The sequence below is a fragment of the Bos grunniens genome, chromosome 7 (assembly GCF_055505025.1).
Source record: "Bos grunniens cultivar Pamir isolate PY7600 chromosome 7, Bosgru_T2T1.0, whole genome shotgun sequence".
Lineage (NCBI taxonomy): Eukaryota > Metazoa > Chordata > Mammalia > Artiodactyla > Bovidae > Bos > Bos grunniens.
This window is the reverse complement of record NC_141171.1, coordinates 97342737-97486915: the sequence shown is the minus strand read 5'-3', so window position 1 is coordinate 97486915 and position 144179 is coordinate 97342737. Positions and strand designations below refer to the sequence as shown.

The 144179-nt window shown below is 38.6% G+C and overlaps 1 long non-coding RNA gene and 1 pseudogene across 3 annotated transcripts; one reads left to right on the top strand and one right to left on the bottom strand.

The window, feature by feature from the left end:
• The first annotated feature begins 79753 nt into the window (after positions 1-79753).
• LOC147370017 (uncharacterized) lies at positions 79754-136641 on the top strand. Of its 3 annotated transcripts, none has more exons than XR_015168632.1 (3): positions 79754-79990; positions 107405-107506; positions 135867-136641. It is a non-coding gene; the product is annotated as an uncharacterized LOC147370017 (long non-coding RNA). The 3 variants fall into 3 exon arrangements; XR_015168631.1 differs by lacking the exon at positions 135867-136641 and adding an exon at positions 127063-127375; XR_015168633.1 differs by lacking the exon at positions 135867-136641 and adding an exon at positions 116873-117026.
• Positions 100320-100439, bottom strand: LOC147370018 (U2 spliceosomal RNA; annotated as a pseudogene).
• Positions 136642-144179: the final 7538 nt, after the last annotated feature.

Sequence of the window (144179 nt, the reverse complement as noted above, 5' to 3'; positions counted from 1 at the left end):
GCATTGTGTCTGTAAGACTTAGTTATGATATTGTGTCTCACAGTAGTCTGTTCTTTTTATCTGCTGTGTAATATTCATCTATGAACATGCCAAAATTCACTTGTCCATTGTACTCTTGAAGGTCAAATTAGTAGTTTGCAGTTTTTTATATTATTAATAAAGCAGCCATGAACATTCTTATACATGCATTTTGCTGCACAAATGCCTTAATTTTTCTTTAGCAGATATTTAGAGAAAAATTTCTAGATTATAGAACAAGTAATGTCAGTAGGTAGTGCCAAGAAGCTTTTCAGAAAAGCTGGGCCATTTTACAAAATGCATGAGAGTCTGCTGCTGCTGCTAAGTCACTTCAGTCATGTCCGACTCTATGCGACCCCATAGACGGCAGCCCACTAGGCTCCCCCGTCCCTGGGATTCTCCAGGCAAGAACACTGTAGTGGGTTGCCATTTCCTTCTCCACTGCATGAAAGTGAAAAGTGAAAAAAGTGAAGTCGCTCAGTCGTGTCCGACTCTTAGCGACCCCATGGACTGCAGCCCACCAGGCTCCTCTGTCCATGGGGTTTTCCAGGCAGCAGTACTGGAGTGGGGTGCCATTGCCTTCTCCCACATGAGAGTCTGGTTGCTCTGTAACTTCACTAAAATTTGTATGATTCAACTTTTATGTTAAAGTGGCAGTAGTTTTTGTTTTTAATTGCTATGTAGTGTTCTAAAATAAATATTTTATAATTCATATGTCTAGTCTATATGATATAGAATAGATATAATTCACATATCTGCATACTACGGAAAGACATGTGAGTCCTTATCCATTATGGTAGAGTGTAATAGTATTCCTCTGGGGCTTCCATTTTTGTTTCCCTGAGGATATATTATGTTGACTATCCCTCTCATATTCCTTTGCAAGTGGAAAAAAATGTCCCTAAAACACATATTATGCGTTGAATCATTCTCCCAAAATTCATATGTTGAAGTCCCAGATCCCCATATCTCAGAATGCAATGTTATTTAGAAAACTGAATTGTTACAGAGGTCATCCTAGACTAGAGTGAGCTCCAGATCCAATATAACTGGTGTTTTCTAGAAAGGGGACATTTGGACTTAGAAACATACATAGGTAGAAAGTTATGTAAACAGATACAGGGAGAAAATGGCCATCTACAGGTCAGAGAGAGGCCTGGAACACATCCTTCCATCACAGTTCTCAGAAGGAACCCAGCCCGATAACATCTAACTTTCAGACCTCTAGCATCCATAACTGTGAGATAAGAAACTTCTGTTGTTGTAAGGCTGTGAGGCACACAACCCACCGGCCAATGCAGGAGATGCAGGTTCCATCCCTGGGTCAGGAAGATTCCCTGGAGGAGGAAATGGCAACCCACTCCAGGATTCTTGCCTGGGGAATCCCATGGACGGAGGGGCCTGGTGGGCTACAGGCCACAGGGTCACCAAGAGTCGGACACAACTTAGCAGCTGAGCACACATGCACACACCGTTTGCAGCACTTTGTTTTAGCAGCCTAGCAAAGTAACACAACCAGAAACTGCGTGTTCACCGCTCTGCCCGTGGTTGATAAGCTACCGATACGACGCTACCTGTTTCTTCTAAGGGGAAATGTCACTTATGTTGCAGCCTGAATGGCAGCATTCTTCCTCAGGATACATTTTGGAGCCTGCCATTACAGTAGGGAGTTGGCATAGGGATGACGTAAGATGGAACTGAACATCAAAGATTTTCATCCTGAAGCATTAATGGAGCAGGAAACAGTGCTAGGTAGGGCTCATGATAAACCCATTTTCTTAAATAAACCTTGAGATGATGTTCCAGCCTTGCTTTCTGCTTTTCCATTTCTTTTTCTTTTTTTGCTTTTCCATTTCTGTAAAAGGAAAATGAATTTTCCATTTGGCCATTATTGAGAATTATCTGCACTTCACAATGCACTAAGACCAAGAATCTTTATTTGTGGGCTTCATTAATCTCACTAATTCATTAGAAACATGATTAAAGCAAAAGAGAATTTATAATACTGATGTCAAAATAATATTTATGAAGGTTTATGCATAAAAAGATATCATTCACCTAATAGATTTAAACCTGTAGTGATAGAAATAATGCTTGGCTGTTTCAGTTCTGTACTATATTAGTCTGAATGATTTATCTACCTTATAGCTGTCACTCTAATATTATCTGCCTTAGTGAATTAGAGATTGTAACGGAGCAATTGAAATATGGGAAAGAAAACTCTCTCTCCCAGAAGAATGCAAAGTTTACAAGCGCTAACTAAAACAGCACACAATAGCAAGATAAAAACCTTTATGTACTGCAGATGGGAAGACATGTCTCAGTAGCACTTGTTTCTGAGACATTCTGCTCGCCTAGAAAATAACAGCTGGAACAAATGGAACAGAGAAATTAACACCTGAGAGGAGTACTGTGACCATCTGTAGCTGTGAATAAGTAGGGGGTATGCAAACATGAAACTGATGAAGACAGTTGACTTTTTTTTTCTTTTCTCTTCTGGAACATGCGATTTAATGAACATTTTGGCATAACTAACCCTCACAAAGGATTGAGAACTCTGGGCTGAAATTTAAAGTGATAATTATGTTCTTTTTTTAAATCAGAGTGTCTGAAGAAAGGACAGCAGGTTGGTGGAGTTGCATTTACGAAGCTCTGACAGGGGAATGGTGCTGTACGAAAGGTTAGCTCCCTCTCCCATCAACCCCCTTGGACTTTTCTCTAGAAAACTGCCCTTGGTACATCCTGACATTCCTGCTGTCCATAATGGGCACAGTGAAAGGTGACAAGTGGAAAAGCTCTCAAGATGTCCCAGCTTCCAGCCTGCAAACATTTCTCTGAAGGGTCCACTTACACTGATTTTCAGAGCAACAATACAGCATGCCATTTCCCTTTTCCAGCTGCTTGGTAGTCAGCCAATTCCTGGACCAAAGTTTATATTAAAAATTAGAGAAACAATCTATCTTATCGTTCAGTGCTATGCATTTAAGTCATCTCTCCTGTGATGGTTTCACTATTCAGAAATATTCAGCTCCACAAATTGCAATATCAGTGGAGAGACACAGTTTCACTTTAATAAATCCTTTTGGCCTGAATTTTGTATTTTGCACCTTTGGATCCAAGCAAATGATTAAGTAAGCAGCTCATCAGATAAAAATAGGCCTTCATCATTTGAATCTATTTTGCATGTTTTATTTAACAACCAGAAAGCAAGCAAAGGATACGGCATACCCATGCCTAAGAACTATTCCTCAGGCTCCAAGTTCAGTCTACACATGTGAAGAGATAAACAGTTTTTGCCCCAACTATTAAAATATAAAGTATTATCTCATCGTAAAGTTCCAGGTGCTTTATAGTTCTAGTAATAGAATATCTCTTTCTAGTAATAACATAAATGTTACTTCACGGACATCACGTCATCTTTGTATATACTCTATAGACAATCCTGTATATACAGATCTGAAATGATTTCACACACTGCATGTGAATCAAACCTGAATTTCAAAACATATATTCTTACCAGTCTGCCTTATTTGCTAGCTGCATCTTCATAGCCAAAGTTGTGAGGCAAAACCTTCAAAATGTTGAACCAACACCACCTCCAACTTGTCTACTTACTAGTCTGTCCCTCTTTAAGATATATCATCTTGCCATTCCCTCAAGATAAAGAGAGCAGGTGCGCACACTGGAGACTTGCTCTGTTTAACTGTTTCCTCATTATAGAATTTCAGGATTGCAGAGGGCTTTAGAGGTCATTTGGAGCAGCCCTAAATTGACTGGCTATTCACTGTCTACCCAGGAAAGCAATGCACATTTACTGATCATGTTCAGAAAGACTTCTTGTGCCTGGAGGTGTCTTTATTAATCTAAATCTCAGCAACATCTGCGACACACAGACACAGAGAGATGAGTGAAAGGATCCTTTCAAAGTGACAAAACCCGGTAAGGCAGGAGTATTTGTGATTCGTTTATTCTCCACTAGTTTTTTTCTCCAGCTTTGGTGATGCATAATGAGGCTGAAAAAGCATTGTAACAGCTTTTTTTTTTTTTCTCACTCAGTAACTTACTTCAGAGGAAGGATATTAGAAAGAAAAAAAAAATCTATTTGTAAAATCTTTGTTTTAATACACAAAGCATCTATTAAAAGCTTGAGTGTACTTACATTTTCACCTGCCCACTTGTGATTCCTAATTCCGCTCACTGCCATTTATGCTGTTTTGCTAAAATGACATAAGCTGAAACTTTCAGTGAAATAGACTCACAGTTCCTCCTTATAAGTTCTTAGCAATAACATACAAGATAGGCGAAGGAGAACATTCTCATTTACTGAAAATGCTTGACTTTATGCCCATATGCCAGGAATACTATTTAACTAGATGGGAAAAAGCAATATAAAGAAAACATCTCGTGATTCAAAGGACTCGCGGCACACCGGAATATGACTAGAAACACGACGTGACCTTTTCAGCACAGACTATGAGCTCCTGAGCCACTGAGAGCTTATTGAGAATTGATAGACTGGCCTGATGGGTTTAACCACATTTGAGATATATATATACATATATATAAACATCGTGCCTACTTCTTTGGAGGTAGCTTTTGTAAAGCAGAAATATTATTTGAACGCATTTCCTGTACTGAGTTTAAAGAAGAAAAGATACAAAGGGACAAATCAGAAAGTGAAAGTGGGAAAATTTGGATCTCCATGGAAATTAGAAACAGGAGAGTAAGGCGTCACTTATAATATGTATATGTGTACTTGCTCAGTCGTGTTCAATTCTTTGCAACCTGGTGGACTGCAATTTGCCAGGCTCCTCTGTCCATGGGACTCTCCAGGAAAGAATACTGAAGTGGGTTACCATTTCCTCCTCCAGGGGATCTTCCCGACCAAGGGATTGAACCTGTATCTTCTGCATAGGCAGGCAGATTCCCTACCACTGAGCCACCTGGGAAATCTCTATATTATGGTTATAAGGAGATAATAAAGGAAACTGTTCCAAGAATATATGTTATTTTTCAGGTACATGACAAATAATGAATTTTCACTACAGAGGTAAACTCAAAGAAAACAGACATTTCCTAATTTTCCCAGACAAGTATATAAAATGTATACACACATGTATTTATTTTGAAATAGATAGAGATATATACATGCCAATATATGTCTCCACAAATACATACAGTATGACTTCTCCAATTCTGAATATGAATGATTGAAAAACTACATTCCTAGGCATGGTCAAGAGCTATATGTCAATATATTTCTTTTTTGACATAAGCTACTGAAGAGAGAAAATTTACTATAAAGTAAGAGCAAGAATCAGAGAAGGCAATGGCACCCCACTCCAGTACTCTTGCTTGGAAAATCCCATGGATGGAGGAGCCTGGTGGGCTGCAGTTCATGGGGTCACTAGGAGTCAGACACGACTGAGCGACTTCACTTTAACTTTTCACTTTCAAGCATTGGAGAAGGAAATAGAAAACCCACTCCAGTGTTCTTGCCTGGAGGATCCCAGGGACGGGGGAGACTGGTGGGCTGCTGTCTCTGGGGTTGCACAGAGTTGGACAAGACTGAAGCGACTGACTTAGCAGCAGCAGCAGCAGCAGCAGCAAGAGCAAGAATGGGAATTATATGATGGTAAATGCAAAGATAAGACTATTATTATTCCTTACAAAAGGGAGCAGTTTGCACTGACATTATATTGCACTGACGAACATACACACATGGATATAGGATATATACAGAAAAACACATGTACATTTTATATATAGATATCAGAGATTTCAGGCTTCCCTGGTAGCTCAGCTGGGAGGATCCACCTGCAATGCAGGAGACCCTGGTTCGATTTCTGGGTCAGAAAGATCCCCTTGAGAAGCGATAGGGTACCCACTCCAGTATTCTTTGGCTTCCCTGGTGGCTCAGATGGTAAAGAATCCACCTGCAATGGGGGAGACCTGGGTTCGATTCCTAGACTGGGGAGATCCCCTGGAGTAGTGCATGTAAACCCACTCCAGTATTATTGCCTGGAAAATCCCCTGGACAGAGGAGTCTGGTGGGCTACAGTCCATGGGGTTACAAACAGTTAGACACGACTGAGTGACTAAGCATAACACATCAGAGATTTTACGGAAAAGTACACCCCCAAAGACCAGAATATTAAAGAGAAATCATGTAGAACAAGATAGATAGTTTGTATGAGGCACTTTTTCATTATTTTTGATATAGGCGGTGGAAGAATATTCTTATTCTAAATGGAAAACTTGAATACCTACCCCACAATCTTGTGATTACAGTTAAAGGATATAAAGTACCTGGACATGTATAGCCCTCAAATAGTGATCAAAAAGTATATTCAGGTTCTAAGGAAGAAAGAGTTTGCATAAAATCATGAAAAGATAAAAGACTTAATGTTTTCATCCTTGGAAACCTCGTGTATTCTATATTCTGATTTCCTTCTTAAAATTTCATGCTTAATTTCACATGTTTAGTCAGACCTCATCTTGGGCTGGATTGCATCTAGCCTTGTCCCCAAATTCATATGGTGAAGCTATGGTATCAAGGTGATGGTATTTGAAGATGGAGTCTTTGGGAGATAATTAGATTATTATAATTAGATTATTAGATTATAATTATGATTACTATGGGATTAGTAGCTTGTAAGGAGAGGTACCAAAGAGCTTGCTCTCTACATACACATAAAAAGGTCAAAGGAGCAAACAGCCTGATGGTGGTCACCTATCAGTTCAGTTCAGCACAGTCTCTCAGTCGTGTCCAACTCTTTGTGGCCCCATAAACTGTAGCAAGCCAGGCCTCCCTGTCCATCACCAACTCCTGGAGTCCACCCAAACCCATGTCCATCGAGTAGTGAAGCCATCCAACCATTTCATCCTTTGTCATCCCCTTCTCCTCCTGCCCTCAATTTTTCTCAGCATCAGGGTCTTTTCCCATGAGTCAGCTCTTTGCATCAGGTGCCCCAAGTATTGGAGTTTCAGCTTCAACATCAGTCCTTCCAATGAACACCCAGGACTGATCTCCTTTAGGATGGACTGGTGGATCTCCTTGCAGTCCAAAGGACTCTCAAGAGTCTTCTCCAATACCACAGTTCAAAAGCATCAATTCTTCTGCATTCAGCTTTCTTTATAGTCCAATTCTCACATCCATACATGACTACTGGAAAAACCTATAGACCAAGAGAAAAGCCCTTGGAGGTAAATCTATATTACAGCACCTTGATCTCGGATTTTCCAGCCTCCAGAACTGTGATAACACAAATTTCTGTTGTTGAAAATACCCATTTATGGCATTTTTATGGCATCCCAAGTAGACTAGCATAACATTTAACTCCAGACATGAACATCCAGCTTCTCATTTGACACCCCTACCTGTAAACAATCCCATAATCTCACAATGGTCTCTCTACTTTCACTCTCATCTCTTTGAAGTCAGTTTTCACACAGAAGTCACAGCAATGAGGTTTATATACCTGGCTTAAATAATTCTATTTTGGGAACCCTTTTGAAAATTTCTGACAGAGCCAACAATTAAGTGCAAACTCCTTACCAAAGTTTGCAAACTTTTCCCTTATCCAGTCTCCGTTTCCAAATTAGTTTCTTATTCTCTTCCCTGGCCCACTTTGCTCCAGCTATGGGAATTTTCTCAGAGTCTTGAATATAGTAAACTCTCCCAACTAAGTGCCTTTGAGTATTATTTCTCTGCCCTGAAGTCTTGCTTATTAGTTTTTCACAAATTTCCGCCTTCTCCACATCAGGTCTCAGATCAAACCCTTCCCCAGAAAGTCTTGCTCTGACCACCTTATCTAATTAAGGCTCTTTTCATTTTTATAATTAATCTCTGCAATTGTATATGTATTTGATTGTTTGTTATCACTCATTTCTACTGAAAAGTGTGCTCCATAAGGAAGAACACATGTCTCCTTGTTTCACAATTGCTTACTTATTCTGAGAAAGAAGCTCTTGTTCCAATCCCTGTTTAGAGGCTTGAAGCCACTACAAAAGAAGAGATTGCTATTTTTGTTCTCTCCAATGAAATTTTTAGAAAAGCATTACTTTTAATTATTTTTGATAAATTAAGGTCTACATGATTTCATAAAAATAAAATACATACATTTTAACAAATGAAACATTTTATCCTTAGTTGCTATATTGATATTACTGAAGTATAGAGAGGGATAGAATCATCAAATACATTTCAAATGAAGTAATGGTGTTTTGATCCGGCCTCACTGTGACCAAATATTTCTGTGCCTGAAAGGTAATAAGGTGGGCTAAAAAAGTTGTGATTTCTTTGAAACATTAGCATCGGCATAGTTAAAATATGACATGCTTATTATTATGAATAAAGAGATAGTAGAAAACTCTTTGATTAAGTTGCATATATATGACTAATACATTTAAATGTATATATTTATTTGCAAGTATAGAACTATTAATATTTTAATATATGTATTTTTTTAAGAGTTCACTTTAGGCCTACTTCAGAAAAAAAAAGATACTCAGGTAATAGTTGGTGGTTAGACAGGATGTGGAACATGGTGGCCACTTCAGCTTATATTAATTAAATATATTGATAAATGAATTAAACTAGGGACTGGCTGAGAAAGAAAGGTTAAACAGAAAGGAAAGGTCTTGCCTGACACTATAATTAATTTAAAATATATACTTTACATGATTTAAAGTCACCCAAAATTTTTAAGCAAGAAAATGACCCAATTTGATTCATGTTTTATAAGTATCATTCTGGAAATATTGTAATAGAGTTGAAGATCTAAAGTTAACAAGAGTTCAGAGTTTTTCCCAGGGTATTGGAGTGTGTGCTAAGCACACACTCTTAGCACACATTCTTCTCCAGGCAAGAATACTGAAGTGGGTTGTCATGTCCTCCTCCAGGGATCTTCCCGACCCAGGGATGAAACCAACATCTCTTATGTCTCCTGCATCGACAGGCAGGTTCTTTACTACTAGCGCCACCGTTCCCTTCTCCATGGGATTTCCCCTACCCAGGGATTGAACCTGGGTCTCCCACATTGCAGGCAGATTTTTTACCATTTGAGCCACCAGGGAAGCCCCAGGGTATTTGAGAGGTTGTTATAATTTTCCATAGGAAGATTCACCAGGGTCTAGTGTAAAATACATGCCATGTTAATGAAAAGGAGACTACTGAGGCAAGAGGTAGATTAGTGATGGAAATTATCAATTTTATATTGTAAATTGCAAATTGGAAAGAAGTTTCACTGACACCATGACTTCTGTTTTTAAGAGTAAGAGAGATTGTGATAGAATAACTAAGTCTGAGACTGATATTAGTGGTGTAAAGATGTGTTCTGCAACATATTTCCAATATTTGAAGTGCATGGCAGACTTCAAGAGGCTTTTGGAAATATTAATGGGGATATCAGAAAAAGGTTGGAGAAATAGACTAGAAAGTCATCAACATGCAGGAAGCAGGCAAATTCATCCAATATATCTTTCCTGAATGCCTCTGGGACTGTTCCAGGTCATTTGGATACATCTATGAATTTAAAGAATGAACATTAATACTCTCTTTGAGACTATTTTTATTAAGGGGGGAAACACAGACAGTATGCAAAACATACAAAGCTCTTAATGCCCTGCTGTAGCCCCTTGGCACTGACATTTCCCATAACTGTCTGCCTGTCTTCCAACTATTTCCATCTCTTCTCTGGGGACCCTCTTGTGCTCCACCAGGAGCAGCCCTTAAATACCAGTGAGTAGGAGTTGGCGACAAACTGCCCCAGTTCCTTCATACTTCTTATGCAAATATTTTATGCTGTGTCTCAAGGTTTCCAGGTACCCACAGGGGTATCTTCTTCATAATATGTCTTCTACTTGATCCACTCCTGTTCCTGCCTTCCTTCCCTCATCCACCTCCTCTTTCCCCACCTTCAAAAACATCTATAGGTAATTTGTCTCAGGTTCTGATTCAACTAAGTGTGTAGGGTATTAAACAGTTAAATAACATAGTATTTTTAGTTCAGTTCAGCCGCTCAGTGTGTCTGACTCTTTGCGACTCCATGAACTGCAGCACGCCAGGCCTCCCTGTCCATCACCAATTCCCGGAGTTTACTCAAACTCTTGTCCATTGAGTCAATGATGCCACCCAACCGTGTCATCCTCTGTCATCCCCTTCTACTCTTGCCCTCAATCTTTCCCAGAATCAGAGTCTTTTCAAATGAGTCAGCTCTTCGCATCAGGTGGCCAAAGTATTGAAGTTTCAGCTTTAGCATCAGTCCTTCCAATGAACATTCAGTACTGATTTCCTTTAAGATGGACTGGTTGGATCTCCTTGCAGTTCAATGGACTCTCAAGAGTCTTCTCCACCACCACAGTTCAAAAGCATCAATACTTCAGCACTCAGCTTTCTTTATAGTCCAACTCTCACATCCATACATGACCACTGGAAAAACCATAGCCTTGACTAGATGGACCTTTGTTGGCAAAGTAATGTCTCTGCTTTTTAATATGCTACCTAGGTTGGTCATAACTTTTCTTCCAAGGAGTAAGCATCTTTTAATTTCATGGCTTCAGTCACCACCTGCAGTGATTTTGGAGCCCCCAAAACAAAGTCTGCCACTGTTTCCACTGTTTTTCCATATATTTGCCATGAAGTGATGGGACAGGATGCCATGATCTTTGTTTAATAAATGCAATGTGATAAATGCAATGGGAGAGGAAAAATTGGAGGAACAGAGAGGCCTAAGCCTCTCTGGAAGAGAAAGGGGGAGGGTGAAAGTAGGAGGAGATGAGTTCAGATAATGTATATGTATGAGGTGGGGGAGGTTGTAGAACATACCTGTTTGGGTAGAGGCAAGTACAGGCAAGAGATATAGAGCTGCAGGCCACCTTAAGCACTCTGACTTATAGTCAGAGAGAAATAGAGAACCAAATCCTGTTGTGGTAAGATTTACATTTTATTTTTTTAATATAAATTTATTTATTTTAATTGGAGGCTAGTTACTTTACAATACTGTATTTGTTTTGCCATACATCAACATGAACCCACCACTGGTGTACACGTGTTCCCCATCCTGAACCCCCCTTCCACACCCCTCCCTGTACCATCCCTCTGGGTCATTCATGCTGACCATGTGATTGAGAATACAGAGTAAGAAGTAAGGGTTAAAGTAAAGAGACCAGTGAAAACTACTACAGTAATCCAAGCAAGAGTGTATAGTGACTCGTACCAAGGAGACAGCAGATGAGGGGTGAGGGATGGTCAGTCTCTGAATGTTTTGAAAGTTGAGTGACCAGGCGTTGTTGGGATGTGATAGAAAGAGAAGGATGATACAATGATTTTGACCTGAGCAATTGCAAAACAAGAGATGCCATTAGTTGAGATGGAGATGTCTAACCTAAAGGTTCAGTTTTGTCCCTATCGGGTTTTCAGTGTGTATCAAATGTTCACATAGAGAAGTCCAGTAGGCAAATATGTAAGTCTAGGATTTGAGATGGCTGGGCTAGAGATACAACCCCTTGGGACTGGATGAGTAGCCAAAGAAATGAGTGCAGATATAAGAGACAAGAGGATCCTGGAGCTCCGTCCTGTAGCATTACAACACTTAGAGGTCAGGGAGAAGAGACAGAGTCAGCAAAGAAGATCGGGGAAGGAAATATTGGTGTGTTGGGAGAAAATCAAGTTTGTGATGCCCTAAAAGTCAAGGATGGAAAGCATGCCAAGGAGTAAGAAGTAATCAACCATGAAAAATACAGCTGATAGATGAAGTAAACTGAGATCTGGATACTAACCATTAGATTTAGCAATGTGGGGGGATCAGTAAACATGAGAGAAGCTCAGCTTCTGTGAGTGTAAGAAAAATCCTGACTAGGGTAAGGTAGAGGAGAATCAAAGGACAGGAATTAAGAAATATAAACTACTCTTCTGAAGGATTTTACAGAAAAGAATTTCACTGAAAGAAAAGGGTGGTAAATAGCTGGGGGAACTTCCCTGGTAGAGAATCCACCAGCCAGTGCAAAAGAGGCGGGTTCCACCCTTGGGTTAGGAGAATCCCTTGGGGAAGGAAATAGTAACCCACTGCAGAATTCCTCGGTCTATAGTCTCTGATGTCACAGATGAGCTGGATACAACTTAGTAATGAATCAACAACAAAATGGTTGGGAAGAAGTGTCAAAAGAAGTATTTTTTCTTGTAAGATGTTTGTGGATTAAAAGGAATGAGTCAGTGGAGAGCAAAATATTGGTGATATAGAAAGAGAGGAGAAAGATGCCGGCTTGATGTCCTAGTTTGATGTTCTTGATGAGGCAGTGGGGGTGGATGTGGTGTAAAAGTGGTGGGGCTGGGTCCAATTAGGGTCATGGATATTCTCCTATGTAGCATGCAGTAAGGCAGACATATGGGTTCAGATGCAGAAAGGTAAGTGTATATGGTGAGGAGAGTCTATAGAAGTTCTCTTGTGAATGTTTCTGGCTATGGTTAGAAACCAAGTCATTGGGGAATGTGAAGCTAGAAAAGAAGATGTTGGAGGTTTGGAGAGAAAAGAGGTATGAAGTAGTCATCTAAGAAAGTGAGAAATTATATGGACTTCTGGAATGTGATTATATAGTAGCATTAAGAGCCAACTTTGGATTTGTGGCCATAACATTGAGGACAGAACAGTTAACATTGTTCTGAGTTTTCCTTCATGATATTTAGCCTCACAGGTATGAAATACATGGAAAAACTGATTTAACAAGGATTGCAATTTGCCAAGTGAGTGCCATGAAAGGAGACTGGGCAAAGGAGACAGTTTATAGAAAGGAGTGAATATGGTGATTGACAATGGAATTTCAACTACAGAAGGAGGGTGAGAAGAGTACCAAGGTGAGTGGCATGGATAGATAGGAGGGATGGCTGAAGAGCAGGATGTATGAAATTGAATTTCAGAAAGGCATGGGTGGTGGTAATGAAGTTTGGAGCACTGTAGCACTGAGTGGATAAACCAGTGAGGTGGGACAAAATCGTCAGAGAAGTTAGAGTGATTGAGATTAAGTAGCATGTGTATAAAATTCACAAAAAGTGATGTGAAAGAGTATTCCCCAGAAATGTGGGTATAACTGAGGATTCAGTAGAGGTGATATACTTTTACAAGTGATATACTTTTATGATCTAAGAGTTTCCAATGAAAGTGGGAAATAGACCATTGGAAAAACAGAAATTAGGAAATACCTTGCCCCCAGGCCCAGTGGTTTGAGGGCAAATGGATACTTCTTGGGTCTGCAAGGGAAACAATGTCCTTAGAGTTGAGGCAATTTTCCTGCAGATTAAGAGGATGAGCTGAATGTTCAAAGGAGAGATTGAGGGGTTTGGTTAATAATAATGCACTGTGGATGATAGAAGGCAAAGGTGAAGGATTTCAGGATTTAGGGAAAGATGGGAGACAGGGAAATATGTGCATAATGAGATTCTATAGGGAGAGAAAGTCAGGTGAAACACTGATCATTTTTTAATGATACAGTCTCATTTTCTGCCATTTTCCATCTCTCCTATTGATTCATCACATTAATGTGTTGAAAGAGAGTAATAAGCAAGACCTCAGGCAGTACCTCTTACTCCTTAGAGATTATCTGAGAAGACTAAGCTATTTGGTCTTTAAAGGGATATTTAATGGGCTATGACTCTTTAGTATAGCTGCTATAATTTTTCTTCTGCAGATTAAAGTTCTAGCTTTCCTTCTAATAACTGCTTCAAGCTGCTCTATATTCTTGTCAATACTCACCCCAAAACCAGAGGAAAAGCAGAGGTGTTCTATCTCTTCCAATCACAGTAAAAGAAAGGCTAACAAAACCCACAGGCCTAGACTCTTGACATTTCCAAACGGTTCTTGTTAATTTTAAGAGAGTCCAACCTTATTCCCTACCCTGCATTTTGATCATGGCCTAAGCAACAAGTAGTGACGTTATGCACACATGGTGATTAATGATTAGACTTACATTCTTTGACAAAGTCTAGAAATAGGAGTTTCAAATTAAATATAGTTAGTGTCTAATATTTCCATTTCTTCGTAACATGATAAATTTAAGTTGATGGAATATTCTTACTTAAAAAAAGCTTGATTCGTGTGTAGGCACTTATTCACCATGTTTATTATTTTATTCAAATGTGAAGGGATTTAACATCATTTAAATGCAAATAGCTTGGGTTTGATTATTGTTCATTTATCCAGCCTTTTTATATTTATGTTTTTCTCAAATTAAAATGCTCCTGAAAAATTATTCATGCTCATATATTTTGTTTAATAAAATTTAATCAAGCAAATGAAAAGGAAAAGGATGACACTATGTTTCCTATATAGATAAAATTAGGGCTAATTTGTGTAAATTAATTGCTTTATTTTAAAGCACGCTTTCCATTCAGCATGCTTTTCATGATCTCTATTAATTAATTCTTTTCATATATAAATATGGGGTTTCCCAAGTGGTATAGTGATAAAGAACATGCTTGACCATGAAGGAGATGCAGGAGACGCAGGTTTGATCCCTGGGTTAGGAAGATGACCTCGAGTAGGAAATGGCAACCCATTCTAGGATTCTGGCTTGGAAAATTCTACGGCCTGAGGAGCCTGGTGAGCTACATACAGTCCATGCGATCATGAAGAATTGGACACAATTCAGTGCACACACACATATATATTAGAAATCATTTGCAATAATCTAGAATTCTCAAAAGCTCTGTAACTATAGCTTATTATGTTCCAGAATAAAGACTGAGAAGAAACTGGAATATAAACATTATAGAATGATTATTGCTCATTTCTGGCTTCTACAGCAGTCAAAACTAGTAGGAAATCAGCAAAAGTCATATTGAAATATTTATAGATGATGCTGTCTGTAAAAGAAAGGTTGACTCTTGAAATTTTAAATTGAAATGAAAGTGAAAGTGAAGGTCTCTCAGTCATGTCTGACTCTGTAACCCCATGGGCTATACAGTCCATGGAATTTTCCAGGCCAGAACATTGGAGTAGGTCGGTCAGTCAGTCAGTTCTGTCACTCAGTCACTTTCGACTCTTTGCAACCCTATGGTCTGCAGCACAACAGGCATCCTTGTCCATCACCAACTCCTGGAGTTTACTTAAACTCATGTCCATTGAGTCGGACATGAGGTACAGCCATCTCATCCTCCGTCGTTCCCTTCTCCTCCCACCTTCAATCTTTCCCAGCATCAGGGGCTTTTCAAATGAGTCAGTTCTTTGCATCAGGTGGCCAAAGTATTGGAGTTTCAGCTTCAGCATCAGTCCTTCCCATGAATATTCAGGACTGATTTCCTTTAGGATGGACAGGTTGGATCTCCTTGAAGTCCAAGGGACTCTCAAGAGGCTTCTCCAACACCACAGTTCACAAGCATCAATTCTTTGGTGATCAGCTTTCTTTATAGTCCAACTCTCACATCCATACATGACCACAGGAAAAATCATAGCCTTGACTAGATGGACCTTTGTTGGCAAAGTAATGTCTCTGCTTTTTAATATGCTGTCTAGGTTGGTCATAACTTTTCTTCCAAGGAGCAAGTGTCTTTTAATTTCATGGCTTCAGTCACCATCTGCAGTGATTTTGGAACCCCAAAATATAAAGTCTCTCACAGTTTCCACTGTTTCCCCATCTATTTGCCATGAAGTGATGGGACCAGATACCATGATTTTAGTTTTATGAGTGTTAAGCTTTAAGCCAGCTTTTTCACTCTCCTCTTTCACTTTTATCAAAAGACTCTTTAGTTCTTCTCTTTCTGCCATAAAGTTGGTGTCATCTGCATATCTGACGTTATTGATATTTCTCCCGGCAATCTTGGTTCCAGCTTGTGCTTCATCCAGCCCAGTGTTTCTCATGATGTACTCTGCATATAAGTTAAATAAGCAGGGTGACAATATATAGCCTTGATGAATCTTTTCCCTATTTGGAACCAGTCTGTTGTTCCATGTCCAGTTCTAACTGTTGTTTCCTGAGCTGCATACAGATTTCTCAAGAGGCAGGTCAAGTGGTCTGGTATTCCCATCTCTTGAAGAATTTTCCACAGTTTGTGGTGATCCACACAGTCAAGCTATTTTGGCATAGTCAATAAAGCAGAAATTGATGTTTTTCTGAATCTCTCTTGCTTTTTCGATAATGCAATCTGCATTGCAGGAGGATTCTTTATAAACTGAGCTATGAATTAATGAACCTTTGCTATTATAATTATAATTGTTCTTTTTATATATATATATATATAATATATATAATATATATATATTGTTTATAATTATATAAATAGCTCTTTATTTTTTCCTCATTCAAATATTTTCAGAAATATGGCTATTGCATCTTGGTATGAAAAATTTTCAGCATATTTTCAACAAATTTTCAGTTTGTTGCTCATTGTATTCTTATATCTATAATACTGTATTATAGATATTAATATAATTGCATTTTGCTTTATAAAAGTAAACAAATTAAGAAACACTTCAGATTTTTATAAGAGTTTTCATTTTCAATGGGGAATTAATAAAATAGCAAGACAGGTTGTACCAATTAGAGGAAAATACAGGAAATTACTTTATTCTCAATATGCTCAAGGAGAAAACATCCCTGAAGGGACATTTCTGGGCCACTTAAAGGGTGGTGTGACTGGATTCTATTTAAAAACACCAGTTGAGTTGTCTAAGGGGAGAAAAAAGACAATGTTTCTGCTGTATAAAATTCCAAGCTTCAGTAAATCCACTAGTACCAAATACAACAGGCATTCTCCTATTCCCAGAAAAGTGTGGATAGCTAAAAGTGAATTTTGTTAATGCAATAAAACATGATATTACATAGAAAAAGCATAAATGTTAAAAGTACATTATTTTTTAAATGATGGGGTGAATGATCCTACTTTCTGAATATTTTTGCCTCCAAATAACTAATGTTTTTAAAATAATGTGACTTTAAAATACAAATAATAAATATCAAAAAGGTAAATATTTCCAATTGCTAATGAGGGTATATTATGTTTAAGGTACCATGCAAGATATTACAATGAGTACAAAGAAATAAAACATGGTCATTGTACTCAGGAGTCTTCAAATTCATGAAAATATTATGGGAAACAACTCTGGGGACTTAGATTGAATACTCTTTCTTTGATCTTTTATACTTTATCCAATAGCCAGGGGTCACACATAAAGAAGGCAAGGGTTGGGGATGGGGTACATTATAGAATAGATTTGAGTAAAGGGTAGATGAGCAAAATGAAGCTTTAGGAAGATTAATCTGGAGGCTGGTATAGTGGAATTAAATTTTTAAAACATTGGATGCTTGAAATTGGATCCAGGGTATCCAACTGTTTCAGGATGCCTCTGTAAGGGTGAGGAAGACACATTTAAACTTGTTTACAATTGTTGTCTAGGAACCAAGAAGGCTTTAAGGCAGAAATCATTAACTTACTTATCTTGGGAGGGTTAGATATGCAATTCTTCCCTCAGGTGAGTAGTTCTGTTTTCTTGGGAAGGGCCTGAGGGAGTGAAGGGATGTGAATGGCCTGTGCTGTGGGATGTATATGTGAGTGACGTGTTTCTTAAGGTACAGTCCGCAGCACATGTAGAGAAACAGGTCTAGCTATGGTGGCTCTTAGTGTTCAAATACACACGAGTGCCTGACCTCATTACTGTGGCCAGTCCACACTCAGCCAGACTCTGTGGTCGTCAAAGGTACCAAGTGACAGGTCAATCCTTCTAAACTGTGTACATTTCCCAAGATAGAGCCTAAACTATTTCCCACTGACTTTCTCCTTCAGAAGCCGTATGTGAGGCCTCATGGCTTATGCAAGTCATTTGCAACTTTGCCTAAAACATCACTGAAAGAGTTGTAAGTCATCATATTTCACAATAGAGGCTGAAAATCTGACTTAGAGTTGTATGTGACCTCCATGTTAACTAAGATAATAGGAAACATAAACTTTCTTTCTTGCCTTGCTGCCTCAAAGAAGGTTTAAAGAAGGAAGCAGATACTTTGGATCTTTAACAAACTTCAACTTGCCCCTCTCCATCCTCCTGGGTGTGCATGTCAAGTTGGATAGAGGTTGCAGTGGATGTTCTTCCCAGTACATGTCACTACCCCTCCAAAGGCATACTTTCTCAGGGCTGCACTGTTACAGCGATGGCTTTGGCACAGCCAATTAATAGGTCCCAATGTATGGATGTGAGAGCTGGACTGTGAAGAAAGCTGAGCACCAAAGAATTGATGCTTTTGAACTGTGGTGTTGGAGAAGACTCTTGAGAGTCCCTTGGACTGCAAGGAGGTCCAACCAGTCCATCCTAAAGGAGATCAGTCCTGGGTGTTCATTGGAAGGACTGATGCTAAAGCTGAAACTCCAGTACTTTGGCCACCTCATACGAAGAGTTGACTCATTGGAAAAGACCCTGATGCTGGGAGGGATTGGGGGCAGGAGGAGAAGGGGATGACAGAGGATGAGATGGCTGGATGGCATCACCGACTCGATGCACATGAGTGTGAATAGACTCTGGGAGTCAGTGATGGACAGGGAGGCCTGGTGTGCTGAGATTCATGGGGTCGCAAAGAGTAGGACATGACTGAGTGACTGAACTGAACTGAAGAGCTCTTCTATTAAGACCAGAGATAAAATCTGAATGATAAAAGTTTTCACTTAAGTCTTTTTTGTGTGCATGTGTATATATCTACAGGTTTCCCAGGTGGCTCTGTGATAAAGAATCCGCTTGCTAATGAAGGAAACACAGGAGATGTGGGTTCGATGCCTAGATCAGGAAGATCCCCAGGGGGAGGGCATGGCAACCCACTTCAGTATTCTTGTCTGGGAGTTCTATGGACAGAGTAGCCTGGAGGGCTACAGTCAGTCCATGGTGTCACAGAGTCAGACACGGCTGAGTGACTGAGCACACGAGTGTATATATACACATATAGGACTTATATATACATAAGCATGCTATTTTAGCATTATTTAACAAAAGGCACTGAAACTTTGGAGAAGGCAGTGGCCACCCACTCCAGTACTCCTGCCTGGAAAATCCCATAAACAGAGGAGCCTAGTGGGCTGCAGTCCATGGGGTCGCAAAGAGTAGGACACGACTAAGCGACTTCACTTTCACTTTTCACTTTCATGCATTGGAGAAGGAAATGGCAACCCACTCCAGTGTTCTTGCCTGGAGAATCCCAGGGATGGTGGAGCCTGGTGGGCTGCTGTCTATGGGGTTGCACAGAGTTGGACATGACTGAAGTGACTTAGCATAGCATACTGAAACATATCATTTAAAAAACATTTTTACTGTTATTTAATCGATTTAGGGACACTGTTAATGAGTTAAAATTGAGTAACAAGCATTGGGCAAATATTTTTATTTTTTAGAAATAATTTCTCTTATTTAGTTTTTACTAACAGTTGTGTTTTCCTTGAAAAACCTCTCACAACACAGATCTTCTATACAATTTTATAGAGGATAAGAATACACATTATGAAGTCACACAGATCTTCCTCAAAAGCCCACATTTCCACTTGGCTATTTGGACAAAATATATGCTTTCTGAGTTTCAATTTCCTCATCTATAAAATGAGAATAATAATAGTACAAATTTTAGAGCTGCTTAAGTTAATGCACGTGAAATAATTTGCACTGTGCCTGGCACATAATCACTGAGAAGCTGAACCTATCTGGACTGCACTTGGCATGTAGCCTCCAATATATATTATTCAATAATTCATTGAAAATTAAATTGGTGTATGGTGTTAGAAAGTGTTCTAGTTTCACTCTTTTACAAGTGGTGACCAGTTTTCCCAGCACCACTTGTTAAAGAGATTGTCTTTTTTCCGGTGTATATTCTTGCCTCCTTTGTCAAAGATAAGGTGTCCATAGGTGCGTGGATTTATCTCTGGGCTTTCTATTTTGTTCCATTGATCTATATTTCTGTCTTTGTGCCAGTACCATACTGTCTTGATGACTGTGGCTTTGTAGTAGAGCCTGAAGTCAGGCAGGTTGATTCCTCCAGTTCCGTTCTTCTTTCTCAAGATTGCTTTAGCTATTTGAGGCTTTTGTATTTCCATACAAATTGTCAAATTATTTGTTCTAGCTCTGTGAAGAATACCATTGGTAGCTTGATAGGGATTGCATTGAATCTATAGATTGCTTTGGGTAGTATACTCATTTTCACTATATTGATTATTCCAATCCATGAACACATGGTGTATTTCTCCATCTATTAGTGTCCTCTTTGATTTCTTTCACCAGTGTTTTATAGTTTTCTATATATAGGTCTTTTGTTTCTTTAGGGATATATATTCCTAAGTATTTTATTCTTTTCATTACAATGGTGAATGGAATTGTTTCCTTAATTTCTTTCTATTTTCTCATTGTTAGTGTATAGGAATACAAGGGATTTCTGTGTGTTGATTTTATATCCTGTAACTTTACTATATTCATTGATTGGCTGTATTAATTTTCTGGTGGAGTCTTTAGGGTTTTCTATGTAGAGGATCATGTCATCTGCAAATAGTGAGAGTTTTACTTCTTCTTTTCCAACTTGGATTCCTTTTATTTATTTTTTTTTCCAATTTTATTTATTTATTTTTTTTTTAAACTTTACAATATTGTATTGTTTTTGTGCTCTGATTGCTGTGGCCAAAACTTCCAAAACTATGTTGAATAGTAGTGTTGAAAGTGAGCACCCTTGTCTTTTTCCTGACTTTAGGGGAAATGCTTTCAATTTTTCACCATTGAGGATAATGTTTGCTGTGGGTTTGTCATATATAGCTTTTATTATGTTGAGGTATGTTCCTTCTATTCCTGCTTTCTGGAGAGTTTTTATCATAAATGGATGTTGAATTTTGTCAAAGGCTTTCTCTGCATCTCTTGAGATAATCATATGGTTTTATTTTTCAATTTGTTAATGTGGTGTATTACATTGATTGATTTGCAGATACTGAAGAATCCTTGCATCCCTGGGATAAAGCCCACTTGGTCTTGGTATATGATCTTTTTAATGTTGTTGGATTCTGATTGCTAGAATTTTGTTAAGGATTTTTGCATCTATGTTCATCAGTGATATGGGCCTGTAGTTTTCTTTTTTTGTGGCATCTTTGTCAGGTTTTGGTATTAGGGTGATGGTGGCCTCATAGAATGAATTTGGAAGTTTACCCTCCTCTGCAATTTTCTGGAAGAGTTTGAGTAGGATAGCTGTTAGCTCTTCTTGAAATTTTTGGTAGAATTCAGCTGTGAAACCGTCTGGACCTGAGTTTTTGTTTGCTGGAAGATTTTTGATTACAGTTTCAATTTCCGTGCTTGTGATGGGTCTGTTAAGATTTTCTATTTCTTCCTGGTTCAGTTTTGGAAAGTTGTACTTTTCTAAGAATGTGTCCATTTCTTCCACGTTGTCCATTTTATTGGCATATAATTGCTGATAGTAGTCTCTTATGATCCTTTGTATTCTGTGTTGTCTGCTGTGATCTCTCCATTTTCATTTCTAATTTTATTGATTTGATTTTTCTCCCTTTGTTTCTTGACGAGTCTGACTAATGGTTTGTCAATTTTATTTATCCTTTCAAAGAACCAGCTTTTGGCTTTGTTGATTTTTCTATGGTCTCTTTTGTTTCTTTTGCATTTATTTCTGCCCTAATTTTTAAGATTTCTTTCCTTCTACTAACCCTGGGGTTCTTCATTTCTTCCTTTTCTAGTTGCCTTAGGTGTAGAGTTAGGTTATTTATTTGACTTTTTTCTTGTTTCTTGAGGTATGCCTGTATGGCTATGAACTTTCCCCTTAGCACTGCTTTTACAGTGTCCCACAGGTTTGGGGTTGTGTTTTCATTTTCATTCGTTTCTATGCATATTTTGATTTCTTTTTTGATTTCTTCTGTGATTTGTTGGTTATTCAGCAGCATGTTGTTCAGCCTCCATATGTTGGAATTTTTAATAGTTTTTTTCCTGTAATTGAGATCTAATCTTACTGCATTGTGGTCAGAAAAGATGCTTGGAATGATTTCAATTTTTTTGATTTTACCAAGGCTAGATTTATGGCCCAGGATGTGATCTATCCTGGAGAAGGTTCTGTGTGCGCTTGAGAAAAAGGTGAAATTTATTGTTCAAATTAAAAGCTTCTGCACAACAAAGGAAACTATAAACAAGGTGAAAAGACAGCCTTCAGAATGGGAGAAAATAATAGCAAATGAAGCAACTGACAAACAACTAATCTCAAAAATATACAAGCAACTCCTGCAGCTCAATTCCAGAAAAATAAACGACCCAATCAAAAAATGGGCCAAAGAACTAAATAGACATTTCTCCAAAGAAGCCATACACATGGCTAACAAACACATGAAAAGATGCTCAACATCACTCATTATCAGAGAAATGCAAATCAAAACCACAGTGAGGTACCATTTCACGCCAGTCAGAATGGCTGTGATCCAAAAGTCTATAAGCAATAAATGCTGGAGAGGGTGTGGAGAAAAAGGAACCCTCTTACACTGTTGGTGGGAATGCAAACTAGTACAGCCACGATGGAGAACAGTGTGGAGATTCCTTAAAAAACTGGAAATAGAACTGCCTTATGATCCAGCAATCCCACTGCTGGGCATACACACTGAGGAAACCAGAATTGAAAGAGACACGTGTACCCCAATGTTCATCGCAGCACTGTTTATAATAGCCAGGACATGGTAGCAAGCTAGATGTCCATCAGCAGATGAATGGATAAGAAAGCTGTGGTACATATACACAATGGAGTATTACTCAGCCATTAAAAAGAATACATTTGAATCAGTTCTAATGAGGTGGATGAAACTGGAGCCTATTATACAGAGTGAAGTAAGCCAGAAAGAAAAACACCAATACAGTATACTAACCCATATATGTGGAATTTAGAAAGATGGTAATGATAACCCTGTATGTGAGACAGCAAAAGAGACACAGATGTATAGAACAGCCTTTCAGACTCTGTGGGAGAGGGGAGGAGGGGTTGATTTGGGAGAATGGCATTGAAACATGTATAATATCATATATGAAACGAACTGCCAGTCCAGGTTTAATGCAGGATACAGGATGCTTGGAGCTGGTGCACTGGGATGACCCAGAGGGATGGTACAGGGAGGGAGGTGGGAGGGGGGTTCAGGATGGGGAGCATGTGTACACCCATGGTGGATTCATGTTGATGTATGGCAAAACCAATACAATATTGTAAAGTAATTATCTCCAATTAAAATAAATAAATTTAAATTAAAAAACAAGAAAATTGAAGGAAGAAAGGAAGAAAGGGATGGGAATGGTTAGAAAGGAAGGGTGGGAGTCTGCTAAATCCTAGCTTTATACAATGTATTATAAAGTGTTATAAAGCATCTTTATGTCTTCTCTCTCCATAGACTATAAGTGTCATGCAGGCCAAGGGATTGTTTTTCATGCCTATCTCATCCAGAACTCTCAGCACAGTATCTTGAAAATAGCAGATGAACAAACACTTGAAAATGAATTGAGCAAATTAAATGATATATATTTATTTGTAAGATGATTTAATGTCTGTCACCATACTGAATTCTAAACTTCATAAAAACAGGAAATGGGTTTGTTATTACTATTTGTTATTATTATTTTGTCACTATCAGTTTATAAAGTACTTGCTGCAATAAATGATTATGTTGGACTTCAGGGAAGAACCTTCCAAAGGTATCTATATCCTTATGTAGTTTGGCCCATAAGTAATACCCCCTATATAATAATGAAAAGAAATAAGCTCAAATAACATTGCTGTGAATAAGACCATCGATTTTTCAGTAGATGACACTGTGGATATCAGTTGCTTTACCTTGTACTATATAACATTCCCGAAAACTTGTAAACATAATGGCTGTTTGAAAATTGCAATAATAAAGGTCCTTTTACACTAGGATATTATGCATTTAAAGTATTCTTCAGAATATTTTGAATACATACAATCATAATGCATCACTGGTTATTCTCAACATATGCCATGACAGTCTTTGTTCTTGGAACTCTGAAGACTTCAGACAGACTGGGTTTGCCTCCAAGAGGCCAGAGAGCCATCCAAAGTCAGGTCACTGTAAGAATTAGGACTGATCATGCAGAATGTTGCCTGGCCACAGAACTCTCAGAGTTGCCTGTAAGGTTATCCAAACAAGCACTTTTCACCGACAGTGAGAAATTGCAAGATGTGGCCATCCCATGTTGAGAGAGCTTCTTGCTATTTCTGCTGTCATCTTGATTTTTCCCTTTTTGAGTGTGTAACAAAGAAAATGGATCCCATGGGACAACTCTCACACTTGTTACCCTCCATTTCCTCAGTCTAACTGAGTGTAAGTAATGGAACTGTGTTTTAATGGCCCACTATCCCGAACGCCCTCCTAACCCTTTGGCAGAGATGGTTTGTAGCTGACAAATATGACAGGCAAGGCTAACGAACCCTTAGGCCAGCAATATTCTCATCTTTAATCCATCATAGACATCAAAAAATAATGAGATTTCTTGAAACAGTGCCAGCAGTGAGCTCATATGACACTGAGATGATAAATTTACTCAACCACTTACAAAGAGGTAGCCAGTACACTGAAAGACCTGGGTAATTTCATAACACAGAGTGGTACAGTGTGAAAAACATGGATGCTTCACTGTATTTTCTGAATGGTATCTAGACCCAGATTGTAGTACATTTCCATTTTTAATCTTGCTAGTCATTTTTTATTTCTTAGTATCTTGCATGGGAGATTAATTCTGCTCTCCTTCTCCTGGAGATGCTGAGAAGAGAGATATTCAAGCCCATGTGTACCATGCTGTTGATGCTGCAAAAGTGCAATAAAATGGGATATTGAAAAGAAGATGAATTTCAAGCTTTTTTTCTTTTTTTTTTAATGATTTAAGTTGAACTGATCTAACCTAGAGGAACTGAAGAGGTTTTGAAATTGCCCCAACCATTGATCCTTTGACAGGGAAGTGCAGTTGACTCTAGGCCATTGTGGGGAAACATGTTTCTTTTCATCAAAGTTTACAATTTTGATTTGAGAAAAAGAACTGAATATGGAAACATATGTATATTTTTCTTACGTTTCACAAGGCTCTACAGCTATTTCTTTTCTACTTTACATCTATATGCAAAGGATGTAAGTTTCCAACATCAGGGGAAAATCAGTCACTTAGTGACTGCTGACAATGAAACGGAAACAAATTGTTCCGAAATAGTTAAAACTCTGCACTGGTTACTATGATTAGAACATCTTAGTTCTGTCATTTTAATTATATCGTTTAGCTTACAAAAGCACCTTTAACTGCATGATATCAGAATGACCTCAGAAGACTGGCCCATTGGGTATCTGACACCCTGGCCACAGCACTTGAAGAGGAAGTTCAGGGTGCTGCCCAGCGTTGCCACTGCAGTTGTCTCTAGTCTCCCATGAGGCTAGAGCTGCTATCTGAAGTTCCAGAAGAAGAGATCTCTTACCTGACATCTGCTTTATTTCTTGAAAAAAGCACCCACATCTGAGAGGAAAGGGATACTTCTGATGCCTTAAGGTAATATGCAAAAACTGATTAAATACTTGCTACTCAAAGTGTGGTCTGCAGCCAGGAGCATCTGCATCACCTAAGTGCTTATTGGAATTATAGGATTGCAAACCCCATCCTACGTCTCATGATTCAGCTTCTGTATTTTAACAAGACACCCAAGTGATTTGTACTTAAAGTAGGATTCTAGAAACACTGGATTAGATAGCTTGGATTGAAGGAGAAAGATGCAAAGGAAATAAAGGTACTGATGACTAAGAAAAAGACACAGAGAAAGCAGGTCTAAAACAAAACAGTATATTCCAAACAGCTTCCTGGGGTTTTAGTTTATTATTACATCATGAATGATGAGGTATATTTATGGTTCAGTTCAGTTCAGTCGCTCAGTCGTGTCCAACTCTTTGAGACCCCATGAACCACAACACGCCAGGCCTCCCTGTCCATCACCAACTCCTGGAGTCGACCAAAACCCATGTCCACTGAGTCAGTGATGCCATCCAACCATCTCATCCTCTGTTGTCCCCTTCTCCTCCTGCCCTCAATCTTTCCCAGCATCAGAGTCTTTCAAATGAGTTAGCTCTTCACATCAGGTGCCCAAAGTATTGGAGTTTCAGCTTCAGCATCAGTCCTTCCAATGAACACCCAGGACTGATCTCCTTTAGGAAGGACTGGTTGGATCTCCTCGCAGTCCAAGGGACTCTCAAGAGTCTTCTCCAACACCACAGTTCAAAAGCATCAATTCTTCAGATCTCAGCTTTCTTTATAGTCCAACTCTCACATCCATACGTGACTACGGGGAAACCATAGCCTTGACTAGACGTATCTTAGTAGTTCAACTCTAAGTACACTAAGAAATTGTTTAATTCATAGGAAAATGTTTCCTTTTGGATTTTAAATTTATGTTCAAGAGTGAGATTTATAGACGTATTCACCCCATAGGTGAGGAAAAACAAAGTTTTCATATTCAAGAAGGAGAATTTATTTATTTATCAAATCTATATGTGTCCTCACAGACAATTAAGACTCCTTTTGAGAGCTTTCTTAGTGCTCCTTAAGAAAAACCAAGTCCAATATACAGTTAATTCACTTCCCAGGGAGATAGGTAAACGAAACACTAGGGAAATACCATGTGTACGTGTGTGTTTGTATGTGTGTGTGCGTGTTTACATTTGGAATCTGAATGCTAAGAAACTGAAGATGAGAAAATAATTTGTGTCTTCATTTTTCATTGAGAGCTTGATTCAAAGGAACCACCAGTATTCCTCACAGTTCAAACCATTTTATAGATATAAGCCAAATATGGTCCTTTCTTACTTAAGTCTCAACCTAACTCCTTACCTTCTATGCAAGCAGGGACTAAAGCTCTGGCCCCTGGTCACATTGTTCCTGGGAATCTGAGCGGAGCACAGTGTTGGGTCAAAGCTGGCCCACAGATTTCAGAGTGAGATGGTGAGAATAAAATCCACGAGCTAAAGCTAGAACACTTATCCAACTAGACCGCAAAAACGCACATCACAGTGAATGCTTGAGCGGAGAGAGCAGAACAGATGAAAGAAAGAGGGTAGAAATGAGAGCCATCTGAACAGAGGACATACATTCAAAATGAAAGTGAAAACGGAATATAAGTTGAGCCCCTGAAGTGCTGAGGTGCAGGGAAAAGACCCTTTTCCCTCCTGCTTCCTTAGTTGGAGAGGGAGTAGTATATTAAAGAAACTGAGATCATTCAGATAGCCTGGGGACAGAGTGATGGGATGAATAGGTCCTGGCATACACAGTGGCAGAGAATTGTGGGGTGAAAGAATTGGTGGTCTTTGTAACCCAAATGGAAGCCAACTCCCAGCAGAGACGCTAGTGCACCTGTCAAGGGAAGCCTTGTGGAAAGACTCTCTTGTTCGCAATTCTCACTTAGGTGTCTGTTCATGAATTGCGCCAGTTTTTGGTCCACCAAAGGATGTCCCGATGATCCCTCTAGGCCCAAAGAACCAGTAAGTACTCTGTTCAGATGGTCAGTTGCTGGAGAGCTATTATTCAAGGACAAATGTGGGCAAAAACCAGTTAGGAAGCAAATTTTCCATGAAGGGGCTTTGAGTAGATAGTCATCAATGACAATTCTGTGGTGAAGAGTTAACTGAATTCACTCATCTTAACAAGTGGAAATTATGTAAACTCGAGTCTCTTCAAGTTCATTAATAACATGATCCAATTTATATGTTAGCAGTGGTGTGGGGTAGAAGAGTGGCAGATAGTGGACAAATGTTACAATTTTTGAGGGCTTTGAAAGCTCCAAAAACTGTTCCAAAGGAAAAAAAAAAAATAGTTGGTTTGGTTATGCTGGGAGGTGAAAATCGCGTCTTGTGTGAGGAAGATAGTATTAAATGGAGTAGTGTCCTAGAGCAGTTAGGATTTTGAAAGAGAATACAGAAGGAAGTTCTGCACTGTTTCCATCTTCTGGATAAGAGGATGGTCTTGTATGGTTTAAAATTCAGCAAAGGGTAGATGCCGGTTTCTACTGAATGTGGGCCACCACCATGGATTCCACACACATGGGGAAGTTGGCCACCCAGTCCAATTGGAAGCAGAGCTTCCCCACCTAGTATATTATTCTCTCCATGGACATCAGCAAGTGGTTAGCCTGGGCAGGCAAAGCAATGGAGCTTTATTTTGTGTTCATATCATCAGTGTGAGGTCTAATGGCAGAGCATCAAGGAGAATAGAAGAGTTATTACTAGAGTGATTCTGATGCTGACTGGGAGGTCTCCTAATTCAGAAGATCTAGAAAGCTCAGGCAATTCAGCCAGCTGTGCATTCAGAACTTCCCTGAAGCCTTCCTGGACCTGGGCCTACACAATTGAGTCATTTCCTCTTTTGTGTCCTAAAATTAGGGCCAGAATTCCACATGGGAACAGGTCATTGATTCTCCCCCAATCACACAGCTGGCTGTATCCAGGGATGAAGCTGTGAAAAGTGTTGCTCAGCACTACTTGGATATAAGGTGTCTTCAACAAGCAGACTCTCTGGCAAGAGGAGGGTATGACCCAGTTACCTGGCTTCCATGTGTAGTATGAGACCAGGAAGTTGCTATGTACATTTATCTGGAAGATGGCCTTGTGGGGAGACCAGCAGTAGTGATGTCTCGGTGATGGACCCAAGTTCAGAGACCAATCTAGTTTTAGCTTTGATGCATAAACTGTCTATGGCTATTAAGTGATCACAGCATAACACTGAAGTGTTCTGTCCTGGAAAACCCTGGCATATCCTCATCAGCTGGAACAGAATGCATATAACATGAGTATACAGTGCAGAGCTGTCTATTAGCAATAGACCTGAGAACTGAGTCAAGCGGTAGATACAAGAACTGGTTCCTCAGGGAAAAACTGTGTATGTAATTTCTGGTTTACTTTCAGATCCTTTCCATGACCTTTTCATGCTCTGCTCTGCATTGTAGGTGGCTGATCCTGCAAGTTGCTTTCATAGATTCTTCTCCCATTGGCTTCTGGCTAATCCTGATCAATGGGAAGCATGGGTGGGAGACCCGGGAGGTGGCAAAATGAAAGACATCAGAGTATTTATCTTTACCTTTTCTGCTCCCTGCAGTCTTTAACACTGGCTGTTGCCTCTTCAATAGTCCCAGTCAATCCATATAGTCTGTGAGCTTTAGTAGCATCTTCTCCCTGTGTCTTTGCATGCTTAGTAATGCTAGCAGCTTCTGCTTTGTTAATTTTTGCTGCTTCTTTTGCTTTTTAGCCCTCTGAACTCTTTTAAACTAATCCCCCAAATAAAGTACTCTTTATTTAAACCCTTGGCATGGGCTATCAGGTACAAGTGACTGTCAAAACCTCTTCCTTGGGCACAAAGGAGTGGAGAATATGGGATGTGGGTTGGGGATGCATGATCATCGGCTCATTTCAGCATGAAGATGGGATGGAATCAAGAGAGCTGAGTCATCGATTCTAGGGGCAGAACTGAAAGTAAGCCTCACAATCAGACTGATTAGAAAGTTGACATGCAAGGTGCTAGGCAGAAAGAAGGAAAGTAGTGTCACTCAATAACCTACCTAGGTGGGGTCACAATAACAGTTTTTAAAAATTAAATGTTGACAATAAAACCTCTAAAGTCAATATAATGTTTATTAAACATTGCCAAAAATGATGCAATGGAGAGGTTATGTTGTATAATACACAATGGAATTCCCCTATTCTCCCCTCTATTCAGCGTCTCATTCACCATGACCGTCCCTCTACAAATTCTTTCTCTTTCTCCCTCTCCCACTCCTTTCCTTCTCCCTTTCTTTCTCCTCCTTCTGGTCCAAACCATCTGCACTCCTCTTTTTTCTTCTGTTTCCCCTCTGTGCCCTCTGTGAAAAGGAGAAGACTTTTCATATGTAGATCAGTCCAAGAAGATACACGATGACTTACAATTCATTGTATTTTCTTATATCCCTTTCACACAAGGTAACATAAATCAAAATGAACACTGTTGATATTAGGTCAGAATAGATTGTCCTGAGAGGAAAAGAAAATATAATCCCAGAGATATTGTGCTCAACAAGGCTGGAAGTGACCTTTGGTATGATGATTTTTAGGGCTTCCCTCATAGCTCAGTTGGTAAAGAATCTGCCTGCAATGCAGGAGACCTGGGTTCGATTACTGGGTCAGGAGGATCCCCTGGAGAAGGAAATGGCAACCCACTCCAGTATTCTTGCCTGGAGAATCCCATGGTCAGAGGAGCCTGGCGAGCTACAGTCCATGGGGTTGCAAGTGTCGAACATGACTTAGCGACTAAAGAGAGAGATGATGATGATTTTTGCCTTTTCCCTACAAAGGGAGAACTCTTAATGACCCTGAGCTGATTTAGATATTTGGGCTCCAAAACAAGACATGGAAACCAACTATTCAGAGTTCAGAGCATGTACATGCAGAGGGATAATTTAGGTAATGGACAGGTTTCTAGTGCCTCTCAGAGAACACACTCAATGAATATTTGTGAATGAGCACAAAACACTTAAAATACAGAACACAGCCTCACCAAGAGTTTTAGAGAAAAATAACTACTGAATATCAATATGTTGCTATGGTAAAACTCATTCATAATTCCAAAATGGAATATGAGAAACAGATCTTGTAGGAAAAGAGAGTTGAAATCCCTTTCCTCATTTTCTGTGTAAAAGGTAAACTCCCTCAATCCCCACTGACTAAGCTACCAATTACTGACAATGTCTCCCTGAGAAAGAATTAAATTAAAGTACTCTGAAGAATGGGCTATGGCTCCAAGGGGATCAGGTAAATAGGTGTTGCCAGGGAGACACTCCTAGTCTGGAAGCAAACTTAAATATTCCCCTTTTTCTTTAATATGGTCCCAGAGAGTGGTTGATCAGCTTCAGCTTATTGCTTCTGATCAGATGTTACTTATCCTTAGTATTCTGCACTTTTGCAGAAAATCCTTCCATTCTTTCCTATCCTATTCTAGCTTTAAAACAAACTCATATCTCTTTGGAGGGTACTAATTTGTTTATCAGTAGCAAGATATGAGGAAAGGTATTAGAAGCAAAAATTATAACAATTTGATATGTTCTCAAGTATGTTTAAAGTATAGTTAAACATAATGTGGGGTCTATACACAGTATACTTAGTCGTGAAAAACTGAATGCTTTCCACACAAGACAGGAGCAAAGCAAAGATGTACTCATTCACAACTTCTATCAATATTATTCTAGAAGTCCTAGCTAATGAAATAACACAAGAAAAGCAAAGCAAGAAATATAGCTGTCTTTATCTATATGGAATATCCCAAAGAATTAACAAAAAGTTCCTGAAGCTAAAATCAAATATAGTAAGGTCATCAGCTACAAGGCTGACATACAAATGTTAATTATCATTCTTTAATATTTGAGCAATAAGAATAACAATGTTATTGTTGCAACAATGTTATTATTGCAACAAAAAATTAAACTGAATCTAACAAAGTATGTAGAGAAAAGAAGAGAAGCTGAAGGCAAAGGGGAAAAGGAAAGATATACTCATTTGAATGCAGAGCTCCAAAGAATAGCAAGGAGAGATAAGAAACCCTTCTTAAGTGAACAATGCAAAGAAATGGAGGAACACAATGCTTTGGGAAAGACTAATGATCTCTTCAAGGAAATGAGAGATAACAAGGGAACATTTCATGCAAAATGGGGCACAAAAAGGACAGAAATGGGATCGACCTACCAGAAGTAGAAGATATCAAGAAGAAGTGGCAAGAATAAAGCAAGAAATATATAAGAAAATCTCTTAATGACACGTGTGATCACTCATCTAGAGCTTGGAGTAGGAAGTCAAATTGGCCTCACGAAGCATTACTATGAACAAAGGTAATGCAGGTGATAAAATTCCAGCTGAGCTATTTCAAATTCTAAAAAATAAATGATGCTGTTGAAGTGCTGCACACAATATGGCAGCAAATTTGGAAAACTCAGCAGCGGCCACAGGACTGGAAAAAGTCAGTTCTCATTCTGATCCCAAAGAAGGGCAATGCCAAAGAACATTCAAACTACTGCACAATTTCACTCATTTCACATGATAGCAAGATTATGCTAAAAATCCTTCAAGCAAGGTTTCACAGTATGTAAACTGAGAAATTCCAGATGCACAACTTGGATTTAGAAAAAGAAGAGGAACCAGAGATCAAATTGAAAACATCTGTTGGATCATTGAAAAAGCAAGAAAATTCCAGAAAAACATCTGCTTCACTGAGTACATTAAAGTTTTTTGCTGTGTGGATCACAACAAACTGTGATCCACAGAGTCAAAAGCTTCAGACAATGGCTTTAGGAAGAATTTAGGAAAATTCTTAGAGATGGGAGTAGCAGACCACCTCACCTGCCTCCTGGAAAGCCTGTATGCAGGGCAAGAAGCAACAGTTAGAACTGGACATGGAACAGTGGACTGATTCAAAATTGGAAAAGGAGTATGCCAAGGCTATATGTTGTCAACCTGTTTATTTAACTTACACGCAGAGTACATCAAGTGAAAATGCTGGGCTGGATGAAGTTCAAGCTGGAATCAAGATTGCAGGGAGAAATATCAACAACCTCAGATATGTAGATGATACCACTCTAATGGCAGAAAGTGAAAAGGAACTAAAGAGCCTCTTGATGAAGGTAGAAGAGGAGGGTGAAAAGCTGGTTAAAACTCAACATTCAAAACACTAAGATCGTGGCATCTGGTCCCATAACTTTGTGGCAACTAGATGGGGAAAAATGGAAACAGTGACAGACTTTAATTTCTTGGGCTACAAAATCACTGCAGATGGTGACTGTAGCCATAAAATTAAAAGATGCTTGTTCCTTGGAAGAAAAGTTATGACAAACCTAGACAGTGTATTAAAAAACAGACGTCACTTAGCTGACAAACATCCGTATAGTCAAACATGGTTTTTCTAGTTGTCATGTACAGATGTTAAGAGTAGTGGCATAAAGAAGTCTGAGCGCTGAAGAATTGATGCTTTTGAACTGTGGTGCTGGAGAAGACTCTTGAGAGTTCCTTGGACATTAAAGATATCAAATTAGTTAATCCTAAAGGAAATCAATCCTGAATTTTCACTAGAAGAACTGATGCTCAAGTTGAAAATCCAATATTTTGGCAAAGACTGATGCAAAGACTCGACTCACTGTAAAAGACCCTGATGTTGGGAAATATTGAGGGCAGGAGGAGAAGTAGGTGACAGAGGATGAGATGGTTGAATGGCATCACTGACTCAATGGACATGAGTTTGAACAAACTCCGGGAGACAGTGAAGGACAGGGAAGCCTGGTGTGCTGCAGTCCTTAGGGTCGCAGAGTCAGACATGACTGAACAACAAAGTATGTACAGAATGTATATGCTAAAAACCATAGAACTCTGGAAACCAAAGGAAACCTAAACGAATGGAATGCTATTTACATGAACTGAAATGCACACTATTGTACAGATATTCATTCTTTCCCATTTGATCTATAGATTCAATATAATCATAGTTAAAATCCTAGCATGATATTTTGGAGATATTGAAAAATGGATTCTAAAGTTTACACGTCAAGGTAAAGGACCTATAATAGCCAATACATATTTAATAAGAAAAAAACTGGAGAATTTATTTATCACCTGAGTTCAAAACCTATTATAAATCTCAGTAATCATGATAGTGTGGTATGGAGGAAAGACTACACACGTAGATACATCGACAGAATAGAAAACCCCAAAAGAGAAAACCCACATAAATAAAATGGCTCTTCATAAAGCAAAAGCAATTCAATAGAGAATTTGTTGTTTTTTGTTTTTTTTTTCAATAAAGGAGGATAGAACAATTGGTTGCCCAAATTAAAAAAAAAGATAATCTGGATAAAAACCTTACAATTTTCACAAAAATTAAGTCAAATGGATCATAAGCCCAAATGTAAAGACAAAACTATTAAAATTCTAGAAAATAATAGAGAAAGAATTTAAGTGACCTTGGGCTTGATGCTGAGTTTTCAGATACAACATCAAAAGAATAACCCGTGAAATTAAAATTCTAAGGCTAGAACTATAATTTTTTTAAAAAAAATATGTTTTATGAAAAGTACTATTAAAAGAATTTAAAAACAAGATACAGGGATTTCCCTGGTGGTCCAGTGATTAAGAATCTGCTTTGCAGTGAAGGGGACATGGGTTCAGTCCCTAGTCAGGGAACTAAGATCCTGCCTGCTGTAGAGCAATTAAGCCTATGTACCATGACTACTGCGCAATTGTGCCACAATTAGAGAGTCTGTGAACCACAAGGAAAGATCCCGCATGATGCAACGAAGATCCTGCGTGCTGCAACTAAGACTCGATGCAGCCAAATAAATTAATTTTAAAACATTTTTTAAAGATACATACAGAAAATAGTTGGAATATGAGGAAAAATATGCCCAATAAGGTATATGTTTTCAATCTATATAAAATGCTCGAAACTAACAACAAGGAAACAAACAGCCCAATTTAAAATAAAAACCGACAATATATATAAAGCATCATCTCACCAGAGAAGACACAGAAATGACAAATAAGCATATGAAAGATGTTCAGCATCTTATTACATTAAGGAACTGTAAATTAAGATAATAACATACCACTACATGCTGCTGCTGCGGCTAAGTCGCTTCAGTCGTGTCCGACTCTGTGCCACCCCATAGAGTTGAAGCACAGGGGGGTTTTTTAGGGTGGTTAAAGGTCTGCATGGGCTGCATACAGGATACATAACTTTATGCATGTGTGAAAACTCATAGAAATTTATAGCAAAAGGAGGAAACCTCACTGTTTGAAAATTTAAAAAAAAATAGGTTAGTGGATTCCAGGATGGAATGAAGAATCATGAAATAATTGACTTGTATTATAAATATCTTAAATAATCTCATTTAAGGAAATTGGGGGGAAGTGCAGACCCACATAACTTTGGAAATGAACAGAGTCTATAAGAAGAAAGGCAAAATAAATTGCACATGCATTACATGTATGTACACGCATGCACTGGACTCTAGCTGATAAAGTTGAATCCCATGCATAGGGGTTACCGATTCTAACACTGTTTCACAGATACTCACTTAACAAGTAAATGATGGCAGATGGTGGTAATTAGATATCTCATTTTTAAGGTAAGAACTTTCAGAAAAGAAAGGGGAGGAAGTTGGAATAATCCACATATTAATAGTAATGGATTAGAGTTGGAGATTTCCACATGAATTCATATTGCTTAATGTAAATACATATGGCTACCTATAGAAATATTTATAGATATGTATATCTATATGTTAGTATGTTGCTGTTGTTGATTAGTTGCTAAAGTGAAGTGAAGTCACTCAGTCGTGTCTGACTCTTTGCAACCCCATGGTCTGTAGCCTAATAGGCTGCTCTGTCCACAGGATTTTCCAGGCAAGAATACTGGAGTGAGTTGCCATTTCCTTGCTAAGTCATGTCCAACTCTTGCAACCCCCATGAACTGTAGCCTGCCAGGCTCCTCTGTCCATGGGATTTCCCAGGCAAGAATACTGAACTGGGTTGCCATTTCCTTCTCCAGGGGATCTTCCTGACCCAAGGATTAAGCCCACATCTCCTGCATTGGCAGACAGATTCTTCACCACTGAGCCACCAGGGAAGCCCACACAAGTTAGTACGCATGCATATAGTTCCCTGCTCTGCCATTTGAGAGGGCAATGACACCCCGAGAGCAATGAGCACATCTAATGCCATAACATGACTTTTGCTACCATTTCTCAGTGAAAGTGACCAGAGTTTATTCCTAGGACTTGAAGGATAAGATAAGAAGATAAGTCTAGAATATCATGTAGTGCCATAGGGTAAAGAAGTGCTAGAAAAAAATATTGATGTCCATTGATCAAAGGACATCAGAAGCTCAGCTCTGTGTTCTGTGATGACCTAAAAGGGTGGGATGGGAGGGGTTGGAGGGAGGCTCAAGAGGGAGGGGATATATGTACTTGTAAAGCTGGTTCACTTTGTTGTACAGCAGAAACTAACACATCATCTTAAAGCAATTATACTCCAATAATAAAATAAAATAAAATTGCAAAGGACACAGGAGTCAACTGAAAGTGCTTCCATGGTCAAAGCCATAACAATTTGAGCAACAAAATAAGCTTGTATTAGGCTGTAACATAATACATACAATAAATACCCATGTGTTCATATTCATACAAGTAAATAACTGAGCAAAAAATCAATGGTGGAGACACATCTCTCATGCAACAGAATTCCAAGAATTTATTTAGACAACTCTGCCTTCAAGGAGACAGAGCACTCCTCTCCACAGCTTAAGTCTGGGCTGTGCAATAATCAAAGAGGACAGCATGTTAAGCAGAAAAAAACAGTAGGGTTTATAAAGAAAAAACCTGACAAATGCTGCCTCAGCTAGGTGACGAAGGTCAACAGCACCGTGATAAGTCATGTTGATAGCATGTTTCCTTAATATGTTGTAATGGAAATAACACTTTACCCTGTGGTTTCCCTCTCCAAAACCGACAATCTTATTTTAATCGTGAGAGACACACACATCATGAAAATTCAATTAGAGAGAGATTCTGCAAAACACCACCTGATCGGTACTTGTCAAAACTGTCAAGATCATCAAATACAAGAAAACTGTGTAACTATCACAGATAAGAGTAGTCTAAAGAAATAGAATAACTAAATTTAATGTGGTATCCTGGATAGAATCCTGGAAAGAAAATGAACATTAGGTGAAAATTAAGAAACTCTGAATAAAAGTATAGACTTTGTTTATTAAGAAGGTCCCAATATTGGTTCATTCATTCTAATAAGACTGTCATACTAATGTAACATGATAAGAATTGGGGAAAGTAGGTGTGAGGTCTATGGGCACTCTGTGTGTGTGTGTGTGTGTGTGCGTGCGCGTGCCAAGTCACCTCAGTCGTGTCTGACTCTTTGTAACCATATGGACTATAGTCCCATCAGGCCCCTCTGTCCATGGGATTTCCCAGGCAAGAAAACTGGAGTGGGTTGCCATGTCCTCTTCCAGGGGATCTTCCCAACCCAGGAATTGAACCCAGGTCTCTTATGTCTCCTGCATTGGCAGGCAGGTTCTTTACCACTAGCGCCACTTGGGAAGCCTCATGCACTCTGTGTACCATTTTGCAATTTTTCTACAAATCTAAATCTGTTCTGAAAAATAAAATTCATTGAAAACATCATGTAGAAGAATGGATAGAATTACAGAATAAATATTATTTAGCTATGATTTAATGATTATTGAGGCCTTATAGGAGTACATATGTTTATTACAGTATTCTATTTACTTAGGTGTATACTTGAAATTGTCCACAATAACACATTTTTAAAAAGTAGATTAACAATAAAAAACACTGGAAAAAAAAGTTGCCCCTTCCATTTGTTAGATGTTAATTAGAAATAGATACTACTATTTGTCTCACCATATTCATGAGAGCCTCAATCTCTTGGTAATTCTTTAGATTTTAGAAAAAGACTTTAATTAGCATGACTATATAATTTATTGCCCAGAGTGGGACATTCTGGCTACTAAAAGGGGATGCTATTAAGTAATTATACTGGGATAACAGGATTAATCTAGACAAAACAAGGATGCTCTATTTTTGATTCCCCCTTTCTTAATAAAACTTCTACAATTTCCTTCTTCCACCTCTAGCTATAGGAAAAGACAAAGTTTACTTAGATTAAAATAGTGAATTTGTGGGTGTTTGAGCCCTGAAATAAGATTTTCTACCATTATAGAAAAGCTAGTATCTTCTTAAATGTCTTCTTTCATTATCAAGAAGGATTTGGAAGTTTAATATGGAAATGGAGGTGAGAACCTCAGGATGTATTTGTAAAGAAACAGGACTGGTCAAAACACGCCTCTTCTACTTACAGACTCAGGCATATATCAGTTCAACCAACAAGTAGCCAAAGGTAGGTGGAGTTTATGGATCTGAGTTGGCATCAACTGCGCGAAAGTAGAATGTGGATGAAAGATATCTCAGTGTGATGATGTCATGGCAAATGGAACTTCACAGTCCTTTGGGACAGCAATTCCATAAAAGAGACATCCAAATTGACTTAATATGGGCTGTCACTTTAACAGAAATTTAACACTGGAAATATTTTCACGTAAAATAGCTATTAGTGTACAACTGACGTCTCATTACATGTCTGTAAACACCTCTAGGACAGCACTGTGTTTTACGGATCTTTGCTTTTAACAACCTTTAACAATATCCCCAACATTGTAAAGCTCAACGGAGTTCATAGACATGAGCAGTTACAAGTAAATTTCAATGCCTGGAAACCTTTATGTTGCAAGGCTTTGCCACTGGTTTGTAAAGAAGTACTTCACCAAAATTCACAGGCTGTAGGGTCTAAGCAGGACCCCCACCGATTGCATTTACACTGCATTTACAGTGGAACCTTGTCTTTGCCCAAACTACAATACTGTATCGTGTTCCCACTAATCTGGCAGTGTTATTTTATTGCTGAATCTGTCAAAGGATAGAAAAAGACAAGGGTGAGAAGATAAAGGGACAGAGAAAACAAGAATAGAAAATGGATGCCAGGAGAAATAGCTTGAACTCTCTGTTGGGAAGCTCTGTTTATATCTGATGACACACGCACTCTGCATTACTTATAACTTCATGAATTCTCATCATATTCTATCTTCTCTCACCCTTCCTTTTCCCCTTCTGCTTGCAATCCATAAAATAATACTCAAAGAACAGAAATCAAAAAATAAAATATAAGTATATTCCCAACAAATTTTCTTCTCTTGCAGATATATGCTTTTTTTTTTCTTTTAAATTTTCCTGTGTCTCTACTTCACCCATATTAGAACAGAAGCTCTGAGGGAAGATATTTTTAAAATTATTTTACTATCAGAGATATGAATTAAACATCAGCATACAGACTAACTATAATCAATTACCTTAAGATATTTTTTGAGAATGACTTCATTTACCAAGGTTTTTAATGACTTCCTATGTGTCAATCTCTGCGAATGTTTTCATCATTGTTACTTGCCTTCTTGGAGACAATCAATATTATTAAATGGTCTTCTCCTTTGGTAACAGGGTGCTTCATAATACTGTTCTTCCTATTTTTCATCATCTTTTTATTTTCAATCTCGAAAAAAAAAAAAAAGACGATGTTCTTTCTCTTACTTGTTTTTTTTCATCTAAATGTAGATGGGTTTGTTCTCTTCGGCAAAATCAACAATTTTTAAGATGACTCCCAAGTCTGTACCTACAGCCATGGCCTCTGTTCAGTGTTTCAAACCTATTCAATGATAAGTTAGAAATCTTTATATAGATCTGGCAGAAACACACCAAGCTCAGCAAATCCTCAGTGAAGATCCAAAGTGCAGCCTTGGGAGCCACCTTCACATTTCTCACTTAATCCACCCTCCTCATGTTTCACGTTCTGTTGATCCTATCTCGAACGGGTCTCGTAAATCTCTTCCCTTCTGCCTTTACTATTTTAGACAATATCTGCCCTATCAAAATAGTTTCAAATGGATCACTCTGCTTTCACCTTCCTAATTATTGTTTCACTCTCATTCAACTCATTTTCCATGTAAATGCCCAGGTACACTTTTTCTGGGATGTAAATATGATCACATCTTTCTGCTGTTTTAAAATCTTCAGTGACTTCCTGTAGTTTTTAGAATAGAGTCAAATATAAAAATAAATTCTAGCCCTCTGTGCCCACCATCCTACCTCTTGCCCGTGTGACTTGGCTTCTGCTTCTCCTGCCCACCTCAAACTCCCTGCCCACACTTCTTTGGCCAGGTAAGCATTCCTTAGTGACTCACTTTAAATTGGGCATTTTAGATGTATTCCTGATTTTTTTCCAGGTTTAAGGTAAGAAGGATGCTCCTCTATCATATTTCTCTAATGCCCTATTTAGGTCACTTATTTCAGTGTATTAAAAGGCTTAACTTTCCTGTCTCATCAGATTGTGAGCAGTTTGAGGGAAGGAATTGTGTCTAACTCATCTGAAAATAGCTTGCATCTACTACATAGAAGATGCATAACTAACGTTACCACAATAAATGCATGATTGTTATCGCCTAACCATAGAAAAATCAGAATTTATTTTTTCCCAACCCTAGAAATCTGTTCACCGTATGTGAATATTATTTTATATAAGTAACGCGAGCTTCATCTTATTTTCACTGTTATATTTAGGCTTTTGCTAAAACATACTCCCAGCCTTAAGAAGTTATTTCTCTGCCACTTCAGAGGTAGCAGCAGCTGTTATATGTTTTCAGCCTTGAAAAAAAAAACAAAAAAAACCCAATATTTGGATGTGCTTGAAGGAATTAAAGTCTGTGTCTTTGGACAAAATAAGCATGCCATTCGCTACCCATCGTCCCAGAGGTCTCCCCTGGGTGCTCACACTTCTGTCAGCATGGTCAGCCTGACATCTGTTGCTTTCTCTCTCAAGACTTCTCCGGGGACTGTGTTAAATCGGATTAAAATATTCCAGTTTCTTTCCTGTATGTGAATTGCTTTAACCCGGATGACTTAATTTTGAAGTGAAATCAATAAAATTATACTGTCTTGACCTGAGTCTCTTACTAATTTTTACGTATCTTAATCATCTTCATTACAGCTTTTTTCAAGAGGGTAATGTGGTGGGAATTATAGGTGAGGCAGTCAGGGAGTCTAAACTCGAGGATTTTTTTTTTTTTAATTCATTAAGTTAGTTGCTGCCCATGAAACTTTCAATATCATTAAACACGCATCCTTTCCAGTAGCATATTGCTCCGTGGGGATATAAACTCTGTTAAGGGTTGAGTTCTGTCCTCTCGAAATTCATCTGTTCCAAATCTTCACTCTCAGTATCTCAGAATGCACCCTTATTTGGAGATATCTTTATAGACACAATCAAGTTAAAATTGATATCACTAGGGCCCTAAACCAATATAGATAGATATAGATAGATACACATTTTAGATGTTAAGAGTGTGTGTATGTGTTTGCAACTCAGTCATGTCCGATTCTTTGTGACCCCATGGACTACCGCATGCCAGGTTGCTCTGTCTATAGGATATTCCAAGCAAGAATACCGAAGTCGGTTGCCATATACTTCTCCATGGGATCTTCCCAACCCAGGGATCGAACTTGCATCTCCTGCATTGGCAGGTTGGTTCTTTACCACTGGCACCACCAAATCAATATCATTGGTATCCTAATAACAAGGAAAAGTTTGGAGACACAGACACACACATACAGAAAGTGAGTGCTACGTGAAGACGAAAGCAGAGATCAGTGTGATGCATCTACATGCCAAGGAATGTTGAAGATTCTCAGCAAAGCAGTAGAAGCCAAGGAGAGAGGCATAGAATGATTTCTTGCTCATGGTCCCCGGAGAGAACTAATACTAATGTCATCTTAATTTAGTATGTCTAGCTTCCAGAACTGTGAGGCAATAAATTTCTGTTGTTCAAGCCATTCAGTTTGTGGTATTTTGTTATGGCAGCCCTAGAAAACTAATATAGACCCCTCCCATTTAATTATTTTCTCCACAAATCTTTGTGTGGTAAGCCATGGTCCTGTCTGCTCATGGAAAGACAGGTGAGCATATATAAGTTCTATGACACAGTAGGAATTTCAACCAAGTGATCATGAAAGAAGAAAGTTATGGCTCAAAACCCATACATTAGGCCTAGGTGATATCATTTTATGAGTAACAAGACTATTTATTTATTCAGCATATATTTAGTGACATATGTATCAGGCACTGTTAAAGATGCTGAGCATTTAGCAATGAACAAAACATAAGAAATAAATCTCTGTTCTCAAGGGGCTTACATTCTGGGACAGGATCAATCAATAAACAAATAAATAAGTAAAATGAACATTGAGAATGCTAAAGCAGAAAAGAGAATAGGAAGTATGGTGAGAAGGAGGATTAATTTTAATCCATGGTCACAGAAGATCACAATAGAAGTTGCCATTTCAATAAAGATATGATATTGGTGAGGAATATAGATACCAGGGGGAAAGTATTCCAGACAGAAACAGCATCAAGGGCAGGGCTCTGAGGCAGGAGAATGTTTCAAGAATAAAAAGAAGACAAGTGTAAGTGAAACAGAGTAAGCAAGGGCCCGAGTCCTAAGAGACCAGGGTGTTACAGGCATTAAAATCTCCAAGAATTAGAGCAGAGTACTCCTGGAGAGAGTGACAATGAGTCTTTGAGAATCAAGGGGAAATGACTGATGGATTTATAAGTGAGAGCAACAAGGAGGGTTAGTGGGTTCTGTGAAAAGAGCTAAGATTCAAACCTGGGGTGGGGAAGAGATGGTGAAGAGGCAGAGTGTTCTGGAAGCAGGAATGAGAGGCAAAGAGGACTGCTAGCCCACCCAAAGGCCCAGAAGTAAAGGGCTCGAGGAGAAGAAAAATCTGTGACTTGACAGAACTGCAAGGAAAGCATCATCTTCAAGGGAGACCCAGTTGTTTTCACCTGGAGCCAGAGAATAAGAGAACAATTAAGGAAGATTTTGAGAATCTAGGACATTCTGCTAATGATAGACTTTAAATTTTAGAGAGTACAGTAGTAGGGTTTCAGGAATTATGGAGAGACCATGCATTCTAGCCTCAACCAAGTGCCAACACGCCTTACGACACAAATACAAATCTGTCTAAAACCTTGGGTTGAATGAACCCATAGGGGAATTTGGATCTGCATGGAGTTCCCAGGCGGCACTAGTGGTAAAGAACCTGCCTGCCAATGCAGGAGACATGAGGGACGTGGGTTCGATCCCTGGGTCAGGAAGATCCCCTGGAGAAGGAAATGGCAGCCCACTCCAGTATTCGTGCCTGGAGAATCCCAATGGTCAGAGGAGCCTGGCAGGCTGCAGTCCATGGGGTCACAAAGACTGGCTTGGACACAACTGAAGATTGGACACTGAAGCTACTTAGCATATACAGAAATTATGGAAATTAGTGTCTAGAAGGTAAAGGATGAGCTGGCTCAAGGCTTCTAGTTGACCTTTACAGATGAAGGCCCACATACCAGTGCAAGTTATTTCTAGGCAATTCTGTGCCCCCTCTTACAAGGAGAAGGAAGAAAAAGCTAGAAACTTTTCAGCTCTGGCAGATTTATCACCTCACTCGGGTTTCTAAACCATCTTGAAACATCCCTGAGAGAAACAAAAGACAGATGCTGAGTTTGGGCTTCTAGGGAGTGTCTTGTTCTTATGTATTTTCTTTGTGTTCAGTAAAGTTTGTGAGATGATGCCAGTGGATTCAGTGGGCTTTACTTATTTATTTTTAGCCTTCCAATTAATTCTTAATTTTCATGAACTAAGGACTAACTTTGGCCATGACCTTTCATTTGTTCACAGCTCTGCTGGGACAGACACACACATACAAGAACCCTAGCAATATCCTCTGACCCCTGTCCTTAACACATATATTTTTTTTTCTTTTGATGAATATTTTTATTTTATTATTTTTTTTATTATAAATTTTTAAGCCATGGTTCAAAGATGATTCAGAAAAAGCAAGCAACAGACATGTTAATGTCCCAGATTAGGTCAGTTTCTCATTAACTATCCTAATGAAGTCCTGATTGGAACTGTTCATATGGTAAAGAGAGTTGTATTCTTTCTACAGAGAGGGCTTCTCAGAGAACATTCAATCAAAATTACTAAAGTCATATTGCATATTCTGTTCTTTATCTTTGGGGAACAGTGGCAGAATTTCAAGGAAATCCAAGAGAAAAACATACCAATTACTGTGCAAGCCCTCTTGAGCACCTTGGGCTTTGCAGGGTTTTCATATCATTACTACTTGGGGGTAAAGTTATACAATTTCTGACCACTTTTTAACGATGAAAAGTTACCATAGTATGCCAAAGCATCATTTATCAATTCCTAAACTGACCAGTTAACCAGTGTGCTTCCAGCTGACACTGTCACTCTAAATTAATGTCAAACCACTGCAATTTGCAGAATATCTGCATATATTCCAAGTCAGAAAAGACAGGGTTTCCAAACTCTGGAGAAAAATCCTGTTCACATTAGTTTGAAAAAAAAAATAGGTTGAGGTTTTTCTTCAGTGGGAATTTAAGAGTGAGAGAGCCTCCAAATCCCTCTCTTTTCAGAATAACCTGAGTTTCTCTCCAGAGCACTTCCTTCTGGCTCCCTGCCCTAGGGGACCCCTCATTCTATGCCTACTCATCCTCCCCCTCGCTGAAAGCAAGGCCTTCCTTCTCTTCATCTCAGAAGACTGAGCAATCAGGTTCCAACAACAAAGCTCCCACATGGAATATTAGGAGTGAATTCTGATATCGTTATAGCTCCCAAGTAGCAGTATTCCCAATCGCCATGCAGAACCAGCCTAATATCCAGGACACTCCGTTTACCAATTGCTTAATTATGGCCAAAGTATATAACTTCTGAGATATTAGTTTTCACATTTGTACTAGGGAGAGACCAATACCTCATGGCGTTGCTAGAATACTAAAATCACTTCCGAACTCCATGTAGGGCCTGGCATACTACAGATGCACAAACGCAGTTGCTTTTATGAGCAGATCTCCCGGCATCACCTGCTGCTTCACGGGACGTTTGCATTGGACTACCGCTTTACCCCATCTGTGGATGCCCCCACGCGTTTTGTACTGGGATTAGATAATCTAGTATAGAAGGAGTTCATGTCATTGGCTACACTTAAATACAATTTAACAAGGCATTGTTAAATTTTTGCACTTTTTGCACACGTTTTCAAGAGCCCTGAGCCAGTTACCACTTACTGAATTTCAAAGGGTCTTCTTGGTTTACCTATAATTGGTTATACTATTGTAACTATAAAGGGAGGTTAAATGTTATTAAAGAAACTCCGAAATACCACTAATTGAAAAAAATGTAATTCATGAAGAAGTCTAAGAGGTGTTCCTGATTTTGGTGGTGATGTTTGTAGCAGTAACTTAGATACATAAGATCTTGTTGTTCTGCCCTTCTCTGCATCATCTGAGATATCTGTGAGGCAGATGGACATAAATCATAGAGAATCTCACACAGAAAGCTTTTATAGGAAAACTGTGTGTTATGCATCATTTCCACCTCCATTCCAATGGCTGAAACTCATTTCCAAGGATGTATTTAAAAACTGCCAAAAATGAAAATAAAATTAAAAAGAAAAACTGAAAAGAGCCTGAAGAATATGGTACACTTAGATATCTAAAAGCAAAAGAGAAACAATTTTTTCACACAAAATAATATATAGAATGTGAATATAAATGTTTGGTGCACATTGGGGGAATAGCTCTTACCATTACCTTTTTTCTTGCTAATATTTCTGTTCCTTTTTAAATTACTCATCAATATTCCCCAGATGAGTTATGACCATTAAGGAAACACATAGAGTAGGAAAAGGCCGTAGGTCTATGCACATATGTTTTAATTGTCTTGTTTCTGAAACTATCAAGTTCACCTCCTCACTCTTCAGTAGAAGTTCTGGCATCTTACCCCTTGCCCAGGTCAGCTATACCCTTCTATTACTTTATTCCTTTCTCATCATTTCATGCTAGGAATAGAAACACTAAATTTCAATACCAAGGTAGCAGCAAAAACATCATGGTGTTCTTGAAGAATAATATATACTATGATGAACTTTTAGACTTTTTATACACATATATATTTTTGGACTCCTTTTTAATTGACTGTTCTATGGGAAAGCTTTTTTTCCTATTAATGCATAAACTATTTTCTTGCAGTTTTTCGAATTCTTTCAAGCTTTCTTACACCAGGAGAAACCTTGGAAGCTCCTCTGCCCTTGAACACACCTTTTCAGTAATGACTGACCCCGTAAGGGGCAGGAGGCACTAGATCATGAGCTTTCTACAGATAGCAACAGCAGGAAAAATCACCAGAGAGGAATGGCAGGCAAAGGTTGAAATGGTTTAAGTGGACTAGAGTCAAATAAACACAACACATACCTCATGATTTCTATTATAAACTATATTCACAAATCCTTAAATCTGAAAGGTATGCTTTATTCGCAGGGGTCATTTATAGACCCCATATCTTTTAGTGATTCTTATATCTTATTTCAAGTTTGCTGGAATTTTCTGAGGTCATTCTGGGATTTTGTAAGAGCCCCACTATAGTCATCCTGAAATGTTGTACCACTTTGGAATACAGGCCATATGGAGTGGTTTTCCCCAACCCTCTACATAAGGCAGCCAATGTATATGACAACTGGTCAACATCATGTCAGCAATATATATAGCCACATTCATGTGGGTTTTTATGACCAGTTTACATTGTGTTTAAGCCAGGCTCTGAATCTCTTCCAATTCTAACCACATTAGAGAAAATACATTAACACAAACATAAAAGAGATCTGTTTTCACTTTGTCCATTTTCATTAAAGTTGGAAAACCCATAATCTTTCCATTTGATAGCTTATTTAGTAAATTAATGATGATTGAGGAGTGTGTTGGTTGGATATGTGTATAATTTCCCCCCTTTTGAGAATCTCTGCACTCACTCAATCTTTTTTTTTTTTTTTTTTGAGATAAAATAAGAAGAGTAAATAATAACTCATTTTCAAGAAACACTATGGCCATCTAGGAAGCAGGGACTGTCTGGAGGCAAAGAAGGCAGATTTTGGATTGAACTAATCTGGGTACTGAGTCCAGTTCCATTATTTAGGAGCTCTGTGACGCGTTTGGGAAGTAAGGAGAAATGAGAGCAAGACTAACCTCAGGGAATGTGAAAAGATTAAGTGTGAAAATGCACATAAAGTGCTTGGCCCAATGGCTGGTATCTAGCAGGTATCCATCATCAGTGTCACTAACATCTTCATGTGCCAGGACTGAACCACAGGCTTTACACAACACCCCCTCCTGTAATCCACCAGAGGAAGTGAGGTTTTAACACTGTGTTGTAGGGGCATAAATTGAGACTCCTAGAATTGAGCTCCTTAAGCATAGAACTCATTTTTGTAGAAGAGTCACTTACTCAACAGAGTCATGCCATTTTCATTCTGCTGCCCCATCCTCAGGGCACTGAATGATACTCCTAAGGGTATGAAATATGATTTTCTAAAATAGCTAGTGACATCATGCATGAGTTGAAAGTAACAAAGAAAAAAATAAATGAACACTTTTCTTTATCAGCTGCTCTATGCACATGGCTTTCTCTCACTGCTTTTGCCCCTATAGCCAATCTGTTTGTTAGGGAAACAGAAAGGTCCTGATGAAGGTTGTCTACGAGCCTTTGTTCAGTTCATGATATAACTATCGCTTATTTTTCTAGACTTTTCTCCTAACCCTGAGAAGAATCCCTTAATCCAATATTAAAAATAAAGAAGAAATTAATTTTTTCAGTAACAAGTTCTCTGGCATTCACTGCAATAAACAACAATAGGATTATATATTTGGCTTATCATTTTGAAAAGAAAAACTATTATTAAACATTCAATCCTTAAAAATCGTAATTTAGTTTTGTGCTGCATTTAGAAAGATTATATGCAATTATTCACATATATATATTCATAGATTTCTATATTCCCAGATACATATTTGATCTCAAATATTTGAAAAAGAGAAACCAGGCCAAAATATGTTCTTTTCCCTTTCTTTTTTACGTTAAGATTCTATTTTACTACAAAGCTGGAGAGCTGGAAATCACTATGCAGAGAGTTTGTCATGACCTCACTCTTCATATTAAGCTAAGAAAAACGAAAATGTGAGAGAATTCAATAAAGATACTTATTATCTCTTTAATTCTGAAAACATTTGAGGATTTTCTTTTTCATTTGAGAATCAATGAAACAAATTATTGTGTGAGATCAGTGAATTATTTCAAAAAGCGTACATACACATTTTTACTCGTTTTATTGATTTTACCTAGAAAACGTCATCATGTCACCCACTTAGTTGGTTCCTAAGTGAGAAAAACTTGGTCACACCACATAATTAAATTAAAACTAGCATTTCTGAACCCAGATTTCATTTTAATTTGAACAACAGGTGATTATAATGCTTCCCAGTATTTCCTATGCTTCATGTTCACACATGCTTGTCAAGCAAGTGTAATATAAAACATCTCTTCCTAATGACTCCTGCTTCCTGTGAGAGGCTCAGTTCAAAACTTATAAATATTTGGAGGATGAGGCAGAACAGCAGACTTATCAGTTTTAATTTGTCACTCCACAGCTTGCCTCCATATTAAGCCCTCAAGTCCAGAGATGGTCCATAACTTTGAGATTAGCTAAGCCTATGAGATAATGCATCCTACTTCTTTGGTGTGCTGCCAGAGATTTATAAATGTTGATCAATGCTTAAGTTTTCTTCAGGATACTTCTGCAATCAGTCTGCAGAGATTTGAATAGAAACTGCCCAGCCTTAAGAAAGGGAAAAAAAATCCTCACCCAGATAAATAAAAATATAGGGAAAATAGCTAAATAAAATATATAAGAGCTAAGTCCAAATAGAGAAGGTAGACTTCTTGGAAGGAAACATAGAAGTATAAAGTAAGAAGAATTTCAAACACTATGTGTTTCTACTTTATCCTTTCAACAATGAAAACATAAACTCAACAGAGACTTTCACGAGGTCACTGGAATATTTGAGTTGAAGTCAACTCGAAATCCAGCAGTCATTGCATTTCATCAGGAAGCCTTACTCAGTAAAGTCCCTCACTCAGAGGGTTGCTGGAAGCAAACGGGACTCCAGGAGGCTGGGCATCTGTACTTTTTTTTTTTTTAAACAGAACTTAGTAAAAGGACAGAGAAGCACAAACCCACAAAAGGATTCTTATTAGTGAATAGATGACTAATCACTGGGTCTTTTCCACTTTTAATTTGAGAGGTTTATGATTCATAAGCCTGATGTGAGAGGCCACTCTCAGCATGAAAATGTCTGAGGAACCAGGGAAAAAGTGAAAAGAGGGAAAAGGATGATGATTAAGCCCACAGAATCAGATATGGCAGAGTTAACCAGAAAATCTTTGTCCAAGACCTACAAGATCACCATGCAGAGGTGAGGCAGCAGCTAAGGTTGTCTGTGCCCGTTTGCCCCCTTGGTACCCTCATTTTTATAGAATGAGAAAGGCAGAGATGGGGAAGCAGAAGAACAGAGTTGGCTCAGGCATTCTGCCTGTAATATCTTAAAAAATTCCAAAGTTCCCATGGAGCAAAGATGAACTATCTGTGACCACATGAATTATAAAAACAATTCTAGCAGGGAGTACAAACTTGTATTTAGTCCATATGTATCCTTTGGCGGGGGGGGGGGGGGGGGCGGGTGCAGTTAGTGTTCCATTGAGACTAGCAGGGGAAAAAATATCTATTTATGAACTAAAAAGTTCCAGAGTTCTGTGGATATATTCATGGGACCCTCTGACTAAACATGTACTGCATTCACTTACATATGATCAGTCAGGTTCTACAAAATTGTGTAATCAGATTATATATATTTGTACACTAAAAATTCTAGACTGTATTTATGAATTGTTATGTACCTCCCAGAAATACTTATGGCAATATATTGGCAGAGGAAATCCCTGTACTATATTAATGTGTGTGAGAGCTTAGTCGCTCAGTCATGTCTGACTCTTTGCGACCCCATGGACTGTAGCCTGCCAGGCCCCTCTGTCCATGGAATTCTCCAGGCAAGAATACTGGAGTGGGTGGCCATGCCCTCCTCCAGGGAATCTTCCCAACCCAGGGATCAAACCCAGGTCTCCCTCATTGCAGGCGGATTCTTTGCCATCTGAGCCACCAAGCAAGCCCAAGAATACTGGAGTGGGTAGACTCTCCCTTCTCCAGGGCATCTTCCTGACCCAGGAATCATACTGGGGTCTCCTGCATTGCAGCTATATTCTTTAGAAACTGAGCTGCCAATTAAGCCCCCAGTATATTAAAACATCGGAGAAGGCAATGGCACCCCACTCCAGTACTTTTGCCTAGAAAATCCCATGGACAGAGGAGCCTGGTAGGCTGCAGTCCATGGGGTCGCTAGAGTCGGACATGACTGAGCGACTTCACTTTCACTTTTCGCTTTCATGCATTGGAGAAGGAAATGGCAACCCACTCCAGTGTTCTTGCCTGGAGAATCCCAGGGACGGGGGAGCCTGGTGGGCTGCCGTCTATGGGGTCGCACAGAGTCGGACACGACTGAAGTGACTTAGCAGCAGCAGCAGCAGCAGCATATTAAAACATGATGGGAATTTTTGATTAGGCAAGAAAACAAGAAGAGAAAATTTATGTGATATGTCCACATTTGGACAGTAATTCCTCATTATAGGCTTTTTAATATATTTTATACATAATTCTTCAATATATTAAGATATAGATTCAGTGCATGTACATGCTAAGTCACTTCAGTCGTGTCCGACTCTGTGTAACGCTATGGACTGCAGCACATCAGGCTCCTCTGTCCATGGGGATTCTCCAGGCAAGAATACTGGAGTGGGTTGCCATGCTCTCCTCCAGGGAACCTTCTTGACCCAGGGATCAAACCCGTGTTTCTCAATGTCTCCTGTATTGGCAGTTGGGTTCTTTACCACAAGCACCACCTCAGAGACCCATAGATTCAGGACAGTTCTCCAAGTCTTTACCTGATTCCAAGTTGGCTGAGGAAAACATCACTTTTGGTATAGTTTCCCATATCAGAATCCCCATGTGCCTTAGATATGGAAAATCTAATTCAGCAGAGCCATAACAAGGCTAGAAATGCATGTTTTTAAAAAAGTCTTAGAAAGCCAAATAATCAGCCATATTAGTTAAGTTTAAGAACCTCTGATTCCCAGCATCATCAATTTCCCTTTGCACAAATTCCAAACATAAAATTCTCGAACCTTAAACTTCTCTAAATCTAAAAATTCTCTAACCTAGAACTGTCCTTAAGAACCGAAGATCTAAAGTCATGTGACAGGGTAGATACTCTGAAGCACCAGTGCCAGCCGAAACATTTGGGTGAAGGCAACTGAGAGTCAGTTCTCCAAGCCAGCATATCAGTCTCATCAGGGGCAGCCATGATGTCTCATTTGCATCCCCAGGTTCTAGCACAAGGCTTGACGCTCCTGAAAAACTCCTTGATGAATGAAAGTCACACACTTGTGGGGGACGGTGGACAACAGACATTTTGTAGTATCTATGTAACTGAGAGGAGATGATGACCAGAAAGGAAAAAGAACTAGGGGAAGTATGTTAGGTCTAGATGTGTACCATCCACTTTCACACTGCTTGAGGTTTGAACCAAAACTTAGATGGTTAAGGACATGGAGGTTGGAGAGCTGTCCTTTGCTGGACTTAAATACATGAATGAGTGGCTATAGTGTTTATTCCTCGTCTTTCTTCACATTGTCAGGTTATATATACATGCTTACTGATCCTTTTGCCTCACCATTAGTAAGAGATAAAGGTACCTATTTTCTAAGAATTCAAAGATGAGGATGCTGATTGCAAATGGAACACAGCAAGTGGTAGGACCTCTGTGCCATGTGGTCATTCTGGTGAAGAGTGGGATGCTCGAGCTCTGCGATGCCAAGGTTTTTGTTTTTTAAATAATGATGATTTATACATAGAAACCACTGCCCTTTTATGTCTAAGTCTTAAAGGAGAGGATAAGGGAAATCCAAGAAGGATACCACCTGAGACAACATGAGCTAAGTCTTTATTAAACATAACTTGACATTAACTGGCACCTAATTTCCTCTCAAATGTCAGATTACAAAGATTTTATTGTGTGTGTACCCCATGTCTATACGGTAATGAGGTGGGGTTTTTACATGGTTTATGGAAAGCAGTTCTCACTATTTTATAGCCACTTCCCACCCTTTTCCCTATTCTCAGCAGTAAATTCTCTTTCTTTTAATTTCTATATCCCTACCTCAATTTCTAATCTCTATCAGGTCAACAATTTGCTAAACGTTCAATAAGTCCAACTTCAAGTTTTTCTCTCCATTTTCATCTTTTATCTGCCAGAATTTACCACTCATTAGCATAAAAAGGAGAAAGTACATTATTTTTGTTGAGATTTACATTTAGCTGTTTATCTATTGCATGGACAAGAAAGTTAAATCATGAAGAAACTAGGATGAATATTCTAGATTAATAAGCAGTTCATCAGCAAAGAAAGCAGAAAAAAAGAAAACAAACCTTGTTTAGAACATTTTAAGAAATTATGTGTAAAAACTTAATTTTTACAAGCAAATTATTCGGGTGAGTAATCATTTGGTTGGGAAGAAATTGTGGTGTTCTCAAACCATCAGGAGTAGAATAATCTACAACCAGTAGGTTTAGAAATATGAAGATTTGTTTGCGGGAAAAAGTACAAATATGTTATCAATTAGAACCATAGCATAGGCTTTTTCTCTTGGAAGGGAGATTTTGGATTGTAACATGCAGTTTTATGGTGTTTCTCCCCTTAGATTTGGAGTTTAAATAATCTCAAAAGAAAAGTTTTCTAGTTTCCACAGTCCATGGGAGGCTTGTGTTTCTACACTCTTGTTCATACACTAGAAATTCTGTTATATTAGTCTCCATTCCTCCCTGGGGAGCAGATGATGCCTCTTCATCCCTTGCAGAGCTGGCCTCAAATGGTAATGAAACCCACTGAGGAATGCAGGAAAAATGGAAAAGAAAGAACCAGGTTAAATGATACCCCAACTGCTAAATCTCAATTATGTCAGCTGCTTGAGAAACATGTGTGTATGCATTTCCCCCCAAAATCCTAAAGTCTCTGTTCTTTCAGTTTCTCAATGTTTTTCATGTCGCCTTAAACAAAAGCCTACCACCAAGGCTATACACCCATCTAAATCATCCTGCATAGACCACATGACATTCAGAGATAGGGTTTTAAAGACACTGAGCCCCTGTTTGGAAATGAAAAGTAAGTAAGTATTGTAAAATTGCTCAGCAAAATCAGTTTGCTGGGAGTGATTTGGAAGGTCAGAAGAAATTCTTTTTTTTTTTTTTTTTTCTGTTGCAGCTGCTTAAACACTGACTAGAAATTAAGACTTTGGAACAGCTTTTTTGCTTTATGGCCATGATGCAACTCAGTGGTTTCAAACTTTTTACCAAGGACAAGCCAATCCTGAAAATAGGTCTGTTTTCCACTAGTTCTTTAGAAAAGAAAATGTTTAGCTTTCCCCAATCTGTCAATCTTGTGGTAAGGAAATGCCACCGGGGTACCTTTAATAAGAATCTGGGCTCAGAAACAGCTGTACAAATCATAAAATGAGTTTTTTTTCCCTTTTAATCCAACTGGCATTCAAGTCAATGGACATTTTCAGAGATGGAATATAAAGCAAACTCAGTCTGAAACCCAACCTGGAGAAGAGACACACACCACCATGACAATGTGATTAGAAGTGGACATTCTGATCAATGATACTGGAAGAAAATGAGGGATAGTTATTTATGATACATTTATGATACTGTAAGCAAAGACTCTCCTAGGGCTGTCTACCAACAAGTACATAGTAAAGCAAATTGATGCAAAAGAACAAGGTCTCTTAAAAAGGAAGAAAAACGCCCTTGAGAGATGATATGAAGAATACTGCTCTTTCATAAATTAATATTCTCTCCCTGGCAGTGTTAAATGAAAGAAAGACTAAATCCCCACATGAGAAGCTGAATAAAAGCTTCCTAGGACGCACAGTGTCGGACACGACTGAAGCGACTTAGCAGCAGCAGCAGCAGTGCACAGCAATACCAGGGAATCCCTGAAATCCATTTCAACCCCAGCATGACAGAGACTGGCGGATCATTTCCTTCACCTTCACACTCACCCCTCCCTGCCAAAGAAACCATTTTGCTGTTAGACTTCACCCTATTAAAATGTAATATTATCTTACTTGGTTCTGCCTTTGCTGCTCTTAAGGGTATAGACTCCTTTCTTCACACACCAATCAGAGGGAAAGCACTGCAGACAGAAGGCAGAGCCCCAGCTGCCCTGGTAGCAACACAGGATGTGACCCTTGATTTAATTGTGCGGGGTAATGTGTCCCCCAACTCGGTTCTGAAAGCTCTGGTTTAAGAATATCTGATATGAGGCTGATCTCCTCTCCTGCTTCTCTTCCTTCCTCTGTGAAAAAGAATACAGGTCAGGGGAGGAGATAAAACACTCAGGTCTAGGATAGACTTTTCCATTTAAATTGGTTCAATATGTTCTGAGCATCTCACCTTGTGCCTTACAGAGAGACTGTGGGGAAAAAAAATAAAAGAAAAAAAGAATACTGAACCCGGCTTCCTTACTGTAACAATTTCAGAGAAGCACATAGCAAAATCTTGTTACAGGTAAGTTATTATGAAGCCATTTCTCCAAAGGTTTCCATTTCTAAAGAGCTCTGCATGGCATTGGAGGATGACATCTAGAGGAAAGGAGTTCTGTGGTGATGACCCAGGGCATAACCCAGGGGGTTGGAGAATTAGCTAAGAATCTGGCTGGTAGCAGGCAAAGAGGAAAGGTTCAGATTGCTAAACTTATAGCTGTTGGAAAAGTAACAGTTGGTGAGAAAACCCTCAAGTCATTAGGACAGAAAGAATCAACAAATTCTCTGGTAGAAAGGCTTTCTAGTGCACAAGTAGATACATGGAAAGGGAAATGCATGTATATCACTGGCCTTCCCTTTTCTTCCTTATCCTTTTCCTCAGTACTTGGGACCATTGAATATCATTCAGCAATCAGCATTTAATAAGAACCAATTATTAGGGAGGCACAGAACAAGACCTTCATCCCACAAAGTCAATCAAGGCATGATTTCTAACTACTACACCACACCAAATTCCTTCAATGCAGTACTGCCTGTTTGGCTTTGAATCTATCAGCAGTTGCACAATAGTTGATGTAATCTTTCAAGGCCTAACTTTTCTGAGTGCTCCCTCAGTTCAGTTCAGTTCAGTCGCTCAAGTCGTGTCTGATTCTTTGTGATCCCATGAACCGCAGCACGCCAGGCCTCCCTGTCCATCACCAACTCCCAGAGTTCACTCAAATTCACCTCCATCGAGTTGGTGATGCCATCCAGCCATCTCATCCTCTGTCATCCCCTTTTCCTCCTGCCCCCAATCCCTCCCAGCATCAGAGTCTTTTCCAATGAGTCAACTCTTCGCATGAGGTGGCCAAAGTACTGGAGTTTCAGCTTTAGCATCATTCCTTCCAAAGAATACCCAGGGCTGATCTCCTTCAGAATGGACTGGTTGAATCTCCTTGCAGTCCAAGGGACTCTCAAGAGTCTTCTCCAACACCACACTTCAAAAGCATCGATTCTTTGGCGCTCAGCTTTCTTCACAGTCCAACTTTCACATTCATACATGACCACAGGAAAAACCATAGCCTTGTCTAGACGGACCTTTGTTGGCAAAGTAATGTCTCTGCTTTTCAATATGTTATCTAGGTTGGTCATGACTTTCCTTCCAAGGAGTAAGCGTCTTTTAATTTCATGGCTGCAGTCACCATCTGCAGTGATTTTGGAGCCCAAAAAAATAAAGTCTGACACTGTTTCCACTGTTTCCCCACCTATTTCCCATGAAGTGATGGGACCAGATGCCATGATCTTAGTTTTCTGAATGTTGAGCTTTAAGCCAACTTTTTCACTCTCCTCTTTCACTTTCATCAAGAGGCTCTTTAGTTCCTTTTCACTTTCTGCATAAGGGTGGTGTCATCTGCATATCTGAGGTTATTGATATTTCTTCTGGCAATCTTGATTCCAGCTTGTGCTTCCTCCAGCCCAGCGTTTCTCATGATGTACTCTGCGTATAGGTTAAGTAAGCAGGGTGACAGTATACACCCTTTATGTACTCCTTTTCCTATTTGGAACCAGTCTGTTGTTCCATGTCCAGTTCTAACTGTTGCTTCCTGACCTGCATATAGGTTTCTCAAGAGGCAGGTCAGGTGGTCTGATATTCCCATCTCTTTCAGAATTTTCTACAGTTTATTGTGATCCCCACAATCAAAGGCTATGTGTCAACAACTCTTCTAGGCACTTAAATTTGTCTCCTAGTTATAATCTTCCCAGGTAGCACTATGAGTTAAATATCTACCACCATTTCACTGATGATGATGAACCAGATTCTGAGCAATGAAATAATTTGCCCAAAGTTACTTATGATGGCAGAACTGAGGTTTAGGAGCATTTATGACTCAAAACTATTGTCTATTAACACTCAGGTGTTGGTAAATCTTTAGTTAGGTAGTTTATACAACTCAGGGTTTGAATCTATGGTCAACATTCTCCTCCCAGACCATGTAATGCAGAAACAAAAATATCAGGAAAAATGATCATAAAGTGTGCATCTTTCTCATTGAGGAAAATGCTCAAATTGGACACAGACTCACTTGGAATATCTAAGTGTATTCTCTCATCTCCATCCTATGGGAGATGTGTCTCTGCCCATCTGGGTACCAGAGAGAAAGGCTGTGGCTAGCTGGAAGCATTATGACCCTAGGGGAGTCTGCAATGCTATTATATCAAGGTATAATACTATCATTATTATACTTTCTGATTAGGGCAAAGATTTAGCTCACCACTCACTCATGTGTTAGACAATATTAGCAAAGTTCAGCGTGAATCAAGAGAATAAATCAAAATTAATTTAGCTTGCTACTAAACGGTCCACCAACTTCCTGTAATTATTAAAGAAAAAAGCCATACACTATTCATATCATAGGTTTCAACTTTGAATGTGGTAAGTGTTTCCGTTTATTATTTTATCCCTCTAAGTGTCCATTTTTCTCTCCATACATATTAATCTATATTTTAGAAATAAATAAACACACTGGTTTATTAACTTTAACAAAACTAATAATAAAATAAATTATTCACAGATTCTTAACATTTTTGACTCAACAGTTTCTTTATTTTGTTTAACTGAAAATAGATTAAGTATAAAATACATGAGCATTTTTAGTTCTTTCTAGACTTCCCTGATGGCTCAGATGGTAAAAAATCTGCTTGCAATGCCAGAGACCTGGGTTCTATCCTTGGTTTGGGAAGATTCCCTGGAGAAGGGAAGGGCAACCCACTCCAGTATTCCTGCCTGGAGAATCCCCATGGACAGAGGAGCCTGGTGGGCTACAGTCCACGGGCTCACACAAAGTCAGACATGACTAAGTGACTAAGCACACGGTTCTTATACTCTATTTCAAAATACTATATATACTATTGCATATGAATCTTCTCTTAGGTTTATGCAAATATTCACTTGATGCCAGTTATGTATTTATTCTTGGAGAGAGGTTTGATAAACAACCACTAAATAACCGGGAATAGACATAGCATTCAGGTGGAGTGGCATTATAAGTCACATAGTGGAGTACTGGCCTTTATTATTAGCCCTCAAAAACTGTTATAGAGGTAGGAGGGGGGCATAGAAGCAGAGAAAACTATATTTATGCATTTAATGCTTTTTATTAAACATTTACTACGAAAGAAACATATTCCAAGCAGAAAGAAAAGCAACTTGACAAGGTCTATTTTAACTTATGAGCATGTAACAAGATCAGTGTGGCTAGAGCTAAGTGTGCTGGGGTTAAGTAGTAGAAGATGAGATCAAATGGAACAGATCAGTTAAATCGTGTAGTGCATTGGGTGTTCAGCAAGGCCACTGAATTTCATTATATTAGTTAAATGGGAACCCAGTAGAGGATACCTATCAGAGGGATTTCATGAGCTGAGAATCCCATACTATCTGGACTTGCTTCTTCTCTCTTCATGGATATTACTCATCTATGAGCTGAATCGTTACAGGCAATATATATTCTGGATTCCCTTTACAAGACCATGAATAGAGGTTCTGACTAGGTCCACTTATGGAATACTTAAAAAGAAAAATCTGATAACCAGAGAGGGATGTGGGGCCGGTTGGAGGGAGGCTGGGCCAAAAATCAGAAGTAGGTAAGTCTTTTGCATTGCCCAGGAATGGATGGATAATATAGGGAGGAGAGCCAAGTGACAAACTAGAAGTGGGAAGCTAGTACCGTGGCAGGAGCCGAGGGACAGGCAACAAACCAGGATCAAAGATAATGCTAGGGGTTCCCTGGTGGTCCAGTGGCTGACTTGGTGCTCCTAGTACAAGGGGCCCAGGTTCAATTCCAGGTCAGAGAGCTAGATCCCACGTGCTGTGACTAAACATCCCACTCTGGTGCAGGCAAAGAAATAAGTAAAATAAAAAATACATATATATTCTAAAACCAACACCAGTTATTGCCAGTAGCTTCATGGGGTTCAAATTAAATTCTCTAAATAATCACAGCCTGCCACTGCAAGAAGCATGTTTAACATGAGAAGAATCAAACTTTTGTCAAAATTCTGCAAATAATTCCTTCTTTTGATATCTTCGAGTCGTATTCACTTTAATGTTATCTTTAAAGAAAATCTGCCTTTTTTCAATTAAGGAAACTCTAGAGAATTTAAGCCAAAAACATGTAATGCATAAGGGGTAATTCAATTATTAAATATTTTGTCAACTGTTTTGACTCTCAATCCAGTGACCTTTACTTGTTCGTGTTTGATGATAGTTGAAGAGAAGGCATCTGTGAATAGTTGGATTCTTTTGGCAATAAATCTGCCACTTAGTTGAGGACTTTTTGGCTAGGTGTTTAATATAGATCAAAGGAGCTTAAAGCCAAATCTGTGAAATAATTGGATGATTCTGCTTATAATTAAATTCAAGATATGACTATAAAATCGTATACTTGTTTCTTTGTTTCCTATTTACAAATTTGAAGTGACATAATTAAAGATAAGTATTAAAATTTCTGTTTAACCTCAGGCCCGGCTTTATTCATAATTAAAAAGAATAAGAACAATTATTATATATAAAGAACATGTAATGACTAGTTGCTGAAAAGTATGTTGCTAGAGAAGCCAAAATTTTCTTCCCTGTGGCTATATAAAAATTATATAATCAAGCAGATAGGAGGAATGGAATGTTTGTCAAGAAATGAGTAACTATATGCAATTAGCTTTGTGGAATAACAACAGTGGGTGAGCAGAAAGAGGAGCTAGGTTAGAGTGTCACTGAGTCACAGGCTGTAATGGACAACAAAGAATATGTAAGATTTAACAAAAGTATCTTCTAAATATTTAGAGAGTCTACATCAATTGTTCTCAACAAGGGAGAACCTTGTATCCCATCCTCCCCCAGGAGACTTTTGATAACACTTGGAAATTTCTTTATTGTCCTAATTGGGCTTCCCTGGTGGCACAAAGGGTAAAGAATCTGCCTGTAATGTGTGAGACTGAAGTTCAATCTCTGGGTTGGGAAGATCCCCTGAAGAGGAAATGGCAACCCACTCCAGTATTCTTGCCTGGAAAATTCCATGGACAGAAGAGCCTGGCAGGCCCCAGTCCATAGAGTTTCAAAGTGTCAGATATGACTGAGTAACTCACACTTTCACTGCTATCTTATGGGTAGAGCCAGGGATGCTGCTAAATATTCTATATTGTACAAATATTCTAAATGAACAAAAATTCATCCAGTTCAAAATTTTAATAGCGCTGAGGCTGAGAAACACTGATGTAAAGGAAAATTTTTATTGTGAAACCACTTTGAGGTTCACTTTGAGGTTTCACAACTATTCTTTGCTAAATGAATTGTAACCAAGAAATCAGTGGTAGATGATGCCATAGTGAAAGTGAAGTTACTCAGTTGCGTCCAACTCTTTGCTACCCTGAGGAGTATAGCCCATCAGTTCCTCTGTCCATGGGATTTTCAGGCAAGAATACTGGAGTGGGTTGCCATTTCCTTCTCCAGGGGATCTTCCCAACCCAGGAATTGAACCCAGCTCTCCCGCATTGCAGGCAGATGCTTTAACCTCTGAGCTACCTAAGCCAGGGCTAAATGATGTTGGAGAGTTTGGAGGCAGTTTGAGTCACAATCAGTAGAAAAGGAGATAAGAAGAAAGTGAGAGATGTCTACCGTGGAATACTATATCACACTTAGAAGAAACAAATTAAACATATGAACAGCACTATCCAAAAACAACACTGATGAAAAATCAAGAAGCAGAATGAAACATCTATCAAAATATACTTTTGATAAACACAAAACAATGCAGTTTATGAAAACACCAATACACAAAAAGACACTTATTAAACTTCCAGACATCATATCCTGTCTGGAGAAAGAAGATAAAGGGTTATGGAAGGAAGAGAAATGATCAACTAATTAGTCAATTAAAAGAGAGATAAGATAATGCTCCATCAACTGAGATTTGTGATTACTTTAATTCTCTTCATCTGATGTTTAAATATACATAGTGCTAAAAATATTAACCATAAGTGTGCATGCTCAAAATTAGGACAGATGACAAATAGAATTTTAATTATTCACATCGGGATGTCAAGGATATTCTCACTAAGGAGAGAGATGAAGAAAACATTTTTGGAAGAATAAACTCCAATACTTTGGCTTCTTAGATCAAGTAATTTTAGAATCCATATGGAAAGGAAATGCATTGACTGAGTTCTGCATAAAAGACAGGAAGTGAATCAGAAATTATATAAACCAGTATGTATTAGTGATCAGTATATGATTAAGTTTCACATTCTGCTGGAAGTGGGAAAGCCAAGAAACATCGAACACATGCTAACTTAATTTTATAAAAGAGACCTACATCAAATTGTGGATATTAGGGAAAAAATGGCAAAGAGTTGGGGGAAAAAAAAAAAGCAAATAATCTACCAGAAACCTGGAGACTGTTTAAAACACCTTATTATTAATAGAAGCCTGGGCAAAATGTGTGCCAAGGATCAAGAAACCCAGGTGCTCAAACAAAATTCCTGTACGGCTAACTGGCAAAGCAAAAGAGGTCATTGTGGGTGAGAGGGGCGAGTAGCAATTTTAATGGTACAATTGGCCTCCTGAGCAAAACAAGAAAATTCACAATGTAAGGAATTCAGGTGCAAAAAACATCAGGCCAACTAAAAATGACTTTAAGAAACATCACATTCAATATTCCGAAGAAATCTACAAGCTTTTTGTAACAAAAAATAGAGCAACAGCAAGATGCCAGGTCAAGAATCCCCATGATATACAATGATGGTAGTGAAAAAGCTGACCCTTGGAATTAAATGGATCTGACAAAAGAATTAAAGGATTCTTTATCTCAATTTTTATGATAAAAAAACATTAGCTGACTATATAGCTCCAAATAATCCTCAAAACTTAAAAAGTCAAGGAATTTTAAAAATGTTGCAATTTATTATATTCTTCACATCATTATTTACCATCATAATTCAGTTCAGTCACTCAGTCGTGTCCCACTCTTTGCGACCCCATGTCCTGCAGCACACCAGGGTTCCCTGTCCATCACCAATTCCCAAAGCTTACTCAAACTCATGTCCGTAGAATTTGTGATGCCATCCAATCATCTCATCCTCTGTCATCCCCTTCACCTCCTACCTTCAATCTTTCCCAACATCAGGGTCTTTTCAAATGAGTCTGTGCTTTACATCAGGTGGCCAAAGTATTGGAGTTTCAGCTTCAGTACCAGTCCTTCCAAAGAATATTCAGGACTGATTTCCTTTCGGATGGACTAGTTGGATCTCCTTGCAGTCCAAGGGAATTTCAAGAGTCCTCTCCAACAGCATAGTTCAAAAGCATCAATTCTTTGGTGCTCAGCTTTCTTTACAGTCCAACTCATATCCATATATAACTACTGGAAAAACTTTTGACTAGATAGATCTTTGTTGGCAAAGTAATATCTCTGCTTTTAGGCTGTCTAGTTTGTTCATAGCTTTTCTTCCAAGGAGCAAGTGTCTTTTATTTCATGGCTGCAGTCACCATCTGCATTGATTTTAGAGACCCCCCAAATAAAGTAACGCATTTTTTCCATTGTTTCCCCATCTATTTGCCATGAAGTGATGGGACCAGATGCCATGATCTTAGTTTTCTGAATGTTGAGTTTTAAGCCACCTTTCTCACTCTCCTGTTTCACTTTCATTAAGAGGCTCTTTAGTTCTTCTCTTTCTGCCGTAAGGGTGGTGTCACTTGCATATCTGAGACAACTGATATTTCTCCCAGTAGTCTTCATCTCAGCCTGTGTTTCATCCAGCCCGGCATTTTGTATGATGTACTCTGTGTATAAGTTAAATAACCAGGGTGACAATAAACAGCCTTGACTTACTTCCTTCCCAATATGGAACCAGTCTGTTGTTCCACATCCAGTTCTAACTGTTGCTTATTGACATGAATACAGATTTCTCAAGAGATAGGTCAGGTGGCCTGGTATTCCCATCTCCTTAACAATTTTCCACAGTGTGTTGTGATCCACACAGTCAAGGGCTTTGGTATAGCCAATGAAACAGATGTAGATGTTTTTCTGGAACTCTGTTCCTTTTTCGATGGTCCAATGAATGTTGGCAATTTGATCTCTGGTTCCTCTGACTTTTCTAAATCCAGCTTGAACATTTACAAGTTCACTGTTCATGTACTGTTGAAGCCTGACTTGGACAATTTTGAGCATTACTTTGCTAGCATGTGAGATAAGTGCAACTGTGCGGTAGTTTGAGCATTCTTTGGCATTGCCTTTCTTTGCGATGGGGATGAAAACTGACCTTTTCCAGTCCTGTGGCCACTGCTGAGTTTTCCAAATTTGCTGGCATATTGAGTGCAGCACTTTCACAGCATCATCTTTTAGGATTTGAAATAGCTCAACTGGAATTCCATCACGTCTGCTAGCTTTGCTCGTTGTGATGCTTCCTAAGGCCCACTTGACTTCATATTCCAGGATGTCTGGCTCTAGAAGAATGATCACACCATCGTGGTTATCTAAGTCATAAGATCTTTTTTGTATAGTTCTTCTGTGTATTCTTGCCACCTCTGCTTAATATTTTCTGCTTCTGTTAGGTCCATACCATTTCTGTCCTTTATGGAGCCCGTCTTTGCATGAAATGTTCCCTTGGTATCTCTAATTTTCTTGAAAAGATATCTAGTCTCTCCCATTCTATTGTTTTCCTCTATCTCTTTGCATTGATCACTAAGGAAGGCTTTCTTATCTCTCCTCGCTATTCTTTGGAACTCTGCATTAAATGGGTATATCTTTCCTTTTCTCCTTTGCCTTTTGCTTCTCTTATTTCTCAGCTATTTGTAAGGCCTCTTCAGACAACCATATTGCCTTTTTGCATTTCTTTTTCTTGGGGATGGTCTTGATCACTGTCTCCTGTACAGTGTCACAAACCTCCATCCATAGTTCTTCAGGCACTCTGTCTATAAGATCTAAACCCTTGACAAACAGATTCAAAGTATTATATCTGATAGACTGTCATAATTAGGTGAGTAGTATTTGGGGCTTAGCTGGTAGCTCAGCTGATAAAGTATCCATCTGCAATGCAGGAGACCAGGTTTGATTCCTGGGTTAGTAAGATACCCCAGAGAATGAATAGACTAACTAGTCCACTATTCTTGGGCTTCCCTGGTGGCTCAGGACAAAGGTCCATCTAGTCAAAGCTATGGGTTTTCCAGTAGTCATGTATGGATGTGAGAGTTGAGCACCAAAGAATTGATGCTTTTGAACTGTGGTGTTGGAGAAGACTCTTGAGAGTCCCTTGGACTGCAAGGAGATCCAACCAGTCCATTCTGAAGGAGATCAGTCCTGAATATTCATTGAAAGGACTGGTGCTGAAACTGAAACTCCAATACTTTGGCCTCCTGATGCGAAGAATTAACTCATTGGAAAAGACCCCGATGCTGGGAAAGATTGAAGGCAGGAGGAGAAGGGGACAAGAGAGGACAAGATGGTTGGATGGCATCACCGACTCAATAGACATGAGTTTGAGCCAGCTCTGAAGTTGGTAATAGATAGGGAAGCCCGGTGTGCTGCCTGGTGTACATGTGGTCTCAAAGAGTCAGACAGGACTGAGCAACTGAACTGAACTTAATTGCTAAGTTGTGTCTGACTCTTGCTACCCCATGGACTGTAGACTGCCAGCCTCCTCTGTCCATGGGATTTCCCGGCAAGAAAACTAAGTGGGTTGCCATTTCCTTCTTGAGGGGATCTTTCCAACCCAGCAATTGAACCTGGGTATCCTGCATTGCAGGCAGACTCCTGCACTGCAGGCGGATTCTTTACCAACTGAGCAATATGGTATTGTCTAAAGAAAAATTACTCCTATCAATTATTATGATTATTTGACAGAACCTACCAAGAAAGAAGCAGGTTATATATTTTACTCAAAATTTAAATAATACAAAATTATATAGTTAAAGGTGTTAACAATGGTTGGTCAACACAGGATAGGAAGATTTTAGAAGAGAGAGTGACTTGCAGACCAAAAAAAAGAAAAAAAAGCTGAGGAGAGTTAGGCATTTTTTCAATTCTGAGGTAATGATACCAAGGTGTAATGGTTAATTTTTATATCAATTTGACAGAGCCATGGGCTAGCTTATCTGGATAGTTGGTCAAACGTATTCTGAATGTTTCTGTGAGACGATTTTTGAATGAGCTTAGCATTTAAATCAGTAGATGTAATAAAAGCCATTGCCCTCCATAATTTGAGCAGGCCTTATCTAATCAGCTGAAGGCCTGTTTTAAACAAAAGGCTAACTTTCCCAGCAATCCCACTGCTGGGCATACACACTGAGGAAACCAGAAGGGAAAGAGACACGTGTACCCCAATGTTCATCGCAGCACTGTTTATAATAGCCAGGACATGGAAACAACCTAGATGTCCATCAGCAGATGAATGGATAAGAAAGCTGTGGTACATATACACAATGGAGTATTACTCAGCCATTAAAAAGAATACATTTGAATCAGTTCTAATGAGGTGGATGAAACTGGAGCCTATTATACAGAGTGAAGTAAGCCAGAAGGACAAACACCAATACAGTATACTAACGCATATATATGGAATTTAGAAAGATGGTAAGGATAACCCTGTATACGAGACAGCAAAAGAGACACTGATGTATAGAACAGGCTTATGGACTCTGTGGGAGAGGGAGAGGGTGGGAAGATTTGGGAGAATGGCATTGAAACATGTGAAATGTCATGTATGAAACGAGATGCCAGTCCAGGTTCAATGCACGATGCTGGATGCTTGGGGCTGGTGCACTGGGACGACCCAGAGGGATGGTATGGGGAGGGAGGAGGGATGAGGGTTCAGGATGGGGAACACATGTATAATTTTTTTTTAATTAAAATTGAATAAAATTAAAAAAAAAAAAGTCTCCAGCGTGACAGTCTTCTAACTGAAATATCAACTCTTCCTAGGTACAGCAGCCTTCCAGCCTTCAGACTCAAAATCTTTGGCCTTCTGCAGATTTTGAACTCTCCAGGTTCTATATCATGAGTCAATTATTTACAATATCTCTTTCATTGTTTCTCTCTAACCCCTCAACCCCACCATTGACTTCCAGTTTTGTTCCTCTGGAAAATTCTGACTAATACAAAAAGTATCACGTAACTGGTAATTTACTAGGATCTATCTGAACAGTCTCTACAGTGACTTGAAAGAGGCTCAATTAGGGAATTTTCAAATAACCCTAGATATTTAAAGAAAATGATATGTCTAGTGGAGGAGTATGAACTAAAACTATTTCATGCATGAGTTGACAGAAGAATGTAAACTAAGTACCTATGTCAACTACTATAATTCATTTAGCAAATAGAAATCATACACACATACACAAATTATACTGAAGGATAATGGTTCCTCTTGGGGAATCATTCCTAAAAATATTCTCTGAAAAGCACAAGGCCACAGAGAGCTATGGCAATTATTGGGAAGGCAGTTAAGAAAAAAATTAATCTGTAAATATGTTTTTATCCTTGAGTGACATATAATTCATTTGAATAAGAATATTGAATGTATTCCTATATTGCACACCTTAAGAAAGAAGTAGTAGTTTAGAAACAGATTCAATTTTTGAGATTAGTTGTTTGTCGGTTGCTTCATTTGCTATTATTTTCTCCCATTCTGAAGGCTGTCTTTTCACCTTGCTAATAGTTTCCTTTGATGCGCAGAAGCTTTTAAGGTTAATTAGGTCCCATTTGTTTATTTTTGCTTTTATTTCCAATATTCTGGGAGGTGGGTCATAGAGGATCCTGCTGTGATGTATGTCAGAGAGTGTTTTGCCTATGTTCTCCTCTAGGAGTTTTATAGTTTCTGGTCTTACGCTTAGATCTTTAATCCATTTTGAGTTTATTTTTGTGTATGGTGTTAGAAAGTGTTCTAGTTTCATTCTTTTACAAGTGGTTGACCAGATTTCCCAGCACCACTTGTTAAAGAGATTGTCTTTAATCCATTGTATATTCTTGCCTCCTTTGTCAAAGATAAGGTGTCCATAGGTGCGTGGATTTATCTCTGGGCTTTCTATTTTATTCCATTGATCAATATTTCTGTCTTTGTGCCAGTACCATACTGTCTTGATAACTGTGGCTTTGTAGTAGAGCCTGAAGTCAGGTAGGTTGATTCCTCCAGTTCCATTTCCATCTCAAAAATATACAAGCAACTCCTACAGCTCAACTCCAGAAAAATAAACGACCCAATCAAAAAATGGGCCAAAGAACTAAATAGACATTTCTCCAAAGAAGACATACAGATGGCTAACAAACACATGAAAAGATGTTCAACATCACTCATTATCAGAGAAATGCAAATCAAAACCAATATGAGGTACCATTTCACACCAGTCAGAATGGCTGCGATCCAAAAGTCTACAAATACTAAATGCTGGAGAGGGTGTGGAGAAAAGGGAACCCTCTTACACTGTTGGTGGGAATGCAAACTAGTACAGCCACTATGGAGAACAGTGTGGAGATTCCTTAAAAAACTGGAAATAGAACTGCCTTATGATCCAGCAATCCCACTGCTGGGCATACACACTGAGGAAACCAGAAGGGAAAGAGACACGTGTACCCCAATGTTCATCGCAGCACTGTTTATAATAGCCAGGACATGGAAGCAACCTAGATGTCCATCAGCAGATGAATGGATAAGAAAGCAATGGTACATATACACAATGGAGTATTACTCAGCCATTAAAAAGAATACATTTGAATCAGTTCTAATGAGGTGGATGAAACTGGAGCCTATTATACAGAGTGAAGTAAGCCAGAAGGAAAAACATAAATACAGTATACTAAGGCATATATATGGAATTTAGAAAGAAGGTAACAATAACCCGGTGTACAAGACAGCAAAAGAGACACTGATGTATAGAACAGTCTTATGGACTCTGTGGGAGAGGGAGAGGGTGGGAAGATTTGGGAGAATGACATTGAAACATGTAAAATATCATGTAAGGAACGAGTAGCCAGTCCAGGTTCAATGCACGATACTGGATGCTTGGGGCTAGTGCACTGGGACGACCCAGAGGGATGGTATGGGGAGGGAGGAGGGAGGAGGGTTCAGGATGGGGAACACATGTATACCTGTGGAGGATTCATTTTGATATTTGGCAAAACTAATACAATTATGTAAAGTTTAAAAAAAAAAAAAAAAAGAAACAGATTCAAGAGAAGGTACAACAACTAAGAAAAAGATGTGTAACTTTTTCAAAAAGATATGAAATTTAAAGAGCTAAAAATTTGAGGGTAAGAGTGGAGTTGGAGGGATTACCTTCATAAAATGATAAAATATATGAATGTAATTAATATGTATTTGTTCTTCCAGTTCTGGAATATTATAATTAGTAGGCATATCTATAAGCACAGAAGAGATAATCCCAGAATCAATTAATAGAATCAGCTGAAGACCTTAAGGAATAGCAAATTTTAATAGTTTGGTTTCTATTAATATTTGGCCACCAATGTTTACCAAATGGAAAAACTCTATTCATGGATTATCAAGTAAGTAAAAATTATTTATATGACCTAGATTACAGACTTAGAAAAAATTCAAGATATTGCCATTTCCAAATCTATGCTTCAAAGTAGGCAAACTATTATTATTTCCACTGTAATACTGCTGCAATTGAGACACAGAGTGGTTAACTACTTTTTCCAAGAAATTTTCCAAACAATAAAACATTACCCAGGTATTTTGCCTCGGAGAAAATGTTCCTCCTATTGCATAAAGTGGACATGTACATATATGTGCAAAGCAATCAGCTATATGATGATATATTCCTTGAACTGCCACTGCTGTTACATACCTTCTTTTTAAAAATTGCATAAAGTGAACATAATCCTATGGTTCTATCATAAAACTAACCTGAATTAAAATGGTATCGTTCTGCCCTGGTGGTTCTCACAGTATGTTCCCTGGATCAAAAGCAAAAAAAAAAAAAAAAAAAGAAATCTGGAGACTCATGACAAATGCAAATTTTTGGCTTAAAACCAAGCAAGTTGTGTTTTATCAACTCCTCTGGTATGTTTGTTTCACATTTCAGTTTAAGAATTATAGATTTAAAAAACAGCCATTTTGGAGGGGGAGTAGAAGAATAGTTTTTTCTTATGATACTTTTTTCCATCTTCAAGGGTTTTGTATATCTTCAAAGAAATCTTTGAAATGAGGCTGATTGTGTTAGATGTATTATTAGAAATCATCTTTCAGAGTAAAGATGTGAGCTCCTATGCTCAGCATCTTATGCATAATATTGCTAGAATAAGTGCCTAGGATAGTGAGTAAATAAAAGACCTCAGATCGGGGGGCTTTGTAGGCCATTTGTTCCCCACCTCACTTTCTTCAAGGCCCTTGTCTATTTTCAATAATGCTGGGCCACAGAGGTTTCATTTGGAAATGCTGGTACAGTGCAATCCACTATAACTCAATATAAATTGGAGACACTTTTCTAAGAGTAATATAACTGCCTCCACCTTTCCTTGATTACTAGCTGAAATTACACAGCTTTAGCACTTGGTCCTCAAAAGGACAAGTAGTTTATTCCATCAACTCCTAAGAAAACATAAATGCTCAAGAATGAGTCCGTAACTTAAAATGTTTCACTGCAGAGATAACTTCATAGGTAAACCTTTCTTCCACTTATGTTACACACTTAGTTCTGTTCAAAAAGAACATGCCCTATGTTTAAGGTGACTTTGATCTTGAAATCAAAACAATGACTCTGAACATTGGCATTCAGTCCTGTTCTAGAAGAACACATTTACAATTACTTGTCCAGGTTTCAACTCCAGCTGCGGCGACCAACTACAGACAATCTGAACAGTGCTACCTCTGACTCTAACTCACCTCACGTAGCAATCTGAGATCTATTTAAAATGCAATTTGCAGTTTAACATCAGAATAGTGAATATTCAAAGTTCTTATATCTCCATTCCCTTATCTGCAGATCACATTATCAGCATAAACATGCACAGGCATGAAACTCTTAAGTGTTGAACTGGAGTATCAACTCTTGGATACAAAAGTTAAAGAATAGAAATGCAGAGAATTAGCTTTTTCTTTTTTTCTTTTTTTAATTGTAAACTTTTAAACTGGTAATCTTTGAATGGCTTAGAGATATGTTGGTGGGACGATTCCCAGGGGGCGCAGTGGTAAAGAATCTGCCTACCAATGCAGGAGATATAAGAGGTTGGGTTCAATTCCTGGGTCAGTAAGATCTCCTAGAGTAGGAAATGGCACCCTACTCCAAGGTTCTTGCCTGGGAAATTCCACGGACAGAACACAGGAAGCTGGTGGGCTACAGTCCGTGGGGTCGCAAACAGTTGGACACGCCTGAGCACACACACAGTATTGGTGGGGAAGGGATTTCACCTATCTAAATATGTCTGGGGTTCATTCAAATGTCGTGGCTAGGGATTATAAGAGGAAAAAATACCTTGCATTTCCAAACTACATTATTCTCTGTCTCTTAGGTTTGTTAAAGTGACAGTCTTTATACAACTGTTTCAGTTAAATTTCATTAGAATTTGGTACAGAAGGAAAATTCACTGCAAAGTTATAGATTCTCAGAAAAAAAATTAACATAACTACTATTTTATTAATTTTCTAAAGCAAGATGTTTGTCTTGGCTGAAATGGAGAAGACCAAGAAAATGCCCTTTTCTTCCCTCTGCTCTAGTCATGGAGCTATATTTATGGGTCTTCATGAACAGAAAGATTTTTTTTTTAATGTTACTGAAAAAATTAATCTATGATATTCTTAATTTTACGTGACATCATCTATTTTTCATTTTAAACTTCTGATCTTTTTTTCCCCTTTTTCAGCCAATTGATTTTAGCCCTGCTGCCCCGTCCCTCTCATTTTTGCATAAATGAAAAGTATGGAATTCAACAAGTGGGGTAATATTGGAATAATAGATAAATAAAATAAACTCAGAGCAGTTCTTCTTCAGCAGGCCACACAAGTCTGCTCACCTCACCCTCACCCAGATATTTAAATTAAATATGATGCTGATTGACAGAGGTTTCACCCCGAAATGTTGATGCAGTACAAGCCATTATCACTTAGATCGACTCATATATCTTTTCTGGAATGGTGGTGCCATTGCTTTCTTTCCGCCATAGCTTAGCTGAAGCCACTCAGCGTGAGGATTCTGTCTTCAACAGGAAATATTGATTATACTATCATATCCCCTGAGAAATAGATCCACATATACAAATCATTCAATACCTTTTTCACTGTAGAAAAACATCACGGAGTATACATTTGTTTCCCTTATCTGGTGCAGCTCATTCAATTCTGTTCAGCAAGTATTGATCAGCATCCTTAGACTTTGTCAAGAATGGAAATAATCAATCCATCAGCTGGAAATCCCATGAAAAAAAAAAAAAAAAGAAACTCCTAACAAAATACAAGTCTACTGGCTAAATTCATACACTCACAAAAGAGGAACATGGTAGGAAAAGCACAAGAAAAACAAGCAGATGAGCTAAAACCAACTTTTCCTATAAATATGTATATGATACAGTTAGGACAGAATCACTAGTAAAGGTATCCTCCATAAAATGTTGTGTGATAAAGAGTCTCTGCAGGGCTTCCCTGGTGGTCCAGTGGTTAAGAATAGCCCCAACAATTCAGGGGACACAGGTTTGATCCCTGGTCCAGGAAGATCCCACATGCAGCAGGGCAACTAAGCCTGTGTGCCTCGACTACGGACCAGTGATCAGCTGCAGCCCATGAGCTGCACCTGCAGCCTGAACGCCCAGAGGCCTCGCTCCGCAACGAGAGGCCATCACAGTGAGAAGCCTACAGTACTAGGGAAAGCCCTCCTGCAGCAACAAAGACCCACCACAGCCAAGGATAAATAAATACATCTTTTTAAAAAAGAGTCCCTGCAAACAACTCTTAAATTGTTAAACAATAGCTGTTTTTAAATAAAATCAACACATTGAGTGCATGCATACCACCTGAGGCCATAGATAATGAATAAATCTTATTTTTCTTAGTGATGTGCTTATACACTCCAGCAACAGCTTTTTTGACTGTGAATAGGTTTGTATATATACAGAAATCTTTAAATATAGATATAAAACATAATTAGTGAAAAGTTTGGCTCAAAATATCTACTCACTACATTTACTTTTCCAAGCTTTTATCTCTATATCTCTTCTTCACTAATACATGTGGTTTCTACCTGCACTAGATATTTTCAGAATACTTTTTGCTTGTGTATATTACTCCTGGTAAAATATTTGATATGATTTCATCTGGGTTCTTCTATTTATAGATACTCTTAGCCTCTGCAGTCGGTTTTGTAGGGAGAAGGAACCATCCATCAATGTGAACAGCTTTCATTGAAGGCTTTGAAGGGAGTCCAGCTTGGCTGACTACATTTCTACAGCTGTGTGTTCCCTGTGACTAAGACAGCCACGTGTTCAATTATCTCACTTGAACTTGCGAGGAAGATAAATATATTTTTTAAGATAGTAGAATTGTTGGAACAATAAGTAACATATTTTTAAATAAAATATCTGCTAAGAGTAACCTTGCCATCTTCCAAATATAAATATTTAATTTTTCTGACCATAAAATCTGTTAGAAAACTATGTGATGAGTATCCTTTGATCTAAAGCAGCAGCAATGTCACATTAAAATCACTTGGAATGGAAAACAGAGGAAAATAGAGTGGAGTTTATGTTTTGAAATTATTAAGAATTCAAGAGGTGGGCCTACACAAAATAATCTCCCTCGAAAACAAGATTTTATGTCTAGAATTTTCAATTCCACTTCTTTGGGGAAAGAACCTCAAATTTTTGTCTCTCCTTAAGCACATACATACAGCAGGCTCTTTCCTGCCTCTCTTTCCATTTGACAACTCTCTGAATGCCCTGTAACTTCTTCCCTTCGTAAACACCTTCTGTTCATCTAATTTCATCTCCTCTAGGGTATGCTTCTTGAGAATACTATACACAGGAAAATGTCCCATTCCTTCACTTCTGGGCTCCTTTGATCCTTTGTTTCTAAAGTTTTTATCACTCATTACAGAACTGTAATTATCTTCAAGTGTTAGTCTCTTTCACTAAATTTTAGAGATACTTTAAGTATTTCCTTTATTTAAAATCATCTATCACAGAGTGGCAAGCTAGTGACACATAGTCAAATTCTGCCTACAGGTACATTTTGTTTTAAACCCGAACAGTATTTCAAAAGGATTGGAATTTTCACATGAAAACCTATTAATACATTTCTGACTTGTATTTAAAAAAATCTAAAGATCTTATACCACTTGGCTTTCATTTTCACATGACACCATTAGGCTATAACTGAATAATGGCTTTCCATTTTAGACATGGCTAATGTCTCTTGGATGTGAGAGTTGAACTATAAAGAAAGCTGAGTGCCAAAGAATAGATGCTTTGGAACTGTGGTGTTGGAGAAGACTCTTGAGAGTCCCTTGGACAGCAAGGAGATCCAACCAGGCCATTCTAAAGGAAATTAGTCCTGAATATTCATTGGAAGGGGTGATGCTAAAGCTGAAACTCCAGTACTTTGGCCACCTGATGCGAAGAGCTGACTCGTTTGAAAAGACCCTGATGCTGGGAAAGATTGAAGGCGGCAGAAGGGGACAACAGAGGATAAGATGGTTGGATGGCATTGCCAACTCGATGGACATGAGTTTGAATTCACCCGGGAGTTGGTGATGGACAGGGAGGCCTGGCATGCTGCAGTCCATGGATTCGCAAAGAGTCGGATATGACTGAGTGACTGAACTGAACTGAGCTGAATGTCCAACTTGCCTCAGTCCTCACCATTCAAAGTCAAATTAAATCTCTATTACTTTATAATTCTATGTACTTGCCCATGGTACTTATCTGTGTTGGAGATTCCTGGTCTATTCAGATTAGCCATTAAGATTACTAGAAGAAAAATCAAAGACTGAAACATACTGATATTAGCAGGAGCTAAATTTCATAGCATATGGGGCATTATAGAAGGGCAGGTCTTGTTCAGGCACAAAAGACAAAATCCTAGGCAGTAGTGAATATGAGCAGAAATTGGTAGAACATTGTTAGAACCTCAAAGGAAGGTGGGGATCATAGAATACAGAATAGAAATTGCAAAAGATTATTTTCTCCTTCTTCAAGCTCTGCTTGAGTACTAATCATAATAATTTTAATTAAATCAGTAAAGCATACATTAAAACTTTCAATGTTGTAAACATAAAAGATTTTTGGAACAGTGCTGTGTGTATCATCCTGATATTTTCTTTCTAAAAATATTCTACCTCTTACAGTGTTTTGGTTTCACATCAGTTCATTTTTTCTGTACCTGATGATTTTAAAATTATTAATTCTAATGATATCTGCTGGTGAATTTTATTAGGCACTGTTTACATAAAAGTCCCCAGGTATGATAATTTTGGGGCTATATATGTGTGTTTGTGCACGTGTGTATGCACACGTGAATATGGAATATGTGTGCTTGTGTATTTTGTAGGAAAAACAGAATTAAGAGGGAATAGGGATTGGAGACTGGTAGAGAGAAAGAGATAGAGATGTAGAGATGAGAAGGTGGACATTGAAAAGCTGAGGCTCACACTAGTTATTAATCCTAAAAAATACATATTTTATATGTTGACTAAAATGCCTGCTTTCTATTGTGGTTACTTTGCATGCTCAGTCATGTCTGACTTTTTCAGACCCCGTGGGCTGTAGCCCACCAGGCTCCTCTGTCCATGGGATTCTCCAGGCAAGAATTTTGGAGTGGGCTGCTATTTCCTTCTTCAGAGGATCTTCCAGACCCAGGGATCGAACCCAGGTCTCTTGATTGCCAGGCGGGTTCTTCACCACTATTGGCACCTGGGAAGTCCATTGTCAAGTAAATCAGACAAACAGAAGTGATTGCCCTGAGATCTTAAACTGTGAATGCCATGCTGTCCGTGTCCTCCATGTAACGCTTTAAAAGAGGGCTGGTAGCAATAAGAATTAGAATACACAAAAGAACTGTACAAAAAAGATCTTCACAACCCAGATAATCACGATGGTGTGATCACTCACCTAGAGCCAGACATCCTGGAATATGAAGTCAAGTGGGCCTTAGAAAGCATGACTACGAACAAAGCTAGTGGAGGTGATGGAATTCCAGTTGAGCTATTTCAAATCCTGAAAGATGATGCTGTGAAAGTGCTGCACTCAATACGCCAGCAAATTTGGAAAACTCAGCAGTGGCCATAGGACTGGAAAAGGTCAGTTTTCATTCCAGTCCCAAAGAAAGACAATGCCAAAGAATGCTCAAACTACCTCACAATTACACTCATCTCACACGCTAGTAAAGTAATGCTCAAAATTCTCCAAGCCAGGCTTCAGCAATACATGAATCGTGAACTTCCTGATGTTCAAGCTGGTTTTAGAAAAGGCAGAGAAACTAGAGATCAAATTGCCAACATCCGCTGGATCATCAATAAAGCAAGAGAGTTCCAGAGAAATATCTATTTCTGCTTTATTGACTATGCCAAATCCTTTGACTGTGTGGATCACAATAAACTGTGGAAAATTCTGAAAGAGATAGGAATGCCAGACCACCTGACCTGCCTCTTGAGAAACCTATATGCAGGTCAGGAAGCAACAGCTAGAACTGGACATGGAACAACAGACTGGTTCCAAATAGGAAAAGGAGTATGTCAAGGCTGTATATTGTCACCTTGCATATTTAACTTACATGCAGAGTACATCATGAGAAACTCTGGGCTGGAAGAAACACAAGCTGGCATCAAGATTGCCAGGAGAAATATCAATAACCTCAGATATGCAGATGACACCACTGTTATGGCAGAAAGTGAAGAGGAACTAAAAAGCCTCTTGATGAAAGTGAAAGTGGAGAGTGAAAAAGTTGGCTTAAAGCTCAACATTCAGAAAACTACGATCATTGCATGTGGTCCCATCACTTCATGGGAAATAGATGGGGAAACAGTGGAAACAGTGTCAGATTTTATTTTGGGGGGCTCCAAAATCACTGCATATGGTGATTGCAGCCCGGAAATTAAAAGATGCTTACTCCTTGGAAGAAAAGTTTTGACCAACCTAGATAGCATATTGAAAAGCAGAGACATTACTTTGCCAACAAAAGTCCATCTAGTCAAGGCTATGGTTTTTCCTGTGGTCATGTATGGATGTGAGAGTTGGACTCTAAAGAAAGCTGAGTGCTGAAGAATTGATGCTTTTGAACTGTGGTGTTGGAGAAGACTCTTGAGAGTCCTTTGGACTGCAAGGAGATCCAACCAGTCCATTCTGAAGGAGATCAGCCCTGGGATTTCTTTGGAAGGAATGATGCTGAAGCTGAAACTCCAGTACTTTGGCCACCTCATGCAAATAGTTGACTCATTGGAAAAGTCTCTGATGCTGTGAGGGATTGGGGGCAGGAGGAGAAGGGACGACAGAGGATAAGATGGTGGGATGGCATCACCGACTCGATGGACATGAGTCTGGGTGAACTCTGGGAGTTGGTGATGGACAGGGAGGCCTGGTGTGCTGTGATTCATGAGGTCTCACACAACTGAGTAACTGAACTGAACTGAGCAATAAGAAAAGGTCTCTGCAATGAAAAGAAACAATAGTCACATGTTGTAAATAAACAACTGAGATGCCAGTAAGTGCAGTAAAGAAACACAGAAAGAAGAAATGTAATACTCAAGAGAAGAACATGTCCTTAACTATGTTTCCACAAAATTTTAAAAAACAAGCAATTGTTTTAGGTTTGTTTTTCTCATCACTGTGCTAGGCATTCTAGAAGGTATGGGGACAGAATCTCTATTTTAACTAGCTTATTTATAGAGATAAAATTACTGGTATTAATTGTATGTGAGTGATTAGGTTACAGTTGTCACCTAAACTTATACCTACAGCAATTTGAAACAGTGTTGCATAGGCTACTGTTACACGTTTTGCTTCATGCATCAGCGATTGTTTTCACTGCATACCATTTGGAGTATGTGTGTGTGCCATTTGGAGACACACTTTCTATTAGAACATTAGATGAAATCTCTAAATTCTTACTGAAATTCATAGAAATGATAACCTAATAACATATTAGGAATTATATTTCCGGATACTCCCTAGGGTTGGGGCCAAATGTGTAATCAAGGATTCACAATACATTAAAACTCCTTAGTGTGAAATATACAAATAGATATGGATATACAGGGGGCTTCCCAGGTGGCGCTAGTGGTAAGGACCGCTTGCCAACACAAGAGACACAAAAGACACTGGTTGGATCCCTGGAAGGGGAAATGGCAATCCACTCCAGCATTCTTGCCTGGAAAATTCCATGGGTCGAGGGGGCTGGTGAGCACAAACAAAAATGAAAAAATGTCAAATATACAAAAAACTTCTCCATCTCTCTTTTCTCTCTTTCTTCAAATATAAATGCTTCATTCTCATATGCCAACTCTGGAAACTGCATAAATAAGTTTTCCTTACAGAGATAACCCAAATAAAAGCTATAGAGTTATTATAAAAATCAATTATATATGTGTTTGAATCACTGCAGTTTGTGGTGGATTATCTCTCAGAGCAGTCCCCATTTGATCTCTACACATGGCTGAGCTGAGGTCCTCACTCCAAGATTTCTGTTTAAATCCTACTGAGCATTCATGTAATGCTTCATTCCTCTGTATTCTTAAGGCATGAGTGTATGCTAAAGCAAAGCAACAACTTATAATGCAAATGATTTCTATTAACAAACTGCAAGGATGTTTAAACAATCAGATGAATAATGAAGAAATATAATGATTTCATAACAATGTGTTAAACTAATAGCTTTAGTTTTAAATACTCAAAGGATAAACTATTGAAAAAAGAAAAACAAAACTGTCATAAATGAATGGCCTTTAGTTTTGCTGAATGCAGGTATTTATTTATATCTCTCTGGTTTCTAGCCTCCCTCATTTCCCTCACTTACCCATTCCTAAAAGGGGTCAATAGATCAAGTATACGGCTTAACTTTACCTCCAGTTCTTATGATTAACCCTAGTTTGAGCCCAAAGTGAAGTAAGAATGCCTAGCACTACATTTGGTAGCCCATTGTTGGTTTTATTCATCCAACAACCATAAATTGGGACAACAAAAATAACTGAAAAATGATCCCTGCACTTGAGGAATTCACTCTCTAGAAGAAGGACGAGCAGTAATGATGCATAATTACAATTCAGTGTGACGCATGTTGTAAAAGCTGTTCGTACAAGGCTTTGGTTGAGAAAGGGCTGTTGTTGAGAAAGAGTTAAGGACTCATCCTGCTCATGACACAGAAACTGATGAGGATTCACTGTATGATTTTAAGAACTCTCCAGCAGAAGAAAAAAATTCTGGTTGAGGAATCTTGTGCAAAATGCACAGGAAAAGAAGAATACAATAACCACATTTGTTTTAGTAGGATGAAACTAGAGAGGTAGTTTGGAAGACAAAATATAACCAGATTAAAGGCTGAGACACAGATAAAAAAATATTTCAGAAGCAAAGGCAAAGAATGTTGATCAATAGAATTTAGTCAACGGTTTGGAGATGAAGGAAGAAGGTGATCTGTGGTGAAACTTGTTTATGAGGCAGAAAAAAGAAGTACTTGAATTGAATGTCAGGAATATGAAACAAGTAGAGGTCAGATTGATTTGAGGGTGTTAAAATTTTAGCCTAGATGGATTATAATGTTTTTATTGCTGAGAGAGAATATAGGAAAATAAGCATGATTTATAGAGAGGAATTTAATTTTGAATATGCTAGGATAAGGTGCTTCCAAATATAGAGACTAAGAGGTAAAGATATTTCATAAGAAGCTAGAAATACAAGTTGTAAGAGAGATGAGGGCTGAAGATAGAGTGCTGAGAGTCATTAGTGTAATCACTCACATCCAAACGTCAGACTCCATTGTTTACAAGCATAAAATAACTTTTTTTTTCCATCACTGTCTCTTAAAACAATTATAGGAAGCTATTTCCCCACTCACTGGATGATATTTTCAACAGATCCCTCTCTGCAACAGCTTTTGATAATAAAGAAGCACTTCATTTTTTTTTTTTTCCCCCAAAATATACTCAGTGCGAGCTCAGTTGTGTCCAACTCTTTGGGTCCCCCATGGACTGTAGACCACCAGGCTCCTCTGTCTATGGAATTTTTCAGACAAGAACACTGGAGTGGGTTGCCATTTCCTCTTCCAGGGGATCTTCCTGACCCAGGGATCAAATTGAACCCATACCTCCTTAATCTCCTGCGTTGGCAGGCAGATTATTTACCACTGTACTGCCTGGGATGCCCTTCACTCAGTCCACCACATACCAATGATTAGTCTAAATAATTCTCAAATTTCAGCTTTTGCTTATCCTCAGAGTCCCTCCTCTTACCTGGTTGGGATGGACTTCTTAAATTTACTCATTTTGCACTTCCCTTCTTCCTTCCTTCCCTCATCCAGGACTTGAGGGACAGAAGAGACCACACATCTTACTTGATGATAGTGACATGTCATCTGTGCTTTCAGGATTTGGATCATATTCCAAGATGAGTCCCATGCACTTCCATGGATTCCTTGAAGACTATCCTCCCAAGAGCATATGACTATAGCTTCCTTGACTTAGGTGATGCTCTCTTCCCACTGGCTACTTACTACACCCTCCTCAGATTCTACAGATGTATACCTCTAGTCATTGATTCTAAGGGCTTTCCCAGTGAGCTTGCCTTGCTTTCTGGATCTTGGGAAATACACAGCTATTTCTTAACATCTGAGAAATCACATCTGATTTCCATTGCAGCCACCTCTTTACGCTATGATATTGGTGGCCAGTTCCAATCTTTAAATACCTTAGTCATTCTACATACACTTGTGTTCCTGCAAACTTTAGGAGACCAGTTTTAAGCACTGGATGCTTGCAGTAAGGGGAAAGCTGACCCTTCCCCTCTACCATCAAGTAGAGTAAATTGAATAGCAATCTAATGAATGCTCACTTCAGATAAACTATTTTCTCTCATTCTTCAACCTCAACATTTCATATCCTCCAGGAAGTTGATACAGTAACAATTTTTAATCAAATGTTTACCACAAAATTGCCCCTTTTAAATAGGCAGTATAGAACTTCATTTCAGAACATGATGTATTTGACAACTATTGGCTAGCTTTTGTCCTTTTCAGGTCTTAAATAAAATGCTGTTTCTCCATAAGATAAAAACAAATAAAATTGCCCATTGAGATTCTACACGGATAGAAAAGAACTACCAAAATCCTAGGGAGAATCTTAAAAATTTAGGAAATGGGCCGATGAAGAAATTGAGAATAAAAAGGTAATGAGAATTAAAAGGAGGGAGAAAAATGTGCTCGGAGAGCTGTTGATTTAAATAAGGTGGGCTTATTCTATAATGGGCTTCACTGGTGGGCCAGATGGTAAAGGTCTGCCTGCAATGAGGGAAACCTGGATTCCATCCCTGGGTCAGGAAGATGCCCTGGAGAAGGAAATGGCAACCCACTCCAGTACTCTTGCCTGGAGAATTCCATAGATGGAGGAGCCTGGTAGGCTATAGTCCATGGGGTTGCAAAGAGTTAGACAGGACTGAGTGATTTCATTTTTTTTTTGCATTCTATAATGACTTATGCTTCAAGGTGAACACTGAAATGATCTATTGGATATCAGAATTTTCAAAGTGTTGGTGATCTTGGTGAGTACAAAGTAGAGTCAAAGTTAATATTTCAATGAATTAAGATGTGTGGAGAGGAGAGGAAGAAGAGAGATGCTGGTAATTCAAGAAGGGATCATGGCTGAATACAAAGTATCATTCAGATGTTTGATTTGGCATGAGGAAGTATAGAGTACGCTTGATAGTTATGTCACCTCTGCACAGCCAGACCAATTATATTTCTTTCTGATTCCAGAGAGGAGTTTATACCTAGTACTTCAGATCACGTATCTATGCTTGATCCATGATTCCTTCTCTAAGTTTTCATTCCATTAACGTTTTTTCTTCATATCTGAGACCATGGACATGTCTGAAGTGAACATGAGAGTGAAGGGAATCATGGTCCAGAGGAAGCTTATTCCTGGCTTGACTGTCTAAGTATCATCTGACCCATTGTTATGCTCGCTATTACAGGCGTGCTAAGTCACTTCAGTTGTGTCCGACTCTTTGTGACCCTAATGGGCTGTGGACTATCAGACTCCTCTTTCCATGTAATTCTCCAGGAAAAAATACTGGAGTGTGTCTCCATACCCTCCTTCAAGGGATCTTCCAGACCCATGGATCAAACCCGGGTCGCTTACATCTCCTGCATTGGTAGGTGGATTCATTACCACTTAGCAACACCTGGAAAACCCTCACTATTCCCTGCCACCTGTTAAAACACTCTCCTACTTTATCATGGGACTCCACCTATGCAGCCAGTATTTCCCTGGATAATTCTACACAGGGTCATATATTTTGACATTGGGCCAGGCCTAAAGACAATGGGCCATGCCACACTTAACAGATGTTCCCACAATACATCAAAATGAATATTGAAGACTATATATCTGTTACCCTTTAGGAGCTGACAGAAAATATCTCTGGTTTCCATATTTTTAGTTGCTAATGTTCTAGGGAGTTGGGAAAAATATTATTCCATTATAAAATTCTCACTTAACCAAGCCCAAATAAGGATATTATCTAATTGAAGTAAATTCTGTTATACTTTTCAAACCTTTGGGTAAAATCAAAACATTTGTTATGGCACCCCACTCCAGTACTCTTGCCTGGAAAATCCCATGGGCAGAGGAGCCTGGTGGGCTGCCGTCCATAGGGTCTCAAGAGTCAGACACGACTGAGCGACTTCACTTTCACTTTTTACTTTCACGCATTGGAGAAGGAAATGGCAACCCACTCCAGTATTCTTGCCTGGAGAATCCCAGGGATGGGGGAGCCTGGTGGGCTGCTGTCTATGGGGTCGCACAGAGTCGGACATGACTGAAGTGACTTAGCAGCATAGAACAAGAGGGAAAAGACACAAATAATAGTTCAGCACCACTACATTGTGCCTTCATTAGCTGTTTTTAAAAAGCTAATTGGTAAGAAAATAGATCTCTGGACGGAGTGAAGTAAAGCTTTTTTTCTCCTTTGGCAAATATTAAAGGAAAGGAAATGGAAATATTAAAGGAAACAGAATTGTTTCCTGTGTTGTTTACTAAATAGCAGGCACTTAATGAAATTCAGCATCTTTTATAATTATGTTATCCAAGAGTCCTGAGTAGGGTTTTATTCCTTGTAGATGTTTTGAACTTTAACTTCCCTAGCCACATGCCATATTAAAAAAAAAAAAAATTCATATTAATTATAGACATACTTAGAAGGAATGGTGGACTATGAAATATTCTGAGGTTTGGATTTCTAAATATTTTTCATATACTGCTGTTTCCTTTTTTTTTTAATCTTCACACACACCAATATCTTAGATAAATGGTTTATCTTCCAATGCATACTTTGAAACATATAGACTCCTCTATATGTGTATTGTATCAGTTCAGTTCAGTTCAGTCACTCAGTCGTGTCCAAATCTTTGTGACCCCATGAATCACAGCACGCCAGGCCTCCCTGTCTACCACCATCTCCTAGAGTTCACTCAAACTCACTTCCAACGAGTTGATGATGCCATCTAGCCATCTCATCCTCTGTCGTCCCTTTTTACTCCTGCCTCCAATCCCTCCCAGCATCAGAGTCTTTTTCAATGAGTCACCTCTTCACATGAGGTGGCCAAAGTACTGGAGTTTCAGCTTTAGCATCATTCCCTCCAAAGAACACCCAGGGCTGATCTCCTTTAGAATGGACTGGTTGGATCTCCTTGCAGTCCAAGGGACTCTCAAGAGTCTTCTCAACACCACAGTTCAAAAGCATCAATTCTTCAGTGCTCAGCTTTCTTCACAGTCCAACTCTCACATCCATACATGGCCACTGGAAAAACCATAGCCTTGACTAGACGGACCTCTGTTGGCAAAGTAATGTCTCTGCTTTTCAATATACTATCTAGGTTGGTCATAACTTTTCTTCCGAGGAGTAAGCGTCTTTTAATTTCATGGCTGCAGTCACCATCTGCAGTGATTTTGGAGCCCCCCAAAAGATAAAGTCTGACACTGTTTCCACTGTTTCCCCATCTATTTGCCATGAAGTGATGGGACCAGATGCCACTATCTTCATTTTCTGAATGTTGAGCTTTAAGCCAACTTTTTCACTCTCCTCTTTCACTTTTATCAAGAGGCTCTTTAGTTCCTCTTCACTTTCTGCCATAAGGGTGGTGTCATCTGCATATCTGAAGTTATTGATATTTCTCCCAGCAATCTTGATTCCAGCTTGTGCTTCTTCCAGCCCAGTGTTTCTCATGATATACTCTGCATATAAGTTAAATTAGCAGGGTGGCAATATACAGCCTTGACATACTCCTTTCCCCATTTGGAACCAGTCTGTTGTTCCATGTCCAGTTCTAACTGGACTTGCTTCCTGACCTGCATATAAGTTTCTCAAGAAAAATTATTCTTGAGAAATTTTTGAGAAAATTTTGAGAAATTTTGAGAAAAATTATTCTCAAGCACCAGGTCAGGTGCTCTGGTATTCCCATATCTTTCAGAATTTTCCATGGTTTATTGTGATCCACATACTCAAAGGCTTTGGCATAGTCAAGAAAGCAGAAATAGATACTTTTCTGGAACTGTCTTGTTTTTTCCATGATCCAGCAGATGTTGGCAATTTGATCCTGGTTCCTCTGCCTTTTCTAAAACCAGCTTGAACATCAGGAAGTTCACAGTTCACATATTGCTGAAGCCTGGCTTGGAGAATTTTGAGCATTTCCTTACTAGCGTGTGAGATGAGTGCAATTGTGGGGTAGTTTGAGCATTCTTTGGCATTGCCTTTCTTTGGGATTGGAATGAAAACTGACCTTTTCCAGTCCTGTGGCCACTGCTGAGTTTTCCAAATTTGTAGGCATATGAATGTAGCACTTTCACAGCATCATCTTTCAGGATTTGAAATAGCTCAACTGGAATTCCATCACCTCCACTAGCTTTGTTCATAGTGATGCTTTCTAAGGCCCATTTGACTTCACATTCCAGGATGTCTGGGTCTAGGTGAGTGATCACAGCATCATGATTATCTTGGTCATGAAGATCTTTTTTGTACAGTTCTTCTGTGTATTCTTGGGGATTATGTAAAAATAGTGACATAAAATTCCATTCTAACATTTGTGAATAGTTTGGCTAAATTTTATAGTAGTCTTGTGAAGCTAAGTAATAGATTTATTACTTAGACCAGAGATTTTTCCAAACAAGCACAGGGCTTTAGCTTGTTTTCTCTCAATGTTCTTTCATTGCTTGTTGTTTAACAAGTTAGCTTTATAAGTACATCAGTGGGAAAAAAAATGAAATTGTTAGAATTAAAAAAATATTCTACCAACTTTTCCTGAACACTTACTATGTTCAAAGCATTAATCTAGACACTAAGTCAGAGCTTCTGATTCAGGAGAAGGACAAGTAAAAATAACTATAGCATAGTGAATGTAGCATGTGCTACACATTAGCATTTTTTTAAGAACAATTTCAGATGGAGGAAGCATATTTTCAAGTCTTCATTGAACTTATTTTTTCAACATTGCTTCTGTCTTACATTTTGGTTTTTTTGGTCATGAGGCATGTGGGATCTTAGTTCCTCAATCAGGAATCAAAGCTGCATCCTCTGCATTGGAAGGTGAAGTCTTAACCACTGGACAGTCAGGGAAGGCCCTGCATACTTGCATTTTGCTCAACATCTATTCCTGTCTTTCTTGCCAACAGTATCCTAATTCTGTTGATTGTAGTAAATACGTATTAATACTTTTTCTTGCAATTAACTGTGGCTTTGTGACAATTATAAAGGGAGAGAGAGAAAGTATGAAGAAGGAAAAGGCAAAAGATTTGTAACTATGTGTGGTGACAGATGCTAACCAGAATTATTGTGGTGATAAGTTTGTAATAGATACAAATTTTTAAACTTTATGTTATATACCTGAAGCTAATATGATGTTATTTATCAGTAATACTTCAATTAAAATAAAGAAGAAGGAAGAGGAAGAGAAAGAATTAGAGAAGGGAGGGGAGGAGGAAGTAGAAGAAATGAGAAAGAGAATGAGAGAGAAAGTTTGCCCATCCAGGAATACTGAGAGTAATCAGACCACAATGGTTAGGGTACGTGTTTAGATTCTTACTTAGAATTTTATCATTTATGTTGGGAAATGAAAGTGATTAAAGCAATGGAAACAGCTTTATTGCATAGATTATGCTGTCTCATCAAACTTTGGAAAGTCAGAAAAATTAGAATAAAATATCTCTGTCCCAAAAGAGCAGGTGACAGCTCTATTATTGGTCAGAAATTATGCCATCCTACTCGAAATTATTTGACCCACGTATGAAACCTTGACAGAGCTATAGCCAAATCCAGGTGGAAGGTGGGTGCCAAGAGAATGGAAGAACACCGTTATCACATATCATACTATGTCTTACTCTAATTTTAATTTACCAGGCTCTTTTACTTTAAAATGTTTGGTTCAAACAACAGCAGAAATAACAGCAACAAGAGAAGCTCATAAAGCTATGGGTGACCTGAGAAGTCAGAGTGAATAGGCCTGTGGGAAAATTATTGCCAACTCAATGTGGACTGTGAGTATAAAAGACAGTGAGATTTTAAACAAACATTAGGATTTCTTTAACAAAATGAACATCATCTCCTTCAAAGCTGACATTTTTAGAGGATTCATTCTAACAGCATTTCATTGTTCATAATATTTTAAAATTCATCTTCAGTATTTTCCAGAACATATCTTGCATTTTTTTGGTAACATCTCATTATTTTATTTTATTTTATTTAAATTTATTTATTTTAATTGGAGGCTAATTACTTTACAATATTATATTGGTTTTGCCACACATCATGAATCTGTTCCCCATCCTGAGGCCTCCTCCTACCTCCCTCCCATCATGCACTTTTCAATAGCTTCAGGATTGATCCTTACTTTTCTTTTGAAGTTGATTTGATACATCAGATTAGATCAGATCAGATCAATCACTCAGTCGTGTCCGACTCTTTGTGACCCCATGAATAGCAGCATGCCAGGCCTCCCTGTCCATCACCAACTCCCAGAGTTCACCCAGATTCATGTCCATCTAGTCAGTGATGCCGTCCAGCCATCTCATCCTCTGTTGTCCCCTTCTCCTCCTGCCCACAATCCCTCCCAGCATCAGAGTCTTTTCCAATGAGTCAACTCTTCGCATGAGGTGGCCAAAGTACTGGAGTTTCAGCTTTAGCATCATTCCTTCCAAAGAACACCCAGGGCTGATCTCCTTCAGAATGGACTGGTTGGATCTCCTTGCAGTCCAAGGGACTTTCAAGAGTCTTCTCCAACACCACAGTTTAAAAGCATCAATTCTTCGGCGCTCAGCCTTCTTCATAGTCCAACTCTCACATCCATGCATGACCACAGGAAAAACCATAGCCTTGACTAGACGAACCTCTGTTGGCAAAGTAATGTCTCTGCTTTTGAATATGCTATCTAGGTTGGTCATAAGATGGCCAAATATGTGGCCAAGTCTTGTGACTTAGGTTTGGTGATCAAGCTTATGGAATATGTTTGTTGATTGTTCAAAATAAGATATGAGTAAGAAAAACACCTGAAAATTTTGAGAATTTTGGTTCTGAAGGAAAATCTCATATACGAAGTGTCAAATTATTCATAGACAGCAGAGCATGCTTGTCAGTAAACCTCAGAAGTACAATATTTTCAGTAAGTCAATTCCTTCCTGAATAATTAATATACTGTAATACATGAAAAAGATAAGCTCTTCCATAAAGGTTGCCTATCTTTCTTCTACTACATATTTAAAATTTTATGGCTAAAAATACTGTATATTTTTCAGTTAATTACTTCGAAGCTCTTCAAGAGGAAACCAATTACTTAAGAGCAGAGTAAATTGATTTTGGCCTATGCAAAAATTATCTGTGATATTCAGTTAATGCTAAAAGTTAATTTTATTTCCTTGGTAAATTTTAAAAGACTTCAACTCTTGAGCAAACAAAGTGTCAAGAAAAATCTGTTTGAACTATCTAGAGTCTGAAAGACAGGCGGTTCTATTGTACACTTAAACACAGTAAATGCTTCATTCTTAATATATTAAGAATTCCTTTCTGAGGACTATTTTTCAGAGAGAGGATTTTTTGTGGTGAGGAAAATTTCCCTCCACAACAGTAACTTCAGTTGATTCCCTGACAGAATGAGAATCTCACTCATCAACCCCACACCTGTCCTTCTCCCAAGCCTTGGAGACGTGAAAGGAAGTGAAAGCTTTCCAGTTGTTAATCCAAATGGCTCCAATGAGTCAAATACCTACAAAGTGCCATGTCACAGCTATTAACCTTCAAAACCAAACTGAAAGATAACAGACTTTTTTTTTTTTTTTTAAATGGAGAGATAATCATAAATCAAAGAGCTACGAGACAGAGCTCAAACTGGAATTCAGATCCTCTTGAGTCTGAAGTTAGGAGAAAGAAAAGGGGATCTAAAGTTATACCATGGCAGTGATCATGGGAAGAACCTGGCTTTGATCCCATGTCAAAATAGTGATTAGATGGCCTTCTTCTAAGTCTTCAGTGAACTTTCCAATAAAAATGTAAATAAGGTGAGGATACAAAGCTGGCAGGATGGAGGAGAAAAACAATGACTAAGAAGCATCTCACCACCGCTGCGTTTGTCTACTGATCCCACAGTCCATGGAAGATTTTTTCACCACTCCTATTCTTACCCTTCTGTTCTGAAAGGCCCCTAACAATATATTATATCGGCACTTAGAGCACACAGAGGGCATGGAAACAGCTCTCAGGATTCACAAAACAGAAAACGCCCTTCAGCCAAGCCTCACAACAGGGACTAGGTACATAGGGCCCCGTGATCTTCACTTTGACTGCTATTAGCCCTATTCAGCTATTTTCAGCCTTTACACAAATTCCCTCCTTAACTATTTGAAAGTCTTTTTCTCTTTTACATTATATATCTTGTGTTTAACTCAAAGCTCAGTTTAAAAGGAGCTTCTCCGTCTGAATAATAGTTATCTCTTATCCATCCTGCTTCTGGATTTTCTTCCTACTTCTTGACTTCAGTACTTTCTAATTTCTCTGTTCTTTTCATATTGTAAAGCCAAATTTTCTAGTTCAATCATTTGACCAGTATTATTTCTGTCATGCTGCATTGTAAGTGCTGTCTGTCCTGTGTAATTAACATTTTGGGGGGCTGAGATGTGCATGCCTGCTCCAGACAGTGGTGCCAAGGTGGGTATAGGGTGGCTTTGGGTCACATATGGCCCCCGTGGGCTGCCTCAGACAGCTTGTTAGGAGATGCTGCCCCAGGGAACACCTTGATTGTCATGTCTAGTATATTCGTATCTTGTCTCCTCTCCCTTGTATGCCCATCTTTATCATCACTCTCCAGACTCCCTCAAGTCTCTCCCTTGAGCTCTGCACTGACCGTCTCTCCTTTGTTTCATGTATTCTAGTCAAGCCCCTGGAGTAAATCTCACAAGACTATAGGGGCCTTCCTATGACTGGATCCCTCGGGAGATTTTAACTCGCAGACTTCTCCACATTCAGCCTTTCACAATTTGTCCATTATGGTTCAGCTTCTCCTACCCAGCACTGATTCCCACAGTGGTTTCCATTCTGTGTGTCTGCTCTGGTTAGCTGTGACTCCTGGAATTTGCCTGTTTCTTCAGTCTTGGAGGCAGTAGTTTGTCCTGAGTCTCCCTCTCTCTTACACATCCTAGAGGAGTTGTTGATGTTTCCATCTGTTCAACTTTTTACATGTGTTAGGATGGTGACTTTGAAGTTCCTCACATGAGGAAGCCAGAAACTGCAAGTCTGCTTCACATATTCTTACAAGAAATGTTGTTTCATAGATGCGAAGTATGATAAAATAGTTTCTGTTCTTATTCTTTAAATATTTTTTCTACCTTACTTCTTACTTTCCTCCTACATATTTAGCCATTTCTATTCAATATCCTTTGCCAGATCATCTTCTTTTATCTACTTCAAAACTTTGAAGTGCCTCTGTGCATAAATATTTTAACTTACTTTTCTTCAGGATAGATGGTAAGATTTCACTTCCCAGCCACTTGTAATTAGATACAGGTAGGTGATTTGCTTTGGGCCATTGTAACCTAAGTGCAGACAACATGTGTTACTTGTAACCAGAAGCTTTAAGGGTCTGTACATGCTTTATCACATTCTCTTTCTTTCTGCCATGGTAACCATCAAAACTTCACATTAGTGGCATCTCTTTTATCAGGATCCTAGAGTAAAAACAAGGTAGAAATAAACCCCGGCTAGCCACTCTAAATATGTAAAGAGTGAGAAATAAAGGAGTTGTTTGTTTTTGCACTATAGCCAAGGCTATCTTGACATAGAGCCATGGGGTTAGTCATCATGTTCTTATTTTTATTATTAACATTTACTGTTTTGGTGCTGTGATTTTGCCTTGTTCCATGTCTTTAAATACTGTTTATATATTTAGCTGTGACTTCTCTGTGAAATCTCATCTGAATGTTCACTAGCTGTCTCAATATCTCCACTCAAATCTGCCAAGCCTAACAGCTTTAATTTCTAATTGTCACCTAAAAGTGCTCATCATATGTGTTCTCCACCTGCAAATGGGGTACTTCCTTTTCACCTAGGGTTGCTGGCCATAAAACTAGGGGTCATCATTGATGACTCTCTCATATACAAACTTCCACATTCACTTTATCATCAGATTCTGTTGGCTTGAACTACAAAAGATAACTGAATTTTACCAGTTCTCACCACCTCAACAGCTACCACCCTAGTCGAAGCCTTCAGTATCTCTTGCTGGGTTATGGTAATAGTTTACAACCCTATCTCCCTGCTTCCTCTCTGATTCTATTCTCTACACAGAGATATTTAAAATGTGAGGTCATTCCCTTTGTGAAAACCCTCCAATCATAATTAATATAAGTAATCCTTGACCCTGCCCACATCTTCAATTCAATTTCCTACATTATTTGCCTGTCTTTATTCAGGCCACACTGGCTATGCCTCTTCTTGTTCTCCAAACATCAAATATGCTCTAATCTCAGGGTCTTTGCAGTGGCTATCTCCCAGAGCTACAAAGCATGTTTTTATACTTTGTTGTTGTTATTTAGCTGATAAATTGTGTCCAACTCTGCAACTCCACAGACTGTAGCCCACCAGGCTCCTCTGTCCTTAGGATCTCCTAGGCAAGAACACTGAAATGGAATTGCCGTTTTCTTCTCTAGGGGATCTTTCTGACCTAGGGATTGAACCCATGTCTCCTGCATTGCAGGTGAATTCTTTACTGCTGAGCCACTGGGGGAAACCCTTTTCTACTTAAAGTTCAATTTTTTATTCTTTAAGATTTCCATTAAAAAAAAAATATTCCCTGCTTCTCCTATTGTAAATATGAAGATGCACCACCAAATCCCATTTCAAAGAAGAACATGCTGCTCAGCTGTGGGGAGTATAGTCAGTAGACCCCCAGCTTCTAGCCTTCAGTTCCTCCAAGGCCTGCCTCCTTTACAGGTCTGCCTCCAACTGAAGCTCATTCCTTTCCTGTGGCAGTCCACATTCATTGACGGAGTAAGGCAGGAATAAAAAGGCCCTGCAATTTTCAGTCTGTGAGGATCTTCTACTGGGCAATGTTCACTCAAGAGTTTCACAAACAGGTTAGCTGAAGCTTTGTCTGCCCTATGTCACAATTGGATTCCTTTCTCTGCCCATTTCTACTGCTATCTCCTTTATTTCATGAGTGTTAATAAATAATAAGCATCTTGAGTCCCAAACTCTCTCAGTATCTGCTTAGTATCTCACAGAACCTGTCTTAAATCTATCCAACTTGCATTTCCTTTGATTTTGAATACTCTTTGTCTGATATTTCTTTTTTCGTAGCACTTAAGGCCATGTTATGCATTTATTTGTTTGTTTGTTTATTGTTCTCTGTGGTCAAGGACTCATCCTTGTTGATCACTGCAGCATTCTAAGCACACAGAATATTGCCTGGTACATAAAGGGTGCCCATAATATGGGAGGACTGAAAGAATTAAGGCAGGCTGGCCCTAGGCACTTGATCTCCAGTTTTAACTTTCTCTTGTAGGAAAATACGTTCTGAATTAATTAATATGCGTGGCTGAAATCCAAACAATTTGAAAGCTAGAGATGTTCAGCGTATACTAATTAAAACTGAACTATTTTGAGAATTCAAAACATTTTCTTTCTTAGAGACTTACACATTGTGGGAAAAGCAAAATGTTTTTTCATTTTGTAAAGAATAAGTGCATCAGACCTTTGGCCACTGGTTCATCTTTGCATCATTAGTCATGATGGATAGTCTACTTACAAAGGCAATTATATTATGTGTGATTTGGATCTCGATGGCAAAAGATAAATTAACTGTAGGTTTATGCAACAGAACAAATAGAATTGCATTTGGAAAAGAGATCCACCTTGAACAGCATCCAGAAGCGTCAAATCACCATCAACTTGGCCTCTTCTGTAACACACGATATAGTTAATGCTGTTTCCTGTTTCCTAACTGCCCGTCCTAGGTGGATGCATAGCACTGAGTCATCCCTGGCTCTTGCCTTTAAGTCACAATGCATTAATTTGCATCTTATTTGCATAACAAATCATCTTGTATACATTTCAATGAATACTAAGGCAGAGCAGCAACAGCACTCTCATAAATTATTCTTGCCCTGATGGTGCAGAGTCTGGAGTATTCAAGTGATGTTATTAAAATCCTTCTAATGTCAGAATCTGGTACATAAAATAGACATGTAAGCGCCTATTTTTAAAACACCTTAACACTGTACGCATTTTCTTATTTTTAAGATTGCAATTTATTGGGGGCATACTATTTTTTGTAACTCAGTATTTGTCTTTCACTCCACTCATTTTTATCTTTTTTTATTCATTTTTTTTTCAATTCCATTTTGTCAGCTTCCCCTTCCTGTTTCCATTTGCCTTCTTTTCTGTCCCTTGGCTTCCTCTAACAGCTAGCTTCACTTTTCTCAGCAGTCCCTTTCTCTGTCTCATACTTTCTTTGTCCTTCCCAAATATGAATCATAGAGAATAAAGAAAATACCAGTTAAAAAGTAAAGTAAAGATACCAGTGAAAAGAAAAACCGTGATGTAAACATTGTAGTAATTATGGAAGTTTTTATTCCAAAATTCATGGGCTATTTCATAGGATATTTGTTTATTTAATTTTATTTTACTGTGCTCTTTAAAAAAAGTAACTATACATTTTTTTGTGAGTTATTGTGGCCAAAAAAAAAAAAAATCTTCAAGAGAGATTACTGTCATTTTTTTCTGTTGTGAAAATTGTTTCAAGAGGTGGCAGTTAAGTTACATGAGAAAGGTCCAAAGAAGGAAGGAGCAGAAAAGAATGACAAGCTCATCCGCACCTGCGCTGTAATATTTACTGTGAACAAAACAAAGAACAATTTTAAAAATCTCATCAGACCATTTCTAATATGAAAATAAGCATTGAATTTAGAACCTTATCTTTCCAACTTTATTCTGCTGATAATTATTTGTACATCATTGAATTGTCTCCTCATCGTTATTAAAGTTATTGGAATCTTATAAATGGAAGATATTTATAATCATCTACTCTTATAATCACAATTTACAGATGAGGAAACTGAGACCAATATTTTAAATGTTTTGATACAAAGATCTAGAACATTGACTCATTCACTCTGGGTGCTAAGTGATTTAGTTGTGTCCAACTCTTTGCATCCCTGTGGACTGATCCCTGCCAGGTTCCTCTGTCCATGGGATTATCCAGGCAAGAATACAAAAGTGGGTTGCGATTTCCTCCTCCAGGGGATCTTCCTGACCCAGAGATAGAGTCTACATATGTCTCCTGCACTGGCAGATGGGTTCTTTACCAGTAGTGTCACCTGGGAAGCCCCCATTCACTCTACATATGCTATAACGTTTTCAATAAACAACAGAGTGATTAAAGTATTGTAAATGAAACATTTCTGTCTGGGTTTGAATGCCAGTCTTCCTATCTGCAAGCTGGGATTATCTTGGATAAGTAAATTCATCTCTCTAAGGCTCATTTTTCTTATTTTAAAATTGAAATAGCACTTAACCAGCTATGCTAATGTGAAGACTGAATGATAGTTATACTTTTAAAGTAATTACTAGATTTCTGGCAAAGTAAGTGATGCTATTATTATTACCCCCAAGCTTGCTTCTGCTAATGGAACCCCCTTTCAGGCAATCAATCAAGAGAGAAAACTTGGAATTAGCCTACAGTTCTCCTTTTACTTTATCATCCTCAGCATACACTCAGTTACCATGTCCCATCACTCTCAAGACTGCAGTACTTCAGAACCATAAAATTCCTCACTTTGATTATCAGAAAAGATCTCCATTGATCTTGTTTCTGGTATTTCATACAACTTAAATGCAAAATTGTTTTAAAAACAATTTTTAAAGGAAAAAAATTGCTACCTTTCTGCTTTGAAAAAAAAAAACAGTTAATATTATAGCTAGTTCATATGTTATATACACAAAAATATAACTGGCTAATATTAAGTAGGTACAATATACCTCATACTACATAGCTCATAGCTCTCATAGCAAACCTAAAAGTTGAGTATTTTTTACCTCTGATCTAGTCATAAAAGGACTGAGAACCAGAAAGTTTGAGTAATTGCATAAGGCTGTCATAACTAGGGAATATCAGTTAAATTTGGAACTAGTGCAGAAACCAAACCTATTTGGTACATGAAACACACGCTGCCTCCTCACTGTCAAGATAAAAATCTAAGGGATCTGGCAAACCTAAAAATCTCTCCTGATCTGTCTCCTTACCTATCTCTTCAGAATCACTTTTCCTGAGAGCATCCAATGTGCCTATTACACTGATTTAGCTCTGTACTTTCAGCCTTGAATGAGGCGTTCTTTCTTAAGACTCTGTGCCGTACTTAACAAATGCAACTCTCTCTGTCTAAGACTTTCTTTCTCAGCTTTTGTCTGTTCAATTTCAGAAACACTTCTCTGATGTACAGAACTGTTGGTGGGTTTGTAAATTGGTACAGCCACTAAAAATAGTTCTGCCATAAGGTCTACCAAATCCACTGCCATATATACATCTGAAGGGGGAAAAAAAAAAACTCATTTGAAAACATATACGTACCCCAATGTTTGTAGCAGCGCTATTTACAATAGCCAAGATACGAAAGAAACCCATTGCCAAATACAGATGAATGGATAAAGAAGATGTTAAATACACACACACACACACACACACACACAGATAGAAAGCACAGTACTACTCAGTCAAAGAAACAAATGAAATTCTATTTGCAACAATGTGAATGGATCTAGAGAATATCTTGTCTAGTGAAACGTCAGACAGAGAAAGATATACTCTATATTATCATGTATATGCAGGATATAAAAAATAAAACAAATGAATGTGTCTAACAAAATGGAAACAGATCCACAGAGAATGGGGAGGAGTGGGATAGGGGTAGGGGATTAAGAGGAACAAACTACTGTATACAAAATAAATAAACCAAAAGATAAATTGTAGAATACAAGGAAACGTAACCATTATTTTGTAATGTTTAAAGAAAGTATAATCTATAAAAATACCGAGTCACTATGTTGTACATCTGAAACTAATAAATTATTGTAAATCAACTTTGCTTTAATTAAACAAATAAATTAAAAAAAATACATAATTGAGAAAAAAGGCTCCTCAGACCACTCCATGTTCTATATGGGAGTTATGGGCAATACTTTCATAAGTTCAGTTCAGTCGCTCAGTTGTGTCCAACTCTTTGCGAGCTCAGGAATCACAGCACGGCAGGCCTCCCTGTCCATCACCAACTCCCGGAGTTCACTCAAACTCATATCCATCGAGTCAGTGATGCCATCCAGCCATCTCATCCTCTGTCGTCCCCTTTTCCTCCTGCTCCCAATCCTTCCCAGCAGCAGGGTCTTTTTCAATGAGTCAACTCTTTGCATGAGGTGGCCAACGTATTGGAGTTTCAGCTTTAGCATCAGTCCTTCCAAAGAAATCCCAGGACTGATCTCCTTTAGGATGGACTGGCTGGATCTCCTTGCAGTCCAAGGGACTCTCAAGAGTCTTCCCCAACACCACAGTTCAAAAGCATCAATTCTTCAGAACTCAGCTTTCTTCACAGTCCAACTCTCACATCCATACATGACCACTGGAAAAACCATAGCCTTGACTAGACAGACCTTTGTTGGCAAAGTAATATCTCTGCTTTTCAATATACTATCTAGGTTAATCATATCTTTCCTTCCAAGACGTAAGCGCCTTTTAATTTCATGGTTGCAATCACCATCTGCAGTGATTTTGGAGCCCCAAAAAATAAAGTCTCACACTGTTTCCACTGTTTCCCCATCTATTTCCCATGAAGTGGTGGGACCAGATGCCATGATCTTAGTTTTCTGAATGTTGAGCTTTAAGCCAACTTTTTCACTCTCCTCTTTCACTTTCATCAAGAGACTTTTGAGTTCCTCTTCTCTTTCTGCCATAAGGGTGGTGTCATCTGCATATCTGAGGTTGATATTTCTCCTGGCAATCTTGATTCCAGCTTGTGCTTCTTCCAGCCCAGCGTTTCTCATGATGTACTCTGCATATAAGTTAAATAAGCAGGATGACAATATACAACCTTGACGTACTCCTTTTCCTATTTGGAACCAGTCTGTTGCTCCATGTCCAGTTCTAACTGTTGCTTCCTGACCTACATATAGGTTTCTCAAGGGGCAGGTCAGGTGATAGTCTCATCTCTTTCAGAATTTTCCACAGTTTATTGTGATCCACACAGACAAAGGCTTTGGCATAGTCAAGAAAGCAGAAATATATGTTTTTCTGGAACTCTCTTGCTTTTTCAATGATCCAGCAGATGTTGGCAATTTGATGTCTGGTTCCTCTGCCTTTTCTAAAACCAGCTTGAACATCTGGAAGTTCACAGTTCACATATTGCTGAAGCCTGGTTTGGAGAATTTTGAGCATTACTTTACTAACATGTGAGATGACTGCAATTTGCGGTAGTTTGAGCATTCTTTGGCATTGCCTTTCTTTGGGATTGGAATGAAAACTGACCTTTTCCAGTCCTGTGGCCACTGCTGAGTTTTCCAAATTTGTAGGCATTTTGAGTGTAGCACTTTCACAGCATCATCTTTCAGGATTTGAAATAGCTCAAATGGAATTCCATCACCTCCACTAGCTTTGTTTGCAGTGGTACTTTCTAAGGCCCACTTCACTTTACATTCCAGGATGTCTAGCTCTAGGTCAGTGATCATATCATCATGGTCTACTGCGGGAGCCAGTGTGAGGAACTCCACCCGTGACAAATGTCATGAGGAAGGAGGCTCGGCATACGCAAAGGCAGGATCCAGCCTCAGGAGTCCCCCTGGAAATTCTCGAGCATCTACCCCCAAAACCAGAGTCTGCTTACTTTACTGCTTTGTGCTCTCACCTACACCTCTGACTTTACGGGGGGCTGTCCCCCACTACCTCTCTCTGAAAAAAAGAGTTAACTTACAGCTCCAGTTAATAAAGTTCCTGGGCGTGACGAGTGTTTCAACCTACAGAATCCTTTGGAAGTCTTCTAGCCTGCCTGAATAGGTTCTTCCAGCCACATGTGATTGTTCACAGCCTCCCAACCGTGAGAGGCATGAGATGTTCTAAACTGTCTAAATATAGATTCCTTTGAGCAGTTAAAAGATTGATTAGAAATTGTATTGGTAAGGGTATTTCACTTGTTGGGCCAATGTTTGCTGCTAAGTTTCCATATCCCTTACCTACTGTGTACCTGGGAGTGTATTGATTAATATAATTGGTGTATAGAAATTTAAGTAGTAGCTTTAATGTTTGTAACCTTGGACCCTTGAGTTAATTCTTTTCTTGTTATAGCCCACCACACCTTTGCCCTATAGGAATGCAACTTTATCTAATGCTTTTGGAGGGTGGCGCCTGACTTTAGAATAATCACCTTTAGAGAAAAATAAGTTTTCTGAAGAAAGGGTCATAAAATGTTAACAGGCCTCTGGGCCAGAAGATGATGTAAATCACCTAAACTTTTGCATATGATAAGTTTGCAGGAAGAAAGCCTGGCTTACTGCTGACTCTACCCCATCCCCCATTATCCTCTATGCACAACTTAAGGTATAAAAACTACTTTGGAAAATAAAGTGCGGGCCTTGTTCACCGAAGCTTGGTCTCCCAATGTCGTTCTTTCTCTCACCTTCTGGCTGAATTCCCATCTGGAGAGTGGAGGCTCGTCAAGCCTACTAATTTTGCCTGGGCTTCTAAGATCTGACAGGGGAGGCCTTAGTGTCTCCTCTCCTTCAGGAGAATGGGAGGACACCGGTGGCCTACATAGGTGATGCAAATTCCTTGTCTTGGAACTTTATTCGCTTTCCACGTAAACCAAGTTATTCAGCCTCTTTTCTCCACTGAATTTTCTCACTGAGCTATCCTTATTTAACCACTCTTTATATCTTTAATTCTATCGTATCCTGATCACCGAAGTCATCTCCCCTTTGAATTCCCTGGATCCACCTGGGCTGGACCCCTGCAGTCTACATCAATTGATACGTACGTAAAGGTTGATAAATACGTGAGTGAACAGATAGATGAATATATTAGAGCTAATTATTTTGTTCAAAATATTTGTATCTTTTAAATCTTTTCTAATTCTTCTGTCAAACTCTGGGATTTATTAACATCCTTCATTCTGATTACTATTTATAAAATCCTCTGGTTTTTTCCTTTGAGTATGATAAAATTTTTGATTGTGATATAAATGTTTATGACCATTATAATTTATTTATTGATTGTGTTTAGTATTGTTCTTTAATATTAAATTCTATTTTCTATTCAGTTCAGTTCAGTCACTCAGTCGTGTCCGACTCTTTGCAAACCAAAGAACTGTGGCACACCAGGCCTCCCTGTCCATCACCAACTCCTGGAGTTTACCCTAACCCATGTCCATCAAGTTGGTGATGCCATCCAAACATCTCTTTTTCTGTTGTCCCCTTTTCCTCCTGCCCTCAATCTTTCCCAGCATCAGGGACTTTTCCAAAGAGTCAGCTCTTCACATCAGGTAGCCAAAGTATTGGAATTTCAGCTTCAGTATCAGTCCTTCCAAAGAACACTCAGGACTGACCTCCTTTAGAATGGACTGGTTCTATCTCCTTGCAGTCTAGGGACTCTCAGGAGTCTTCACCAACATCACTGTTCAAAAGCATCAACTCTTTGGCACTCAGCTTTCTTTATAGTCCAACTCTCACATCCATACATGACTACTGGAAAAATGATAGCCTGGACTAGATGGACCTCTGTTGGCAAACTAATGTCTCTGCTTTTGAATATGCTATCTAGGTTGGTCATAACTTTCTTTCCAAGGAGTAAGCGTCTTTCAGTTTCATGGCTGCACTCACCATCTGCAGTGATTTTGGAGCCCCAAAAAATAAAGTCTCACACTGTTTCCACTGTTTTCCCATCTATTTCCCATGAAGTGGTGGGACGGGATGCCATGATCTTTGTTTTCTGAATGTTGAGTTTTAAGCCAACTTTTTCACTCTCCTCTTTCACTTTCATCAAGAGGCGCTTTAGTTCTTCTTCACTTTCTGCCATAAGGGTGGTGTCATCTGCATATCTGAGGTTGTTGATATTTCTCCCAGCAATCTTGATTCCAGCTTGTGCTTCCTCCAGCCCAGCGTTTCTCATGATGTACTCTGCATATAAGTTAAATAAGCAGGATGACAATATACAGCCTTGATATACTCCTTTTCCTATTTGGAACCAGTCTGTTGTTCCATGTCCAGTTCTAACTGTTGCTTCCTGACCTGCATATAGGTTTCTCAAGAGGCAGGTCAGGTGATCTGGTATTTCCATATCTTTCAGAATTTTCCACAGTTTATTGTGATCCACACAGACAAAGGCTTTGGCATAGTCAATAAAGCAGAAATATATGTTTTTCTGGAACTCTCTTGCTTTTTTGATGATCCAGCGGATGTTGGCAATTTGGTCTCTGGTTCCTCTGCCTTTTCTAAAACCAGCTTGAACATCAGGAAGTTCACAGTTTACGTACTGCTGAAGCCTGGCTTGGAGAATTTTAAGCATTACTTTACTAGCATGTGAGATGAGTGCAATTGTGTGGTAGTTTGAACATTCTTTGGCATTGCCTTTCTTTGGGATTGGAATGAAAACTGACCTTTTCCAGTCCTGTGGCCACTGCTGAGTTTTCCAAATTTGTAGGCATATTGAGTGTAACACTTTCACAGCGTCATCTTTCAGGATTTGAAATAGCTCAAATGGAATTCGATCACCTACATTAGCTTTGTTCATAGTGATGCTTTCTAAGGCCCACTTGACTTCACATTCCAGGATGCCTGGCTCTAGGTGAGTGATCACTCCATGGTGATTATCTGGGTTGTGAAGATCTTTTTTGTATAGTTCTTCCGTGTATTCTTGGCACCCTGGCTTAATATTTTCTGCTTCTGTTAGGTCCCTACAATTTCTGTCCTTTATTGAGCCCATCTTTGCATGAAATGCTCCCTTGGTATCTCTAATTTTCTTGAAGAGATCTCTGATCTTTCCCATTCTATTGTTTTCCTCTATTTGTTTGCCTTGATCGCTGAGGAAGGCTTTCTTATCTCTCCTTGGAATTCTTTTGAACTCTGCATTCAAATGCATATATCTTTCCTTTTCTCCTTTGCTTTTCACTCTCTTCTTTTCACAGCTATTTGTAAGGCCTCCTCAGACAGCTATTTTGCTTTTTTGTATTCCTTTTTCTTGGGGATGGTCTTGATCCCTGTTTCTTGTACAATGTCCATAGTTCATCAGGCACTCTGTCTATCAGATCTAGTCCCTTAAATCTATTTCTCACTTCCACTGTACAGTCATAAGGGATTTGATTTAGGTCATATCTGAATGGTCTGGTCCCATCACTTCATGGGAAATAGATGGGGAAACAGTGGCAAGAGTGTCAGACTTTATTTTGGGGAGCTCCAAAATCACTGCAGATGGTGATTGCAGCCATAAAATTAAAAGACGCTTACTCCTTGGAAGGAAAGTTATGACCAACCTAGATAGCATATTCAAAAGCAGAGACATTACTTTGCCAACAAAGATCCGTCTAGTCCAGGCTATGGTTTTTCCAGCGGACATGTATGGATGCAAGAGTTGGACTGTGAAGAAAGCTCAGCACCGAAGAATTAATGCTTTTGAACTGTGGTGTTGGAGAAGACTCTTGAGAGTGCCTTGGACTGCAAAGAGATCCAACCAGTCCATTCTGAAGAAGATCAGCCCTGGGATTTCCTTGGAAGGAATGATGCTAAAGCTGAAACTCCAATACTTTGGCCACCTCATGTGAAGAGTTGACTCATTGGAAAAGACTCTGATGCTGGGAGGGATTGGGGGCAGAAGGAAAAGGGACAACAGAGGATGAGATGGCTGGATGGCATCACTGACTGGATGGACGTGAGTTTGAGTGAACTCTGGGAGATGGTGATGGACAGGGAAGCCTGGTGTGCTGCTATTCATGGGGTTGCAAAGAGTCGGACACAACTGAGCAACTGATCTAATCTGATCTTATCTGAAGGGTCTAGTGGTTTTCCCCACTTTCTTCAATTCACTCTGAATTTGGCAATAAGGAGTTCATGATCTGGGCCACAGTCAGCTCCCAGTCTTGTTTTTGCTGACTGTAGAGTTTCTCCATCTTTGCCTGCAAAGGATATAATCAATCTGATTTTGACGTTGACCATCTGGTGATGTCCATGTGTAGAATCTTCTCTTGTGTTGTTGGAAGAGTGTGTTTGCTATGACTGGTGCGTTATTTGTTGATTTCATCTTTTGGAATCAATCCCTTAATTTTTGACTTTTGCTTGTTAAATAATTATCATCTAAAAATTCAACTTAGGAAGTTGCTTTTGGAGGAAATTAGCTCAATATAGGAATTATGAAAACTTAAGAAATGAAATTTTAAACTGATAAGAACAGATACTACACTTGATCTTAGCCAAAAGGCCGAGAAGCGATTTATTTTGATTTGCTGTTTACTGTATTTTCTAGGTTTTGTTTCCTCTTTGTTATTTTATTTTTGTGAAATTATTATTTTCTGAATTCTTTTATCCCAATCCTTATTAATTTAAAAGTACACATTATTTCAACTGGTTCAAAATTAGATTTTATCATGAGTAGATTTAAATCAGTTTTTTCATTTAATATTCAAAGATTAATTAATAACTATGAATTCCCAAGTAATCACTTTATTCATCCACTTAATTCAACGTATGAGGAAATGCTTAGCATTGCATGAAAACTTTGACTAATATTGAATACTACTTCCCTCAGTGCTGAAGGCAGAATATTAAGAAATTTGCTCCATTTATTTTATTAAACATAGGAAAAGTAGATAAGACTTATGCTTCTAGCCAAGATGGAATTAAAAGAAGTAGCTTTAACCTCTCATCTGAAACAAAGGAAAGATCAAAAATACATTTTAAAAAGTGGTTTTAAGACATTGGACCTCTTGAAATGAAAATCAGTGATCTCTGAGATGGAGTAAAAAAGTTAGGTGAGGCCCTCTTGCCCCTTATGCTCCAGTTTATTGCCTGGTGATAATTTTCAGACCATAATGCAGCAACAGGAATTCAGTTCACATCAGACCATCTCCCTAAATTGAAGTCACAGAACTTGGAGTTTGAAGAAGCCAAGATAGTTAAGAATTTGCAGGATAGAGTACTGAAAATGAAAGAAACATACTGAGGGAATTTCAGAGGTCTAGAAAAGGTGTCAAGTCTATCAGCTGGGTACTGATAAATTTATTTGTGTGGGAAAATCAACGAGGGCTAGAAAAATAACCACTGAAAGAATTAGATGTAACCCTGATAACCTAAGTCTGTATTTTTTTTTTTTTAACCATCAGGAAGAGTGAAAACCTCATAGTTCATGAAGTGTTAGATAGCCTTTGAAGAATGGCTTTGCCTCAGTAATAGGGAAAATTAGCCCTTGTCAAAATGCTGTTCTTGGTCTGACAAGGTCAAAAGGGATGAAAACTTTTCCCAAGTAACTTAGCAGTATCTAAGCACAAAACTTAAGAATACAAACATACTCTAATCCAGCAAGATAAAATTCATAATATCTGGCAACCAATCAAATATTATCAGCCATGAAAATAAGCAGAAAAATGCAACTTAACAGGAAGAGAAACGTCAACAAATGAAAAGGAACTACAAACTACACAGATGATAAATTTAGTGGACAGGATATTAGAATCATTATTGTGAATGTATTCTATATGGTAAGCATATAGAAGTTAAAGGAAAGATTGAACACTGAGTAGAGATAGTAAATATATTTTCATCACAGAGCCAAATCAAACCTCTGGAAATAAAAATTATGATGTCTGAAATTAAAAAATGATAGATGAAATTAAGGTCAAATTAGAGATTATAGAATAAAATATTTATGAATTTGAAGATACAGAAATACAAATTATCAAATATGAAACACAAAGAAAATGAAGAAAATTGAACAAAGTATTAAAAACCTATGGAATAAGTTTATGTGGCCTAATATATATGTACAACTGAAATATCAAAAAAAAAAAAAAAGGAAAGAAGAAACCATACACAAAGAAAATTTGAAGACATAGAAGGAAATGGAATCCACATAGAAAAACCTGAAGAAAGTAAAGAAGATGTATATCACAATTGATCACAGTGAGTTCACTGATAAAAATTTAAGGGTAGCAAGAGACAAGATACTTCACTAACAAAAGAACAACAAAATGATAGAAAATTTGTTGTCAGAGACGATGCAAGCTGAAAAAGTATTTCTTTAAAACACTAAAGAAAAAAAAAAAGCACACAACTCTTGAGCCAGTAAAATCACGTTTCAAAAATAAAAAAGTAGCGATTTTTTTTACATTAAAACAAAAGCTCAAAGAATTTATAAATAGCACTTCACCACTGCAACAAAGATTCAAGGATGTTTTCAAGACAAAACAAGTGACACCTGATGGAAATTTGGAACTATTAAGAAATAGATATCCCAGAAATTATAAAAATATGTTAATCTAAAAAATATTCCCGTTATGTAATACCTCTAAAAGATAATCGATTGCTTAGAGCAAAAATAGTAAGTATGTATAAAAATGTTTTCTACCATAATTAGGTATTAGATATATGAAAGTTGGTAAAGATCAAGGGGATTAAAGTTGATATATGGTGATGTGAGGTTCTTAAACCATGTGTAAAATGGTATAATATTTTAGAGGAGAAGGCAACGGCAACCCACTCCAGTACTCTTGCTGGGAAAATCCCATGGATGGAGGAGCCTGGTAGGCTGCAGTCCATTGGGTCTCGAAGAGTTGGACACGACTGAGCGACTTCACTTTCACTTTTCACTTTCATGCATTGGAGAAGGAAATGGCAACCCACTCCAGTGTTCTTGCCTGGAGAATCCCAGGGATGGGGGAGCCTGGTGGGCTGCTGTCTATGGGGTCGCATGGAGTCGGACATGACTGAAGCAACTTAGTAGCAGCAGCAGCAGCAATAGTTAAATATATACACTGTAAACATTAAAGCAAACATTAAAAATTTAAAAAGTTGAAAGAAAGAAAGTGAAGTTGCTCAGTCGTGTCTGACTCTTTGGGGCCCCACGGACTGTAGCCTACCAGGCTCCTCTGTCCATGGGATTTTCCAGGCGAGAGTACTGGAATGCGTGGCCATTTTCTTCTCCCAGGGATCTTCCCAACCCAGGGGTGGAACCCAAGTCTCCTGCATTGCAAGCAGATGCTTTACCATCTGAGCCACCAGGGAAGTCTCCAAAAAGTTAAGATGTAGCTAATAAACTAAATGATGGAAGTAAAAATCAAATCTTAAAATTTAACATTCAGTTGATACAAAAGAAGCCATACAAAGAGGAATAAAGATGAGATAGCTCAAGTAGAAAGCAAATGACAAAATGTGTAAATTCAAACATATCAATAATTACATAACTGTTAATGATAAAAAGAACTTTGTCAACTGTGTAGCAAAGAATTTACCTTCCATTGCAGATACAGAGAATGGATTTGGAATATTTAAAAGATGCAAGTACAAGTTCGAGTAGAAAGAAACTATTTTATTTTAAAAGGGACAGATGTATTCAGAATAGAAAAACATACCACATGGCTTTGATCTTATACATGAGCCATTTCTCTTACATTTCAGTTTCAATTTTAATTTCAGAGAAAAACATAATTGATTCTCAACGGAATTGGGAGGCAATTATGGCATAGCTCACAGACAATATTTTTGTAGTACCATCAGTAGTTAAATGATGTATCCAGTTAGTGAAAGAAAATGAAAAGAAAAATAAGGCCATTTCAGAATAAAACCATATCCCCTTTATTTCATATTATCACTGTGACAATAATGTTAATGATCATGGGTAAGTACTGTTGACAGTCTACTTCCCAGTACCAATGTCTCAGATATATAATTAAATATTGTTATAGATGGTGCACATTTGAGAGTCTAATGCTAAAATGTTAAACACCAGCCTACTCATGGTACTTATTCACTTGATATTTTTATTTCAAATTATTGGGTGGAGAATGTGAAGGAGAAATTGACACAACTGGTGAAATTAGAAGCATACAACAATGGTGAAAATGTCAGTTTTCACTCCAATCCCAAAGAAAGGTAAGCCAAAGAATGTTCATACTACCATATAATTGAGCTCATTTCACATGTTAGCAAGGGAATGCTCAAAATCCTCCAAGCTAGGCTTCAATGGTATGTGAAGAAAGAACTTCCAGAAGTACAAGATGGACTTAGAAAAGGCAAAGGAACCAGAGAGCAAATTGCCAACATGCACTGGATCATAGAAAAAGCGAGAGAATTCCAGAAAAAAACATCTACTTCTGCTTCATTGACTCTAAAGCCTTGACTGTGTGGATCACAACAAACTGTGGAAAATTTCCGAAAATTTCTGAACCAGATCACTTTACTTGTCTCCTGAGAAACCTGTATGCAGGTCTAGAAGCAATAGTTAGAACCATACATGGAACAATGGATTGGATCCAAATTGGGAAAGGAGTGTGTCAAGGCTGATTTAACTTCTATACAGAGGACATCATGCAAAATACAGGGTTGGATGACTCACAAGATGAAATCAAGACTTCCAGGAGAAATGCCAACAACCTCAGATATGTAGATAAGACTACTCGAATGGCAGAAAGCAAAGAGGAACTAAAGATACTCTTGATGAAGGTGAAATAGGAGAGTGAAAAATCTGGCTTAAAGCTTATAGTTCAAAAAACTAAGACCATGGCATCTGGTCCCATCACCTCATGGCAAATAAATGGGGAAAAATGGAAACAGTGACAGATTTTATTCTCTTGGACTCCAAAATCACTGTAGATGGTGACTGCAACCATGAAATAAATTAAAAAAAAAAAAAAAAAAAACTTGCTCCTTGGACAAAAAGCTATGACAAACCTAGACAGCATATTAAAAGCAGGGACATCACTTTGGCAACAAATATCTGTATGGTCAAAGCTCTGGTTTCTCCAGTAGTCATGTACAGATGTGAGAGTTGGATCATAAAGAAGGTTGAGTGCCAAATAATTGATGCTTTGGAATTGTGGTGCTAGAGAAAACTCTTGAGAGTCCCTTGGAAAACAAGGAGATCAAACCATTCCATCCTAAAGGAAATCAACCCTGAATATTCACTGGAAGGCCTGATGCTGAAGCTGAAGCTCCAATACTTTGGCCACCTGACTTATTGGGAAAGACTCTGATTCCGGGAAAGAGTGAGGGCAGAAGGAGAAGGGGGAGACAACGGATGAGATGGTTGGATGGCATCACTGACTCAGTGGACATGAGTTTGAGAAAGCTCTGGTAGACAGTGAAGGACAGGGAAGCCTGGGATGCTGCAGCTCATGGGATCGCAAAGAGTTGGACATGACTGAGCGACTGAACAACGACAAGAATAACAATGTTGAAAGTGATATTCTTGTCCAAGGTTGACATTTAAGTATCTGTTACAGGTATATTTCCTTTGAGGCTTCCCAGGTGGCTCAGTGGTAAAGCATCTGTTTGCCAATGCAGGAGATGCAAGTTCAACCCCTGGAGTGGGAAGAGTGCCTGGAGAAGGAAATGGCAACCCACTTCAGTATTCTTGCTTGGGAAATCCCATGGACAGAGGAGCCTGGCAGGTTACAGTCCATGGGGTCACAAAAGAGCTGGACACAGCTTAGCAACTAAAAGAACAACAACGTATTCCCTTTATTCACAGCGATATCCAGAGACTTTCTGTGACCCCCACTCATCCTGCCTCCTCCCTTTATCTATACTGTCAGTCTCCTTAGAATAGTGACCAACAATCTAACTCGCTGCATTCTAGCTTATGTCTCCATCACCTGAACTGGAAAATTCTCTCAGTAAAGTCAAGAGAAGCCTCTCCTTACCTCTAATTAGGAGCTGTAGCCCATTTTTATTTTGTTTTCCTTATTTAATCACACTTCATTTTTTTTTTTTTGTTAACTGGCCCTACAGAGGTCTCTGTACTCAGTTTTAGAAACAAACAAACCTTATTCATTCTGATTATCCTCTGAGGCTCTACAGCCACTCTTTGTTTAATATTTACTTACTTTGTTAGTGAGTGAACCCCAGACATGTACCTTGAACTTTAGGTCTTCCTTCTTCATTTCACACTCTCTCACTAGAAAATGTCATTCACAGAAAATAAGCCCTCATATTTACAGCTATTGCTTCAGTTTCTGTACATTTGGCTCTGTCTTCCCAAGTTCCAGATCAACATTTTCATAGCTTACTGAGCAAATCCATCTAGAAGTTCCACAGATATGGCAGATTCAGCATATCTAAAATTAAATTTATTTTCTATTCAACTATACTTTTCTTGAAGGTCTCCTATCTAGTATAAAATCATTATCACTCAACCAAATGCATTAATCATCTCCGGCTCCTTTCCAACTACCGTAACCTCACACAATCAACAAAGACTTCTTACTTCCCAAGTGTCCTCTGTGTCTGTATCCCCTGTTGATTCCCCTCTGATATACCTTCACCCAAATGCTTCTCACTTCCCATTATGATATCAAAGTAATCATCCTTTTTTTCCCCCAAAGTAATTACCCATCCTTTTTTCCCCCAGTGTCTTCTTCCTTCATATCATTTTCTTCCTTTTTGCCAGAAAAATATTTTACCATATACACTTTATCCTATCATACACTGCACAAAACATATTTTATTATCTGTAGAGTAAGTTCAAGATCCATAGATTATAATGAGTTATTTTTCAGATTCATCCTCTAGCGATTATTTCAAGTATATATTTCTGCATGTCTCCTCTTTTTACCTAAGTATATCATGCAGTGAGTGCCTTCCTCCTTTTACACATCTTCTTCCTTAAGAGATTCTTCCCTTCACCTGTTCCTGACAGATTTATGTAACCCTCATGTTCCATACAAAAATGTTCCCTCTTCCCTAGCTTGAAAGTTAAGATAGTCATTATAATTTATTTCTAATGTGTGTGCTTGGTACACAGTTCTATCAAATACTATGAATTCTATGATATAATTAGTATTTGTTAATGGCTGTTCCCTCTACCAGACCATGACTGGTTTGTGGAAAGATATCATTCCATGTCTGGAACATTACAGTTGTGAAATAAATATGTGTTGGTGAATAAACCAATGAGTGCTTTTATAAATGAAGAAGCATTGAATTTTGTAAATAAGTGAGAACCTCATTTCCCAGGGTCCCTTCTTTCTGTTATTAAAGGGAAGCTACCTTCTACCTTCCATAATCTTATTCAAGTCAATGATAACACCTTTTCATAAATTATCTTTTTTTTGGTTCAAAGTAATCTATATTTTAATTATTATATCTCTAAGGCTGAATTTGTAGCCTGTGTGGTGCAATTGCTGGGCAAAATTAAAAACATACAATTTTTTTCTTGAATTTTTTTTCCCTAACATGCCTATTAAGCACTGGGACATGTATGCTGCTGCATCACTTCAGTAGTGTCCGACTCTGTGTGACTCCTCAGATGGCAGCCAACCAGGCTCACCCATCCCTGGGATTCTACAGGTAAGAACACTGGAGTGGGTTGCCATTTCCTTCTCCAATGCATGAAAGTGAAAAGTGAAAGTGAAGTCGCTCAGTTGTGTCCAACTCTTAGCAACCCCATGGACCCCAGCCTATCAGGCTCCTCTCCCATGGGACTCTCCAGGCAAGAGTACTGGAGTGGGGTGCCAAAGCCCATAAATGAAAAATTGTTGCCTACGAATTTGTAGCGTAACTTCTCTATAGGTTTCTATAGGCAGAAGAACATATTTGTTACATCAGCACATTTTCTGATCTTTACAGCCAAGTAAAAGCTTCTTTGTTTATGTTTCTATATGCTCAGCTATTGTCTTTGGTGTGTCTCGAACATATTTTATATGAGATTAGAGAGTAAAGGAGTCTTCAAGATATATACATACATACATATATATATTATATGTTGTATATCAGATCAGATCAGTTGCTCAGTCGTGTCCGACTCTTTGCGACCCCATGAATCACAGCACGCCATCTCCCTGTCCATCACTAATTCCCGAAGTTCACTCAGACTCATGTCCATCGAGTCAGTGATGCCATCCAGCCATCTCATCCTCTGTCGTCCCCTTCTCCTCCTGCCCCCAATCCCTCCCAGCATCAGAGTCTTTTCCAATGAGTCAGCTCTTCGCATGAGGTGGCCAAAGTACTGGAGTTTCAGCTTTAGCATCATTCCTTCCAAAGAACACCCAGGGCTGATCTCCTTCAGAATGGACTGGTTGGATCTCCTTGCAGTCCAAGGGACTCTCAAGAGTCTTCTCCAACACCACAGTTCAAAAGCATCAATTCTTCGGCGCTCAGCCTTCTTCACAGTCCAACTCTCACACCCATGCTTGACCACAGGAAAAACCATAGCCTTGACTAGACGAACCTCTGTTGGCAAAGTAATGTCTCTGCTTTTGAATATGCTATCTAGGTTGGTCATAACTTTCCTTCCAAGGAGTAAGCGTCTTTTAATTTCATGGCTGCACTCACCATCTGTAGTGACTTTGGAGCCCAGAAAAATAGTCTGACACTGTTTCCACTGTTTCCCCATCTATTTCTCATGAAGTGGTGGGACTGGAATCCATGATCTTCGTTTTCTGAATGTTGAGCTTTAAGCCAACTTTTTCACTCTCCATTTTCACTTTCATCAAGAGGCTTTTGAGTTCCTCTTCACTTTCTGCCATAAGGGTGGTGTCATCTGCATATCTGAGGTTATTGATATTTCTCCCGGCAATCTTGATTCCAGCTTGTGTTTCTTCCAGTCCAGTGTTTCTCATGATGTACTCTGCATATAATTTAAATAAACAGGGTGACAATATACAGCCTTGACGAACTCCTTTTCCTATTTGGAACCAATCTGTTGTTCCATGTCCAGTTCTAACTGTTGCTTCCTGACCTGCATACAAATTTCTCAAGAGGCAGATCAGGTGGTCTGGTATTCCCATCTCTTTCAGAATTTTCCACAGTTTATTGTGATCCACACAGTCAAAGGCTTTGGCATAGTCAATAAAGCAGAAATCGATGCTTTTCTGGAACTCTCTTGCTTTTTCCATGATCCAGCGGATGTTGGCAATTTGATCTCTGGTTCCTCTGCCTTTTCTTTTTTTTTTTTTTTTTTAAATTTTATTTAAAAAAAAAAAAATCACATGCTCCCCATCCTGAACCCTCCTCCCTCCCAACCTCCCCATACCATCCCCCTGGGCCTTCCCAGCGCACCAGCCCCAAGCATCCAGCATCGTGCACTGAACCTGGACTGGCATCTCGTTTCATACATGACATTTCACATGTTTCAATGACATTCTCCCAAATCTTCCCACCCTCTTCCACAGAGTCCATAAGACTGTTCTATACATCAGTGTCTCTTTTGCTGTCTCGTACACAGGGTTATCGTTACCATCTTTCTAAATTCCATATACATGCGTTAGTATACTGTATTTATGTTTTTCCTTCTGGCTTACTTCACTCTGTATAATAGTCTCCAGTTTCATCCACCTCATTAGAACTGATTCAAATGTATTCTTTTTAATAGCTGAGTAATACTCCATTGTGTATATGTACCACAGCTTTCTTATCCATTCATCTGCTGATGGACATCTAGGTTGCTTCCATGTCCTGGCTATTATAAACAGTGCTGCGATGAACATTGGGGTACACGTGTCTCTTTCCCTTCTGGTTTCCTCAGTGTGTATGCCCAGCAGTGGGATTGCTGGATCATAAGGCAGTTCTATTTCCAGTTTTTTAAGGAATCTCCACACTGTTCTCCATAGTGGCTGTACTAATTTGCATTCCCACCAACAGTGTAAGAGGGTTCCCCTTTCTCCACACCCTCTCCAGCATTTATTATTTGTAGACTTTTGGATCGCAGCCATTCTGACTGGTGTGAAATGGTACCTCATTGTAGTTTTGATTTGCATTTCTCTGATAAAGAGTGATGTTGAACATCTTTTCAAGTGTTTGTTAGCCATCTGTATGTCTTCTTTGGAGAAATGTCTATTTAGATCTTTGGCCCATTTTTTGATTGGGTCATTTATTTTTGTGGAGTTGAGCTGTAGGAGTTGCTTGTATATTTTTGAGATTAGTTGTTTGTCGGTTGCTTCATTTGCTATTATTTTCTCCCATTCTGAAGGCTGTCTTTTCACCTTGCTAATAGTTTCCTTTGATGTGCAGAAGCTTTTAAGTTTAATTAGGTCCCATTTGTTTATTTTTGCTTTTATTTCCAATATTCTGGGAGGTGGGTCATAGAGGATCCTGCTGTGATGTATGTCAGAGAGTGTTTTGCCTATGTTCTCCTCTAGGAGTTTTATAGTTTCTGGTCTTATGTTGAGATCTTTAATCCATTTTGAGTTTATTTTTGTATATGGTGTTAGAAAGTGTTCTAGTTTCATTCTTTTACAAGTGGTTGACCAGATTTCCCAGCACCACTTGTTAAAGAGATTGTCTTTAATCCACTGTATATTCTTGCCTCCTTTGTCAAAGATAAGGTGTCCATATGTGCGTGGATTTATCTCTGGGCTTTCTATTTTGTTCCATTGATCTATATTTCTGTCTTTGTGCCAGTACCATACTGTCTTGATAACTGTGGCTTTGTAGTAGAGCCTGAAGTCAGGTAGGTTGATTCCTCCAGTTCCATTTTTCTTTCTCAAGATCGCTTTGGCTATTCGAGGTTTTTTGTATTTCCATACAAATTGTGAAATTATTTGTTCTAGCTCTGTGAAGAATACTGTTGGTAGCTTGATAGGGATTGCATTGAATCTATAAATTGCTTTGGGTAGTATACTCATTTTCACTATATTGATTCTTCCAATCCATGAACATGGTATATTTCTCCATCTATTAGTGTCCTCTTTGATTTCTTTCACCAGTGTTTTATAGTTTTCTATATATAGGTCTTTAGTTTCTTTAGGTAGATATATTCCTAAGTATTTTATTCTCTTCGTTGCAATGGTGAATGGAATTGTTTCCTTAATTTCTCTTTCTGTTTTCTCATTATTAGTGTATAGGAATGCAAGGGATTTCTGTGTGTTGATTTTATATCCTGCAACTTTACTATAATCATTGATTAGTTCTAGTAATTTTCTGGTGGAGTCTTTAGGGTTTTCTATGTAGAGGATCATGTCATCTGCAAATAGTGAGAGTTTTACTTCTTCTTTTCCAATTTGGATTCCTTTTATTTCTTTTTCTGCTCTGATTGCTGTAGCCAAAACTTCCAAAACTATGTTGAATAGTAATGGTGAAAGTGGGCACCCTTGTTTTGTTCCTGACTTTAGAGGAAATGCTTTCAATTTTTCACCATTGAGGATAATGTTTGCTGTGGGTTTGTCATATATAGCTTTTATTATGTTGAGGTATGTTCCTTCCATTCCTGCTTTCTGGAGAGTTTTTATCATAAATGGGTGTTGAATTTTGTCAAAGGCTTTCTCTGCATCTATTGAGATAATCATATGGTTTTTGTTTTTCAATTTGTTAATGTGGTGTATTACATTGATTGATTTGCGGATATTGAAGAATCCTTGCATCCCTGGGATAAAGCCCACTTGGTCATGGTGTATGATCTTTTTAATGTGTTGTTGGATTCTGATTGCTAGAATTTTGTTTAGGATTTTTGCATCTATGTTCATCAGTGATATTGGCCTATAGTTTTCTTTTTTTGTGGCATCTTTGTCAGGTTTTGGTATTAGGGTGATGGTGGCCTCATAGAATGAGTTTGGAAGTTTACCTTCCTCTGCAATTTTCTGGAAGAGTTTGAGCAGGATAGGTGTTAGCTCTTCTCTAAATTTTTGGTAGAATTCAGCTGTGAAGCCGTCTGGACCTGGGCTTTTGTTTGCTGGAAGATTTTTGATTACAGTTTCAATTTCCATGCTTGTGATGGGTCTGTTAAGGTTTTCTATTTCTTCCTGGTCGAGTTTTGGAAAGTTGTACTTTTCTAAGAATTTGTCCATTTCTTCCTCGTTGTCCATTTTATTGGCATATAATTGTTGATAATAGTCTTTTATGATCCTTTGTATTTCTATATTGTCTGTTGTGATCTCTCCACTGTCATTTCTAATTTTATTGATTTGATTTTTCTCCCTTTGTTTCTTGATGAGTCTGGCTAATGGTTTGTCAATTTTATTTATCCTTTCAAAGAACCAGCTTTTGGCTTTGTTGATTTTTGCTATGGTCTCTTTTGTTTCTTTTGCATTTATTTCTGCTCTAATTTTTAAGATTTCTTTCCTTCTACTAACCCTGGGGTTCTTCATTTCTTCCTTTTCTAGTTGTTTGAGGTGTAGAGTTAGGTTATTTATTTGACTTTTTTCTTGTTTCTTGAGGTGTGCCTGTATTGCTATGAACTTTCCCCTTAGGACTGCTTTTACTGTGTCCCACAGGTTTTGGGTTGTTGTGTTTTCATTTTCGTTCGTTTCTATGCAAATTTTGATTTCTTTTTTGATTTCTTCTGTGATTTGTTGGTTATTCAGCAGCGTGTTGTTCAGCCTCCATATGTTGGAATTTTTAGTAGTTTTTCTCCTGTAATTGAGATCTAATCTTACTGCATTGTGGTCAGAAAAGATGCTTGGAATGATTTCTATTTTTTTGAATTTACCAAGGCTAGCTTTATGGCCCAGGATGTGATCTATCCTGGAGAAGGTTCCATGTGCGCTTGAGAAAAAGGTGAAATTCATTGTTTTGGGATGAAATGTCCTATAGATATCAATTAGGTCTAACTGGTCTATTGTATCGTTTAAAGTTTGTGTTTCCTTATTAATTTTCTGTTTAGTTGATCTATCCATAGGTGTGAGTGGGGTATTAAAGTCTCCCACTATTATTGTGTTATTGTTAATTTCTCCTTTCATACTTGTTAGCATTTGTCTTACATACTGCGATGCTCCCGTGTTGGGTGCATATATATTTATAATTGTTATATCTTCTTCTTGGATTGATCCTTTGATCATTATGTAGTGACCTTCTTTGTCTCTTTTCACAGCCTTTGTTTTAAAGTCTATTTTATCTGATATGAGTATTGCTACTCCTGCTTTCTTTTGGTCCCTATTTGCATGGAAAATCTTTTTCCAGCCCTTCACTTTCAGTCTGTATGTGTCCCCTGTTTTGAGGTGGCTCTCCTGTAGACAACATATGTAGGGGTCTTGTTTTTGTATCCATTCAGCCAGTCTTTGTCTTTTGGTTGGGGCATTCAACCCATTTACGTTTAAGGTAATTACTGATAAGTATGATCCCGTTGCCATTTACTTTATTGTTTGGGGTTCGAATTTATACACCATTTTTGTGTTTCCTGTCTAGAGAATATCCTTTAGTATTTGTTGTAGAGCTGGTTTGGTGGTGCAGAATTCTCTCAGCTTTTGCTTATCTGAGAAGCTTTTGATTTCTCCTTCATACTTGAATGAAATCCTTGCTGGGTACAATAATCTGGGCTGTAGGTTATTTTCTTTCATCATTTTAAGTATGTCTTGCCATTCCCTCCTGGCTTGAAGAGTTTCTATTGAAAGATCAGCGGTTATCCTTATGGGAATTCCCTTGTGTGTTATTTGTTGTTTTTCCCTTGCTGCTTTTAATATTTGTTCTTTGTGTTTGATCTTTGTTAATTTGATTAATATGTGTCTTAGGGTGTTTCGCCTTGGGTTTATCCTGTTTGGGATTCTCTGGGTTTCTTGGACTTGGGTGATTATTTCCTTCCCCAGTTTAGGGAAGTTTTCAACTATTATCTCCTCAAGTATTTTCTCATGGTCTTTCTTTTTGTCTTCTTCTTCTGGAACCCCTATGATTCGAATGTTGTAGCGTTTAATATTGTCCTGGAGGTCTCTGAGATTGTCCTCATTTCTTTTAATTCGTTTTTCTTTTATTCTCTCTGATTCATTTATTTCTACCATTCTATCTTCTAATTCACTAATCCTATCTTCTGCCTCTGTTATTCTACTATTTGTTGCCTCCAGAGTGTTTTTAATTTCATTTATTGCATTATTCATTGTATATTGACTCTTTTTTATTTCTTCTAGGTCCTTGTTAAACCTTTCTTGCATCTTCTCAATCCTTGTCTCCAAGCTATTTATCTGTGATTCCATTTTAATTTCTAGATTTTGGATCAATTTCACTATCATTATTCGGAATTCTTTATCAGGTAGATTCCCTATCTCTTCCTCTTTTGTTTGGTTTGGTGGGCATTTATCCTGTTCCTTTATCTGCTGGCTATTCCTCTGTCTCTTCATCTTGTTTAAATTGCTGAGTATGGGGTGTCCTTTCTGTATTCTGGCAGTTTGTGGAGTTCTCTTTATTGTGGCTATTCCTCACTGTGTGTGGGTTTGTACAGGTGGCTTGTCAAGGTTTCCTGGTTAGGGAAGCTTGTGTCAGTGTTCTGATGGGTGGAACTGTATTTCTTCTCTTTGTTCAGTCTCGCTGTGGGGAGGGAGGGAGGGATGCTGCAAGCAAATAACACTGGCGTGCGCTCGCAGTGCCTCAGCCACACTGGGTCTGCCCCCGCTCACTGTGCGTGTAGCCTCCCTGCCCACACTGCTCGGGCTCTAGGTTGTTCCGCCGGGAACAATCCGAGGCTGGCCCTGGGTTGCATGTACCTCCCAGGTCCAAGCCGCTCAGGTTCAGGCACTCGGATAGTCCTCAGAGGCGCAGACTCAGTTGGGCCTGAGTATTGTGCTCTTCCCAGGTCCGAGCAGCTCAAGTGATGAGGTGTTTGGCGAGCGCCAATGCTGCGACTTATCGCCTCCCTGCCACTCGGTTATCTGGGCGCAAAACCGGCGCACCTTCTTAGGCAGATGTTAACCGTCCAGACCCCCAAGAAGTTTTAGTTAGCAAAGAAGCCTGCTTACAGTTTATAGATAATGTCTCTCTGGGGCTGCGATTGCCCCCTTCCGGCTCTGGCTGCCTATCACCGGAGGGGGAAGGTCTGCAGCCGGCTATCTCTGTTCAATTCTTTGTTCCGTGCGCGGGCCTGGCGGTCTTAGGTTGGGGCTGGCTTTTCGCGTAGTAGATATCCCACAGTCTGGTTTGTTAGCCCAAATTATTTCGCTCAGATAGTGCTCAGGGTATTCAGGCCAGATTCTTACTCTAAGCGATGCAGCCCGCGCTGCGCCTCCCTGCTCAGCCCCCGCTTGTTAATGGCGCCTGCAGGCGTCTGCGCTGCTTCTCCACTGGGGGAGTTACCGTAGGACTCGCAATCTTCGAGTTTTAATTGTTTATTTATTTTTTCTTCCTGTTATGTTGCCCTCTGTGCTTCCAAAGCTCGGCACAGATTCGGCAGTGAGAAGGTTTCCTGGTGTTTGGAAACTTCTCTCTTTTTAAGACTCCCTTCCCGGGACGGACCTCCGTCCCTCCCTCTTTTGTCTCCTTTTTTGTCTTTTATATTTTTTCCTACCTCCTTTCGAAGAGTTGGATTGCTTTTCTGGGTGCCTGATGTCCTCTGCCGGCATTCAGAAGTTGTTTTATGGAATTTACTCGACGTTTAAATGCTCTTTTGATGAATTTGTGGGGGAGAAAGTGTTCTCTCTGTCCTACTCCTCCGCCATCTTCTCCTCTTGCCTCCTCCTCTGCCTTTTCTAAAACCAGCTTGAACATCTGGAAGTTCACGGTTCACATATTGCTGAAGCCTGGCTTGGAGAATTTTGAGCATTACTTTCCTAGCATGTGAGATGAGTGCAATTGTGCAGTAGTTTGAGCATTCTTTGGCATTGCCTTTCTTTGGGATTGGAATGAAACCTGACCTTTTCCAGTCCTGTGGTCACTGCTGAGCTTTCCAAATGTGCTGGCATATTGAGTGCAGCACTTTCACAGCATCATCTTTCAGGATTTGGAATGGCTCAACTGGAATTCCATCACCTCCATTAGCTTTGTTCGTAGTGATGCTTTCTAAGGCCCACTTGACTTCACATTCCAGGATGTCTGGCTCTAGGTGAGTGATCACACCATCATGATTATCTGGGTTGTGAAGATCTTTTTTGTACAGTTGTTCTGTGTATTCTTGCCATCTCTTCTTAATATTTTCTGCTTCTCTTAGGTCCATAGCATTTCTGTCCTTTATTGAGGCCATCTTTGCATGAAATGATCCTTTGGTATCTCTGATTTTCTTGAAGAAATCCCTAGTCTTTCCCATTCTGTTGTTTTCCTCTATTTCTTTGCATTGATCACTGAAGAAGGCTTTCTTATCTCTTCTTGCTATTCTTTGGAACTCTGCATTCAGATGTTTATATCTTTCCTTTTCTCCTTTGCTTTTCGCTTCTCTTCTTTTCATAGCTATTTGTAAGGCCTCCCCATACATATATATAATATATATTACATATATACATATATATAAATAATGTGTATATATATATTATATATGTATATATGTGTGTATATGTATATATGTGTATATATGTATATATATTATATATGTATGTATATACCTTGAAGACTCCTTTACTCTCTACTCTCATATAAAATATATTCAAGACACACCAAATACAATCATGAGAAATGCTGGGCTGGAAGAAGCACAAGCTGGAATCAAGATTTCCAGAAGAAATATCAATAACCTCAGATATGCAGATGACACCACCCTTATGGCAGAAAGAGAAGAGGAACTAAAGAGCCTCTTGATGAAAGTGAAAGAGGAGAGTGAAAAGGTTGGCTTAAAATTCAACATTCAGAAAACTAAGATCATGGCATCTAGTCCCATCACTTCATGGGAAATAGATGAGGAAACAGTGGAAACAGTGTCAGACTTTATTTTTCTGGGCTCCAAAATCACTGCAGATGGTGACTGCAGCTTTGAAATTAAAAGACACTTACTCCTTGGAAGAAAAGTTATGACCAACCTAGACAACATATTGAAAAGCAGAGACATTACTTTGCCAACAAAGGTCTGTCTAGTCAAGGCTATGGTTTTTCCAGTGGACATGTATGGATATGAGAGTTGGACTGTGAAGAAAGCTGAGCTTCGAAGAATTGATGCTTTTGAACTGTGGTGTTGGAGAAGACGCTTGAGAGTCCCTTGGACTGCAAGGAGATCCAACCAGTCCATTTTAAAGGAGATCGGTCCTGGGTGTTTTTGGTATGTATTCTTTTTTTTTTTAATTTTATTTTATTTTTAAACTTTACATAATTGTATTAGTTTTGCCAAATATCAAAATGAATCCACCACAGCTATACATGTGTTCCCCATCCTGAACCCTCATCCCTCCTCCCTCCCCATACCATCCCTCTGGGTCGTCCCAGTGCACTAGCCCCAAGCATCCAGTATCGTGCATCAAACCTGGACTGGCAACTCGTTTCTTACCTGATATTTTACATGTTTCAATGTCATTCTCCCAAATCTTCCCACCCTCTCCCTCTCCCACAGAGTCCATAAGACTGTTCTATACATCAGTGTCTCTTTTGCTGTCTCGTACACCGGGTTATTGTTACCATCTTTCTAAATTCCATATATATGCGTTAGTATACTGTATTTATGTTTTTCCTTCTGGCTTACTTCACTCTGTATAATAGGCTCCAGTTTCATCCACCTCATTAGAACTGATTCAAATGTATTCTTTTTAATGGCTGAGTAATACTCCATTGTGTATATGTACCAAAGCTTTCTTATCCATTCATCTGCTGATGGACATCTAGGTTGCTTCCATGTCCTGGCTGTTATAAACAGTGCTGTGATCAACATTGGGGTACGTGTGTCTCTTTCCCTTCTGGTTTCCTCAGTGTGTATGCCCAGCAGTGGGATTGCTGGATCATAAGGCAGTTCTATTTCCAGTTTTTTAAGGAATCTCCACACTGTTCTCCATAGTGGCTGTACTAGTTTGCATTCCCACCAACAGTGTAAGAGGGTTCCCTTTTCTCCACACCCTCTCCAGCATTTATTATTTGTAGACTTTTGGATCGCAGCCATTCTGACTGGTGTGAAATGGTACCTCATAGTGGTTTTGATTTGCATTTCTCTGATAATGAATGATGTTGAGCATCTTTTCATGTGTTTGTTAGCCATCTGTATGTCTTCTTTGGGGAAATGTCTATTTAGTTCTTTGGCCCATTTTTTGATTGGGTCATTTATTTTTCTGGAGTTGAGCTGTAGGAGTTGCTTGTATATTTTTGAGATTAGTTGTTTGTCAGTTGCTTCATTTGCTATTATTTTCTCCCATTCTGAAGGCTGTCTTTTCACCTTGCTAATAGTTTCCTTTGGAATGATTCTGAAGCTGAAATTCCAGTACTTTGGCCACCTCATTCAAAGAGTTGACTCACTGGAAAAGACTCTGATGCAGGGAGGGATTGGGGTCAGGAGGAGAAGGGGACGACAGAGGATGAGATGTTTGGATGGCGTCACTGACTCGATGGACATGAGCTTGAGTGAACTCTGGGAGTTGGTGATGGACAGGGAGGCCTGGCATGCTGCAATTCTTGGGGTCGCAAAGAGTCGGACATGACTGAGTGACTGAACTGAACTCAAACTCATGTCTATTGAGTCAGTGATGCCATCCAACCATATCATCCTCTGTGATCCCCTTCTCCTCTCACCTTTGATCTTTCCCAGCATCAGGGTCTTATTTTAAATGACTCAGTTCTTCACATCAGCTGGCATCAGCTTACTTTGTTGTATTGTCTTAATTTCTTAAAGCTTTTAATTGATGATACAGAGAAAGGCTAAGGTTTGGGTTTTTGCAGTCAGTACAAAGCAAATCATGATAAAGAAGGCATGCTTATATTGAATAAAGACAGAAAAAGAGTCACTCGAACTCTTATATTTGGTCATTCAGTGTCTATGTCAATGGCTGTTCTACTTTTCAAATGAATTTCAGCCTTTCATATGAGGTAAGTTAGCTGAAAAAAATTCTTCCATTATGTTGCAGAGAGATGCTGAAAATTAAATTCTTTAGTTTTTTGAAAGATCAAAGTCCCACAAGACTTCTAAGCCAAAAGCATCTTGTTAATGTTGATGAATCAAAAACTGAGAACTAATTAAGAAGTCATTTTTAATTTATAAAAAAGATATTTTCAGAATTTGATGACTATTTAAATATAGCAATTAGAGAGATGAATGGATACGAAAGGTGTGGTACATATACACAATGGAGTATTACTCAGCCATTAAAAAGAATACATTTGAATCAGTTCTAATGAGGTGGATGAAACTGGAGCCTATTATACAGAGTGAAGTAAGCCAGAAGGAAAAACATAAATACAGTATACTAACGCATATATATGGAATTTAGAAAGATGGTAACAATAACCCGGTGTACGAGACAGCAAAAGAGACACTGATGTATAGAACAGTCTTATGGACTCTGAGGGAGAGGGAGAGGGTGGGAAGATTTGGGAGAATGACATTGAAACATGTAAAATATCATGTAAGAAACGAGTTGCCAGTCCAGGTTTGATGCACGATACTGGATGCTTGGGGCTAGTGCACTGGGACGACCCAGAGGGATGGTATGGGGAGGGAGGAGGGATGAGGGTTCAGGATGGGGAACACATGTATAGCTGTGGTGGATTCATTTTGATATTTGGCAAAACTAATACAATTATGTAAAGTTTAAAAATAAAATAAAATTTAAAAAAAAAACAAAAAAATAAAAAAATAAATATAGCAATTAAAGCTTTATTTATGAGTATATGTGTGCAAACTAATATATTTTTAGGATTAGAGAAATGCACATTATGTGACATAAAATGATGAATGTAGGACTATGCACCTTTTCATTTATTAACCAGTTCATTTATTCAGCATGTATCATATGTTAATTCAAAATTGCTGTTAATTGTTGTTACATCCTTATGATATTAGGGGTAGACATGAAGAATTTTCAAGTGAATGGGATCAACTCTCTGCCACTGTAGATCATTCAGTCTAATAGAAGATTAAGACAAGTAAGCACAGTGAAAAAATAGAGTATGAAAAATACTAAGATATGAGGAGAATGGAATGATATAGAGGCACAAAACAGGGCACATAGCCCAGACTTGGATAGATCAAAGATTTCCTAGAAGAGATTTCTAAGTTGAGACCTAGAGTGTGGCAAGCAGCTCCATGCTGAAATAATCCCATGCATTTGGAATATTTAAGCTGATTAGTATGGTAAACAATTGCAAAAAGCTAAGTACAGCTCTAAAAAAAAAAAAAAAAAGAGCAAGAACTTTATGAGGCTGTGATAAGAATGCAGAGATTTTTGTGAATTCAGTTCTGGATTTTCTTTTTGATTACCAGAGGACACAACTAGACCATAGAACCAGGGCAACTTGGTGTCCCTATTAGCAGCCATACCAAGTATGGAGAAGAAAAATTTTAAGGAAAACTTTACCCCAATAGTTTTTGCAGAGTAATAGAATAAGGAGTTTAGGTATGAGGCTGTGATATAAACCAGAACACAGACACTTGCTTCATTCTGCCTAGTTAGTGAGAAATGCAGGTTAAAGAATGAGTAGATGTATTCCATAGGCTTTGAATCATTGTGTATTTGTTTTCATTTATCTATAAGCAATTTTTATTTCCTCTTTAATTTCTTCAGTGATCCACTGGTTGTTTAGTAGCACATTGATGTGCCTGGCTTTGTTACTGTTATTTGCAGTTTTCTTTCTTGTGATTTATTTTTAACCTCATAGTGCTGTGGCTGGAAAAGATGTTTGACATGATTTCTTATTTTATTGGCAATGGCACCCCACTCCAGTACTCTTGCCTGGAAAATCCCATGGATGGAGGAGCCTGGTAGGCTGCAGTCCATGGGGTCGCTAGGAGTCGGACACGACTGAGCGACTTCACTTTCACTTTTCAGTTTCACGCACTGGAGAAAGAAATGGCAACCCACTCCAGTGATCTTGCCTGGAGAATCCCAGGGACAGGGGAGCCTGGTGGGCTGCCATCTATGGGGCCGCACAGAGTCGGATACAACTGAAGTGACTTAGCATAGCATAGCATAGCATAGCATAAGTCTACTGAGGCTTGCTTTGTGGCCCATCATGTGATCTGTCCTGGAGAATGTTCCATGTACACTTGAAAACAATGTACATTCTGCTGCTTTCAGATAGAATATTCTATAAATATAAGTTAAGTCCATCTGGACTAAGGTATCATTTAAGGTCTGTCTCATTATTGATTTTCTGTCAGGATGATCTGTCCATTGATGTAAGTGGGTGTTAGATTCCCCTATATGACAAATCCACAGCTAACATTATACTCAAGGGTGAAAAGCTGAAAGCATTTCCTCAAGGAACAAGACTAGGATGTCATCTCTCACAACTTATTCAACACAATTTTGGAAGTCCTAGCCACAGTGATCAGAGAAGAAAAACAAACTAAAAGGAATCCAAATTGGAAATGAAGAATAAAGCTCTCACTGATAGCAGTTGATACGGTACTATACACAGAAAAACCTAAAGACACTATCAGAAAACTGTTAGAGCTCATTAATGAATTTGTTAAACTGAAGGATACAAAATTAATAAAATCAATGGAGAAATCTGTTGTATAGCTATAAATTAACAGTAAAAGTTTAGAAAGAGAAATTAAGGAAACAATCCCACTCACAATCACATCCAAAAGAATAAAATGCTGAGGAATATACCTACCTAAGGAGGAATAGACCTGTACTCCGAAAACTTTAAGACACTAAGAAACTGATGATCTAAGAAATTGTAATCAAAGATGACACAAAGAAATGGAACAAATATAGTGTTTTCAGATTGGAAAAATCAATATTGTCAGAATGAATATATTACCCAACAGTATCAATGTAATCTACAGTATCAATGAAATATTTATCAAATTACCAATGGTAGTTTTCACAGAAGTAGAAGAAAAAAATAACAATTTGTATGGGAATATTAAAGCCCTCCAATAGTCAACGCAGTCTTGAGAAAGAAAAACGGAGACAGTCCCTGGCTTCAGACTATACTAAAAAGCTACGGTAATCAAAACGGCATCATACTGGCACAAAAACAGACATGTAGATTGATGGAACAGGATGGAAAGAGGATAAATAAATACATACACCTGGGGTCGATCAGTCTATGACAAAGGAGGCCAGACTATACAATTAAGAAAAGACAGTGTCTTCAAAAAACAGTCCTGGGAAAACTGGACCGCTACATGTAAAAGAATGAAATTAGAACATTTTCTACACAATACACAAAAATAAACTCAAAATGGATTAAAGACCTGAATGTAAAGTTGGACACTATAAATCTCCTAAAGGAAAACATAGGCAGAATACTTTTTGACATAAATCACATCATTTTGGATCCATCTCCTAGAGTAATGAAAACAAAAATCAAAGTAAGGAAATGAAATCTGATTAAACTTAAAAGCTTTTGTTCAGCAAAGAAAACCATAAACAAAACAAAAAGACAACCTACATAATCAGAGAACACATTTGTAAACAATGCAAACGACAAGGGATTTATCCCCAAAATATAAAAACAGCTTATACAGCTCAATTAAAAAAAAAAAAAAGCCCAATCAAAATTGGGCAAGAGATCTAAACAGACATTTCTCCAAAGAAGACATATAAATGACCAAAGGAACATGAAAAAGTCCTCAATATTGTTAATCATTACAGAAATGAAAATCAAACATACAATGAGTATCACTTCACACCAGTCTGAATGTCCATCATTAAAAAAACCTACAAATTATTCATTCTGGACAGTATGTGGAGAAAAAGGAACCCTCTTATATGATTGATAGAAATGTAAATTGGAACAACCACTATGAAGAAAAGTATGGAGGCTCCTTAAAAAACTAAAAATAGAGTAAGGTTTGATCCTGCAATACCATTCCTAGGCATATATCCATAGAAACTTTAATTCAAAAATATTCATGCACCCCAGTATTCATTGCAACACTATTTACAATATCTAAAACATGGACATAACCTAAATGTCCATCAACAGAGGAATCGATTAAAAAAAGATGTGGCTTATATTTACAATGAAATATTATTCAGCTAAAACAAAGAATGAAATAAGCCATTTGCAGCATCATGGAAGGACTTAGAGATTATCATACTAAGTGAAATAAACTAGAAAAAGACAGATAAATGATATCACTTATGGCAACCCACTCCGGTACTCTTCCCTGGAAGATCCCATGGATGGGAGAGCATGGTAGGCTGCAGTCCATGGGGTCGCTGGGAGTCAGACACGACTGAATGACTTCACTTTCACTTTCCACTTTCATGCATTGGAGAAGGAAATGGCAACCCGCTCCAGTGTTCTTGCCTGGAGAATCCCATGGACGGAGAAGCCTGGTGGGCTGCAGTCCATGGGGTCGCACAGAGTCCGACATGACTGAAGCAATGCAGCAACAAGCAACAATGTATGAAATCTAAAAAAATGATACAAATGAACTTGTATGCAAAGCAGAAATAGATCACAGTCATAGAAAATAAATATATGGTTCCAAAAGAGAAACAAATGAGGGGGAAATAAATTAGGAGTGTGGGATTAATATACACATAGTACTATATATAAAATAGATGACCAACAAGTACATAGTATATAGCACAGGGAAATATACTCAATATTTTGTAATAATCTATAAGGGACAAGTAGAACGTATTAGTCACTCAGTCATGCCTTACTCTTTGGGATCCCATGAACTGTAGCCTGCCAGGCTCCTCTGTCCATGGAATCTTCCAGGCAAGAATATTGGAGTGGGTTGCCATTTCCTTCTCCAGGGGGTCTTTCCAACAAAGGGATTGAACCTGGGTCTCCTGCATTGCAGGCAGATTCTTTACTATCTGAGCCATCAGGGAAAATAATCTGAAAGAATGTACTTTGTTGTATATACAAAACTAAGACAAAATTGTATATTAACTATAATTCACTAAAAAAAAAAAGTGAGCAGAGACATGCTTAGCTGCCCTCCCAGGATCCAGTCACTTTTTCCTTTCACTATTATGTATAAACCAATATGATTTAGGTATCATACATCCCACCCACCCTATGAATGCGGAAACCAATCCTTTCCCTCTAAAGAAGAATTAACTCACGGGGATTGACTAATCACTATATCAACTTACTACCAGTGATCAGTTCAGGAATGAGCTTGTGATGTAATTTTAGTCAATGTAGTGTGAAAAGAAAAACATCTGCTTCATTGACTATGGTAAAGCCTTTGACTGTGAGGAATCACAACAAACTGTGGAAAACTCTTAAAGAGACGGGAAGACTGGAACATCTTACCTGTCTCATGAGAAATGAGTATGCAGGTCAAGAGGCAACAGTTAGAACTGGATGAGGAACAATGCACTGGTTCCAAATTGGGAAAGGAGTACATCAGCATGTATACTGTCACCCTTCTTATTGAACTTATATGCAGAGTACCTCATGCAAAATGCTGGGCTGAACGAATCACAAGCTGTAATCAAGATTGACAGGTGAAATATCAACAACCTTAGATATACAGATGATACCACTCTAATCACAGAGGTGAAGAGGAACTAAAGAACCTCTTCATGAGGGTGAAAGAGGAGAGGGGAAAAGCTGGCTTAAAACACCATTCAAAAACCTCAGATTGACTGGTTTAATTTCCTTGCCATCCAAGAGACTCTCAAGTCTTATCCAGCACCAGCACAGAGATCAGACCAGTCAATCCTAAAGGAAATCAACCCTGAATATTCATTGGAAGGATTGAGGCTCAAACTAAAGCTCTGATACTTTGGCCACCTGATGCAAAGAGCTGACTCATTGGAAAGACCTTGATGCTGGGAAAGATTGAGGACAGAAGGAGAAGGCGGGGTGGGGGGCTGGTCAGAGGATGAGATGGTTAGACAGCATCAGTGATTCAAAGGACATGAGACTGAGCAAACTCTGGGAGACAGTGAAGGAAAGGGAAGCCTGGTGTGCTACAGTTCATGGATTGCAAACGGTCGCACATGGCTTAGAGACTGAACAACAATAAAGAGAGCTTTTCAAAAGATGACCTAAAACTGGCATGTATGCAAGACAAAATCTGAACATGAAGGGCCATCTCAAGTACTACCAAGAAGATAAATCCAATTACCAAAGTATTGGAAGTCCTTACTCTACTGCAGTCACACTCACTTAAAGTATTATTTATGAATTGCTTTATGGTTTGAAAAATGTTTTCACATATATTTTATCATTTACATTCACAGAGCTTTGTGAGGGAGATATATTTCTTTTACAAATAAAAAAATTAATGTCTCATGGTTAAAAAAAATAAAACTCCTAAGATCATGGCATCTGGTTCTATTATTTCATGGCAAATGGAAAGGGAAAAAGTGGACAGAAAGGGAAAAAGTGACAGATTTTATTTTCTTGGGCTCCAACATCACTGCAGATGGTGTGTAGCCATGAAATTAAAAGCCTTTAATTTTTAGCTTGCTCCTTGGAACAAAAGCTATGACAAACTTAGCATATTAAAAAAGCAGAGATATTATTTTGCCAATAAAGGTCCACATAGTCAAAGCTATGGTTTTTCCAACAGTCATGTACGGATGTGAGAGTTGGACCATAAAGATGGCTGAGTGCTGAAGAATTGATGCTTTTAAACTGTGGTGCTGGAGAAAACTCTTGAGAGTCCATTTGATGGAAAGGAGATCAAACCAATCAATCTTAAAGGAAATTAATACTGAATATTCATTGGAAGGACTGATGCTGAAGCTGAAGCTCCAATACTTTGGCCACCTAATGTGAAGAGCCGACCATTGGAAAAGACCCTGATTCTGTGAAAGATTGAAGGCGAGAGAAGAAGGGGGTGGCAGAAGATGAAATGATTAGATAGCATCACTGACTCAATGGACATGGTTTTGAGCAAAACCCATGAGATAGTATAGGACAGAGGAGGCTGGCATGCTATAGTTCATGGGGCCATAAAGAGCTAGACATGACTTAGTTACTGAATGACAACAACAACATTGTAAGAAGAGGATGTTTGTTCTTCTGAATGAGCTCTCATCATCAATCGTTGTTCTGATTTGAATGATGTTATGTCTAACTATCTGCAACCAACATACTATAAGCCTATGGTGATGTAGTCACACTGTGAGTGAGGGGTCATAGTGTAGTGTTGCACTGTTCAATACAGTGGCCACTAGGTCTATGAATTTACTTAAATTTAAATTACTGAAAATTAAGTAAAGCTGAAAATTCATTTCCTAAATTCCAGTAGAAATTTTTACATGCTAAATAGCCACATGTGGCTATGGGTTACCATCATATTATGCTAATATATTAATAGAACATTTCTGCTATTACAGAATGTTCCATTGGACAGTGCTGGCCTAGAGAATCATAAAGAAACAGCACTGGAAACATTAGATTAAATCAACCCTGAAGCTTGCCCTACCTCTGGACTTCCAGATGTGTGAACCAATAAGTGCCATTGTCATTTAAACCAATTTGAGCTCAGCTTTCAATTCCTTCCAGATGAAAGAGTCCTAACTGATTAGACAGTTAAGCTGTTTAAAAATTAAAAATTTAGATTTTTTTACACCAAACTAGAACTGTGATTCTCTCCAATGACAGCTCCTATCATTTTGTCTGATACTTTAGTAAGTACTAAAAGTTTGGTCAATTAATAAAGGAATGATTAAATAAACTGCAAAGCTCTTTCTACTTAATAGGGTAAACATTTTTCTCCCAAAAACTGTTTTTGGCTTCTTGTTTTACCATGATTAATTTAACTTATTTGGACCATTGAAAATAAAATAAATGTTCAAATTTTCTGTTAATCAAAAGTCTTACTGAAAGAACCAAAAAATAATTCTTTGATTTTACAAGACAAAGACAGTTTATCTTCAAAGCTGTATAACCTCATATGGTTTAAAATCAGAGGTAACTGTCAACCCTCTTGCACACCATCCCTTCCTATTTGTCATTTTTAGGTGCTGGATGGGACTCATTAAAGGGTGATGTGACAATAGGGGGCAATTATATTTTTGTCATGAAGCAATCACGACTCTCAGAAAAGCTCAGGCACCCATCTGTGGCTTTTGCCTAAGGGGGGCAGTTTTCTTTTGATAATCTCACCTATTGGACTGTCATGTTCCACTGCTCAATTAATTTAGCCCAGTAGATGGTTCAATAAAAATGTTCCCTCTATTCAGGCGATTTGATGATTGTCTCTGCCCTTTCAGACCAAACAAAATGAAATTGTGGGCCTGAGTTCCTGCTGCTGCAAACAAAAGCTCTCAGGCCTGGCTGCCCTGTGTCCTTCCTGTGACTCTGACTCTAATGCAGATGGAGAGGGAGTGGAGCTGATCTTTCTTCACCCATCTGAGAAACAGCCAAGCAACTTTTTCTACAGTCAAGACATGAAGATTAAACAAACAACTAAAATGCCAAGTTCAGATCTAAATCTCATAGCTGACCTCAAAAATTAAAAAAATAACCCTTATATTTGAGACAGAATAATCTTATCTGCTTTATATATATATGCCCCACACACATATATACATATACATAGATTATATATACATGTTTTATTAATACATTTTATTATTTATTATAAATATTATGTATTACTTATTTATTTATAAATTTATTAATTGTATTAACATTTTATTTTATATTGGGGTATAGCCAATTAAAAATGCAGTGACAGTTTCAAGTGGACAGAAAAGGGACTCAGCCATATATATACATGTATCCCACAATATATTTTGACAAAGACAGTTTAGAGTTCAAAACAGAGCTAAATGCTCATTTTTCAAGACCCTAACAACTCTTCATATTATCAAATTCTAAGGGTCTTTTTTTGTTTCAAATTGATGGTCAAGAAATAAATGCATACTTACTTGATTATTAGTGACATTAAGCATACACTTATATATTTCTTGTAATGTAAAATTATACTGGGAATTGCCTGTTAATATATTTGCCCATTTCTTCTGTTGTTTAGCTTTTTAAAAATGATTTGTGGTATCTATGATGGAGCTAACAGAAACATTGAAATGAAAAGCAGTGAAAGATACATTTAACTATCAAAGAACTGAAGGTTGTGTGCTCCATTTGGGATCATGTTTGACGTAGGATATCAAAAAAAGAGAAGAAATACCTTAAAGTGAGATATGGGAAAGATCAATTGACTAAAAGCCATAGTGGATACTTTGGGAGGAATTGGTATGTTTAGCTACCATATATGGGGCTTCAATAATTAAAATCTACAAAAACGAGATCAGCATTAGCTGAGCATTAAATATGAATCTAAATCAATTTAAATGAGGACAAATTACACCTTAGATTCCTGGGAATTTAATTTAAAATGTCAAAACTATAACCATTCAATTCTCTATTTTACCTGGCAAATGTGGCTAGACTATGATTGCATGTGTGTCTATTTGAAGTGCTAAATAATATATTTAATAAGGGATCATATCTATAAGTTATTCTCTGGATTTCCCAACATGAGCTGTAAACAGGGTCCTCTCAGTCCTATGCATATTCTGAATCATGATTTATAATCCGAAAATTGCTCTCGGGTGACTGGTACTAAAGTATCTTCTAAACTATGGATTGTTGAAAAAGCAAGAGAGTTCCAAAAAAACATCTACTTCTGCTTTATTGACTACGCCAAAGCCTTTGACTGTGTGGATCACCACAAACTGTGGAAAATTTTTAGAGATGGGAATACCAGACCACCTGACCTGCCTCCTGAGAAATCTGTGTTCAGGTCAAGAAGCAACAGTTAGAACTAGACATGGAACAATAGATTGGTTCCAAATATGGAAAGGAGTACATCAAAACTGTATATTGTCACCCTGCTTATTTAACTTATATGCAGAGTACATCATGAGAAACGCTGGGCTGGCAGAAGCACAAGCTAGAGCCAAGATTGCCAGGAGAAATATCAATAACCTCAGATATGCAGATGACATCGCACTTAAGGCAGAAAGAGAAGAAATAAAGAGCCTCTTGATGAAAGTCAAAGAGAAGAGTAAAAAAAGTTGGCCTAAAACTCAACATTCAGAAAACTAAGATCATGGCATCTGTTCCCATCACTTCATGGCAAATAAATGGGGAAACAACAGAACCAGTGATAAACTTTATTTTGGGGGGCTCCAAAATCACTGCAGATGGTGACTGCAGCCATGAAATTAAAAGAAGCTTACTCCTTGGAAGAAAAGCTATGACCAACTTAGATAGCATATTAAAAAGCAGAGACATTACTTTGCCAACAAAGGTCTGTCCGGCCAAAGCCATGTTTTTTCCAATAATCGTGTACGGATGGGAGAGTGGGACTATAAAGAAAGCTGAGTGCCAAAGTTTTGGTACTTTTGAACTGTGGTGTTGGAGAAGACTCTTGAGAGTCCCTTAGACTGCAAGGTGATCCAACCAGTCCATCCTGAAGGAAATCTATCCTAAATATTCATTGGAAGGACTGAGGTTGAAACTGAAATTCCAATAGTTTATCCACCTGATGCGAAGAATTGACTCATTTGAAAAGACCCTGATGCTGGGAAAAATCGAAGGTGGGAGGAGAAGGGGACGACAGAGGATGAGATGGTTGGATGGCATTACCGACTCAATGGACATGAGTTTGAGTAAACTCCGGGAGTTGGTGATGGACAGAGAAGCCTGGAGTGCTTCGGTCCATGGGGTCACAAAGAGTTGGACACGACTGAGCAACTGAACTGAACTGAACTATTAATATGACTCTTGTTACTCTTAGATAAAATACTTTTTAATCAATTAATACAGAGAGGAGAGTAATATAGCAAAAAATATATTGCATTTAAAGTGAAAATATTTGAGTTGATTTATTGCCTATGTTAAGAGATACCCCTCGTCCAAGGTAAGGAACAATGGCTGCGCTTTGCTGGAGCAGTCATGAAGAGATACCCCACGTCCAAGGTATGAGAAATCCAAGTAAGATGGTAGGTATTGCAAGAAGGCATCAGAGGGCAGACACACTGAAACCATAATCACAGAAAACTAGTCAATCTAATCACACTAGGACCACAGCCTTGTTTAACTCAGTGAAACTAAGCCATGCCCAAGGGGCCACCCAAGACGGGTGGGTCATGATGGAGAGGTCTGACAGAATGTGGTCCACTGGAGAAGGGAATGGCAAACCACTTCAGTATCCTTGCCTTTAGAACCACATGAACAGTATGAAAGGCAAAATGATAGGATACTGAAAGAGGAATTCCCCAGGTCAGTAGGTGCCCAATATGCTACTGGAGATCAGTAGAGATATAACTCCAGAAAGAATGAAGGGATGGAGCCAAAACAAAAACAATACCCAGATGTGGATGTGACTGGTGATAGAAGCGAGGTCTGATGCTATAAAGATCAATATTGCATAGGAACCTGGAATGTCAGGTCCATGAATCAAGGCAAATTGGAAGTGGTCAAACAGGAGATGGCAAGAGTGAATCAGCAAACTAGGAATCAGCAAACTAAAATGGACTGGAATGGGTGAATTTAACTCAGGTGATCATTATATCTACTACTGCGGGCAGGAATTCCTTAGAAGAAAGGGAGTAGACATCATGGTCAACAAAAGAATTCGAAATGCAGTACTTGGATGCAATCTCAAAAATGACAGAATGATCTCTTTTCATTTCCAAGGCAAACCATTCAATATCACAGTAATCCAAGTCTATGCCCCAACCAGTAACAATGAAGAAGCTGAAGTTGAACGGTTCTATGAAGACCTACAAGACCTTTTAGAACTAACACCCAAAAAAGATGTCGTTTTCATTATAGGGGACCAGAATGCAAAACTAGGAAGTCATGAAACACCTGGAATAACAGACAAATTTGGTCTTGGAATAAGGAATGAAGCAGGGCAAAGACTAATAGAGTTTTGCCAAGAAAATGCACTGGTCATAACAAACACCCTCTTCCAACAACACAAGAGAAGACTCTACACATGGACATCACCAGATGGTCAACACCGAAATCAGATCGATTATATTCTTTGCAGCCAAAGATGGAGAAACTCTATACAGTCAGCAAAAACAAGACCAGAAGCTGACTGTGGCTCAGATCATGAACTCCTTATTGCCAAATTCAGACTTAAATTGAAGAAAGTAGGGAAAACCACTAGATCATTCAGGTATGACCTAAATCAAATCCCTTATGGTTATACAGTGGAAGTAAGAAATAGATTTAAGGGCCTAGATCTGATAGATAGAGTGCCTGATGAACTATGGATGGAGGTTCATAACATTGTACAGGAGACAGGAATCAAGACCATCCCCATGGAAAAGAAATGCAAAAAAGCAAACTGGCTGTCTGGGGAGGCCTTACAAATAGCTGTGAAAAGAAGAGAAGCGAAAAGAAAAGGCGAAAAGGAAAGATATAAACATCTGAATGCAGAGTTCCAAAGAATAGCAAGAAGAGATAAGAAAGCCTCCCTCAGCAATCAATGCAAACAGAGGAAAACAACAGAATAGAAAAGACTAGAGATCTCTTCAAGAAAATTAGAGATACCAAGGGAACATTTCATGCAAGATGGGCTCGATAAAGGACAGAAATGGTATGGACCTAACAGAAGCAGAAGATATTAAGAAGAGGTGGCAAGAATACACAGAAGAACTGTACAAAAAAGATCTTCATGACCCAGATAATCACCATGGTGTGATCACTCACCTAGAGCCAGACATCCTGGAATATGAAGTCAAGTGGACCTTAGAAAGCATTACTACGAACAAAGCTAGTGGAGGTGATGGCATTCCAGTTGAGCTATTTCAAATCCTGAAAGATGATGCTGTGAAAGTGCTGCACTCAATATGCCAGCAAATTTGGATAACTCAGCAGGGGCCACAGGACTGGAAAAGGTCTGTTTTCATTCAAATCCCAAAGAAAAGCAATGCCAAAGAATGCTCAAACTACCGCACAATTGCACTCATCTCACATGCTAGGAAAGTAATGCTCAAAGTTCTCCAAGCCAGACTTCAGGAATACATGAACCGTGAACTTTCAGATGTTCAATCCGGTTTTAGAAAAGGCAGAGGAACCAGAGATCAAATTGCCAACATCCGCTGGATCATCGAAAAAGCAAGAGAGTTCCGGAAAAACATCTATTTATGCTTTATTGACTGCCAAAGTTTTGACCGTGTGGATCACAATAAACTGTGGAAAATTCTGAAAGATATGGGAATACCAGACCACCTGACCTGCCTCTTGAGAAACCTATATAGAGGTCAGGAAGCAACAGTTAGAACTGGACATGGAACAACAGACTGGTTCCAAAGAGGAAAAGGAGTACGTCAAGGCTGTATATTGTCACCCTGCTTATTTAACTTCTATGCAGAGTACATCATGAGAAACGCTGGACTGGAAGAAAGACAAGCTGGAATCAAGATTGCCGGGAGAAATATCAATAACCTCAGATATGCACATGACACCACCCTTATGGCAGAAAATGAAGAGGAACTAAAGAGCTCCTTGATGAAAGTGAAAGTGGAGAGTGAAAAAGTTGGCTTAAAGCTCAACATTCAGAAAATGAAGATCATGGCATCCGGTCCCATCACTTCATGGGAAATAGATGGGGAAACAGTGTCAGACTTTATTTTTATGGGCTCCAAAATCACTGCAGATGTTGACTGCAGCCATGAAATTAAAAGACGCTTACTCTTTGGAAGGAAAGTTATGTCCAAAACCTAGACAGCATATTTAAAAGCAGAGACATTACTCTGCCAACAAAGGTCCGTCTAGTCAAGGCTATGGTTTTTCCTGTGGTCATGTATGGATGTGAGAGTTGGACTGTGAAGAAGGCTGAGCACTGAAGAATTGATGCTTTTGAACTGTGGTGTTGGAGAAGACTCTTGAGAGTCCCTTGAACTGCAAGGAGATTCAACCAGTCCATTCTGAAGGAGATCAGCCCTGGGATTTCTTTGGAAGGAATGATGCTGAAGCTGAAACTCCAGTACTTTGGCCACCTCATTAGAAGAGTTGACTCATTGGAAAAGACTCTGATGCTGGGAGGGATTGTGGGCAGGAGGAGAAGGGGACTACAGAGGATGAGATAGTTTGATGTCATCACTGACTGGATAGACGTGAGTCTGAGTGAACTCCGGGAGTTGGTGATGGACAGGGAAGCCTGGCGTGCTATGATTCATGGGGTCGCAAAGAGTCGGACATGACTGAGTGACTGAACTGAACTGAACTGAAAGGTATTTGAAATAAAAGATAAGAAGCATGGATATGAGATTTTAAGCACAAAGACAAAAATCAAAAGTTACTTTAGAAAATCTAATCCTAAGAATAGTTGCTGTAATGAAAGGAGCTCTCAACTTTGTGCTTCCTAGAAGAAAAGGAAAATCAGAACATTTAAGGAGGGATCCAGAATCAGATCAGATCAGATCAGATCAGTCACTCAGTGGTGTCCGACTCTTTGCAACCCCATGAATCGCAGCATGCCAGGCCTCCCTGTCCATCACCATCTCCTGGAGTTCACTCAAACTCACGTCCATCCAGTCGGTGATGCCATCCAGCCATCTCATACTCTGTCGTCCCCTTCTCCTCCTGCCCCCAATCCCTCCCAGCATCAGAGTCTTTTCCAAGGAGTCAACTTTTCACATCAGGTGGCCAAAGTACTGGAGTTTCAGCTTTAGCATCATTCCTTCCAAAGAAATCCCAGGGCTGATCTCCTTCAGAATGGACTGGTTGGATCTCCTTGCAGTCCAAGGGACTCTCAAGAGTCTTCTCCAACACCACAGTTCAAAAGCATCAATTCTTCGGCTCTCAGCCTTCTTCACAGTCCAACTCTCACATCCATACATGACCACAGGAAAAACCATAGCCTTGACTAGACAAACCTTTGTTGGCAGAATAGGTTACCCTAAAGAAAAATAATTCAGCAATGTCATTCCCAATGGTAAACTTACCTTGAGCACAAAATTTTAAAATTCTCAAGAAAAGTCTGTTAGTAGCTTATTACTTAAATAAAAACTCCTTGAAATGATCTCAGAGATCCTAAGAAGTTTTAATTTTACTTGTAGTCATCCAATAAATGCCTGACTTTATTTCCTATCTCAAATAGTCACTTTCGTTTTCTAGCCTTAATTCTTAATATTTATTAAAAAATAGAAATCTAGATCAGTGAATTTAAGGCTGGTATACTCTGCCATTTTAAACAAGATCTTAAAATGGAAGAGAATATATGAATTCAGTCGTACCCCAGGGGCTTTCCTGGTGCCTCAGACTGTAAAGAATCTGCCTGCAAAGCAGGAGACCTGGATTCTATTCCTGGGTCAGGAAGATCCCATGTAGAAGGGAATGACTACCCACTCCACTATTCTTGCCTGGAGAATTCCATGGACAGGGGAGCCTGGCAGGCTGCAGTCCATGCGGTGGCAAAGAGTCAGACAAGACTGAGCAACTCATGCTTTCATTTTAGAACATCCCCAAAATATGTTCATCATTAACTGTTCCACTTTTTAACAATCTAAGGAACAATTAGGGCCAGCATAGAGTTTAGATGCATAGCAGCTTCATTCATGTAGATGCTTCATGATTTATAAGCTACTGTCATATAGCTTGTCTAGTGAACAAGTATTTAACAAAATAATGTAAGCAAAATACTTGGGACATTGCCTAGTACATGATAAACATTCAGTTAATAAGAGCTATTATTATTATTTTATTAATAGCAGGTTGCTGATATAGCTTTTAAGAGTATACATTATACTGCTATAAAAATAAACTAAAAAAAAAACTAAGAATTTTCTAATGTTTCAAAATAAAAGTTCAATAGTCATGTAAGGAAAGTAACAGTTTATTTGAAAAAAATATGTCTTTTTAAAACTTTCCAACATTTCTTTTTCTCCACATTCCAACAAAATGTCTTACCATGTAGGGAAGCTTAGAGGATTATGAATTTTTAAGAGCCAATGTGAGTGAGGCAAACTTATGTTTATAATTTCTGTCTGTGAACTTCAATAGCTGTAATTTTAAAATCACACTAATGTTTATTTCTTAGTAATACAAGAAACACAGCCCTTTTACAGGACTGCTTCTATAAACTGTGCTGCCTGTATGTAGTGGGATAAGTTATGGCCTACAATTCTAAGGAGCAGTCCTTGTGTATTTGAATACGAACTGTTCATGAACAAAGAAAGAATTTGTCCGAATTCCCAACACAATTGATGACAGAAACTCACAAAGACTAATCATGTCCTATTTTAAAACGTATGTATGTACTAGTGCTTAATTTTGGCATCACTTTTCATAGATATGCTATTTTGATAATAAATCCTTTTTTTCTTAACTCAATTTTTTTGTAGGCACATAATTTTAGCCACCATATTGATAGCTACTAACAAAAAGTAATGAACATGAATATAAAATAATTTCATAGTTTTTGTAGACCTCCGTTTATTTTATTTGTAGTCTCAAATCAGTATTAGAGCCCTCTATGAATGAAACATACTGCTGCTGCTGCTGCTGCTGCTGCTAAGTCACTTCAGTCATGTCCGACTCTGTGCGACCCCATAGATGGCAGCCCACTAGGCTCCTCTGTCCCTGGGATTCTCCAGGCAAGAATACTGGAGTGGGTTGCCATTTCCTTCTCCAATGCATGAAAGTGAAAAGTGAAAGTGAAGTCACTCAGTCATGCCTGACTCTTAGCGACCCCATGGACTGAAGCCTACCAGGCTCCTCTGTCCATGGGATTTTCCAGGCAAAAGTACTGGAGTACTGTTATTTAAATAAATATACATGTAAAATTACCTCTAATTTTTTCCTAGACTACACAGTAACTGAAAATTTAATGTAAAATCTTTCTGTTAAAAACTTAAAAGCAATTCCAGCAAATCACTTGTTGATAGAGCAAGAACACTGTTATCAGTAGGATTTGTCAGGGGTTTATATTTAATTTAGAAATAAAAGGTCTTTAAAGTCTAAAAAAGATCTGGTAGCTTCTGGAAAATAGGCTAATTAATGTTCTCCAAGTATGAATGTCTGCTAATGGTTTTGATTGCTCTAACAGGATCTTCTGTGAAAGCTGACAATCAACTTCCTGCAAAGGCCTCAGTATTAAAGCGCACATGAGCAGGAAGAAGGAACAACACTTTCACTGAGACCTTTTGCAAGATGCCAAAGTAACCAGCTGTAGATAATGCACGCAAACACACCCTAAGACTGCATTTTGTTGTTGCTGTTCAGTTGCCAAGTCCTGTCCGACTCTTCCCAACCCCATGGACTGCACTATGGCCAGGCTTCCCTCCTTAAAAGACTGCATTCAAAGAGATTTAAAGGAAATTTTAGAGACGTGAAGCCACAAGCTAGCAAAGTCTTTTGGAAACATTCTGCCACTCCCTGGAGATTAAGCGTGGAACAAAACACACTGATTTTAAGAGTCTAGTACTAAAGTGTACAGGTGGATTTCTATTTTTTTTAACATGTTTTCTGTTTTCAATGTGCTCTTGGGAGAAAGTCACAAATAAGTCACTTGGCTCCTGTCCATTTTTAAATGTCTAATTTTGCACATATCACTCTGCATTATCTCCTTAGAATGAAAATAAAAGTTGTTCCATCATGTCTGACTCTATGCAACCCCAAAGAATTCTCCAGGCCAGAATACTGGAGTTGGTAGCCTTTCCCTTTTCCAGGGGTCTTCCCAACCCTGCGATTGAACCGGGGTTTCCTGCATTGCAGGTGGATTCTTTACCAGCTGAGCCACAAGGGTAGCCCAAGAATACTGGAGTGGGTAGCCTATCCCTTCTCCAGCATATCTTCCCAACCCAGGATTTGAACCGGGTTTCCTGCATTGCAGGCAGATTCTTTACAAACTGAGCTATCAGGGAAGCCCCTCCTTAGAGTTTGTATGCCATTTCCATAAACAACCATTTCTCAAGAGAATTAGTTTATTAGTTGTGTTTATGCATCAACTTTTGACATCCATAAAGGTATTACAAATGCCCAGGAATGTGATTACAGTTTAATTCTTTGTGAAAATACCAAAAATTTCAAGTATTAAAAGGGCAGTGCTTTACTGAGCAATTTCCTTATGATTTTTTGTTGCAGAGGTATCATCTTACAATGTTGAAAAATCATCCAAAAATTTACCATCATGTGCAGTCATCTGTTTTCATTTTTTAGCATACTTGTCTAGTATCTGTATAACAGTGATATTTAAATGTTGCACTCTACCCCCATTCAACTCCTTTCAGAATCTTTTCAAGAAAATACATTCCCCAGTTTGACATTTAAAGGTGTTTCCTCAAGCCATCTTCATTATTTTTTATTAATTTCCTGAAGACTGTTGGATAAAGAACTTTTTTTTTTCTGAAAAAAATGAAAGCATTAACCCAAGTTGCTTGAGCTCTCCTCCTCTAAGATTCAAAACAGAAAAGAAAAATACCTCATTGTATAACAAAAAGATTGAAGATAATTTGCAAGCTCCTTTGTATTTTTCAGGCAGTGACTTCAGCAGCAATGAATACAGAACTGTCCATGAACTTGAATAACTATCTTTGATAAATTTAATTTTTAATTGTCTTTATATGTACAATAATCCATATTTGGGGAATGCTTCCATGGTTCGTAGAAACTGAGTTACTTAGTCTAAAAGGCAATATGAAACGCATCAGATTCAATACCAAATAAATCCATACTATATCGCCCATTCCAATTATTTCTTTTTGGTATTACAACGAATGACAATAAAAGAAGAAACAACCCAATTGAATGGGTAAAACTCATGATGTAATCCGATGTAACACACGTAATGAAGTGGTAAGGTTTGGGGATTACTTATGCATTCGGGATTTCTGAGTCCATTTGCTTTTTTTCATCCTTGCATCAACATGATAAAGCCCAAAAGCAGCTAGGAAGTATCTTCCTTCCATATTTCTCACCCTCCCATAGTCTCCTTCCCTTCCCTATTTATTGGGCCAACCAAAAGTCCATTTGGTTTTTAAGTAAAAATAAAAGACATGTTTTTCATTTTCACTAATAACTATTAAATAACGTATTCACCATTTTGTTCCATTTTCTTTTTTTCTACCATTTTTCAGGCAACTTCATAATTCCATCTTCCCAAAACTTTTAATCTTTTTGAAAGAAGACCTATTCCAGGTGCCTTTTACACTTTCCCAGGGAACTGAAATTTTTTCCATTAAGAGAATTTTGTAAAGACCGAAATAAATAGAAACCCAAAGGTGCAATGGCTGGTGAATGCAATGGGTGAATCAGAACTTCCCAGTCAAGCTGTAACAGTTTTTGCCCAATCATCAAAGAAACAGTGGCCTTAAGTAATTCCGGTGGAAAATTATGCATTTTCTGTTCCAGACGCTTTTCGAGTGCTGATTTCAATTGGTCTAATTGGGAGCAGTACTTGCTGGAATGAAATGTTTGGTTTTCTGGAAGGAGTTTATAATAGAGGATTCCTTTTCAACTCCCCCATATACACACCATCACCTTTAGATGAAGACTGGGCTCTACTATAGTTGGTGATGGTTCATTTCACTTGCCCATAGTCTCTTTCATTCCACATTATTGTACAGTATCCGCTTTTCATTGCCCATCACAGTTTGTTTTAAAAATGGAACACTTTGTTATGTTCTAGTAGAGAATCACATGCAGAAAGGAAGCCAAGAAGATTTTCCTGCTTAACTTAGGTGGAACCCAAACATCAAAATGATTAAAATAACCAAGTTGGTGCAAATACTTTTCAACATTTGATTTGGATATTTTGAGTATGTCAGCTGTCTCCTGCATGCTATAATATTGATTGTTCTCAATTAATGTCTCAATTTGATTGCTATCAACTTCAACTGATCTACCTGACCCTGGAGCATCCTCCAGTAAGGATTTTCTAATGCAAAACTTAGTAAACCACTTTTGACATATTTAATCTGTCACAGTACCTTCTCTACACACAAAATCTTGAAAGCATTTCAGTTGCATTTTTACCTTTCTTGAAGTAATAAAGCAAAATGTGCTGGAAATGTTGCTTTTTTCTCTTCCATCTTCAGTACTAAAATGGCTCCAAAAAATTCACTGATTTTCATAATTTTTTTAAAGTTCCTGCTGATATGACAGCTTCCACAATACAATGTAACAAAATTGTTCAGGTGAAATTAAAAACAACTAAGCACTACTAGGGCCATCTTATGGAAACAAAACAAAACAAAACACACAAATGAATGTTTTGCCCAATCCAGTAACTTCTACTACAGATCTGTGAATGAGAAGGCAATGGAGCAAAAGTCTATTTCCTTCTATCTCTCTGGTAAGTAATAACATCTGGACAAGATTCAGATCAGACATACGGATAAAGTTCATACTGGCATAAAGGCTTATGCTATCTTTCCAGTTCTGCTACACTAAAATAATAGAGGTACATGAAAAGAGGCCCCTAAGTCTGGAAAATGTAGGTATAGAGGAAGAATTATCAAATCTGTCAAAAGCAGTTTCCTCAGAAGTGGTAATTTGAGCTAAGTTCTGAAAAATACTGTTTTCCTATGAAGTATTGAGATACAAATTGACTTCTATGTGGACAGGGATAAAATCAGTATCCTGCTTTCTCTTGTCTCAGTTCAGTCACTCAGTCATGTCTGACTCTTTGAGACCCCATGAACCTCAGCACACCAGGCCTCCCTGTCCATCACCAACTCCCGGAATTCACCCAAACCCATGTCCACCGTGTCGGTAATGCCATCCAGCCATCTCATCCTCTGTGGTCCCCTTCTCCTCCTGCCCCCAATCCCTCCCAGCATCAGGGTCTTTTCAAATGAGTTAATTCTTCGCATGAGGTGGCCAAAGTATTGGAGTTTCAGCTTCAGCATCAGTCCTTCCAATGAACACTCAGGACTGATCTCCTTTAGGATGGACTGGGTGGATCTCCTTGCAGTCCAAGGGACTCTCAAGAGTCTTCTCCAACACCACAGTTCAAAAGCATCAATTCTTTGGTGCTCAGCCTTCTTCACAATCCAACTCTCCCATCCATACATGACCACAGGAAAAACCACAGCCTTTACTAGACGGACCTTTGTTGGCAAAGTAATGTCTCTGCTTTTCAATATGCTATCTAGGTTGGTCATAACTTTCCTTCCAAGGAGTAAGCGTCTTTTAATTTCATGGCTGCAGTCACCATCTGCAGTGATTTTGGAGCCCAGAAAAATTAAGTCAGCCACTGTTTCCACTGTTTCCCCATCTATTTCCCATGAAGTGATGGGACCAGATGCCATGATCTTAGTTTTCTGAATGTTGAGCTTTAAGCCAACTTTTTCACTCTCCTCTTTCTCTTTCATCAAGAGGCTCTTTAATTCTTCTTCACTTTCTGCCATAGGGTGGTGTCATCTGCGTATCTGAGGTTATTGATATTTTTCCCGGCACTCTTGATTCCAGCTTGTGCTTCTTCCAGCCCAGCATTTATCATGATGTACTCTGCATATAAGTTAAATAAGCAGGGTGACAATATACAGCCTTGACATACTCCTTTTCCTATTTGGAACCAGTCTGTTGTTCCATGTCCAGTTCTAACTGTCGCTTCCTGACCTGTATACAGGTTTCTCAAGAGGCAGGTCAAGTGGTCTGGTATTTCCATCTCTTTCAGAATTTTCCACAGTTTATTCTCTTGTCTAGAACCTAATATTTTTGACCCATTCCTGAATGGTCCATGAACAGTCATCAAGGGGCAGGACTTACAAGAAAATACGCAAACCACCTCTCCTCACATATAGTAGTTTAACTTACCAAACAGAGAAAAGGCAAATTTCCTGTGTAAGAAAATTTCCTGTCTGTCTCTCCTACCAGAGACGTGTTAGCAAGTTTAGGCAGATGTACAGAAAGGAGAATTAAACTAGTAAAAATTAAACTGAGAATGCATCTCTTTCACAAGCTTGAAAAGAGATAAGGACAGGATTCTCAAGTGAGTCCCATGAAGCCTAGCATGCACTGTTTGATTTTAAATCTCTGATGGCTAAGCCGTGTGTTTATTTAATTGTGTATGTGTACTAAGTCATACCCCACTCTGTGTGACCCTATGAACTGTAGCCTGCCAGGCTCCTCTCTCCATGGGATTCTCCAGGCAAGAATACTGGAGTGGGTTGTCATGCCTTTCTCCAGGGGATCTTTTCCACCCAGGGATAGAACCTGCATCTTTTATGTCTTCTGCATTGGCAGGTGGCTTCTTTACAACTAGTGTTACCTGGGAAGGCATTTCTTCGGGTAAATAAGGTAAAAGAAGGAAGATTTATCCACATTTCATTCTTAGGTTACCACTCATAACTCATCATACTTATTTTCAAAAGCAAATATATATTAGAACACAATTCAAGCAATAGTCAGTGAACATTTAATATGTGTCTGACATTGAATGATAAGGCAGTAAAATTGAGTAGGATACAGCCTTTGTCTTCAATTTGTTCACAGCTCTACAAGAGGAGAAGAGACATGAACTCAGCTAACAACACTAGATGGTGGTTCTACTGAGACTTCTGCAAGAGTAGAGAGGGCTAGGAATTGATCTTCTGACTGGGAGTGCAGGGTGGGATCAGCAAAGGTTTAAAAAAGGCTTGGAGGATGACTACAGACTGTTGTCGTTGTTGTCGTCTAGATACTAAGTCATTCGAACATTTGTGACTCCATTGACTGTAGCCCACCATGCTCCTCTGTAGCCCATTCCATTCCTCCATGGAATGTCCATGTGATCATTCCAGCAAGAATACTGGAATGAGTTGTCACTTCCTTCTCCAGGGGATCTTCCTGACTCAGCGATCAAATTCACATCTTCTGCATTGGCAGGCATTCTTTATCACTGAGCCACCAGGGAAGCCTGACTATAGATTACAATCATAGAAATGAATGGAATAATGGTAGTGCTTAAGCGAGGGTTCTGGAGAAGAAAAGAACATACTGTATTCCGAGACTGGTTGATGGGAACCCATGAGTACAACCTAGTGCACACAGCAGGTGTGGCAAGTGATGAGGTTGGAAAAGCAAGTCGGACCCTGACTGTAGCCTAATTGAATTTGCGTCATAGGTTTTAGAAAGAAAATGCTGATAGTTATGCAGGAAAGGAGTAACATAAATAACTAGAATTTTAAAGCCTTTCTAACATAATGAGACAATTCTGAAATCAATTAGGACAAAAGCAGTGGGAGTAGAAAGGAGAGGACAAATTTCAGAGATATTTTGGAAGGACAGGACATTGTGATAGTGTGAGACAAGTAAGGAAAAAGAGAGAGACAAGATGTTTCTATGTAAGGGCAAATGATTACATCATTAACAGGAAATACAAGAGAAAGTGGAGATTTGAGGTCAAGATGGAGCATGAAAAAATAATTCACCAGTTTCTGATAGGTCAAACTGAGAGTTCAATGAGTGATCTAACTGATGCTGTCAGGAGGTAGATGAAAGTCAGACTGATAAGGTAGAATGGAGACCTGCTGAGGGGTAAGTGATGACCAAAGCCATGGTATTGGCTGAGGCTAGGCAGCCCTGTGCACTAGGGTCTAGAATTTAAATGCATGTCCTTTTGGATGTCAGATACTGCTTTCTTTAGACCATTGTCCCAACAATCAGTATTTGTGTACCCCTCCACAATTAGCGGAGAAAGCAATGGCAACCCACACCAGTACTCTTGCCTAGAAAATCCCATGGACAGAGGAGCCTAGTAGGCTGCGGTCTATGGGGTCACTAAGAGTCAGTCACGGCTCAGGAATGTCACTTTCACTTTTCACTTTCATGCATTGGAGGAGAAAATGGCAACCCACTCCAGTGTTCCTGCCTGGAGAATCCCAGGGATTGGGGAGTCTGATGGGCTGTTGTCTATGGGGTTGCACAGAGTCAGACACGGGCTGAAGCAACTTAGCAGCAGCAGCAGCCACAATTAGCATCAAACACATTCAATTCTACTGTTCTCCCTCTACCATTTTCAACTATCCATTCCTTCAGCTACTCTGTTAACTGTCTTCTAAATATTTTCTAAGTCTATTCACCTTCTATTACAAGTACCCATGTCCAAGGTATATTTATTCCTCACCTGGATTTTTGTAAGAGCTCTTTAAAAATATTATGGATATTTTAAAATGTAGTATGCATAAAAGTAATGGGGTATTACAACACTCCCATATGTCAACCACTTATATCAAGGTTTGCTGTATCTGTTTCACCTAAGCTTTTGTTTGTTTTCTTCTGTTTTCCTTATTTTGCTAAAGAATTTTAAAAGAAATTTTGGACACCATATTACTCTTATCCATCTCAGTGTGCCTCTCTAAAAAACAGACATTGCCTTATGTAACCATTGCATTATTATCATACTTATAAATTAATGTTTATTATCTATTATCATTTTATACCCATTCTATAATCAATTAAATTTCTTCAGTTGTGCCCAAAATAACCCTGTATGTGAGACAGCAAAAGAGACACAGATGTATAGAACAGTCTTTTGGACTCTGTGGGGGGGCAGGGATGATTTGGGAGAATGGCATTGAAACATGTATAATATCACATAAGAAACGAATTGTCAGTCCAGGTTTGATGCAGAATACAGGATGCTTGGGGCTGGTGCACTGGGATGGCCCAGAGGGATGGTATGGGGAAGGAGGTGGGAGGGGGGTTCAGGATTGGGAACATGTGTACACCCGTGGTGGATTCATGTTGAAGTATGGCAAAACCAATACAATATTGTAAAGTAATTAGCCTCTAATTAAAATAAATAAATTAAAAAAATAACTTTTTTTTTTTTTTCTGTAGTTTGGTCAAGTAATCCAAGTGAGGTTTATAAAGTGAAAGTGAAGTCACTCAGTCGTGTCTGACTCTTTGGGACCAGGCTCCTCCATCCATGGGATTTTCCAGGCAAGAGTACTGGAGTGGGTTGCCATTTCCTTCTCCAGAGGATCTTCCCAACCCAGGGATCAAACCCGGGTCTCCTGCATTGTAAGCAGATGATTTACCACCTGAGCCACCAGGGAAGTCCTAAGTGAGGTTTATACATTATATTTAATTTAGTTTTGCTTATTCTCCCTAGAGTAACCTTGTTTCCTTCTTTCCCCCATGCCTTTAACTAATCTAGGATGACCCACCTCCTGGATTAGTCTGGTTACTTCCTTTTGAATGTTGTTTAATGTTCCTAATTCTCTTTATTTCCAGTAGGTAGAGATTAGCTCTAGAGATCTAAATAAATTCACATAATCTTTTGACAAGACAAGGATGAGATAGTTGGATGGCATCACCAACTCAATGGACATGAGTTTGAGTAAGCTCTGGAAGTTGGTGATGGACAGGGAAGCCTGGCGTGTTGCTGTCCATGGGGTTGCAAAGAGTCAGACACGACTGAGTGACTGAACTG